General features: G+C 42.7%; 3 protein-coding genes across 4 annotated transcripts in view; all 3 read left to right on the top strand.

Moving 5' to 3' along the window:
• The first annotated feature begins 1619 nt into the window (after window positions 1-1619).
• Window positions 1620-66324, top strand: LOC121578144 (phosphatidylinositol 4-phosphate 3-kinase C2 domain-containing subunit beta-like). Of its 2 annotated transcripts, XM_041892277.2 has the most exons (32): window positions 1620-1901; window positions 25827-26766; window positions 27059-27159; window positions 27544-27704; window positions 28484-28604; window positions 31586-31697; window positions 31827-31906; window positions 32159-32222; window positions 32350-32496; window positions 32711-32744; window positions 33980-34175; window positions 39662-39784; window positions 42828-42998; window positions 43074-43182; window positions 44849-44991; window positions 50732-50920; window positions 51334-51427; window positions 51558-51652; window positions 52261-52549; window positions 52643-52735; window positions 52916-53045; window positions 56747-56883; window positions 57023-57192; window positions 57428-57584; window positions 57666-57775; window positions 58316-58517; window positions 58895-59019; window positions 63173-63290; window positions 64300-64387; window positions 64991-65097; window positions 65242-65370; window positions 65552-66324. In XM_041892277.2, exons 2-32 carry the CDS (start codon window positions 25915-25917, stop codon window positions 65741-65743), a joined length of 4839 nt encoding a protein of 1612 aa, XP_041748211.1. In that variant the 5' UTR covers window positions 1620-1901; window positions 25827-25914; the 3' UTR covers window positions 65744-66324. The 2 variants fall into 2 exon arrangements, 1 of the variants encoding a protein (XP_041748211.1); XR_006002738.2 differs by lacking the exon at window positions 65552-66324 and having other exon boundaries at window positions 64300-64422; window positions 65242-65331.
• Window positions 66325-76592: 10268 nt separating this feature from the next.
• Window positions 76593-83747, top strand: LOC121578143. The gene is made up of 2 exons (XM_041892276.1): window positions 76593-79620; window positions 81595-83747. Exons 1-2 carry the CDS (start codon window positions 77593-77595, stop codon window positions 81787-81789), a joined length of 2223 nt encoding a protein of 740 aa, XP_041748210.1. The 5' UTR covers window positions 76593-77592; the 3' UTR covers window positions 81790-83747.
• Window positions 83748-86751: 3004 nt separating this feature from the next.
• The window catches only part of LOC121578141 (pleckstrin homology domain-containing family A member 6), a 199263-nt gene continuing 164118 nt past the window's right edge, over window positions 86752-121896 (top strand). The window contains 1 exon segment of the mRNA XM_041892273.2: window positions 86752-87163. The gene's annotated coding sequence lies outside the window, so the exon portion shown is untranslated.

Raw genomic sequence — 121896 nt, 5'->3', positions numbered from 1 at the left:
CTCATCACACCTGTGCCTGTCTGTATTAGATTTTTTCTAGAACTGATTGCTTCATTTCATATTCATGGAATATTTTTATGGAAAGATATAATGACTTCAAGATAAATGTGCTCACTACAGAACCCATACAATACATACATAAATCTATTCAGTTCCTACTGTATAGTGTTCTCTATTCTCAATTGTAATGCCTACTCATAACAGATGGTGACTGGGTCATGTCATGCAAACTCCACTGTAATACCAGCATTTTGCCACATTGCATTCAAGCTTTGTCCTTGTTAGTTTTTTCATCCTCATCAGTCCTTTAATTTTGCTGGATTGATATGACATATTGTGGCCAGAGGTTTACTTTGACATTGATCTGATGGTTGTCTGCTAACAGTGCAAGATGCAGGGATACACTACTGCACAGCCAGCTGAGAGAGACAATAAAGGTAGGACTCCTGTAGCAGGCTTGTAATGTATGCATAAGAATAGAGTACTGATCACTTTTGTGCACACTTTGTAAATGTTGTGTAAACAGAATCAACATTGGTCGGTTTTATGTGACTATCTTTACTGACATAGGCCTAAGCTACCTATTTAGGAATGTTACTTGGGACTGATGAGCACAGCTAAGGCGAGTAAATGGGCTAATGGGCTCTCAAAGGATGTGCTAACTTTCTCTTTCTAGGTTTGCTCAGCAACAGTCACTGTTAATCATTTATGTGTGAGAACACAAGGCAAGTTGTGTAGCTCAGTTGGTATAGTATGGCGTTTGCATCGCCAGGGTTGTGGGTTCGATTCCCACGGGGGGACAGTATGAAAAAATGTATGTACTCACTAACTGTAAGTCGCTCTGGATAAGAGCGTCTGCTAAATGACTAAAATGTAAATGTAGTCAGGCCAATAGTGTGCAACTGCAGCCCACAATTCGGGGCCTTCCTGCATGTGGCCATTCCTGCATCTGCAGGAACGCCCCCCTAGAGCATCCCATTGGTTCCTGCATGAACCCCCCCCTCGAGCACCCAATTGGTTCCTGCATGAATGCCCACCCCTTGAGCACAACATCTTCATGCTTGTGACACTTTTGAATGTGGGTCAAAAGGGAAATAAAAGTATTATTTGAGCTTTTTCGTACCGCCCCGTAAACCTCCTTGCTAGCTAGTGTCTTTCGCTCCAAACACCTGCCCTCACCGTCGTGAACAGGCGGGGTGAAGGACACTGTCTACCGGTCGCCCCCCACCTCATGCTAGCACAGCAGGCGGGAGGCTGGGTCGACACCGTGTGCTAGCTAACTAGCTAGCTTGCAACACTGTGTGCTAGTTAGCTAGCAAGCGCACAGTGTCCCTCCCGCCTGCTGTGTACCCGACTAGCTGTCTAAACTAGCAGTGTCCTTTGCTCCCGCCTGTTGAACACCTGCCCTCGCCATCGTTAACGGAACTGCGGGAAAACAGTGCCTGACAGGCGGGAATGCCCACTTGCAGGAACGCCCCGAATTGCCTCCCGCAATTGCGCCCTTCTAAATCAGGCAACATAGAAACAAACAAAGAGGGCATTGTTACATAAACTGTCCGCCAGAGGTCACGTTTCTCCAAGTTATTCTTACGCGCCCCCTCCGGCCCCACACACGCCGATGAGAAGGCGATGAGCAGCAGATCAGCAAAACTAAAAAAACGCTAAATAACCGGTTTATATTGGCGAGAGGGGCTGGCTGTATTGTTCAACAATTAGGGACGCGGTACGGATTTTCGACTTTAATCACGTTAATGCGTGATATATCGGCAATATCAGACACCGGAAATTGTTGGATACAGTTTGGAATCAACAATATTTGGAATCAATATTTGAGCAGCCTGAAAGCAGAATAATTCGGAAATTATGGCACCAGCTCGTTGGCGGCCATAAAGCTAAAGCAGGTAAGGGTTTTTTCACCATGAATTAATAATCCACACAGATGGAATATTGTGTTTTGTTGCATTTCAAATTAAGTTGGTGAGCAGTGAAGTTGGTAGCTCGCTCGTGTCTACTTGCAGTAAAATATCGATTGCGCTATTGCTGGTTGCCTGAACATAGTGACGCTGTTCCGTGGCAGACCGAGGCACTGTAGCCCACGTCTATTTTATACTATTCTAATTATCTGAGAATAAGAAATAGGCCCAGAATGTGGGTAACAAATCAGTATTCAGAATAGGCTATCGCTTTATATATTGTGTTACAATGTAGCCTAATCAAACCTCTGGCATGCCATGGTTACATTTCTAACAGTGTGACAAGTTAGATAGGCGCTACAGTGTAACGTTAACCAACCACGTCGTGGTTGCACCAGTAAACCATTTGTTGTGGCATTGTTTTGAAGTCAAAAACTGTCAGGTTGGTAGGTTGTATTCAGTCGGCCATGTCATGAAATAGCCAACAAACAGTGACATCAAACAGCTAGGTTGCTGGGCTAATGGTGGAAATGTATAGTAATAGGGCTGTTTTGAGTTTTAAGCAGGTGACATTCTTGCCTAGAAACCCGACGTTGAATTGCATTGAATTCTGTCGGGCAGAAATGAGCGTTTGAATCATGACCTTTTACAAGCCAAATGTTGAATAAAAATGGTATGATAACATACTTCACCGGTTGTCAGTGTCCTTTTGGCGGTAGAAATGTGAGACAATAAATCCACAGGAACGTAATAGCTAATTACATACTTTTTTTAAAGCGCTGGTAGTGCTTCAGATTTATATCACCTGAAGCATGAGCACAAAATGAAGACATGCTGAGCTCTTGCAGATATTTACATCGTTCTGTGCATACTTCAGGTGATCTGAATCTGAACGCACTACCAGCGCTTTGAAAAGTTTATGTAATTAGACTGGATGTAATGTCTCACATTCCTACCGCCAAAAGGACCAACCGCATGGACAACTGGTAATGTACATTAAAATATAATTTTATTCAACATTCTGGCTTGTAGAGGTCGTGAGAGGAAACTGTAGATTATTTTTATTTTTTTGTAGAACTCCATGCAATTCAATGTCGGGTTTCCAGGCAAGTGACATTCTTGAGAAAAGGGCATGGCACATGTGAAAACGTTGTGCACATGGTGGTGGGCGTATAGCAAGCAATAAACCATTTTCAGACAATCTGCCAAGTTGTCATCAATTAGAGAGACAAAGAGGGAAAGAGATTGACAACCTTTCTTTTTCCATCTCACACATCCTCACACACCTTTATAATATACTCCTGTCTTTAGGATACTCACGAAAACATGCCCCTGACAGTCTGGCTGGCTATACTTGTCTCAGAGCTATATGACCATGCACTGCAGATATATTTACAATAAACTTTATGGAGGCTGGTGTTTTCCTTCTGTCCATACTGTAATCCATTTGACCTTTGGAATATGGGAACCAGATGCCCCAACCCAGATCTCTCTCTCTCTCTCTCTCTCTCTCTCTCTCTCTCTCTCTCTCTCTCTCTCTCTCTCTCTCTCTCTCTCTCTCTCTCTCTCTCTCTCTCTCTCTCTCTCTCTCTCTCTCTCTCTCTCTCTCTCTCTCTCTCTCTCTCTCTCTCTCTCTCTAATTCAATTTATTGGCATGGGAAACATATGTTTACATTGCCAAAGCAAGTGAAATAGATAATAAACAAAAGTGAAATAAAAAATGAACAGTAAACATTACACTCACAAAATAATATACATTTCAAATGTCATTATGTCTATATACAGTGTTGTAACAGTGTGTAAATAGTACAAAAGGGAAAATATAAAAATATAAATATAGGTTGTATTTACAATGGTGTTTGTTGTTCACTGGTTGCCCATTTCTTGTGGCAACAGGTCACAAATCTTGCTGCTGTGATTGCACACTGTGGTATTTCACCCAAATAGATATGGGAGTTTATCAAAATTGGATTTGTTTTCAAATTCTTTGTGGGTCTGTGTAATCTGAGGGAAATATGTGTCTCTAATATGGTCACACATTTGGCAGGAGGTTAGGAAGTGCAGCTCAGTTTCCACCTCATTTTGTGGGCAGTGTGCACATAGCCTGTCTTCTCTTGAGAGCCAGGTCGGCCTACAGCGGCCTTTCTCAATAGCAAGGCTATGCTCAATGATTCTGTACAGTCAAAGCTTTCCGTAATATTGGGTCAGTCACAGTGGTCAGGTATTCTGCCACTGTGTACCCTCTGTACTGTTTTTTATTAACTACCTGACACATTGGAAATAATTATCTTTTTGTATTCTCATGATTTGGTTGGGTCTAATTGTGTTGCTATCCTGGGGCTCTGTGGGGTCAGGACCGGCTTGCTTAGGGGACTCTTCTCCAGGTTAATCTCTCTGTAGATGATGGCTTTGTTATGGAAGATTTGGGGATCGCTTCCTTTTAGGTGGTCGTAGAAGTTAACGGCTCTTTTCTGGATTTTGATCATTAGCAGGTATCAGCCTAATTCTGCTCTGCATGCATTATTTTGTGTTTTACGTTGTACATTGAGGATATTTTTGCAGGATTCTGAATGTGCAGTCTCAATTTGGTGTTTGTCCCATTTCGTGAATTCTTGGTTGGTAAGCAAGACCCCAGACCTCACAACCATAAAGGGCAATGGGTTCTATAACTGATTCAAGTATTTATAGCCAGATCCTAATTGGTATGTCGAATTTTATGTTCCTTTTGATGGCATAGAAGGCCCTTCTTGCCTTGTCTCTCAGATCGTTCACAGCTTTGTGGAAGTTACATTTTACAATTTAGTCATTTAGCAGACGCTCTTATCCAGAGCGACTTACAGTTTTAGTGAGTGTATACATTTTTTATGTATTGATGTTTAGGCCGAGGTATGTATCGTTTTTTGTGTGCTCTAGGGCAACAGTGTCTAGATGGAATTTGTATTTGTGTTCCTGGACATGGACATTTTTTGGAACACCATTATTTGTGTCTTACTGAGATTTACTGTCAGGGCCCAGGTCTGACAGAATCTGTGCAGAAGATCTAGGTGCTGCTGTAGGCCCTCCTTGGTTGGGGACAGAAGCACCAGATCATCAGCAAACAGACATTTCACTTCAGATTCTAGTAGGGTGAGGCCGGGTGCTGCAGACTGGTCTCGTGCCCTCGCCAATTCGTTGATATATGTTGAAGAGGGTGGGGCTCAAGCTGCATCCCTGTCTCACCACACGGCCCTGTGGAAATAAAATTTTGTTTTTTTTGCCAATTTGAACCGCACACTTGTTCTTTTGTGTACATGGATTTTATAATGTTGTATGTTTTCCCCTCCAACACCACTTTCCAACAATTTGTATAGCAGACCCTCATGCCAAATTGAGTCAATATTCTTTGAAATCACAAAGCGTGAGAAGACTTTGCCTTTGCTTTGGTTTGTTTGTTTGTCAATTAGGGTGTGCAGTGTGAATACGTGGTCTGTCATGTGATAATTTGGTAAAAAGACAATTTGACATTTGCCCAGTACATTGTTTTCACTGAGGAAATGTACGAGTCTGCTGTTAATGATAATGCAGAGGATTTCCCCAAGTTTGCTGTTGACGCATATCCCACGGTAGTTATTGGGGTCAAATATGTCTCCACTTTTGTGGATTGGGGTGATCAGTCCTTGGTTCCAAATATTGGGGAAGATGCCAGAGCTAAGGATGATGTTAAAGAGTTTAAGTATAGCCAATTGGAATTTGTTGTCTGTATATTTTATCATTTCATTTAGGGTACCATCAACACCACAGGCCTTTTTTGGGTTGGAGGGTTTGTATGTTGTCCTGTAGTTCATTCAATGTAATTGGAGAATCCAGTGGGTTCTGCTAGTCTTTTAATAGTTGATTCTAAAATTTGTATTTGATCATGTATTTGTTTTTGCTGTTTGTTCTTTGTTATAGAGCCATGATTTCTGACGTACTTTTCCTTATTTTTCTGTAGTGTATTTCTCTATTGTTTTAGTGATTCACCATAGTGAAGGCGTAGGCTCAGGTTTTCTGGGTCTCTATGGTTTTGGTTGGATAGGTTTCTCAATTTCATTTTTAGGTTTTTGCATTCTTCATCAAACCATTTGTCATTGTTGTACATTTTCTTAGGTTGTCTGCTTGACATTTTTCAATTTGATAGGGAAGCTGAGAGGTCAAATATACTGTTTAGGTTTTCTACTGCCACGTTTACACCTTCACTATTACAGTAAAACATTTTGTTCAGGAAGTTGTCTAAAAGGAATTTGTTGTTGCCTAATTATTTTTTGGTAGGTTTCCACACTACCTTCCTTCCATCTATAGCATTTCTTAATATTATGCAGTTCCTTTAGCTTTGATGCCTCATGATTGAGTATTGCTCTGTTCAAGTATACTTATTTTGCTGTGATCTGATAGGGGTGTCATTGAGCTGACTGTGAACACACTGAGATTGGGTTGAGGGTTGAGGTCAGTGATAAAGTAGTCTACAGTACTACTGCCAAGAGATGAGCTGTAGGTGAATCTACCATAGGAGTCCCCTCGAAGCCTACCATTGACTATGTACATATCCAGGTGCGACAGAGCTGCAGGAGTTGCGACACGTTTTTGTTGGTTAGGTTGTCGTAGTTGTGCCTAGGGGTTTACCTCAAACTGCAGCTGCTGTAACGCCCAGCCCTGTAACAACTAACGTAGGATCAGTTCTCCCTACACCAGTCATATGCTTAAAGTAACAGGTCACCCTATAATCAAAATTAATCCGATGTTTTCATACCTCAGGGCCTGTATTTATCAAGCGTGCTGATCTAGTATCAGGTCCTCCCTGTCAAAAATAACATGATTCAATATAATCAAAAAGGCTAAACTGATCCTAGATCAGCACTCCAAACCATTATAAATGCAGGCTCTGGTCTAAAGTGGCATAAAGTTGAGTCAATCCTCTTCACCATCTGTTGAACAGACCATTACCACAGTGTGAGTCATAATACCCATAAAACCTAGCTGTCAAACAGGGAAATGGTTCCAATTGTTTTTCCACCATTAACTTTTCCCATAGGGGATTGTAGAAACACTTCAAATAAGGAATGTGTTTCGTGTAGGCTTACCCTGGCATGACGTTTTGATAACCGTGTAAATCTCTCTCGGACAAGGTGACTTTTATCAATATATTCGCCTGTATTTACACCCCAAAAATGAAATACTAATTAGCTGCTAATGCTGCTATCATAAAGAACTACAAATGTCATGATGATCTGGACGAGACTGCCGAATCGAGGCAAAGCTAAGAATCTCTGGATTAACTGATGTTAGCTAAATGTAGTAATTAATAAATTGTCAAAATGTATTTAAATTGACAATTATGTGAACTGTTATGTTTAAGTTTTAAATGGACACTACCTGTTAGCAAAGGTGTCAGCTAGAGATGATGTGCAGGAGCTTGCAAGGATTTGTAGTTTTACATGATGTCTACTTTGATGCTAATTAGCAGTTTTGAATCTGAGCGTAAATAGAGCCGAATATATTGATAAAAGTCACCTTGTCCGAGAGAGATTTACACGGTTATCAAAACATCACGCCAGGGTAAGCCTACACGAAACACAGACCTTATTTTAAGTGTTTCTAAAATCCCCTATGGAAAAAAAGGCATGGTGGTAAAACGATTGGGACAATTTCCCTATTTGACCGCTAGGTTTTATGGGTATTATGACACCTCCACTGTGGAGCTCTACTGTAGAGAATTTGAGGCCCCCATCTTGGTGGTGTAATTTTTTTTTAGCAGTTTAAAGCACATTTCCTGCAATTCTACACATTTTGACATGCAGCCGAGAGAAAGTATTGCAGTTTTAAGGCAAATTTCCTGTGATTCTATATATTCTGCCATGGCTAATGCTGTGTTATTTTGCTCAACATAATAAAAAAATCAGTACTGCTAAATTCTAGGGCTGTGACAATACCAGTATTGCGATATTTTTTTCCATGGGAAAAATGAAAACATGAACCAGACCAAATTCTTTAGTCCTTTATAAACCTGCTGTATGTAAAATATTGTGTGATATAGCTTGGAAAATAAATAAATGTGACTCTGGATGAGAGCATATGGCTGTTTTCCGAAGAAGTTAAATCTGCTTCGCGTTTTCTTTCCTTGCCACGATTCTAACGAGTATTGCGACATTGGTATCGCCCTGGCCCTACTATACTGATCAAAAATATAAATGCAACATGTAAAGTGTTGGTCCCATGTTTCATAAGCTGAAAAAAAATATCCCAGAAATGTTCCATATGCACAGAAAGCTTATTTCTCTCAGATTGTGCACACACATTTGTTTACATCCCTGTTAGTGAGCATTTCTCCTTTGCCATGATATTTTAATCTATCCACCTGACAGGTGGTTAAACAACATGATCATTACACAGGTGCACCTTGAGCTGGGGACAATAAAATTACACTCTAAAATGTGCAGTTTTGTCACTCAATACAATGCCACAGATGTCTGAAGTTTTCAGGGAGCGTGCAATTGGCATGCTGACTGCAGGAATGTCCACCAGCGCTGTTGTCAGATAATTGAATATTAATTTCCCTACCATGCATTGATGTCAGAGTGGTTAGAGCAGGGGTGTCAAACGTACGGCCCGCGGGCCGGATCAGGCCCGCAAACGGGTTTAATCCGGCCCGCGAGATGATTTTGAAGAAAAAAATAATATATAATATATATATATATATATATATATATATATATATATATTTTTTTAAGTATAAAAATGCGCTGCAATTTTTCAATAAAATAAACTGCTGTTCCAATTGCGTCCACTGGATGGCGCAATAGCAATTGTGTTAAGCAAGCAAACTGTTTATACCGGGGCAGAGCAAGTAGGTCAAGCACGTGCAGCCAATGAGCTACTTTTTTTTTTTTTTTTATTTTTTTTTTTTATTATTTTTTTTTTTTGGGAATGCGAACATACTTTATTAGAGTACTTACACAACTAACAAACAACAAAACGATACGTGAAGTCCTTGGTAACAAACACAAACCAACACGGAACAAGATCCCACAATACACTGTGCCAAACAGGCTGCCTAAGTATGGTTCCCAATCAGAGACAACAAGCAACAGCTGATTCTCGTTAACTCTGATTGAGAACCACCCCGGCCAACATAGATACACATGAACTAGATCCTAACATAGAAACACAAACACATAGAATCTACACACCCTGGCTCAACATATAAGAGTCCCAGAGCCAGGGCGTGACACCTATTTCCCATACCCCACCATACCATGAGACATGCATGTCTTCATCACTGGAAAAAATTATACTGTCAATCCTCCAGAGAAACCTGTTCAAATCCATCCTCCAGAGGAAACCTGTTCAAATCCATCCTCCAGAGGAAACCTGTTCAAATCAATCCTCCAGAGGAAACCTGTTCAAATCAATCCTCCAGAGGAAACCTGTTCAAATCAATCCTCCAGAGGAAACCTGTTCAAATCAATCCTCCAGAGGAAACCTGTTCAAATCAACCCTCCATAGGAAACCTGTTCAAATCAATCCTCCAGAGGAAACCTGTTCAAATCAGATAATACATTAGACAAGACCATTTAAGTTGACATTCAACATCGGGTGGACCGGCAGCCATCTTATTTTTAAAAAAAATATTATTTTTTTTTTTGGGGGGGGTGGATCAGCTTAATATTGCAGATAGATTGTATCTTCTATCAATGTAATTGTCTGCATCACTTCCAATCCCCCATGTTTTTATTTTTATTTTTATATATATATTCCCCTTTATTACTTTTCAACCCCACCATCCTTTCCCTACTTGGAGTAAATTAGTGAACAACAACGCCCAGGCCTCTACTTCCGGTCTATACTTACTATCTACACCTTATGGACAGAGTTATATATATATATATATATATTAATTTTTTTTTGCTCCTGAACTACTTCTACTCTCAACCTCTCCGATCATTTTCATGATGTCCATCCGGTTTGCTTCTAAATGCCATATCTTTCTAACTGTGCTCTTTCCCAAAAGCTCCCAACATACAACCTATATACTTATTATGGACACAGTATGCTTACATTATTAGCTATCTTTGTTATTATTTGTTGTTATTTGTTATTAGTCCCATCCTTCAACTCTATTCAATACCTCCCATCTATCTCTTAACACCATCCATATAGGATTTCTATTTGCCATATATATTTCAACCGTACTGTGATGTTTTACAAAAGTTCTGAACCTTTCTATTCTCATTGCTTCTACAGATTGTGAATTAAAAATAAACATTTTTGCTAAAAGTATTATTATATTATTGATTGATTGACTATGACTTTTCAGATCACCCAGTAATGCTATCTGCAAGGTTAGTTCCAGGTAAATATTGCAATCCTTTAGCCATTCCTGGACCTGTGTCCAAAAACAAGCTACAAATGGACAGAACCAAAACAAATGATGTAATGATTCTATCTCTTCACAGCAAAATCTGCAGAGCTGGGAAGATTGTATCCCCCATATAAATAACATTCTATTGGTAGCAAGAATTTTATATAATAATTTAAATTGAAAGATTCTAATTTTTGAATCCGGTGTCGTTTTGCGTGTCAGTTCATAAACACTATGCCATGGGATCGGTACGTCAAAGATCTCTTCCCAACTATTTTGCAATCTATATGGGACGGCTGTCAATCCTTTGGTCCTTAAGTGAAACTGATATACTTTTTTATTTATCACAGTTTTCCTTAACCAATTATGTTCTTTAATGCAAGGCCGACAGACAAGTTCCTTACTTTCTCCCCCTTCAACTTTCCTCTTCCACTTTTGCGGTCAATGAGCTACTTTGTTTTGCCCGTGATATTTATTACGGCTTCTACTTTTAACATTATGTGCTTTGGCACCCTCATTGCCCCAATATGTCTCTGTCAAAAAAGAGAAAAGTGGACGCAGAGTGCAGAGTGTTCCAAGAAAAATGGTCATCCTATTTAATCACGGAATTGAATGGGAAAGCTGTATGTTTGGTGTGTTCAGAGCATGTTGCAGTGCTGAAAGAATATAACCTTCGTCGCCACTATGTGAGTCTTCATGCCGACAAATATGACAACTTTCAAGGACAGCGGAGATGAGAGAAGGTGAATGAACTGTTGGCTGGTCTGAAGAAACAGCAGTCTGTGTTTACTCACAGCCGAGACATCAGTGACGCTGCAGTGAAAGCTAGCTACCTCATTGCTAATGAAATCGCAGTGGCTTCAAAACCATTTAGTGAGGGTGAATTTGTAAAAACATGCATGATGAAGGCAGCGGAGATTGTGTGCCCTGAAAAGCGCCAGGCTTTTGCAAATATCAGCCTGAGAAGAAACACAGTTGCAGACAGGATTTCCGATCTTTCAGTGGATTTGGACAGCCGGTTGAAGCAAAAAGTAAAGTCATTTATTGCGTTTTCGGTTGCAATTGATGAAAGCACGGACATTACAGATGTTGCACAACTGGCCATTTTCATCCGCGGAGTTGATGACACATTGACCGTCACCGAGGAGTTCGTGGAGTTGGTGCCGATGACAGATACAACGACAGCAGCTGATATTTTCACCGCACTCGTCGGCGCGCTGGACAGGGTCGGAGTGGACTGGTCCCGCGCTGTCAGCCTGGCTACAGATGGTGTGCCCTCAATGATCGGGAAAAAAGCAGGCGTTGTGACAAAGTTCAGAGAGAAAGTGCAATCTGCAAATGGAGGACGGTATCTTTTGACTTTTCACTGTATTTTGCACCAGGAGGCTTTGTGTTGCAAGTCATTAAAGATGGATAACGTCATGAAGGTGGTCATCCAAACTGTTAATTTCATCCGATCCAGAAGCCTGAATCACCGTCAGTTTGACAGCCTTCTCCGAGAGAAAGACCACATCTATGGCCTGCCATACCACACTGAGGTAAGATGGTGCTGAGCCGAGGTGCTGTGTTGAGGCGTTTCTTTGATTTACGAGAAGAAATTGAACAGTTCATGGAAGAAAAGGGCAAACCAGTGTTAGAATTTCATTCCGCAGAATGGATGCCGGACCTTGCATTTATGGTGGATGTTACAGAGCACCTGAATAACTTGAACAAACAGCTGCAAGGGCGCAACAAAGTTGTCACGCAGTATTATGACAGCATACGTTCTTTCAAGTTGAAGCTGTCATTGTGGGAGACGCAACTTGCCGGTGGTGATGCAGCTCACTTCCCCTGTCTGAAAAATGTGTGCGCGACCCAACATGTGGCAGACATGAAGCGGTTCAAAGATAAAATAACTGGACTGTTACGGGAGTTTGAGCAACGCTTTCAGATTTATGTTTATATGTTTTTTGTTGATGTGCTATTGTTTTTAATTTATTTTATTTGTATATTTAACCTATTCTTGACTCTGTGGTTCTTGCACTTGTTTGGGGAACAGGATTTCATTATTTTTATCTACATTTCTGCCTGAGAAATGACACCCTGATATAGTTCTGTGATCTGTGAAACAGTTCTGTTAATCACTGAGGCATTGTGTGTTTGTGTGTTCTTTTTCTTTAGAATTTTCAAATAAACTTGACGTGTTTTATGATTAATAGTGATGTTGTGCTTGTACTATTTTGGACACACTGTCCTCAGGCTCCAGCTTTATGTTGTATGTTGATCGTATTAAAACAAAGAAAACAATCTGAAGTTGTCGTTTTTAAGTTATATATACCATGATTTTTCCGGTCCGGCCCACTTGGGAATAGATTTTCCTCCATGTGGCCCCTGAGCTAAAATGAGTTTGACACCCCTGGGTTAGAGAGACAATAAAGCCCTGAGTATCAGGCCATTAGCGACCTGATGATCATTATCGAGTTGGGTACTACTAATGCATGTCCATAGTGCAGAAGAGGAGATTACTGTGACTCAACGGTCACGTAGAATTTTACTGCGGTGATGACTCATGACTGCCGGTGTGGCGGTAACATGGTCACCGCAACAGTCCTAGTCGAGGGTAACTATGCTACCACTTAGCTTCGGTTTTCAAAACAAATACAACAAAATGAGAGCCTAAGTGTCAAGTACACCATAATGCAAGTACTTACTAGTTTGTTACAATGTGTAGCGCAGGTTACTTCATTGCTAGATCCTCTGGTATAAAGCCTATGTGGTGTACCATGTGATTGACAGACATCCCTATCACTGATGTTAGATCACAGAGGGATACAGCCACTTCCATTAACCAAAGACGTTAGGACCTTTATTTTTTTATTTTTTTCACCTTTAATTAACCAGGTAAGCATTGCTGTAATGTTGTTGACACATCCAGTAGGATTCAGCTGTCAGACCAGTTAGTCTGGTTGTGTTCAGGCTGTTGTTTTATAGACTGTGGATATAGGACCATTACTACTAATATAGGTATGCACTGCAGAGAGCCAACAGAGAATAGGAAAGGGATTATTTATGCATTCTCTAAACAGCTTTATTAGTGGCAGTTACCCTACCTCACAGGACCTCTGCCAACGATCATGTCCTGTTATGACATCTTATGTCATGTCATGATCTCCAGTACAGCAACTGTATAATCATCAGCTATAATATAAATGAAAAGCATCCCTTCCTCTGTACTGAGGCTGAGCAGAACAATAGGACAGTTGATCCCAGAATGGAACTGGTTAGATGGCAGAGACATTTGACATCCTTGGGCGCTATCAAGTATGTAGAAAAGATAATGGACTTATATATTTTCTATAATCTTTGAGAATTTACAATCACGAAAATAAAAGACCATCAGGGAGAATTGAAAATTCTCAAAAAAATTAATTTAAACTGAACAAAAATATAAACACAACATGCAACAATTTCAACGATTTTACTGAGTTACAGTTCATATAAGGAAATCAGTCAATTGAAATGAATTCATTAGGCCCTAATCTATGGATTTCACATGACTGGGCCATGACTGGGCCTGGGAGGGCAGGCCCAGCCAATCAGAATGAGTTTTTCCGGACAAAAAGGCTTTATTACAGACAGAAATACTCCTCAGTTTCATCTGTTGTCCGGGTGGCTGGTCTCAGATGATCCCGCAGGTGAAGAAGCCGGATGTGGAGGTCCTGGGCTGGCGTGGTTACACGTGGTCTGCGGTTATGAGGCTGGTTGGACGTACTGCCAAATTCTCTAAAACGACGCTTATGGTTGAGAAATTAACATGAAAGTATCTGGTAACAGCTCTGGTGGACATTCCTGCAGTCAGCATGCCAATTGCACACTCCCTCAAAACTTGAGACATCTGTGGCATTGTATTGTGTGACAAAACTGCACATTTTAGAGTGGCCTTTTATTGTCCCCAGCACAAGTGCACCTGTGTAATGATCATGCTGCTTAATCAGCTTCTTGATATGCTCCACCTGTCAGGTGGATGGATTATCTTGGCAAAGGAGAGCTCCTCACTAACAGGGATGTGAACAAATTTGTGCGCAACATTTGAGAGAAATACGCTTTTTGTGCGTATGGGATCTTTTATTTCAGCTCATGAAACATGGGACAACACTTTACATGTTGCGTTTTATATTTTTGTTCAATATAGATGTTCCAAAGGTGCGCATCTGCGGCCTGTATGCGTGGAAGCTTGGAGATGCTAAACTTGTTTATGTTAATTAACGGTCAATTACCATGAGACCGGCAGGCTTTTGCGTGACAATAACCGTCTGACAAAATTTCATGACTGCCACAGCCCTACCGTCACCTAATGCCAATGTAATGTCAAGTGTTGCATGCCATGTTTCTATCAGCAGATACAATCCTCATACCGTAGTCTTTAATACAGTGTATGCAATCCATTGTGAGGATACATGCAGGTACATGCTTGCACAGACACAGACAGACAGACGCATGCACACAAAAACACACGCACACAGAAACGCACGCACACACACCACAACTGTATACGTGGTCAGTAGAGCTCACCAGGGAACAGGTTCACAATATAAAACTCTGAAACAGTTTATAAGACCAGGATGTCTGTAGTCTCTAGTGTGTGTGTCGTGTGTGTGTCTGTGTGTGTGTGTCTGGTTGTGTATTTCCATCTGTTTGTGTTTGTCTGTGTTAACGTTTGTGTGAATGCATACAGAAAAGAGTGAGTGGGATGTCATGAGGTTCCTTCTGGTGAGAGGGAGGATGGAGAGAGGGAGGATGTGGGGGATGAGAGAGGGAGGTGTAATGCTGGTGAACGTGTGACATCTCTGCAGTGTCATTACTCTGGCATCAGCTGGCTGTAGCAGAAAGGGGTGCTGCAACTTTTGTGGAATACTTCAGCAGCTTAGTGTGTGTTGGGTTGGTGGGGGAGGGGGATGGGTGTGGCTGTGGGTGTGGCGATGACAGCGGCCCCTTTGTCTCTGGACTGCCGAGCCGTGTGAACAAATCTGAGTCTGACCCTCCTCACGTGACACACACACACAGCCCCCCTCCCCATCCTTTGTTCTTTCAATCTGTGAACCCCCCCTCTAATTGAATGGGATTATATCCCTCTGGTGGACAGATTCTAGGGGGTTGGATCTGGCCTTGGTCCACACATCACCTAACCACCCTAACTTTATCCCCCTCCAACAATGTGGCCCCTCCTCCATCGCCACCTCTTCCCTCCCCTCTCCTCAGCCCCACTCTGGGTTGCTCCCTCCCGGGCTACAGGCCATGCAGTTTGCTTCCTGTACGGAGGATCCATCTCCACCCCCACACTCACCCTCTCCACTTATTGATCCTTCTCTGGGTTGCTCCCCCCCGGGCTACAGGCCAGGCCCTGCCATCCCTCCTGCACTGGAGCTTCCTCACCGTGGCAACCAAATGGCTGACACTCAAGGAGATTGAAGGACAGTCAATGCATGGACTGTGTTGCCTGGTTACAGAGAGAGCCAATACATCTGTCTTTTCTAGTGACCCGTGTGTGTGTGTGTGTGTGTGACTCTTCATCTGTTGACGTCTGGAGCTGAGCCTGTGTATATAACATGCCTGGGTCTTGGCTGGCTAATTTATTAGAGGAGACACATACACAGTCTCACGCCTTGGCAGTCTTGTTCATTAAAGTTGTGATTATCTGTCTCTCTAATGTATTCCTGACATCTCATCTCACCACAACCCAGAAGCTTAGAATGGAACAGGGTGTTGAAATGGAAGCTGTGTGCCAAAGGTATGGATAGTTGAAGTGTCCTGATTGATGTGATCAGAATATTTTTTTGTACATACCTCCCCCTTTCCTCTTGACTTTCCGTTTTCACTCTAGTTCTCCCTCTCTTACACACACACACACACATACACACTGTTGTTCAGTATCGGCTTGCCACAGAGCTGCAGTAGGCCAGACAGACACGTGTCCCCGTCAGTTGTGTCAGGCTGTCAGCCAGGATAAAGGAGGTCAGAGTCAGGAGCACCACAAGGCTCCAACTGAACAGATGATAGAAAGCTGTCTGCTTTCCCTCTATTTTGGGGGGGATTCCACCACACACGCACACGCAGACACATGCACGCATGCAAACACGCAGACACACGCATGCATGCAAATACACACACACACCCTGTGAGAACTTCTTGAAGGAGGGTCACACTCTGGGTCTCGGTGGGAGTGGCATGCCTGGTCTCCATGGTAACCGGGGTCAGGAGAGCTCATAACAGAGGCAGAGGAAACCAGATGTATTGTCTCATAGAGACCCAACAGACAACAAAGACAGACATCTGAGTGTTAGCTTGTCTGATTCAGGACCATGAAGGCTTTCCCATACACAGCTCTGACAGAGAGAATAGAGCAGGATGTAGGAAAGAGAGCAGTCACATGTCAGAGAGAGACAGATAGAGAGACACTACATACACTATGGAACACAAAGATTTACTATATCATCCTGTAATATACAAGATCTGAGGTCATCTGCCTTTGGCCTAAAGAGCAGGAACCCAGACTTCATCAAAGAAATTGGAAATACAGACATTGTCATCCTACAAGAATCATGGTATAGAGGAGACGGTCCCACTGGTTGCCTTCTAGGTTACAGAGAGCTGGTAGTCCCATCCACCAAACTACCAGATGTGAAACAGGGAAGAGACTCCGGGTATGCTAATTTGGTATAGAGCAGACCTAACCCACTCTATTAAATTAGTCAAAACAGGAAAATTGTATATCTGGCTAGAAATTAATAAGGAAATTATCTCAACAGAGAAATGTTATTGTGTGCTACCTATACCCCCCCGCCCCCCATACTTTAAAGATGGCATCTTCTCCATCCTAGAGGGGGAGATCAACCATTTCCAGGCCCAGAGACATGTACTAGTCTGTGGCGACTTAAATGCCAGAACTGGACAAGAACCTTAGCACACAGGGGGACAAACACCTGCCTGGTGGCGACAGCATTCCCTCCCAAATATTTTTTACTTATTTCACCTTTATTTAACCAGGTAAGCCAGTAAATGAGAACTTTTTCTCAACAACTGCGAGCTGGCAAATATGCCCCCCCCCCCAGACACAACTATGACAAAACAACCAACAAAAACGGGTCGCAGCTCTGTCGCACGATGGGTCTGTACATAGTCAACGGTAGGCTTCGAGGGTACTCTTACGGTAGGTACACCTACAGCTCATCCCTTGACAGTAGTACTGTAGATTACTTTATCGCTGTCCTCAACCCAGAGTCTCTCAGAGCGTTCAGTCAGCCCACTGACACCCCTGTCAGATCTCAGCAAAATCACAGTCTACTTGAACAGAGCAATACTCGAATTATGAGGCATCAAAGCTAAAGGAACTGCATAATATTAAGAAATGCTATAGATTGAAGAAAAGTATTGTAGAAACCTACCAACAACAAATGCAATCCCTTCTAGACATCTTCCTGGACAAAATGTTTCACGGTAATTCAACATGTCCCTGACTGAGTCTGTAATACCAACATGTTTCAAGCAGACCACCATAGTCCCCGTGCCCAAGGACTCTAAGATAACCTGCCTAAATGACTACCGACCCGTAGCACTGACGTCTGTAGCCATGAAGTGCTTTGAAAGGCTGGTCATGGCTCACATCAACAGCATTATCCCAGAAACCCTAGACCCACTCCAATTTGCATACCGCCCCAACAGATCCACAGATGATGCAATCTCTATCGCACTCCACACTGCCCTTTCCCACCTGGACAAGAGGAACACCTACGTGAGAATGCTATTCATTGACTACAGCTCAGCATTCAACACCATAGTGCCCTCTAAGCTCATCACTAAGCTAAGGATCCTGGGACTAAACACCTCCCTCTGCAACTGGATCCTGGACTTCCTGACGGGCCGCCCCCAGGTGGTAAGGGTAGGTAACAACACATCTGCCACACTGATCCTCAACACGGGGGCCCCTCAGGGGTGCGTGCTCAGTCCCCCTCCTGTACTCTCTGTTCACCCATGACTGCATGGCCAGGCACGACTCCAACACCATCATTAAGTTTGCCGACGACACAACAGTGGTAGGCCTGATCACCGACAACGATGAGACAGCCTATAGGGAGGAGGTCAGAGATCTGGCCGTGTGGTGCCAGGACAACAACCTCTCCCTCAACGTGACCAAGACAAAGGAGATGATTGTGGACTACAGGAAAAAAAAGAGGACTGAGCACGCCCCCATTCTCATCGACGGGGCTGTAGTGGAACAGGTTGAGAGCTTCAAGTTCCTTGGTGTCCACATCACCAACGAACTATCATGGTCCAAACACACCAAGACAGTCGTGAAGAGGGCACGACAAAGCCTATTCCCCCCTCAGGAGACTAAAACGATTTGGCATGGGTCCTCAGATCCTCAAAAAATTCTACAGCTGCACCATCGAGAGCATCCTGACTGGTTGCATCACCGCCTGGTATGGCAACTGCTTGGCCTCTGACCGCAAGGCACTACAGAGGGTAATGCGTACGGCCCAGTACATCACTGGGGCAAAGCTTCCTGCCATCCAGGACCTCTATACCAGGCGGTGTCAGAGGAAGGCCCTCAAAATTGTCAAAGACTCCAGCCACCCTAGTCATAGACTGTTCTCTCTCGCTACCGCACGGCAAGCGGTACCGGAGTGCCAAGTCTAGGTCCAAAAGACTTCTCAACAGCTTCTACCCCCAAGCCATAAGACTCCTGAACAGCTAATCATGGCTACCCGGACTATTTGCACTGCCCCCCACCCCATCCTTTTTACGCTGCTGCTACTCTGTTAAGTATTTATGCATAGTCACTTTAACTCTACCCACATATACATATTACCTCAACTACCTCAACTAGCCGGTGCCCCCGCACATTGACTCTGCAACGGTACCCCCCTGTATATATAGCCTCCCTACTGTCACTTTATTTTACTTCTGCTCTTTTTTTTCTCAACACTTTTTTTTGTTGTTTTATTCTTACTTTTTTTGTTTAAAATAAATGCACTGTTGGTTAAGGGCTGTAAGTAAGCATTTCACTGTAATGTATGCACCTGTTGTATTCGGCGCATGTGACCAATAAAATTTGATTTGATTTGATTTAATAGTGAAGGTGTAAACTTGGCAGTAGAAAACCTAAACAGTATATTTGACCTCTGTTTCCCAATCAAATAAAAAAAAATTCAGGCAGACAACACAAGAAAATTAACAACAATGACAAATGGTTTGATGAAGAATGCAAAAAACCTAAGAAAGACATTGAGAAACCTATCCAACCAAAAACATAGAGACCCAGAAAACCTGAGCCTACGCCTTCAATATGGTGAATCACTCAAACAATACAGAAATACACTATGGAAAAAGAAAGAACAGCTCAATGTCAGAAATCAGCTCAATGTAATTAAAGAATCCGTAGAATCTAACCACTTCTGGGAAAATTGGAACACACTAAACAAACAACAACACGAAGAGTTATCTATCCAAAATGGAGATGTATGGATAAACCACTTCTCCAATCCTTTTGGCTCTATAACAAAGAACAAACAGCAAAAACAAATACATGATCAAATACACATTTTAGAATCAACTATTAAAAGACTAGCAGAACCCACTGGATTCTCCAATTACATTGAATGAACTACAGGACAACATACAAACCCTCCAACCCAAAAAGGCCTGTGGTGTTGATTTGTATACTAAAATGATTTGATAAAATGTACAGACCACAAATTCCAATTGACTATACTTAAACTCTTTAACATCATCCTCAGCTCTGGCATCTTCCCCAATATTTGGAACCAAGGATTGATCACCCCAATCCACAAAAGTGGAGACAAATATGACCCCAATAACTACCGTGGGATATGCGTCAACAGCAACCTTGGAAAATCCTCTGCATTATCATTAACAGCAGACTCGTACATTTCCTCAGTGAAAACAATGTACTTAGAAAATGTCAAATTGTCTTTACATACGACATTATAAAATCCATGCACACAAACAACAAGTATGCGGTTAGAATTGGGGTGAGACAGGGATGCAGCTTGAGCCCCACCCTCTTCAACATACGGTACAGTGAATTCGGAAAGTATTCAGACCCCTTGACCTTTTTCGTCTTTGTCACGTTACAGCCTTGTTCTAAAATGGATTCAATAGTCCCCCCCCCTCATAAATCTACAAACAATACCCCATAATGGCAAAGCAAAAACAGGTTTTAAATTTTTTTGCTATGAAAAAAACAAAACAAAACGAATATCACATTTACATAAGTATTCAGACCCTTTACTCAGTACTTTGTTGAAGCACCTTTGGCAACAATTACAGCCTCAATTCTTCTTGGGTATGAGGCTACGAGCTTGGCGCACCTGTATTTGGGGAGTTTCTCAGATTCTTCTCTGCAGATCCTCTCAAGCTCTGTCAGGTTGAAAGGGGAGCGTCGCTGCACAGCTATTTTCAGGTCTCTCCAGAGATGTTGGATCGGGTTCAAGTCCAGGCTCTGGCTGGGCCACAAGGACAGTCAGAGACTTGTCCCGAAGCCACTCCTGCGTTGTCTTGGCTGTGTGCTTAGGGTCGTTGTCCTGTTGGAAGGTGAACCTTCGACCCAGTCTGATGTCCTGAGCACTCTGGAGCAGGTTTTCATCAAGGATCTCTCTGTACTTTGCTCCGTTCATCTTTCCCTCGATCCTGACTAGTGTCCCATTCTCTGCCGCTGAAAATATCCCCACAGCATGATGCTGCCACCACCAAGCTTCACCGTAGGGATGGTGCCAGGTTTCATCCAGACGTGACGCTTGGCATTCAGGCCAAATAGTTTCATCTTGGTTTCATCAGACCAGAGAATCTTGTTTCTCATGTTCTGAGTCCTTTAGGTGCCTTTTGGCAAACTCCAAGCGGGCTTCCGTTTGGCCACTCTACCATAAAGGCCTGATTGGTGGAGTGCTGCAGAGATGATTGTCCTTCTGGAAGGTTATCCCATCTCCACAGAGGAACTATGGAGCTCTGTCAGAGTGACCATCAGGTTCTTAGTCACTTCCCTGACCAAGACCCTTCTCCCCCGATTGCTCAGTTTGGCCGGGCGGCTAGCTCTAGGAAGAGTCTTGGTGGTTCCAAACTTCTTCCATTTAAGAATGATGGAGGCAACTGTGTTCTTGGGGACCTTCAATACCGCAGACATATTTTGGTTCTGTTCCCCAGATCTGTGCCTCGAAACAATCCTTTCTCTGAGCTCTACGTACAATTCCTTCGACCTCATGGCTTGGTTTTTGCTCTGACATGCACTGTCAAAAGTGGGACCTTATATAGACAGGTGTGTGTCTTTCCAAATCATGTCCCATCAATTGAATTTACCACAGGTGGACTCCAATCAAGTTGTAGAAACATCTTAAAGATGATCAATGGAAACGGGATGCACCTGAGCTCAATTTTGAGTCTCATATCAAAGGGTTTGAATAGTTATGTAAATAAGGTATAAATATATAAGGTATCTGTTTTATAAAAAATAAATTCGCAAGCATTTCTGAACCTGTTTTCACTTTGTCATTATGGGGTATTGTGTGTAGATTGATGAGGAATTTTTTTAATTTAATCCATTTTAGAATAAGGCTGTAACATAACAAAGTGGAAAAAGGGAAGGGGTCTGAATACTTTCCGAATGCACTGTATATATCAATGAATTGGCGAGGTCACTAGAACAGTCACTAGAACAGTCACCATCCAGTTGCCAGGACCACAAATGCAAATTCCATCTAGTCTCCGTTGCCCTAGAGCACACAAACTATACGTACCTCGGCCTAAACATCAGCACCACAAGTAACTTCCCCAAAGCTGTGAACGATCTGAGAGACAAGGCAAGAAGGGCCGTCTACGCCATCAAAAGGAACATAACATTCGACATACCAATTAGGATCTGGCTGAAAATACGTGAATCAGTTATAGAACCCATTGCCTTTTATGGTTGTGAGGTCTGGGGTCTGCTCACCACCCAAGGAATCACAAAAAGTGACAAACACCAAATTGAGACTCTGCATGCAGAATTCTGCAAAAATATCCTCAGTGTACAACGTAAAACACAAAATAATGCATGCAGAGCAGAATTAGGCTGATACTCGCTAATGATCAAAATCCAGAAAAGAGCCGTTAACTTCTACAACCACCTAAAAGGAAGCGATCCCTAAATCTTCCATAACAACAAAGCCATCACCTACAGAGAGATGAACCTGGAGAAGAGTCCCCTAAGCAAGCTGGTCCTGACCCCACTGAGCCCCAGGATAGCAACACAATTAGACCCAACCAAATCATGAGAAAACAAAAAGAGAATTACTTGACACATTGGAAAGAATTAACAAAAAAACAGCGCAAACTAGAATGCTATTTGGCCCTAAACAGATGTACACAGTGGCAGAATACCTGACCACTGTGACTGACCCAAAATTAAGGAATGCTTTGACTATGTACAGACTCAGTGAGCATAGCCTTGCTATTGAGAAAGACCGCTCTAGGCAGACCTGGCTCTCAAGAGAAGACAGTCTATGTGCATACTGCCCACAAAATGAGGTGGAAACAGAGACGCACATCCTGACCTCCTGCCAAATGTATGACCATATTAGAGACATATTTCCCTCAGATTACACAGACCCACAAAGAATTTGAAAACAGGGAAGAGATTTTTGACGTACCGATTCCATGGCATAGTGTTTATGAACTGATACGCAAAACGACGCCGGATTCAAAACTTAGTATTTTTCAATTAAAATGTTTATATAAAATTCTTGCTACCAATTGAATTTGTATGGGGGATACAATCTTCCCAGCTCTGCAGATTTGGCTGTGAAGAGACAGAATCATATCATTTGTTTTGGTACTGTCCATTTGTAGCTTGTTTCTGGACACAGGTCCAGGAATGGCTGAAGGATTGCAATATTTGCATGGAGCTGACCCTGCAGATGGCACTACTGGGTGATCTGAAAAGTCATAGTCAATCGATCAATAATATAATAATACTTTTAGCAAAGATGTTTATTTTCAATTCACAAACTGTAGAAACAATGAGAATAGAAAGGTTCAGAACTTTTGTAAAACATCACAGTACAGTTGAAAAATATATGGCAGATAGAAATCCAATATGGATGGTGTTAAGAGATAGATGGGAGGTGTTGAATGGAGCTGAAGGATGGGACTAATAACAACAACTAATAACAAGATAACTAGTGGAAGACATGCTGTGTCCATAATAAGTATATAGGTGATATATTGTGAGCTTTTGTGAAAGAGCACAGTTAGAAAGATATGGTATATAGAAGCATACCAGATGGACATCATGAAAATGATCGGAGAAAGTTCAGGAGTAAAAACAAACAAAGTATAATTATTGACTGTGTCCATAAAATGTATATAGTATGTATAAGCATGAAGTAGAGGCCTAAGCATTGTTGTTCACTAGTTTACTCCAATTACGAAAGGGATGGTGGGGTTGGAAAGTAATAAAGGGAAATATATACAGTGGGGAGAACAAGTATTTGATACACTGCCGATTTTGCAGGTTTTCCTACTTACAAAGCATGTAGAGGTCTGTAATTTTTATCATAGGTACACTTCAACTGCGAGAGACGGAATCTAAAACAAAAATCCAGAAAATCACATTGTATGATTTTTAAGTAATTCATTTGCATTTTATTGCATGACATAAGTATTTGATCACCTACCAACCAGTAAGAATTCCGGCTCTCACAGACCTGTTAGTTTTTCTTTAAGAAGCCCTCCTGTTCTCCACTCATTACCTGTATTAACTGCACCTGTTTGAACTCGTTACCTGTATAAAAGACACCTGTCCACACACTCAATCAAACAGACTCCCTCAGTAAGAGCATTGAAGATGGGTCGTGGCTGGGTCTTCCAGCATGACAACGACCCGAAACACACAGCCAGGGCAACTAAGGAGTGGCTCCGTAAGAAGCATCTCAAGGTCCTGGAGTGGCCTAGCCAGTCTCCAGACCTGAACCCAATAGAAAATCTTTGGAGGGAGCTGAAAGTCCGTATTGCCCAGCGACAGCCCCCGAAACCTGAAGGATCTGGAGAAGGTTTGTATGGAGGAGTGGGCCAAAATCCCTGCTGCAGTGTGTGCAAACCTGGTCAAGACCTACAGGAAACGTATGATCTCTGTAATTGCAAACAAAGGTTTCTGTACCAAATATTAAGTTCTGCTTTTCTGATGTATCAAATACTTATGTCATGCAATAAAATGCAAATGAATTACTTAAAAATCATACAATGTGATTTTCTGGATTTTTGTTTTAGATTCCGTCTCTCACAGTTGAAGTGTACCCATGATAAAAATTACAGACCTCTACATGCTTTGTAAGTAGGAAAACCTGCAAAATCGGCAGTGTAGCTATGAAAAATTATTTGCCCCCTTTCTAATTTCCTCTACTTTTGCATATTTGTGATACTGAATGTTATCAGATCTTCAACCAAAACCTAATATTAGATAAAGGGAACATAAGTGAACAAATAACACAAAAATTACATATTTATTTCATAAACGAAGTAATGCAACACCCAATTCCCCTGTGTGAAAAAGTAATTGCCCCATTACACTCAATAACTGGTTGTGCCACCTTTAGCTGCAATGACTCCAACCAAATGCTTCCTGTAGTTGTTGATCAGTCTCTCACGTCGCTGTGGAGGAATTTTGGCCCACTCTTCTATGCAGAACTGCTTTAACTCAGTGATGTGTGGGTTTTCAAGCATGAACTGTTCGTTTTCAAGTCCTGCCACAACATCTCAATTGGGATTAGGTCTGGACTTTGACTAGGCCATTCCAAAACTTCCAATTTGTTGCTTTTTAGCAATTTTCATGTAGACTTGATTGTGTGTTTTGGATCATTGTCTTGCTGCATGACCCAGCTGCGCTTCAGCTTCAGCTCACAGACGGATGGTGTGACATTCTCCTGTAGAATTCTCTGATACAGAGCAGAATTCATGGTTCCTTCTATTAAGGCAAGTCGTCCAGGTCCTGAGGCAGCAAAGCATCCCCAAACCATCACACCACCACCATCATGCTTGACCTTTGGTATGATGTTCTTACTGTGGAATGCAGAGTTTGGTTTTCGCCAGGCATTACTGGAATCATGTCGTACAAAAAGTTATACTTTTGAATCATCTGTCCATAGAACGTTCTTCCAAGAGTCTTGATGATCATCCAGGTGCTTTTTGGCAAACTTTAGTCAACTTTTTGGACGAGATGGGTCCCATTATGCCTGGCGAAAACCAAACACTGCATTCCACAGTAAGAACAGCATACCAAAGGTCAAGCATGGTGGAAATGGCGGAGCCATTTATGCATAGTGCATCTTTAAATCAAATGTTACAGAGGAAAGTGAAGATCAAGTTAAAGTGGGTGGGTAATAGCTGTGGAATTCACATTGAACTGAGAGTATTTGGCATCTTTGGCAGAAGAGAAACACATCCCTCAGTCTCACTTTGACTTTACTTGCTATTTTTTACTCTTTCTGATAACCTCTCTCTCTCTCTCTCCACAGAGTGTATTCTGAGCCCCATGTCTCTTCTCTGGAAGCTCTAGCACCGGTGTCTTCCTCTCCTGTCAGTGGTGGCGACCCCTGTAGGAGCATGTCGGCAGCACAGACTCAGAAGGACAGCGAGGGTCCTTGGGGACTGGACTCCCTGGGCCTGAGCCAGAGAGAGCTGGTCCTGGCTGAAGCCCTACAGATGGAGTATGATGCCCTGTCCAGACTCAAACAGGACAAGGGGGTGGACAGCCAGGGGACCAGCAGCCAGGGGGGTGGGAAGGTACCTAAGCAACTCCCCTGGGAGGGCCAGACGCAGGTCGATCGCCCCCTCCCACCCTGCCCCAGTCTTAGTCCTCCTGGAAGGAGTTTGCTAAGAGGGCTATCTGGCTCGGACCCCTCCCTCCACCACCTCCAGCCTGGGGGGTCCCACTCCCCACAGCCCTCCCCAGCCAGGGCCACCCCTTCTCGGGGAAGCCACAGCAAGGAGCCCATCTATATCCTGGAGAGTCCAGGGAAGGGAGACTACCTGAGCTCCAGCTATGGGGAGTCTGGGTCTACCTATGGTTCTTCTCTGACTCTGCCTAAAGGCTTCCCCCCTCCTCCTGATGACCCTCCTCCTGCTGTACCCCCCAGGACCCCTCTACCCCCCTCCTCTGAGCCCTTCCTGCCCCCCCGACCCACTACGACTCCCCGAGATGTCAACCTGTTCACCCCCGAGGTGGACAAGCCCAAACTGTCGTCAGGTGAGATGCTAAACTACGAGAGCCTCAACGACGCTCTCTCCAAGCTCAATGGGGATTGGCCATCGCCAAGGGGTAGGCGGGCCAACGGGGACCAATCAGGGAAGCCGGTGGCTCGGGGGAGTAAGACTCTCCCCCCTCAGGTGCCCCCCCGCACCTACTTACCTATCCAGAAGAGCAACAAGAACCAGCACAGAGTGTCAGCAGTCCCGGTAACTACTCACCCTATGACAGACTATGACAGGGTTACGGCCGGTTCACGACAGCTTCATTACGTGACTTAGCATGACATAGCATTAATTCACATCTAGCATTGTTACCTCATACCCTCATTCCATGTTTCCATAGGGAAACCTAGACACAAATAAAGAAGCCTTGAAATGTCTAGTTTTGTTTTATCCCCAGTTTAATTCAATCCAGTCAAGTCCAGCCCAGCTGTGTTCCGTTATGTTGAGTTCTGTGACTCTGATCTTTCCTGTGTCTCTGTGTGTGTGTGATTGACAGGTGTCCCTGGGCCCCAGGCTCAATGGTTTTGGCTATGAGCTCTTCCAGGTGTCAGAGGAGAGAGATGAGGAGGTTGCAGCCTTCTGTCACATGCTCGATGTGTAAGTGTATGGCCCAATCCCAAATCGACCCCTACACCCAATGCACTTGTGGAGATCTGAGAGGATTTGATTGATATAAGCCATATGGTTAAACTTCCACCTACGGTATTAGAAGGAAAGATGGAGCTATTGCCACATTGCTTACACCTATCACATCCTCTCAGAACTCCACATAGGACATAGTGTTTGGGGTTGATTTGGGATTGGGGCCAAATGTTACCCTTTTACCCTCAGTCAGGCTGTGTCATGGTTTTGTTGTGGTTGTATTATGGTCAGATTGTGGTCAGGCTGACTATATGCAGTTATCACCATGACTGTGTGTTGTCAGGCTATTTATTATCTGTTAATAATCATCCCTGTGTGTTGTGGTTGTGTTGTGTTCAGATTGCGGTCTACGTATCCGTGCAGCGACCGGTCTAAGAACACAGGGTTTGTGTGGTCACCCTCAGTGGGGCCGGAAGAGCTGCAACAGGGGTTAGGGGTCAGCATCAAGGTTACGGTCATCAGCGACCACTTTAAAGAACCACTCACCTTCACCTGCGATGGTAAGACACACACACACACACACACACACACAATGCAGACCCTGCAGGTTCAACAGCACAGAGATCTCACCCCTATTCTCATACACACCCTCAGTGAATGTAATGTTTGCTTCCCTCAGTCCTGTCCAGACCACTGTGGTTGTCCAGGATCAGGGATAAGGGATCAGGGATCAGAAATAAGGGAAAGCCTGTTGTTGGAGTTCCCTTAATGTAATTACGCTGACCGGATCACAGCCAACCAACTGGCCTCTCAATTAAACATGACTGACTCTCATTCATCTGTCGGAGGGAGGGAGAGGGAAAGAGAGGAGGAATAGAGGGAGATTTAAGGAATGGGGGAGGAAAGGAATCATCACTATGTTCATGCCAAGAAAGTTTACTGTTTTTCTGCCTTGCTTTCTCTCTCTGTTTCTCTCTCCACCTCACCCTTTCTCCATTAGTGGGTGTAAGACTATGTGCTGTGGGTACAGTCAGGTCATGACTCATGATTGGGGCAGAGAGGTTGTTTGTTCTCACTCAGAGAGATCAAACTGGCCAAATAAACAGTCACTCTATTGCCTCATTCTTCGGTCTCTCTCAATTCAATTCAATAGACTTTATTAACATGGCAAGTTAAATTACTTACATTGTCAAAGTATACATATAACAACAATGGTGGGACCAACAGCAATAATAATAGTAGTAGTGTAAATGGGATTACCATTAACAGCAACTACAACAACAATATTAATGAGAATAACAATACATTAAAGCAATCTCTCTCGCTCTCTCTCTCTCAGGGTCGTCTACGGTAGACCTGTTGATCTACCAGACGTTGTGTTATGCTCATGAAGACCTCGACCACATCGATGTCGACCACTACCTCCTCAAAGTCTGCGGTCAGGCAGAGTTCCTACAGAAGTAAAGACAACCATCTATCTCTAAAGTTTTTATTTTCTTTCTTTCCTGTTAGTTGGGCCCAGAGGGTGGGACTGGGAGGTAGAGAGCACACACACACACATGCGATTACACAAACAGCAGTTCTGTAAGGCAGAGAAGTGACGAGAGCCTTGCCTTGGAAAAGCCTCTCTCATAGACCTTGGCTATACACTCCTAGACCGTGGCTATACACTCCTAGACCTTGGCTGTACACTCCTCGACCGTGGCTATACACTCCTAGACCTTGGCTATACACTCCTAGACCGTGGCTATACACTCCTAGACCGTGGCTATACACTCCTAGACCGTGGCTATACACTCCTAGACCGTGGCTATACACTCCTAGACCGTGGCTATACACTCCTAGACCGTGGCTATACACTCCTAGACAGTGGCTATATACTCATAGACCTTGGCTGTACACTCCTCGACCGTGGCTATACACTCATAGACCTTGGCTATACACTCCTAGACCGTGGCTATACACTCCTAGACCGTGGCTATACACTCCTAGACCTTGGCTATACACTCATAGACCTTGGCTGTACACTCATAGACCTTGGCTATACACTCCCAGACCGTGGCTATACACTCCTAGACCGTGGCTATACACTCCTAGACCTTGGCTATACACTCCTAGACCTTGGCTATACACTCCTAGACCGTGGCTATACACTCCTAGACCGTGGCTATACACTCCTAGACCGTGGCTATACACTCCTAGACCGTGGCTATACACTCCTAGACCGTGGCTATACACTCCTAGACCGTGGCTATACACTCCTAGACCGTTGCTATACACTCCTAGACCGTTGCTATACACTCCTAGACCGTTGCTATACACTCCTCGACCGTGGCTATACACTCCTAGACCTTGGCTATACACTCCTAGACCGTTGCTATACACTCCTAGACCGTGGCTATACACTCATAGTCTCAGCCCTGTGTTTGTGTGTGTGTGTGTATGCATGCATGTCTCAACCTTACGTTTCAGTGTGTGTGTGTATGTTTGTATGCGAGAGGCCCAGGCTATAGGAGTGTGTGTGTTTTTAGGCTTTATCATATGACTGACATTGCAGTGAGTTGGAGGTAGACTGTGGGAGAGAGAGCGCTAGAGTGTGTGTGTGTCTTTGTGGTCCAGATATACACACTCATTTAACTGAAGGCCTCAATTGTGGTAGTTTTTAACAAGCTCTGCTGATGTCTGTGGGCCGACCTAAACCACCCCCCTTTTTCCACACTCACACACTCACGCACAGTAACAGTATGTCTGTGGGCCAGCTTAGCCACAGTGGGTTTCCCCTAAAACATGACCTTTCCCCCCGCACCACACACACCCTGACACACACCCTGACACGCACACACCCTCCCTCCCACTCCCCTATGAAGTCTTCTTTCAGAGGAAACAGCCAGCCAGGGTTGAAAGGTATTTTACAGCAAGCTTCATTCCGGTCCAGTGCAGCTGAACATATACAGTGGGGAGAACAAGTATTTGATACACTGCAGATTTTGCAGGTTTTCCTACTTACAAAGCATGTAGAGGTCTGTAATTTTTATCATGGGTACACTTCAACTGTGAGAGATGGAATCTAAAACAAAAATCCAGAAAATCACATTGTATGATTTTTAAGTAATTCATTTGCATTTTATTGCATGACATAAGTATTTGATACATCAGAAAAGCAGAACTTAATATTTGGTACAGAAACCTTTGTTTGCAATTACAGAGATCATACGTTTCCTGTAGGTCTTGACCAGGTTTGCACACACTGCAGCAGGGATTTTGGCCCACTCCTCCATACAAACCTTCTCCAGATCCTTCAGGTTTCGGGGCAATACGCTCCGTAAGAAGCATCTCAAGGTCCTGGAGTGGCCTAGCCAGTCTCCAGACCTGAACCCAATAGAAAACCTTTGGAGGGAGCTGAAAGTCTGTATTGCCCAGCGACAGCCCCGAAACCTGAAGGATCTGGAGAAGGTCTGTATGGAGGAGTGGGCCAAAATCCCTGCTGCAGTGTGTGCAAACCTGGTCAAGAACTACAGGAAACGTTGATCTCTGTATTGCAAATTCCTTTTCTTTTTTTATATTTTCTTTTTCTTTCCTCACAGTTTAAGTGTACCTATGATAAAAATTACAGACCTCTACATGCTTTGTAAGTAGGAAAACCTGCAAAAGCGGCAGTGTATCAAATACTTGTTCTCCCCACTGTATGTGTGTGTTTGCACATGTTTTCTGGCTCTGTGCACTTGTGTGTTTAATTTCTAGCTCAGTGCAGCTGCACATATACATGCAAGAGAGAGAGCGTGTGTGTGTGTGTCTGTCTTTCAGGTTGTTGTTTTTTTTCAGGCCCAGAGCAGCTGTTTGTTTCCTTGTCTGTGTGTGTGTGTCTGTGTGTGTGTCTGTGTGTGTGCGCGCATGTGCGTTTCTGGCCTACAGCTGAGCAGCAGCAGGAAGTGTGTTTTCCCCTGATAACCTGCGGCTGTTAAAAGTGGGCGGGACTTTCTCTGTGTGCTGAGGTCATTGTTTGTTACCCAGCTGTCAATCACAGGGCTGGAATGTAGTAGGGCTTCAGCTCTCTCTCTTTTGTTTCCCCTCCCCTCTCACTCTCTTATTTATGGCTGGAGCAAAACAATCACCTCACAATGAACTCCCATGCCCATATTGTAGTGGGTTTTCCCCTGTGTGTGTATTCACTAAGTACAGCTGCATCACAGCATTGTGTCGGGACATGGCTTCTTCACTTGAATGGCATACTTGTCCAACAAATGTTTTTTTTGATTATTTTTTTTATGAATAATGTGTTTGTTTTTTTGATGAATGTACTTTAATGCTTTGTTTATATATATATATATATATATATTGGACAACTTTTCTATAAAACTTTAAGTCTCTCTCTCTCTGTCTCTCTCTGTCTCTCTCTGTCTCTTTATTTCTGTATCTCGCTCTCTCTCTCTCTCTTTGTCAGTTCCCAGACGTTGGCTGGGTTGGAGTATATCCAGCTGTGTTTGAAGTTTGACTGGGACATTCGTCTCTTCCTTAGCAAGAGAGGCTCTGTCAACACAGATCTGGGCCGCACGGTGAGCACACACACACACACATACACCACACACGCATGCATGCAGTAGCACGCACGCAGTAGCCCACACACACACACACACACACACACCCACTCTTGTTTGATGATGTGGTTGTGTTGTGATTGACAGGAGGAAGATGATGAGATGGCCTCTACGATGAACCACAGCATCCTGCTGCAGGAGCGACCAATCAAACAGACAGTTACTAGGTGAGGGGGAGGGGCCTAGAGCTCTCGCACCACTGATTACATTAGAGATGCAACCTTCATCAAGGTGATTTGTAATCTGATTGGATAACTTGGATGATTGGAAGTAAAATAAATGTGATGTGTCTACCAACTGGGACGGATTAGTTAAATCTTCTTGGAATATGTTAAAACTTCTTTAAAAAGCAATAGAAGGCCTTCGGCTGAGACTTTGATATCTTTAACAGTGTTGTTGATATTTCCTTGTTTGAACAGGGAGGCTTTGACTCTGCTCCTGGACACCTTTCAGAACGAGGCTGAGTCCTTCCTGCTATCAGAGGTAACCTTCTACACACACGCCCATACACACACACAAGAAGGAACACAAACATGTTTGGCTTTTTTTATTCTTAAAATTGATGTGTAAGATAGAGAATTCAATGTTCTCTCCCTCCCGCCCTCTGTAGGTGGAGCTTGTGTTGCACGTGGAAAGGCTCGTCCAATCATTGAAGGCTCTCTGCAGCTCGCTGGCTGCCGTGGAAACGCCTGACATCACTTCCGCCCTCAACCAGCTTCCAGCATGCCCCTGTCGTCTGCAGCCCAGAGTCCAGAAGGTAAACACACACACTCACAATCACACACACATCTGCCACGCTTCAGATACACAGATCTAGGATCAGTTTACCCTCCCTCAATCATAGCCTTAAACATTATGATCTTAGATCAGTACCCAAGGATAACTTCATTCATTACTGTACTCCTGTAACTCCAGAACCAACGGTTGGTTGAATGCATTCTGTAACTGTGTATGTGTGTGTCTCTTCACAGGATTCATCAGTGCTGGCCATCAGAGAGAACAGAGGTAAGTTCCTCACTACTTTAATGTCCTACAACAACACAGAATAATCCACACAGAGATACTGGGTGGTAGGGGATGACAGACAGAAGACGGGATATGAGAAAGAGGACAGACAGAGGGGAAGGGAGAAAGAGGACAGACAGAGGGGAAGGGAGAAAGAGGACAGACAGAGGAGAAGGGAGAAAGGTGAACTGAGGATAGAAAAAGAGGAGTGATGAGATACTGTAGATGGAAGAGAGGAGCGAGGGAGGAAGAGGACAGATGGAGAGGAGGGTCACTGGGTTATGGGGTCAAGGTCAGGTCTGTACAGTAGTGTAACGGAATTAAGATCGTACCGTAAGCTCCACAGCCGAGTTGCTAGCTTTTCGGCGGCACAACTGGCTAGTACGTTGTCAAGAGGACGGTCATGTATTTTTGCGAGGCAGAGGAACCTGGGTTGAGCCATTGTACACACCGTGTACCCAGATAGGGAGGAAGCTATACTGCTAAGCAGGCACACTGGTCCATCACAGTAGCACTATCTCATGTCAGAGCGGAAGTGTCCTTGACTTGTTGTGACGCACATCCGTGACATCCTTCTCGGCGGTTGTCCCTAATCTCTACCTCCCCCTGTCACACTCAGCCATCCTTCCTGTTTGTTTAACTTCGTACAGGATACACCAAGCACCTCCTACATCCATCCACCGCCCTCTATCTGTCCGTCCGCCCTAGAAAAGAGAGGGATAACATTTCAGAGAGGTGGGATGTTGTTTTCTGTGTAGGGCTGAGCTGCTGCTCCACTGGATGTATAAAGAGACACAATGTAAACAGTGGAGCCCAGTCAGCTGAGCTGTGTTGACATAGAGCAGCCATGTTCTGTTTCCCAAATGGCACCCCTAAGAGCCTTGGTCAAAAGTAGTGCACTATATAGGTAAGAGGGTGCCATTTGTGATGTAGCCATGGAATGATGACAATAACTGATGTTTGACATTCCTCTGGTAGTGTAGAAACACAAGGTGATGAACAGGTGAAAACACACACTGTACAATAGAGCAGTGTTTCCCAACCCTGGTCCTGGAGGACCCCCAACAGGACAAGCACACCTGATTCAACTTGTCAACTAATCATCAAGCCCTCAATGAGTTGAATGAGGTGTGTTTGTCAAGGGCTACAATGAAACTGTATACTGTTGGGGGTACTCGAGGGCCAGGCCGTAGGGTCGGTGATGTGAATCTAAATGGTTTCTGAAAATGTTGCAGAGAAAGTGGTGGAGAAGCTGACAGCGGCCATTTTGGATCTGGTGGAGCTGTACTGCAGCACGTTCAACGCTAACTTCCACACCACGGTGCAGAGCAACCGGCACACGGCGCCCACACAGGAAGCAGGCCTGGTCACCAACGTCCTATCCTTCAGCGTCTACGCTGCTCACCGCATCCCCATCATATGGGCTGCCAGGTAACACACACACACGGGCAGCTGTTCAGGCTGGATTTCCCCAGTATAATCCATGAGGATGACATTGTGTTATGAAGCATAGCAGCATACCTTCTCCCTCTCTCCTCCTCCCTCCCCTTCTCCCTCTACTTCTCTCTTTCCTTCACTCTCCCGCCCATTTTCACTTCCCTTACTTTTCCCATCCTCTCTTCCCTCTTCTACCCTGTTTTTCCCCTCCCTGTCCCCATCCCATCCCTCCCTCTATATTGACCTGAGTGTATTCAGTTCAGGCCAAACCCTCCCCCTGAATCTCCATTCATCTGTCTTCTCTAAGCAACTGCCCTCTCCTCAACTCTCCTCTGGCACTGCCATCCCACCATTCCCATACATTCTATACACAAGTCCTTACCCTGCCCATTCCCCCACACTCACCCTACAGCCCTATTGCCCTTACCACTGTCTCTGTGGCTACACTTTCCCCTGTACTCTCCCTATCCCCACTGCTGTGTATGGCCCTGCTTCACTCCCCCACCCCCTTCCAGCCACGTGAATGGTCCGCTCTGCTCCACCCCCATCCCCTCTCCAGACCCCAGTTGGCTGGCCCCTTTGTCTCCCCCTGAAACTGATGCTGGCATGTGATTGGTTCCTGACAAAGGGTGATTGACAGCTTGGGAACCCTGCCTAACCTTTGACCCGAAGGGGCGGGGCAGAGTGCTGGCTGGTCGCTAGGCACCTGTCCGGCGGTGTCACATGCCATCTTTGTGTGTGAAGTTGTGTCTTTGTGTGCAGGAAGACTGATCAATTGATACCAAAATAACAGCTAATCTCCCACACAATAGATATCCTCTGTATTGATAAGGTTTTCAGATAGGGATTTAGGTAGCAATTAGGAATGTGCATATTTCCCTTTCAAGACGATACGATATGTATCAAGATACATGGGCTCCGATACGAGAAAACAGCGCCGGAGAAGATGGCTGCTGTTTTACAGCCCTCTAACCAATTGTACTATTATGTGTGTTTTTCCGCGTTATTTGTAATTTATTTTGTACATAATGTTTCTGCCATCGTCTCTTATAACCAAAAAGAGCTTCTGGATATTAGGACAGCGATGACTCACCGCATATTGGACGAAGATTTTTTCTTCAACAAGGCGGCCGCGAAGGATATCCTACAGACACCCGACAAGGCCCAAATTCGCGTGAGGAAGAGACGGAGATATCGTGGACGTAGGGCGGTGTGCCTTCTATCCTGCCTACATCGGCAGGATAGAACGGCTGACTCCGGTAAGACAAGGGGTGGCGGTGTATATTTGTAAACAACAGCTGGTGCACAAAATCAAATACTAAGGAAATCTCAAGGTTTTGCTCGCCTGAGGTAGAGTATCTTATGATAAGCTGTAGACCACACTATTTACCAAGAGAGTTTTCATCTATATTTTTCATAGCTGTCTATTTACCACCACAAACCAATGCTGGCATTAAGATTGCATTGAATGAGCTGTATAAGGCCATAAATCAGCAGGAAAACGCTCATCCAGATGCAGCGCTCCTAGTGGCCGGGGACTTTAATGCAGGGAAACTTAAATCCGTTCTACCTAATTTCTACCAGCATGTTAAATGTGCAACCAGAGGAAAAAAAACTCTAGACCACCTTTACTCCACACACAGAGACGCATACAAAGCTCTCCCTCGCCCTCCATTTGGCAAATCTGACCATAACTCTATCCTCCTGATTCCTGCTTATAAGCAAAAACTAAAGCAGGAAGCACCAGTGACTCGGTTAATAAAAAAGTGGTCAGATGACACAGATGCTAAGCTACAGGACTGTTTTGCTAGCACAGACTGGAACATGTTCCGGGATTCTTCAGATAGCATTGAGGAGTACACCACATCAGTCACTGGCTTCATCAATAAGTGCATCGATGATGTCGTCCCCACAGTGACCGTACGTACATACCCCCAACCAGAAGCCATGGATTACAGGAAACATCCGCACTGAGCTAAAAGGTAGAGCTGCCGCTTTCAAGGAGCGGGACTCTAACCCGGACGCTTATAAGAAATCCCGCTATGCCCTCCGACGAACCATCAAACAGGCAAAGAGTCAATACAGGACTAAGATTGAATCGTACTACACTGGCTCTGACGCTCGTCGGATGTGGCAGGGCTTGAAAACTATTACAGACTACAAAGGGAAGCACAGCCGCGAGCTGCCCAGTGACACAAGACTTCCAGACGAGCTAAACCACTTCTATGCTCGCTTCGAGGCAAGCAACACTGAAGCATGCATGAGAGCACCAGCTGTTCCGGATGACTATGTGATCACGCTCTCCGTAGCCGATGTGAGTATGACTTTTAAGCAGGTCAACATTCACAAGGCCGCAGGGCCAGACGGATTACCAGGACGTGTACTCCGAGCATGTGCTGACCAACTGGCAAGTGTCTTCACTGACATTTTCAACATGTCCCTGACTGAGTCTGTAATACCAACATGTTTCAAGCAGACCACCATAGTCCCCGTGCCCAAGTACTCTAAGATAACCTGCCTAAATGACTACCGACCCATAGCACTGACGTCTGTAGCCATGAAGTGCTTCGAAAGGCTGGTCATGGCTCACATCAACAGCATTATCCCAGAAACCCTAGACCCACTCCAATTTGCATACCACCCCAACAGATCCACAGACGATGCAATCTCTATTGCACTCCACACTGCCCTTTCCCACCTGGACAAGAGGAACACCTACGTGAGAATGCTATTCATTGACTACAGCTCAGCATTCAACACCATAGTGCCCTCAAAGCTCATCACTAAGCTAAGGATCCTGGGACTAAACACCTCCCTCTGCAACTGGATCCTGGACTTCCTGACAGGCCGCCCCCAAGTGGTAAGGGTAGGTAACAACACATCTGCCACACTGATCCTCAACACAGGGGCCCCTCAGGGGTGCGTGCTCAGTCCCTTTCTGTACTCCCTGTTCACCCATGACTGCATGTCCAGGCACGACTCCAACACCATCATTAAGTTTGCCGACGACACAACAGTGGTAGGCATGATCACCGACAACGATGAGACAGCCTATAGGGAGGAGGTCAGAGACCTGGCCGTGTGGTGCCAGGACAACAACCTCTCCCTCAACGTGACCAAGACAAAGGAGATGATTGTGGACTACAGGAAAAAAAAGAGGACTGAGCACGCCCCCATTCTCATCGACGGGGCTGTAGTGGAACAGGTTGAGAGCTTCAATTTCCTTGGTGTCCACATCACCAACGAACTATCATGGTCCAAACACACCAAGACAGTCGTGAAGAGGGCACGACAAAGCCTATTCCCCCTCAGGAGACTGAAAAGATTTGGCATGGGTCCTCAGATCCTCAAAAAATTCTACAGCTGCACCATCGAGAGCATCCTGACTGGTTGCATCACCGCCTGGTATGGCAACTGCTTGGCCTCCGACCGCAAGGCACTACAGAGGGTAGTGCATACGGCCCAGTACATCACTGGGGCCAAGCTTCCCTGCCATCCAGGACCTCTATACCAGGCGGTGTCAGAGGAAAGCCCTCAAAATTGTCAAAGACTCCAGCCACCCTAGTCATAGACTGTTCTCTCTGCTACCGCACGGCAAGCGGTACCGGAGTGCCAAGTCTAGGTCCAAAAGACTTCTCAACAGCTTCTACCCCCAAGCCATAAGACTCCTGAACAGCTAATCATGGCTACCCAGACTATTTGCACTGCCCCCCCACCCCCATCCTTTTACGCTGCTGCTACTCTGTTAATTATTTATGCATAGTCACTTTAACTCTGCCCACATATACATATTACTTCAACTACCTCAACTAGCCGGTGCCCCCGCACATTGACTCTGCACCGGCACCCCCCTGTATATATAGCCTCCCTACTGTTATTTTATTTTACTTCTGCTCTTTTTTTCTCAACACTTTTTTTGTTGTTTAATTTTTACTTTTTTGTTAAAAATAAATGCACTGTTGGTTAAGGGCTGTAAGTAAGCATTTCACTGTAATGTCTGCACCTGTTGTATTCGGCGCATGTGGCCAATAAAATGTGATTTGATTTGATACAGAAACTGTATGTTTTAGTTTGAATCGATTCGGTTTGATTACAGAACGAATCAATGCAATGTGGTTCGATTCGATGCACTAACGTTTGTTGCATAAACACATTCATTTTACACAAGTCCTTACCCTACCCATTCCACCACACTCACAGGCTATAGCCAGATCAGAGTTGTGTCTCCAGTAGCTTAACTTTTATTTCGGTAAAACAAAATTTTCAACAGCGCAGAGATAACAATAACCTAATAAGCCTAATATCACGCAAGCCATTTTTGCATTTGAATGCTGAAGGTGCCGCGCAGATGTGCAAGATCAGGAACAGGCCACCTACCTCGTGTTGGTCAGTGCGCAAAGCTGTGCACAGTCCGCAGTTTGACTAGGCTACTGATACTCCTAGGGTTGTTCGGCATGCCAATGCTTAGTTCGACACTGAAGGAGAGGACGCGTCAGTTGTCACAAACTGAGGTGTTTTCGGAAGGTAGAAAGAAAGTAATATGAGCAACATTTTCATCGGTTTGGGGTCCGATGAAGTCCTATCTTAAACATTTGAAACGGGGACTGATGGGTATCGGGGAATCGTTACATCCCTAGTAGCAATAGCACTCTACTTTACTGTAAGACAAATTACATGGTAACGTTGTTACCCAATGTTATTACCCTTTTAATTACTATTCAGTCTGTTGGGGATTAATATAAATAAAATAATTTGTGAATACTTCTAATTTGAATCACTGTTTCTCTGGGTAACGTTTAGAGTTTTCCCTGCCTGCCCCAGTGCCTGACTGGGCTGCTATTCCTTTTTAGTGCAGTATTTTCATTCTTCCTTTTATACCTCCTCTCTAGGGACCAGCCTCCTCTTATTCCCTCTTTATAAAGACCCCGGCCCAGGCTCCAGTACCAATTTAATAATGTAGGACTGGGTTACAGATTAGGAGAGAGAGGGGGAGAGGATGGGAGCGAAAGAGGGAGAGCAACAGGTTGGGTGTGTGTGTGTGAGAGGGAGAGAGTGATACTTAATCACAGTGAGTGAGAAAGAGTGAGAGATTGAGAGGGGTAGAGAGAGATGTATTTACTCGGCTTTCTTTCCTGTAATGTTAGCTAGCTTGACCCACATTCCGACACGAGAACAATTTTTATGCATACTCTAACAATTGCATTTCAATCAATCACATTTATATTTGAAGCCCTTTTTACATCAGCAGTTGCCACAACGTGCTTATATAGAAACCCAGCCAAAAACTCCAGAGAGCAAGCAATGCATGGTGGCTAGGAAAAAGATTAGATTTAACAAGTAACATCTCTAAATGATCATAGCTTTTATCTGGATTCACCTTGTCATGGAATTCGCTGATCTCCTCTCCTCTGTTATCCCATTGGCTGATCTCCTCTCCTCTGTTATCCCATTGGCTGATTTCCTCTTCCTCTTCCTGTCAGCTACGAGGGCTTCTTCCTGTCGTGCTCTCTGACCCATGGAGGGGCGGAGCTTTGTGCCCCCCAGCACACCAGCAAACAGCAGGTCAGCAAGTACCTGTTTCACCTGGTAGTCTGGGACCAGAGGTATGTACCCAATCACAACAGACCTTAGACACCTCAACCAACCTCACAGAGATGTTCACCAATCAGAGTCTATGTATCCTAATATTACTTGATGCTTATCATTTAAAAGTAATATAGGTATTTGCTATCCAAACAACCACTTCTAATAACATGTACTCATAACATACACAACGTACACGTAGGCTTCCTAAAGCATGTTAGTGTTCAATCCATCCCACTCTAGTACCAGGTGTTCTGTTTGTCCACCTACGTTCCCCTATATGTGTGTAATGGAAAGAGCTGTTAGTTGTGCGTGTGGGTGTGTTTACAGTGAGGGAAAGAAGTATTTGATCCCCTGCTGATTTTGTACGTTTGCCCACTGACAAAGACATGATCAGTCTATAATTTTAATGGTAGGTTTATTAGAACAGTGAGTGACAGAATAACAACAACAAAATCCAGAAAAACGCATGTCAAAAATGTTATAAATTGATTTGGGGGTGTTTTTCTGCTAAGGGGACAGGACAACTTCACCGCATCAAAGGGACGATGGACGGAGCCATGTACCGTCAAATCTTGGGTGAGAACCTCCTTCCCTCAGCCAAGGCATTGAAAATGGGTCGTGGATGGGTATTCCAGCATGACAATGACCCCAAACACACGGCCAAGGCAACAAAGGAGTGGCTCAAGAAGAAGCACATTAAGGTCCTGGAGTGGCCTAGCCAGTCTCCAGACCTTAATCCCATAGAAAATCTGTGGAGGGAGCTGAAGGTTCGAGTTGCCAAACGTCAGGCTCGAAACCTTAATGACTTGGAGAAGATCTGCAAAGAAGAGTGGGACAAAATCCCTCCTGAGATGTGTGCAAACCTGGTGGCCAACTACAAGAAACGTCTGACCTCTGTGATTGCCAACAAGGGTTTTGCCACCAAGTACTAAGTCATGTTTTGCAGAGGGGTCAAATACTTATTTCCCTCATTAAAATGCAAATCAATTGATAACATTTTTGACATGTGTTTTTCTGGATTTTCTTGTTGTTATTCTGTTTCTCACTGTTCAAATAAACCTACCAATAAAATTGTAGACTGATCATGTCTTTGTCAGTGGGCAAACGTACAAAATCAGCAGGGGATCAAATACTTTTTTCCCTCACTGTATGTGTGAGTGCACATGTGTGTACTTATTGAAGCAGATGGAAAGTGTTTACAGTGGGTTGTAACTAGTCTCCTTGGCTACGTATGCAGCATCCAGTATCGATTTTCTGATCTCTGTACCTCCTGTCCTTGATGCGTTGTCCCTGGGGTTATTTTAAAGACACTATTGTTGCAATAATATTTTTGCCTCTATTGTAATAATATTTGTAGTCCTCCGGTATCTGGGTGGATTTATAAAGCGTTGTAGAGAAACATGTTTTTATCAACCCTTGTAGGCATAATGGTTCCTTCAGATGTGACAGCAGTGCAAAACCTTGACCCTAAAACACCACTTCCCGAGAAGACTGCATTGACAGTGTCCAGCTTGTTGGAGCTTCTTGAGATGGCATAAACACAAATAGACCTGGCACAAATACCAAATAGGACATGTTTCATTCTGGCTGGAGTACTTTGGAGTTTGGACAGGGAGTGTAGCGGGCTACAGCCTTGTAAGGTAGCCTTCCTCAAACTGCTCTTGGTTTGTTGGTCGTGTAAGTCTTGAAAGTAAATTGTTTGTCTTTTTGGCTGGACGACTCATCTTAATGTCCTACTCCAGTCTCCTTTTCACCTCATTTATCACCTGATTTACTTAACAAAAGGCACATCTCAGTAGGTGGTCCAGGTGTCCTCATGACATGGCACAAGTGGGGGGGGTGAGCCTTTCCTCTTTTGTTCTCTATTGCTCCTCAAGCATCTATTACGGGATTCCCGTCCTTAGTGTACAACATGGCCCCGTAACTGAACATGTTGTCTTAGTTAGCGAAACATGCTAGCAGATCCACCAGTGGGGTTTAGCTCAGAACCAATGGTGTGTGTTCATCACACGACTATTTTTAGTTAGCTCAATGCTAGCTCCTTTCATGCTAACAAGTCTTTGAAGTTTTAGGATTCCAACAGAGTTCTTAATGTGTTCTTCTCTTTCATGTAGGAGATATGTTGAAAGCACACAGGTCCCATGTGGATGACAGAGGGCTAAATATAATGGAGGGCCCGTTTACTAGCCCTATAACGTTACTCTGCTGTTCACTAATAGTTACAGTGAGGGATCGTTTACTAGCTCTATAACATTACTCTGCTCTTCACTAATAGTTACAGTGAGGGATCGTTTACTAGCTCTATAACATTACTCTGCTCTTCACTAATAGTTACAGTGAGGGATCGTTTACTAGCTCTATAACGTTACTCTGCTGTTCACTAATAGTTACAGTGAGGGATCGTTTACTAGCTCTATAACATTACTCTGCTGTTCACTAATAATTACAGTGAGGGATCGTTTACTAGCTCTATAACATTACTCTGCTCTTCACTAATAGTTACAGTGAGGGATATTTTACTAGCTCTATAACATTACTCTGCTGTTCACTAATAGTTACAGTGAGGGATCTTTTACTAGCTCTATAACATTACTCTGCTGTTCACTAATAGTTACAGTGAGGGATCGTTTACTAGCTCTATAACATTACTCTGCTGTTCACTAATAGTTACAGTGAGGGATCGTTTACTAGCTCTATAATGTTACTCTGCTGTTCACTAATAGTTACAGTGAGGGATTGTTTACTAGCTCTATAACATTACTCTGCTGTTCACTAATAGTTACAGTGAGGGATTGTTTACTAGCTCTATAACGTTACTCTGCTGTTCAGTTACAGTGCCACTCCCAGACAACTCTCTTCTAGGGAAATTAGTATTTACTTTATATTATAGCTACTGCATTTCACAAGGATTCAACTACAACTGAATCGATCTCTCCCGCTCTCTCAACCCCCCACTCTCTTTCCTTCTCTATTCCTCTCTTCCCCTTCAATCCTTCTCTATATCCTCCTCCTCTCTCATTGCATTTCTCTCTTTTCTCCCTCCCTCCCTCTCCCCCCCAGGGTGTGTTTCCCAGTGCAGATCAACCAGTTGCCAAGGGAGACCCAGATGCAAGTGACTCTGTATGCCAGTGCTCTGCCACCACCTGGAGGAGCGGAAGAGAAGGGTAGTAAGCAGCGCCGCAGCATCGAATCCCTGGGCTGGGTCACCATGCCCCTCTTCAACTTCAGACAGTGAGTAGTGGTCCACAGGAGGGTGGGTGGGTGTGTGAGTCAGTCTGAGATTATGACCGTCACCCTCTCCCCCAGCATCCTGACGTGTGGGAGGAAGCTACTGGGTCTGTGGCCTTCCACCCCAGGAAGTAACGCTCACTCCAGCTCCCCCAACTTCAGCCAGCCTGACAGCGTCATCCTGCAGGTAACTGACCTAGTCACACACACACACACACACACACACACACACACACTTTTTCTCCTCCTCTTCCTTCCTCTCTTTCTCTTATGTCACTCAATTTCTTTTTCAAGGTGTAGTTCCCTATTACCTATTGTCCTCCTTTTTCACTCCCTCTCTTTTTCCCTCCTTTACAGCTTTCCTTTCCTCTCCGCCCTCCCTCTTCCTCACTCTCTCCCCCCTCTTTCCTCTCCGCCCTCCCTCTTCCTCACTCTCTCCCCCCTCTTTCCTCTCCGCCCTCCCTCTTCCTCACTCTCTCCCCCCTCTTTCCTCTCCGCCCTCCCTCTTCCTCACTCTCTCCCCCCTCTTTCCTCTCCAGACTGGCCTGTTTCAATAAAACATATACTGTTGCTCCTGGTCAAAAGAACAGCCTCGAAAAGGCTTACACACACACTACAGGTACAGTAGGTTTTCTGCCTGAGTGTGTAACATGAAAGTTTGATGTCTTTTGGCCCGTTTTAGAGCTGTGGCGCAGATATGGGGTTTGGAGTTCTAAAGTGCTCTATCTGTCTCTACCGGCTCAATGACCAGAATATTCCCCACACATGTTAAAGCATAGGCAGAGGGACTCACACGCACATTGGTAGTCATGCATGTAGTGCTCACACACACACACACACACACACACACACACACTACAACTGCTGCCTGCAGAAGGGACCTGAAAGTAGGTCAGATGGATCTTTTCTGGCCAAAGAACATACCTGGGATGTTAGACTGCCCTGCTGTATACCTTCTGACACACACATCCTCCTTGCCCTCACTCTCACTCTCACATTCTCTTACACTCACTTCTCTCGCTCGCTCGCTCGCTCACTCACACACGCACACGCAGTGTTTCTTCTCAGCAGTATTGTAGTGTAAACCCATTCCCTCCTGCAGTGCCAGCCCAGTGTGTGGCAGTGCCAACTGGCCCGTGGCGCTGTTTCCCAGTGGCTCTTTGTCTCAGTGCAGTGCCCTGCGTTAAAATGGGATCTCTGTGTGTGCTCTATTGCAATCAGTCTCCTTATTAACGTGGGGACATCATTTGAGGCTTCATACATCATCACTGATGGCAGAACATATGCTTACACACACACACACACTCCCCCCACATCGTATAAGAAACATCTGGGGCCTGCCATACATCTGTCACTCATTAACCCGAATGTAACCCCCTCACACACACACACACATTTCAATGCCAAAACAAATTTACTGGATGATACATAAGAATTGATTCTCTATCTGACCTAATTTTGGTTACATTCCTCTCCGTCTGTCTTCTTCCTAAAAGCTTTCCCTCAGTGGCCTGCCATGACTTTACATTTCTTATCTCTTGGCTTTTCATGTTTGTTTTTTCCTCCTACTTTCCTTGTTAATTCCTCACTTCATTCTGTTCCTCTCCTCTCACCCAATCCCACCTTCCATTTCTCCATACATCCGTTACCTTGTCCATCTGCTCTGTAACAGTCAGTATTTTTACTCTCCATACTCAATGAGTGTGTATTACGTGTATGTATATCTGTGAGAGTAACAATGATATAAATCAAACCATATCGTTATTGAAGTATATTTCCCTCATCACAACACGTCATCTTGGTGTTGTTGTTAGTGTGATCTCTGACCTCTAACCTCTGGCCTCTTTCTCTAGGTGGACTTCCCCACGTCGTCGTTTGAGGTACTCTTCAGTACCCCCCCTCCTGCAGAGTTCAGTCCCCAGTATGACTTCTCCAGACTGGACCAGCACAGCCAGAGACAACTACAGGACGTTCTGCACAAGAAGTCACTCTTCTGGTGAGACTATTATTCTGTCTGGCGGTCCGTCTAGCCGTCTGTGTCTGTCTGGCTGTCTGGCTGGCTGGCTGTCTGGCTGGCCGTCTGTCCGTCAGTCTCACTCTTTCTCTATCACGCTACCTTTCTACTCCCTCTCCATGGGATGACAGAACAGCCCTGTCAGACTAACATACATTCATTCATTCACTACATCATTATAACGTCACTGTTACACTGCATTAGAGTAGTGAGAGTTGTTATGTACTGTATATGCCTGTGCTAGTGTGCAAACCCAGCAGTGTAGCGTTCAGCTGTATAAGTTATTAAAGAGTGTTAATGGGTTCGTAGTGGAGAGAACAGGAAGAGAGACAGGAGATATAAGGGCAGTGTGGTGCTCTGGGGATGGTATTGGGAGGGGTGGAGAGGAGAGGGGGATTGGTGAAAGAGAGGAGTGGGTTTTAGTTGATGATGTCATAGCAGCAGCTGGTGGCGAATCCGCCCCAGATTATATTATACCCCTATCCTCTATCATCTCCCCATCCCCCTCTCCTCTCCTCTTTTGTCCCCTGTATGTGTGTGTGTGGTGTATGGTGTGTGTGTGTGTGTGTGTGTGTTGAGCTATTGTGTGGGTGGGTGTTTTTGGTTTTACTATCCTTGTGGGTACCAGAAGTCCTCACAAGGATAGTAAAACAAGGAAAATCCAGACAAGTGGGGACATTTCGCCAGTCCCCACAAAGAAAAAGGCTATTTTAGGGTTACAATTAGAGTTAGGAGTTAAGTTTAAGTTAGGGGTTTGGGGTTAAGGTTAGGGTTACTGTGTGGGTTTAGGGTTAGGAGTTAGGAAATAGGATTTTGAATGGGAATCAATTGTTTGGTCCCCATAGTGTAGTGTTTAGTCCATTAGTCGTTGTCATAGTTTATGATCTTTCTCGTGTATTGTGAGAGAGAAACACAGTTCTGTTTATATCTTGGACCAGAGTGTGTTTTGATGTTTACTTCCAAGCAGGATTCTGTAAATGAGGCTTTGGAGCATGCCTTTGAAAGCTAGAAGGAAGGGGAATGTGCTGTGTGTGTTTTTTAATGTTTGTTCAATGTATACTTTGAGCCTTTCCCCCACTCTCTTGACCTGTAAATAACCAGGAATGTCTCAATGTCAACCTATGAGGCTTTTGACTAGAATGTGCACGAGGGCTGGGCGATATGGCCAAAATATAATATCACGGTATTTTTTAAATTTATGATGGTATTTAATGTTTTTGAATAATAAAAGTTCAACATTTGCTTTATGAGTGGTGCGTGACCCTAGGGTGGCAACACATAAATATTAAGTGATGTTGATGGGTCTTTCTCCATTCTGATTGTTTTATACTGTTCAATTAAACTTCAACCAACATTTTCTGCATTTTCATCAATATCTGCATTTCCTGCACTAATTTAAGATCATATCCACACTGCCACATAGGGCTGCGCGATATGGGCAAAAAGTCTAGGACTTATTATTTTACCAGATGTTGCAGTTTAGCCACAACTTGCTTAGAAAAGACAAACTAACTGTTTGCAGATGTAAGAAACACAAACTAATAATGTAATTATAGAACGCTTGTGGATTTACATTAATAAGAAGCAAAGTGGAAACAGCATCGTTGTCATCAATATTGCTGCATTGACCATGCAGACTGAACGCAAGTGTCTCGTGGTCAATCAACAACAAATGCGCTCCTTGAGTGACAGGGGGCGGGACTAGGGCTGTGTGGAAAGCATCATTTAGAGCAGGGGTGTCAAACGTCCGGCCCGCGGGCCGGATCAGGCCCGCAAACGGGTTTAATCCGGCCCGCGAGATGATAAAAAAATAAAAATAATAATAATAATAAAAATTTATAATAATTTTGTAAAGTATAAAAATGCGCTGCAATTTTTCAAGAAAATAAACTGCTGTTCCAATTGCGTCCACTGGATGGCGCAATAGCAATTGTGTTAAGCAAGCAAACTGTTTATACCGGGGCAGAGCAAGTAGGTCAAGCAAAGCACTTTGTTTTGCCCGCGATATTTATTACGGCTTCTACTTTTAACATTATGTGCTTTGGCACCCTCATTGCCCCAATATGTCTCTGTCAAAAAAGAGAAAAGTGGACGCAGAGTGTTCCAAGAAAAATGGTCATCCTATTTATGCTGAAAGAATATTACCTTCGTCGCCACTATGTGAGTCTTCATGCCGACAAATATGACAACTTTCAAGGACAGCGGAGATGAGAGAAGGTGAATGTACTGTTGGCGGGTCTGAAGAAACAGCAGTCTGTGTTTACTCACAGCCGAGACATCAGTGAAAGCAGTGAAAGCTAGCTACCTCATTGCTAATGAAATCGCAGTGGCTTCAAAACCATTTAGTGAGGGTGAATTTGTAAAAACATGCATGATGAAGGCAGCGGAGATTGTGTGCCCTGAAAAGCGCCAGGCTTTTGCAAATATCAGCCTGACAAGAAACACAGTTGCAGACAGGATTTCCGATCTTTCAGTGGATTTGGACAGCCGGTTGAAGCAAAAAGTAAAGTCATTTATTGCGTTTTCGGTTGCAATTGATGAAAGCACGGACATTACAGATGTTGCACAACTGGCCATTTTCATCCGCGGAGTTGATGACACATTGACCGTCACCGAGGAGTTCGTGGAGTTGGTGCCGATGACAGATACAACGACAGCAGCTGATATTTTTACCGCACTCGTCGGGCGCGCTGGACAGGGTCGGAGTGGACTGGTCCCGCGCTGTCAGCCTGGCTACAGATGGTGCGCCCTCAATGATCGGGAAAAAAGCAGGCGTTGTGACAAAGTTCAGAGAGAAAGTGCAATCTGCAAATGGAGGACGTGATTTTTTGACTTTTCACTGTATTTTGCACCAGGAGGCTTTGTGTTGCAAGTCATTAAAGATGGATAACGTCATGAAGGTGGTCATCCAAACTGTTAATTTCATCCGATCCAGAAGCCTGAATCACCGTCAGTTTGACAGCCTTCTCAGAGAGAAAGACCACATCTATGGCCTGCCATACCACACTGAGGTAAGATGGTTAAGCCGAGGTGCTGTGCTGAGGCGTTTCTTTGATTTACGAGAAGAAATTGAACAGTTCATGGAAGAAAAGGGCAAACCAGTGTTAGAATTTCATTCTGCAGAATGGATGCAGGACCTTGCATTTATGGTGGATGTTACAGAGCACCTGAATAACTTGAACAAACAGCTGCAAGGGCGCAACAAAGTTGTCACGCAGTATTATGACAGCATACGTTCTTTCAAGTTGAAGCTGTCATTGTGGGAGACGCAACTTGCCGGTGGTGATGCAGCTCACTTCCCTGTCTGAAAAATGTGTGCGCGACCCAACATGTGGCAGACATGAAGCGGTTCAAAGATAAAATAACGGGACTGTTACGGGAGTTTGAGCAACGCTTTCAGATTTATGTTTATATGTTTTTATGTTGATGTGCTATTGTTTTTAATTGATTTTATTTTATTTGTATATTTAACCTATTCTTGACTCTGTGGTTCTTGCACTTGTTTGGGGAACAGTATTTCATTATTTTTATCTACATTTCTGCCTGAGAAATGACACCCTGATATAGTTCTGTGATCTGTGATATACTTCTGTGAATCACTGAGGCATTGTGTGTTTGTGTGTTCTTTGTCCTCAGAACTTTCAAATAACTTGAGGTGTTTTATGATTAATAGTGATGTTGTGCTTTTGGACACTGTCCTCAGGCTCCAGCTTTATGTTTATATGTTTTTATGTTGATGTGCTATTGTTTTTAATTTATTTTATTTGTATATTTAACCTATTCTTGACTCTGTGGTTCTTGCACTTGTTTGGGGAACAGGATTTCATTATTTTTATCTACATTTCTGCCTGAGAAATGACACCCTGATATAGTTCTGTGATCTGTGAAACAGTTCTGTTAATCACTGAGGCATTGTGTGTTTGTGTGTTCTTTTTCTTTAGAATTTTCAAATAAACTTGACGTGTTTTATGATTAATAGTGATGTTGTGCTTGTACTATTTTGGACACACTGTCCTCAGGCTCCAGCTTTATGTTGTATGTTGATCGTATTAAAACAAAGAAAACAATCTGAAGTTGTCGTTTTTAAGTTATATATACCATGATTTTTCCGGTCCGGCCCACTTGGGAATAGATTTTCCTCCATGTATCACATTTAACGGCGTATCACATTTAACAAATGAAACATTCAAATACCGTTATAGAAGGCAAAGTAAAAACCCAAACTGGTCTGTGCATCAATACCGGTATAGAGTAAAATATGGTATATCGCCCAGCCCTAATGTGCACACATTCAAATCTTCAACAAATGATGATTAATGGTCAGGATCAATTTAATATTACATGAAAAACACTAGATTTATCAGTGTTGATGAATAATGATTTAAAGCCAATTCTCTTAAGGCACAGTCTTTCCACACAACTGTACAGGCTTCAGTGCCATCCAATATCAGGCTCCATGCAGGAAGTAGATCAGCTGAGCTCATCCAATAGCAACAACTGTTGTCCAGCTGGATCATCCAATCCCAACAATGACACAGTATATTCAGCCAATGGAAACAACCGTACCAAGGAGAACCCTTCCAATAGTAACAAAAATTATTTTCCCAGCCCTCTGCTCTGCTAGAGCGGATAGAGAACAAAAACCTGTGTCTGTTGATTTAGGCAGCGATTCAAACATACACATATGAACCTGTGTGTGATGAGTATGAATGTACTGTTTATTCTCCCTTCTCCCAGTCACTCTCTCTCTATTTTTCTTCCTCATTATCTGTCTCGCCTTTACTCCCTCTTTCTCCGTCTGTCTCTCCCTCTCCCTTACACACCATTTCCAAAAATTGTCTTATTTTTTTTTAAATCTTTGCCTGTTTCAAATTTAACGATTGTTCTTTATTTGCGTAACCACGTTAGAGTGAGTATTGCCAAAGCAAGGAGAAACAGAGCAATGTTATCGTGACAGAACAAAGAGAGCATTGATACGTGTTGGCCACATTTATACCATGGCTATCTATCTCTTAATCTCTCGTGGACATATGAAACGACGAGAATCTGTCAAGGCCCACGTAGAATGTGATTACGAGCAGCAGTAGTTCCTGCTTTTTTGGTTTTCGTAGTTGATAATTTGGACGAATCAGGATTTTTAGAAGGCGGTGCTTAAATTGGTGCGGTGATTTTCAAGGCCGTGTGCGGATGATAAACGCTTTCCACAGCCACAAAGTCAAAATAGGTTGTATCGTAAAAATTCATGAAAACTCAAACTTTGGCCTTGATAAACACGGGTGAAATTAGCTGAACTGAGGGGTTTGGCCGATAGTTTCCGTTTTACGTGAGAGGAAACTTGGCTTCCTTTCTTCGCACAAAGGTATTCACAATTGTTAACGGCATTCCACCAGAAGTAAAACAGGAAATTACAAACTTTCACGAGATAGATAGTTTTACTTCTGGGTAAGCAAGATTATCTCTTTATTACAGTGGAGAGAGGCCATCTAATGCTTCTGAGAGTAACACCAAAAAATACAGTATTTCCCCCTTTTCTTTTCCAAAGGGATGGGGTTCTAAGTATGCATTATTTCACTCTCTTTCCCCGTCTCCACCGTTTACTCTCTTTACCCCTCCCTTCTATCCATAACACCCTCTCTTTGCCCCACTCTCAAGCAAAATATGAATGTCATTTAATAAGGTAGCTTATATTTATCCTCTCTCTCTCTCCCCTCCCTCTGTCCAGGTTGACTCCAGAGGACAAGCGTCTGTTGTGGGAGAAGCGTTCATTCTGCCAGTCAGAGAGTGGTGCCCTGCCCCTGGTGCTAGCTAGTGCCCCCTGCTGGGAGTGGGCATGTCTGTCAGACATCTATGCCCTACTCCGCCAGTGGGCATGTCTCAACCACCACGACGCACTGGGCCTGCTGCATGCCTCGTAAGTGGACTGTGTGTGCGTGTGGTTACCAGGCAATGGTTTCTGGGGCAACACTCGCCAGGGAAACAGTCACCGGGCAACTGTCGCCAGAAGACCTGTGGTCACCATTCAACCTTGTCATGATGTGTTAGGACTGGAGGTGTTAGTGTGGACCACAGCCATGCTGGCAGTTTGGGGTCATGGTCAGAGATGGGAGTGGACCTGACAGGCTTAGAATCCTGTTCTGAAACATAAATACCATGAGTTCACCTCAGCAGGGCAACATGCATGGCATCACATGCATCAACCGCTTTGAAGAATGACAGTTCAATGATTAATGAGGTCCAAGCATTTGTTTGATCTCTCAAATATTTCTTTATTTTGGATTGAAACAATGTAGTAATTGAATACGAAATGTATTTAATGTGTATTAGGTTCCCTGATCAGGAGCTGAGGCATACTGCAGTACAGTGGATGGACTCCATCTCTGACCCTGAGCTGCTGGACTTCCTACCACAGCTGGTGCAGGTAACACCGTACCAATGCCTTATGAGCGCACCTTACCAATTCATTATGAATACCATACAAACACCTTATTAGAGGGCTATGTGGAGCAACTAACCAACTCTCTTAATCTGTGTCCCCCTCTGGCTCGCAGGCTCTTAAATATGAGTGTTACCTGGACAGTCCGTTGGTGCGTTTCCTGCTACGGAGAGCCATAGGGGACATGCGCATTGCACACTATCTCTTCTGGTGAGACTTACACACATCAGCTCATGCATGAAGACGCACTCAGCCTTCCTTTTGTCTTCACACACAACCTGATGTAGGCTCACATAGATACACACAGACACACACCGCCTCTTATTTCAACATAGACATGAGTCAATTCATCACTCACATTCGCTCACAGAAACACCCATTAACAAAGTAAAGCACTGCATTCCATACATGACAATGCTGTAATGTAGGACAATGTCATTGATGCATTGTCTTCACTAGGGCAAACATGTTCACATGTCTCCACCTGCTGGACAGATTGGGAAATGCCAAAACAAACTCACTGGATGATGCATAAGAATTTATTCTTAAAAATGAGTTAACACAATTACATCAGGGCCCATATTCATAAGAAGTAGGAGTGCTGATCTAGGATCAGGTCCCCCCTCTTAATCATTATGATTTGAAAGGCTAAACTGATGCTAGAGGAGCACTCGGAGATGCTTCATGAATACGGGCCCTGAACACAAAGTACACATGTTTTAAATAGTGGACCACATGAACAATAGTCAGATATTGTTGTGAAACCTCTCTCCTCCCCCTTCTTCCCTCCTCTCCTCCCCCTTCCCTCTCTTTCCCAGGTTGTTGAAGGACACCCTGCAGGACAGTCAGTTCAGTGGGAGGTACCAGCACCTGTTAGCAGGCCTGCTGTGCTGTGTGGGTAGGGGTCTCAGAGAGGAGTTTGACAGACAGTGCTGGCTGGTCACCATCCTGGCTAAAGTAGCCCAACGTGTCCGGGACACCTCTCCCTCCAGCAGACAGGCTATCCTTCGAGAGGGCCTAGAGGAGGTCAAGCAGTTCTTCTCAGGCAGTAGCAGCTGCCGTCTCCCCCTCAACCCTGGCATGCTGGTCAAAGCCATCAACATACAGGTACGTGTTTGTGTTAGTGTGAGTGTGTGTGTGTGTGTTTGCTCCTGTGTGTGTGTGTGATCTCTAATCCTCTCTCTCCTCTCCTGTCTGCAGTTGTGTTCCTACTTCAACTCCAACGCCGTGCCCCTCAAATTGTCCTTCCAGAACCTGGACCCTCGGGGAGACAACATCAATGTCATCTTCAAGGTAAACATTTCAAACTCCACTGAATCAGAGAGCCACTTAAGACTGCTGAGATGCAGCCCCTGTTGTGCACATTTACATTTACTGAATCAACAAACCACTTAAATGTACCTTTCTGAACCCGTGTTGACCTTCGACCTCTGTGACCGCTGTGTCTTGTGCCCTCTGACCGCTGCTCTCAAGTCAGGTGACGACCTGCGCCAGGACATGCTGACCCTGCAGATCATCCGCATCATGAACAAGATCTGGATCCAGGAGGGGCTGGACATGAGGATGGTGATCTTCAGATGCTTTTCTACGGGAAGAGGCAGAGGTAAGGAGGAAGCGAGAGTGAGAGAGTGAGAGAGTGAGAGAGAGAAGGTGGGAGAGAGGTTCCTGATTTGATTAATTTAATGGCGTGGGTTAGGTCTGCTCTATACCAAATTAGCATACCCCCTGAGTCTTTTCCCTGTTTTACTTCTGGTAGTTTGGTGGATGGGACTACCAGCTCTCTGTAACCTAGAGGGCAACCAGTGGGTCCATCTCCTCTTTACCATGTTTCTTGTAGGATGACAATGTCTGTAGGATGACAATGTGTGTATTTCTGATTTATTTGGTGAAGTCCAGGTTCCTGCTCTTTAGGGCAAAGGCAGATGACCTCAGGCCTTGGATATTCCAGGATGAGCTAGTGAAGGCTTTGTGTTCCATAAAGTGTCCAATGTTTTTATTTGTGTGGTTTAGCCTCAGACCAGTAAGTGTGAGCAGAGCCTACTGAGCATCTGATACATTCCATTGGCTTGGGCTAGTGTAAGAGTGGGGGTTGGGCCTGTTTGCCTGCTCACAGCCTGGGCGTATGTGTGACTTTCATGTTGAGGCCCTCTTTGCGGGATGTCCTTTAGGGTCCTGGCGAAGGTGGGCACTGCTGCCTCGTATAGGTGGACCTGGTCATAAAGGCTGTTCAAGTCCAGGGTGGAGTAGTGGGCCAGGTATACATTTGGTTTTGAGGCATGGCCATGGGAAATACTTCCGTTTACCCACTGTATGGTAGCATGGTGGAAGTATTTTCGTGGTAGCAGGGTGGAGATAACCACTTGTGCGTTGGGGAAAGTAGAATAAACTTTTTCAATCACTGCCTTGAGTGCTGTGGCCTCCCTTTCCTGCTGTGCTCTCAGGTCATTTTTGCCTGTGTGTATTATTATGTGGCTGATTGACCTGAGTTGGTGCTCAGAAAAAGATCTATGGCGTGCTGGGTGTTTGGACACCAGAGTTTAGACACCGTGTGTTTGGGAAAAGGTTTATTTTCTTGTATATATTTCCCGTTTGAGTCCATAAGGAGTACAATCTGTGGCTTGTGTGTGTCCTCTGTGGGTGTGGGGGGGTTGTCAGGAGGGCTGACAGGGGGTTGCTAGGAGGGGGTAGGGTCCCCTGGGCTTGGGGTTCTTCATTTATCTGTCCTACTGTGATGTCGAGGCTATTGTCAAGGTCTGGGGTGGACTGTTCTGCTGTGGTGTCTGCTGGCTTTTCAGCAGGGGTGGCCAGCTCTCTCATGGGTTGTTCTCTATCACACCTCATCTTTCTAACCTTCTCCTCTATTGCTCACATCTTCTCCTGTCGCTGGGCCTCCTCCTTCCGCTCCTGCTCTTTCTCCTGTTGAAGTTGTCTCGCCACAGTCCAGAGTGAAGAAATGTCTCTACCCCTCCACCTCTCCGGGTCTGGTTGAGGGGGTGTTGTTGTGCTGGACTGTTGTCTGGGTCTGTGCTGACTGGAGTGTGTTCACCTGCTGTTCCAGCTCCTCCAGCTGGGTGAATGTATTCTTAATTTCAGTGAGGGAGTAGTACTCTGTGTTGGGGAGGTTGACTTTTCGCTTGGGGTTGCTCGTCTGTGGGGTTGTTTTAAGGAAGAGGTCTGGACTGACTTGCTCGGAGTGGGGGAGTCTTTCTCAAGAGAGAGCTTCTCCTGCTGCGCTCCCTCTTTGATTCCGTGGAAGTCCAGCTGAAACTGTTTGGGGTTGCCCTGTACAAATACTGTTCCAGACTTGTACAGGTTGACATTGGTTGACTCAGTCCTCGTTGTCTAGTATCCTGAGTTTCCACCCATCGCTAACACCCCCTCTTGACAGAGGGGTAGCACTGTGCTTTGCCAGAGGATGGTCTGTGTGGAAGATGAAGTTGCTTACATTCCCATTTTTGTAGCAGTCATTAAAAAGTGTCTGGATTGTCCATGATGAGCTTCTTTTTGTACTCTTTGTGTCCCACATTTTTTACATCCAATGGGTACTGTATTGTGATGACCTCTGCACAGGTGGAAGCCATGGAGCAACGGGCCTCAAAGCCCTCTGTATTTGGGTGGGGGAGGCTGTGAAACTCTTCTGCCATTGTTGTGCTCAAGGGCTTTGACACCTCTCACTTCACACCTCAGTGCTAATTGAAATTGCAGCCGGATCTGTTCTGTCCTAGCAAGCTTGGTAGCCTTAACTTAGCATTCAGTCCTTATAAAGTAAAATAGATTATTGTAATACATTTTTCTTTTGGCTTTAAAAGAAGCTTCAGACTAAACATTATTTTCAGGTTTCTGTTGTTCTTCTTTTGCTGGTCGTTAGTTTGCCAGAGCATTTGCTGTATATCTTTGGTAGTAAGAATCCTTCCAGGTAATTTTGTCCAAAATCAGGTTGTAGGTTTGGAGTTTTGATTTGGAGTGAAGGTTATGTTGTGGAGGGTAGTATCCTATATATGTTATTCTGAAAAAATCCAAGTTTATCCAACTCTAAATCTACAGTGAGGGAAAAAAAGTATTTGATCCCCTGCTGATTTTGTACGTTTGCACACTGACAAAGAAATGATTAGTCTATAATTTTTATGGTAGGTTTATTTGAACAGTGAGAGACCGAATAACAACAACAAAATCCAGAAAATTGCAATGATCATGAGAACGGTGAGGAATCAGCCCAGAACTACACAGGAGGATCTTGTCAATGATCTCAAGGCAGCTGGGACCATAGTCACCAAGAAAACAATTGGTAACACACTACGCCGTGAAGGACTGAAATCCTGCAGGGAAACATTACACTCACAAAAGTTGTAAAAGAGTATAGACATTTCAAATGTTCTATTATTGGCTGTGTACAGTGTTGTAATGTGCAAGTAGTTGAAGTATGAAAGGGGAAATAAATAAACAGATAAATATAGGTTGTATTTACAATGTTTTTACTCCTCTGGTTGCCCTTTTCTCATGGCAACGGGCCACAAATCTTACTGATGTGACTGCACACTGCGGTAGTTTATCAATGTTTGATTTGTTTTCAAATTATTTGTGGGTGTGTGTGATCTGTGGGAAATACACTATATAGAAGAGTATGTGGACACCCCTTCAAATTAGTGGATATGGCTATTTCAGCCACACCCATTGCTGACAGGTGTATAAAATTGAGCACACAGCCATGCAATCTCCATAGACAAACATTGGCAGTAGAATGGTTTTACTGAAGAGCTCAGTGACTTTCAACATGGCAACGTCATAGGATGCCACCTTTCCAACAAGTCAGTTCGTCAAATTTAGTTCCAGTGAAGGGAAATCTTAACGCTATAGCATACAATGACATTTTAGGCGATTCTGTGCATCCAACTTTGTGGCAACAGTTTTGGGAAGGCCCTTTCCTGTTTCAGCATGACAACGCCCCCATGCACAAAGCGAGGTCTGTACAGAAATAATTTGTTGATCGGTGTGGAAGAACTTGACTGGCCTGCACAGAGCCTTGACCTCAACCCCATTGAACACCTTTAGGATGAATTGGAAAGCCGACTGTGAGCCAGGATTAATCGGCCAACATCAGTGCCCGACCTCACTAATGTTCTTGTGGCTGAATGGAAGCAAGTCCCTGCAGTAATGTTCCAACATCTAGTGGAAAGCCTTCCCAGAAGAGTGGAGGGGAAACCAACTCCATATTAATGCCCATGATTTTGGAATGAGATGTTTGACGAGCAGGTGTCCACATACTTTTGGTCATGTAGTCTCTCTCTCACTGACTCACACTCACAGGTATGGTGGAGATGATTCCCCAGGCTGAGACTCTGAGGAAGATCCAGGGGGAACATGGAGTGACTGGTTCCTTTAAGGACCGCCCCCTTGCTGACTGGCTACAGAAACACAACCCCACAGAGGATGAGTATGAGAAGGTACAGTCAGACACATGTGCACACATGCACAAACTATCACTCACTCACTCAAGCGCCCGCTCTCTCAACCTCACACAAACACTCTCTCATTGTACACACTGTGACCTGTAACCTCTGACCCTGTGCTGTGTCATGCTAGGCTGTGGAGAACTTCATCTACTCGTGCGCAGGCTGCTGCGTGGCCACCTACATCCTGGGTATCTGTGACCGCCACAACGACAACATCATGCTGAAGACCAGCGGTCACATGTTCCACATCGACTTTGGCAAGTTTTTGGGACATGCCCAGATGTTTGGCAACATCAAACGGTGAGCTCGGGAGGCAGAGAGGGCGCTGGAAAATATATGCCCAACTTCAATTTCAAATCTAGCCGTAGTCGATATTGCTAGGACAGAGGAACGCAACTTTTACCACTGTGTCTTTGTTTTTTGCTTAGTGTTTTTCTGATTGGCAGACAGACACAGATGGTTCTGTTCCTATTGGTAGAGACCGATGGCCCTGTGTTCTGATTGGTATTTATCTGTGTGTGTTTGTGATTGGCAGGGACCGTGCTCCGTTTGTGTTCACCTCTGACATGGCCTATGTCATCAACGGCGGAGACAAACCTTCCAGTCGTTTCCATGACTTTGTGGACCTGTGCTGTGAAGCCTACAACCTCATCCGCAAACACGCACAACTTTTTCTCAACCTACTAGGACTGGTACGTATACATACACACACGTGTGCGTGCACGAACGCACACATGCACACACACTGATGTCTCCCTATGTGTCCTGTGTAGATGTTGTCGTGTGGCATCCCTGAGCTGTCAGACCTGGATGATCTGAAGTATGTCTACGACGCCCTGAGACCTCACGAGTCTGAGGCTGATGCCACCATGTACTTCACCAGGTACACACCATCACACACACACACACAGACACAAACTGTATATTCTATATAGACTTACAGTATAATCCGTATAGTCATAGAGTATGTTGTCTCTCTCGCTCTCGCTCTCTCTCTCTCTGTGTCTGTCTCTCGCTCTCTCTCTCTGTCTGTCTCTCGCTCTCTCTCTCTCTCTCTGTCTGTCTCTCGCTCTCTCTCTCTCTGTGTCTCTCTCTGTGTCTCTCTCTGTCTCTCTCTCTCTCTCTCTCTCTCTCTCTCTCTCTCTCTCTCTCTCTCTCTCTCTGTGTCTCTCTCTCTCTCTCTCTCTCTCTCTCTCTTGTGTCTCTCTCTCTCTCTCTCTCTCTCTCTCTCGTGTCTCTCTCTCTCTCTCTCTCTCTCTCTCTCTCTCTCTCTCTCTCTCTCTGTCTCTCTCTCTCTCTCTCTCTCTCTCTCTCTCTCTCTCTCTCTCTCTCTCTCTCTCTCTCTCTCTCTCTCTCTCTCTCTCTCTCTCTCTCTCTCTCTCTCTCTCTCTCTCTCTTTTTCTCTCTCTCTGTCCCTCTCTAGGTTGATAGAGTCCAGTCTGGGCAGTGTTGCAACTAAGTTGAACTTCTTCATCCATAACTTGGCCCAGATGAAGTTTGCCTCATCCGAGGAGCATCCTGTCCTCTCCTTTGCCCCTCGGGTTTACACCCTCAAGACTGACGGACTCATCCTCAACCTCTTTGTCTGCCGACACATACGAACTTACAGCTCAAGCAAAGGATACGTAAGTCTACAGTCATACACACCTACAGTCCTAGTAAATTACACCTATGTAAATCTACAGTTACATGTACACATAGGCCCAGCAAGGGATATGTCCACTATACTACATACGCACATACAGGCCCAGCAAATTATACAAGAATTCCTAAGTCTACAGTCATATGTTATACTACGTATACACATACAGCCCCAGAAAATTAGTGCTATGTAAGTCTACAGTTACCCACACACATATGCACCTACACTTTAGTATAAGCCCAGCAACAAATACAAAAGACAAACCGTCTCTCCCTAACCCTAGCCCACAGCCTCCGTAAAGGATACATCATGTAAGGGTAGAGTCATGTAAGATCAAGTATATAGTGTGTCTCTCCCCAGGCATTTGTGGTGAAAGTTGAGCGAGAGGGCCAGCAGGGGTCAGTGTTGGTCCAGAGGAGCTTTGAGGAGTTCTATGAATTACACAGTAAACTACGCCTCATCTTCCCCTCATCCAAACTACCCAGGTAACACACGCACGCACACACACTGATCATGTACAGATCATCACCCTTCTCTTGAAACAACAACAGTAACTAAAACTAGTAATAGAGGAATAGTAATATTAGTGATAATAATTGGAGTCTAAATAACTGTAGGAAGTGATGTCACTGGTATCTATCTGTAACTATCCACCTCATTCTCGAACACTTTTAAAACACGGAAGCCAAACGCAGCAACTATGGATACAACTTACTCCGCGCTCGTGCATTATCATAATTCATATGCGCACCACTAGAAATCCCTGCATTAGCATGTTTCTGTTAGCTTAGACAGTATATTACTGTCTTGCTAATGTGTTTGGACCTTGTAAACTGCCGTGAAAACCCCCATAATTGAGCCAAATGGTTTCCCAATCAGGCAGGCTAGATACAGTTATTTTGAAATGAACATGCATTAAAAATGGCAGGCTTTTGAGCGGTTATTCAAATGACAGGCTATTCACTGCAGTTTACAGCCTAGACTAGAGTTTTTTACTCACTTGAAAACAATAATAAAATTCTTCATGACATTGTTGTTGTAGCCTAGGTAGGATACATTTCTTGTCCCTAAAAAACTGAAACAATAGGGTAGGTTTTCCAGCCTGTCTGTCTTCATTGTTCTGCGCAATTACGCACCTGGCCTTTTTCGCTGCCACAGGTATTCCTTTTCATTATTGTGAAGTCCCAGGATAAGCCAGACTACAAAAGCTTGTTGGACACCTATTTCGCCTTCTTTTCTTTAGCCTACTAATAGCCTATTGGAGGAGCGACGCATGCTTGCTCTTGCTTGCTGAATGTAAAATAGGCTACAGCATTAAGAACAGGGAGTTGTAAAGGAGAAGCCCATATTTTACTATAGTAGGCCTATCTTAACACCGGGCTACATCCTGACAAAATATATCATATGAGTGGCCTGCTAATGTACCTTTCTAAACCTTCTATACTGTCGACAATAGACCCAAACTGATCCAAATAGTTGCATGATCAGGCCTAGGCTGTTGGCCTATGCAGTTATTTCAGCATGTGCGGTTATTCAAATTAGCCTACATCACTTCAGTTTACGGCCTATGGACAATAATTGTGTATTCACTTGATAACAATAATAAATTCCTCATTGCACTGTTGTTGTAGCCCAGGTATAATAATTGTATTGTCTAAAAACATAGGCCTAGGCCTAATCAATAGTGGATCTTTGCATGCCTGGGGACCACAGAGCACAGCCTGAAGGAACGCGCTACAGAGCTGCCATTTCATAATCTGTCAACTTATTTGTCTTGCACTTTGACAGGTAAATATTTAGCCTATAGCCCTAATATTTAGCTAATAATTAGCCTAATATCTAGCTAATATTTAGCTTCTTACTTCGGCTACACATCACTAGACTCTCTTCCAGCTGTTTCCGTGCACAACAGGCTATTGGCTATGCAATCCTCTCCACAATAGGCCATTCCTCTTATTGTGAAGTCCCAGGAAAAGCTATAGGCTACAAAAGATACAGTAGGACATTTTATTTTCATCATTTTTTATACTACGCCTAATAGCCTATTCGGGGGAAGAAGGAGGCTTGCTCTTGCTAATTGCTGAATGTAAAACAGGCCTACAGCATAGAAAATGAATGTCTGGGAAAGTTTAGGAGAGAGTGCATTGGTGTGATAACTTTTGGATGGTTATGATAACATTGTTGCACTGATGCATTGCAAATAGTGGCACAGGACGTACAGAGATGAGCACAGGGAAAAATAAGAACCAAAGGAATTTACAACCATTAGAAAAATTGAAATCACTTCGAACCACTTGAGCAATGAGGCAATGACATGCTGTAAAAGATACAGGCTAAACAACGTTTGTTGTTGAATTGCTACATTTGAATACACTACTGTTAAAAAGTTTGGGTTCACTTAGAAATGTCCTTGTTTTCAAAAGAAAAGCAATTTTTTTTTGTCCATTTTAAAATAACAGCACATTTATCAGAAATACAGTGTAGACATTCTTAATGTTGTAAATGGCTATTGTAGCTGGAAACGGCTGATTAAAAAATAATAATAATAATAATGGAATATCTACATAGGCGTACAGAGGGCCATTATCAGCAACCATCAGTCCTGTGTTCCAATGGCAAGTTGTGTTTGCTAATCCAAGTTTATCATTTTAAAAGGCTAATTGATCATTAGAAAACTATTTTGCAATTATGTTAGCACAGCTGAAAACTGTTGTGCTGATTTAAAGAAGCAATAAAACTGCCCTTCTTGAGACTAGTTGAGTATCTGGAGCATCAGCAATTGTGGGTTTGATTACAGGCTCAAAATGGCCAGAAACAAATAACTTTCTTCTGAAACTCGTCAGTCTATTCTTGTTCAGAGAAATGAAGGCTATTCCATGCGAGAAATTGCCAAGAAACTGAAGATCTCGTACAACGCTGTGTACTACTCGCTTCACAGAACAGCGCAAACTGGATCTAACCAGAATAGAAAGAAGAGTGGGAGGCCAAGGTGCACAACTGAGCAAGAGGACAAATACATTAGTGTCTAGTTTGAGAAACAGACGCCTCACAGGTCCTCAACTGGCAGCTTCGTTAAATAGTACCCGCAAAACACCAGTCTCAACGTCAACAGTGAAGAGGCGACTCCGGGATGCTGACCTTCTAGGCAGTTGCAAAGAAAAAGCCATATCTCAGACTGGCCAATAAAAAGAAAATATTAAGATGGGCAAAAGAACACAGACACTGGACAGAGGAAGATTGGAAAAAAGTTTTATGGACAGACGAATCGAAGTTTGAGGTGTTCGGATCACAAAGAAGAACATTTGTGAGACGCAGACCAAATGAGAAGATGTTGGAGGAGTGCTTGATGCCATCTGTCAAGCATGGTGGAGGCAATGTGATGGTCTGGGGGTGCTTTGGTGGTGGTAAAGTGGGAGATTTGTACAGGGTAAAAGGGATCTTGAAGAAGGAAGGCTTTCACTCCATTTTGCAACGCCATGCCATACCCTGTGGACGGCGCTTGATTGGAGCCAATTTCCTCCTACAACAGGACAATGACCCAAAGCACAGCTCCAAACTATGCAATAACTATTTAGGGAAGAAGCAGTCAGCTGGTATTCTGTCTATAATGGAGTGGCCAGCATAGTCACCGGATCTGAACCCTATTGAACTGTTGTGGGAGCAGCTGGACCGTATGGTACGTAAGAAGTGCCCATCAAGCCAATCCAACTTGTGGGAGGTGCTTCAGGAAGCATGGGATGTAATCTCTTCAGATTACCTCAAAAAATTGACAACTAGAATGCCAAAGGTCTGCAAGGCTGTAATTGCTGCAAATGGAGGATTCTTTGACGAAAGCAAAGTTTGAAGGACACAATTATTATTTCAATTAAAAATCATGATTTCTAACCTTGTCAATGACTACATTTCCTATTAATTTAGCTATATTTCCTATTCAAACTCATTTCATGTATGTTTTCATTGAAAACAAGGACATTTCTAAGTGACCCCAAACTTTTGAACAGTAGTGTACATATTTTTCATTAGGCCTACATGTACATTGAAGTATTATTTGCTGTTGTCACTATGACAATGAACACACCCTGAAAGCACTGAATGGTCTGAACCAGTATCTGTGTGTAGAGACCTCATGAATGGTCTTGTGTTATCACCTTATTATAGGCAGTGTGCAGTGGGATGTGTTGATAATTTGATTGACAGGTGTAGTACAGTAGAACGATAAACTATAAATGTTCCTCTTGTGTGGATGCTCACCAACGTTTTATAGTTATGTAGCCTATAGTTTATCATTATAATTATCATTATAGTTATTGGCTTGGTGGATGGCCCGGGCCTTAACTCTGACACAATACAACTAACGTTATTATCACAACAGAACTAGCCTACTAGTAGGTCTAGCTAACGTTAGCGAACTTGAATGAAATAAATATAAAATTACACTTATACTCTATAAATTGACTTTCAAATAATTTCCTCTGGCAAGTTTGCCACCGGCGCTGCAGTAGGGAAGTAAAGCGGAAGTGGAATCCATCACTTCCGTTGTTTGGCTGTGCCCATAGCAACGATCGAAAATGAGGTGGATATTAACTATCTGTAACTGTAAAGTGAAATCATGACAATGTCCTTTGATGCCCCTCCCAGTTTCCCCAGCCGGTTTTTGATTGGGCGGTCTCGAGGAGAGGCGATGGCTGATAGGAGGAAAGACGAGCTCAATGGATATGTCTGGCATCTGGTGCACGCTGCGCCCGAGGTCGCCCAGGTAACCAGTCAACTCTGACCTTTGGGTTCAGGCACTCAGTGACCCCTGTTGTGTGTCTGCCACTCTATTTAAATATCTATTTAAAGCACTGTGTTACCACTACATTCACTAGACCAGGGGTTCTCAAACCTCTCCTTGGGACTCCCAGACATGATTACCTTACCTGATTTACCTAGTCAGGTGTTGACTCCGTTCAATCAGGTGTGCTAACTCTGGAATAGATCAAATACATGGAATGACTTGGTGTCCCAGAGTAAAGGTTTGAGAACCACTGCACTAGACTGACCATGAATGTCATCCTAATGCTGTATTAACAGTTCATTTATAATGTAAATTACTATATGAAACTGCTGTTAGTGTACTACTTATATAACTGTCAGTTATTTATGTGCATGGACACACGCTCATTAAAGTGGAGGCAGAATGATCTGTGTGGAGTCAGTCTGTATGTGTCTGTGGTTTCAGTATGACTGGAGAGTTTCTTAGAATTCAGCCCCTCCCTTTTAGAAGAAGCCACACATCAGTGTTACAGCCTTAGACACACACACACACACACAATCTGTCAGGGTGGGTACTGTAGTCCCATTCCAGAACTGTACAATCTGTCAGGGTGGGTACTGTAGTCCCATTCCAGAACTGTACAATCTGTCAGGGTGGGTACTGTAGTCCCATTCCAGAACTGTACTACTGCCTCTGATTGCTGACAAACTTCCCTCCACACACACGGCTCCACTTCCACATCAAACTAAAACACAAGCTAGAACTGCTAGCGCTCCCATTTATTTTCTTCAGTTTGGAAATGGCGCCCACAGTGTTGGTGTGAGTTGATGTTCCACCTAGGAATTAATTAGGTGGAACATCTGTCATATTGTTGTTTTCTGTCATTAACTGAATGTACCCTTCCTCCTCCTCCTCTCTTCCCATCTCTCTCTTTGTCTCTCTTTATCTCTCTCTATCTCTGTTTCTGTCTTTCTGTCTCTCTCTTTCTGTCTCTCTTTATCTCTCTAAGTGTGACCTCATCTACACTTTCTTCCATCCACTGCAAAGAGACGAGAAACCTGGAACAGTGGTGAACACACTGCAGAGCAAACCTGCAGGTACACACCCACACACTCAGTGTGTGATTCATCAGGTGACTCACTGAGAGGAGATGGTTATCGATTGGAACCATTATTTGAATGACATGTAATGCACAGCATGTAGGCACAGGGTTAAGTTTATCACTTACTAAAACAAACTCACACCCACCCACACACACACACAGCAGAGTCCAGTGTATCGAGCCCGTGACACACACTCTGTGTCCTTGGTGACCGGAATAGGAGCCTATGTGATAAAGTAACCAATCACAGACATTTTACATTTACATTTTAGTCATTTAGCAACGTTTATGAGTTAGGGGTTACAGGTTAATGGAACTCCAGATTTCAATCTGGCTGATTGGCTCTCTAATGAAGATGGATCTACAGCACATACAGTACATAGGTATACAGTCACCTATCTCAGTAGATCCAGCCCTCCCTCCTCCCTGGGCCGTCACACACACAAACACAATACATGTACACACACCTCCTGCCACTATAAACACACACACATACACTCATACTGTATAGCCTTATTAAAATCCTACATTGAGCTTTAAACTCATTCTGCTATAATCACATGCGCCGTCTCTGTTTGTCTCTCTCCCCCACCTGCAGAGATCTGTTGGGCTCCGGTCTCAGGCAAAGTGGTAGGAGAGGTCAAGCTCTCCATCTCCTACAAGAGTGACAAGCTCTTCATCATGGTCATGCACATACGAGGCCTGGTGAGTGTGCATGTGCATGCATTGTGTGTGTGCGTGCGCGTGTATGTTCAGCATGCTGATTGAGAATATAATGCTGTTGAAGATTTCTACTGTAGACTGTTATTGAGGATATACTGACTATCCTTCCCCCTCTGTCTTTCCTAGCAACCCTTGCAGGAAGGGACAGACCCTGACCCCTATGTCAAGCTGTACCTCCTCCCAGACCCCCAGAAAACCAGCAAGAGGAAGACCAAGGCCGCGCGCCGCACCTGTAACCCCACCTACAATGAGATGGTGAGACCTAGTTGATGTGTGACTGTGTATGTAACTTTGTGTATCTCTTCTGTCCCTGTAGTTGGTGTATAACTCTGTATGTCTCATCTCTCTCCCTGTAGTTGGTGTATAACTCTGTATGTCCCTTCTCTCTCCCTGTAGTTGGTGTATAACTCTGTATGTCCCTTCTCTCTCCCTGTAGTTGGTATATGACCGTATCCCTTGTGGAGACCTACAGCAGAGGGTGATCCACCTGCGGGTACTGGGGGATGGTGCATTCTGGGAAAACACCCTGCTGGGCGAGGTCTTCATCCCCCTGAAGTCCCTGACACCCGGACAGTGCTGGGCAGACTGGCACCAACTGGGCACGCCCAGCACCGACTCCACACACTGAGAGAGCGAGAGGAGGAGGGTGAGAGCGAGAGGGCGAGAAATGACTAATCAGGTTGTGCGTGCACACAAGTGTGTGTGTGTGTGTGTGTGTGTATGTGTGTGTGTGCGTAGGTGTGTTCAGTTGTGAGAGTTGGGCTGGTTTATTCCCCCCAGTGGGGGTGTGTGTTGACCCCTATCATGCCCAGGTTGGAGGTGTTTGTGTGTGTCCTACCTAGGTTGGAGGTGTGTTTGTGTGTGTCTGTAGACTCACCAACAGTCATCGTCACTGGACACTGTATCCATGGGACTGTACTATATGGACCTATTGTTAGCCAGGCTGACCTCTGACCACCATAAAAAGGGATTAACTACGGACCATGTGACCAGAAGGGGGAAGATGACCAGTCTGTATCTCTGGTGACTCTGACTACCAGAATACCTTTCTCTGGTAACAACATGGCCTCCCAAGACCAGGTCACAGAGGACCATGGGAGGAAGCAGAAGGCATTGTTACTCAGTGAAAATGTGGAGAATCTCAATTGCATACTCCTCTTGTCCTCTCTCCTCATCTCCTTCTCTAAACCCATTGGATGAGAAAGCCAGAAGTCCCGCCCCTCTGACCTTCTCCTCCAATGGGTTTTGAGAAGGAGGCGAGGAAAGAGGAGAGAGGACGCGAGGTGTATGCAATCGAGATTCTCCCATGGACCACATCTTTCCCTTTTATCTAGGGTCAACGGAGAGCCGTCCTCTTACCAGCTGATGAAAAAGACTTTGAAACAGGGGAAGTCCCCTTGGAAGTCATGTCTTTTTAAAAGAAAACCTTAAGTTATTTCTTTTTCAAATGTTATCCTTCTGTTAATGCAGCTCCATTTTGAGCTCTGTTTGGTTGTGTATATTATTTATGTAGATTGTGATATGTGAATTATGTTGGGTCAGTCTTTCTGATTTGAGAGAGGGCATGAATGCTTTTGTACTATTGTGGTGTAGAGATGTACAGTACCCACTGGACCTGCCTATGGTATGGGTCTACCCTAACACATTATGGTATGGGTCTACCCTAACACATTATGGTATGGGTCTACCCTAACACATTATGGTATGGGTCTACCCTAACACATTATGGTATGGGTCTACCCTAACACATTATGGTATGGGTCTACCCTAACACATAATGGTATGGGTCTACCCTAACACATTATGGTATGGGTCTACCCTAACACATAATGGTATGGGTCTACCCTAACACATAATGGTATGGGTCTACCCTAACACATTATGGTATGGGTCTACCCTAACACATTATGGTATGGGTCTACCCTAACACATTATGGTATGGGTCTACCCTAACACATTATGGTATGGGTCTACCCTAACACATTATGGTATGGGTCTACCCTAACACATTAAAGACTCTTTAGTCCACTCAGCCAGTGGCTGTAGCTACTCTACTGTAGAACTTGTAGGACTGTGTGTTTGTGTCTCCCATTGTTGAGTAGCTGTTGTTATCCCAAGTTGTACCTAAGCTTCATTTGGCCATTTGATGATCGCTATTTGCATTTCAAATGTCTTATTGGGCGAAACCTCATCTGAATCACTTGTTTCCATTTTTGGCTTTTATCAATGCCTTCACAAATATTTTTTGCATTAGTGCTTCTACACAACACATACGTGGATGTTGGGAAAATCTAACTGTTTGCTAGGGCCAGAGATGCACTGTGTATATCACAAAGAAAATGCTATTTCAAACACAAAACTGAAACACCATTCAACTGCATCCAGTGGACATATTGCACATGGATTTATTTCTCATGCATTTTTAACTTGCATTGGACTTTCATGTCGTTTCAAACTACAAAGGGATCCTGCCTATGTATTATCCAGTACTGTAGCTTTAATAGAAAACACAACGGCACACTGACAGGATAAGTGCAAAACAAGGATTGTGTGTGATTTCATGCATACCTGAAAAAACCTCAACTACATGTACCTACAGTAGCATTGCTCTACACATTTGTGTCTTGCCTTTGGGAAATTTTGGGGTGTGCACCGCAGTCTTTTTTGGCAGTGATTTCTCACTCTCATTTTCTTCTGTAAGAGAATTACACACTGGACCTGTTTCGCTCTGGCAGACAGACACTGTGACCTCTCACAATGCAAATAGTCAATTTTCATTGGAATAAACTGCTTATGGGCAGTGTACTATATCCACACAGAATCAATATGTCTTCATTCACTGGTGAGAGGGAAAGATCAAGGTTAACTCATGAATCAGGGCTAGGAGTTTTGACCTGACCAGGAAATGACCTGACCATGAAAGATTGCCAATAACTAGGACCAGGTTTATTCCTGGTCCAAGTCACTTGGTCTGGGAAAAAACAACTCCTGGTCATATATGGTTAAGCTGTGAAGGAAGTTTCTCAAATAGGGCAGTTATTGGTAAGAAATAACATCTTGGTGTCTGATGTTTTCAGATCACAATACAATTACAGACAGGCTAATACAGGTTAAGGCTGGCTTTCATAGGTGCTGAAATGTAACACGTATTGGTTTGGACCAATATGTTATGTGTGTCAGTTGTACCACTTTGGGGGAAAGGAGGCTTCCTCCTTGTCTCCTTCCCTTTCTGGTCTTGATAATGTAGCTAAGAGGAGAGTCTTAAAGCTCTGGATCTCTATACAGTATATTACTCTGGGTAAAAGGGATATGATCAAAAATACTGCTCTTGCCTCATGTTTAAATACAGACCAGTGATTATGAATGGATGGAGACTGGGACAGGGGTTCATTTGAAGGCATTGGGACTCCCAAACCTAGCCCCAAGCCCCTAGCTGCTATGTGTAGATCTGAAAGGATATGAAGTAATATGATGATCATTTCACCTAGTCTACCAGAAGGTACCTGTCTAGATCTTTTAGAGCTACAGTACCAGTCAAAAGTTTGGACACACCTACTCATTCAAGGTTCTTGCTTTCTTTTTACTATGTTCTACATTGTAGAATAATAGTGAAGACGTCAACTATGAAATAACACGTATGGAATCATGTAGTATCCAACAAAGTGTTAAACAAATCAAAATATATTTTAGATTTTAGATTCTTCAAATAGCCACCCTTTGCCTTGATGACAGCTTTGCACATACTTGGCATTCTCTCAACCAGCTTCATGAGGAATGCTTTTCCAACAGTCTTGAAGGAGTTCCCACATATGCTGAGCATTTGTTGGCTGCTTTTCCTTCACTCTGCGGTCCAACTCATCCCAAACCATCTCAATTGTGTTGAGGTCAGGTGATTGTGGAGGCCAGGTCATCTGATGCAGGACTCCATCACTCTCCTTGGTCAAATAGCCCTTACACAGCCTGGAGGTGTGTTTTGGGTCAATGTCCTGTTGAAAAACAAATGATAGTCCCACTAAGCGCAAACCAGATGGGATGGTGTATCGCTGCAGAATGCTGTGGTAGCCATGCTGGTTAAGTGTGTCTTGAATTCTAAATAAATCACAGACAGTGTCACCAGCAAAGCACCATCACACCACCTCCTCCATGCTTCACGGTGGGAACCACACATGCGGAGATCATCCGTTCACCTACTCTGCGTCTCACAAAGACACGGCGGTTGGAACCAAAAATCTCAAATTTGGACTCATCAGACCAAAGGACAGATTTCCACCCGTCTAATGTCCATTGCTCGTGTTTCTTGGCACAAGCAAGTCACTTCTTATTATCTGTGTCTTTTAGTAGTGGTTTCTTTGCAGCAATTTGACCATGAAGGCCTGATTCACGCAGTCTCCTCTGAACAGTTGATGTTGAGATGTGTCTGTTACTTGAACTCTGTGAAGCATTTATTTGTGCTGCAATCTGAGGTGCAGTTAACTCTTAACTTATCCTCTGCAGCAGAGGTAACGCTTGGTCTTCCTTTCCTGTGTGGCGGTCCTCATGAGAGCCAGTTTCATCATAGCGCTTGATGGTTTTTGTGACTGCACTTGAAGAAACTTTCAAAGTTCTTGAAATGTTCCGCAGACTGACCTTCATGTCTTAAAGTAATGATGGACTGTCGTTTCTCTTTGCTTATTTGAGCTGTTCTTGCCATAATATGGACTTTGTCTTTTACCAAATAGGGCTTTCTTCTGTATACTAACCCTACCTTGTCACAACACGACTGATTGGCTCAAACGCATTAAGAAGGAAATAAATTCCACAAATTAACTTTTAACAAGGCACACCTGTTAATTGAAATGCATTTAAATGTGTTCCACCTAATGAAGCTGGTTGAGAGAATGCCAAGAGTGTGCAAAGCTGTCATCAAGGCAAAGGGTGGCTACTTTGAAGAATCTCAAATATAACATACAGTGAGGGGGAAAAAGTATTTGGTCCCCTGCTGATTTTGTACGTTTGCCCACTGACAGACATTATCAGTCTATACTTTTAATGGTAGGTTTATTTGAACAGTGAGAGACAGAATAACAACAACAAAATCCAGACATGCATGTCAAACATTTTATAAATTGATTTGCATTTTAATGAGGGAAATAAGTATTTGACCCTTCTGCAAAACATGACTTAGTACTTGGTGGCAAAACCCTTGTTGGCAATCAGAGGTCAGATGTTTCTTGTAGTTGGCCACCAGGTTTGCACACATCTCAGGAGGGATTTTGTCCCACTCCTCTTTGCAGATCTTCTCCAAGTCATTAAGGTTTCGATGCTTACGTTTGGCAACTCAAACCTTCAGCTCCCTCCACAGATTTTCTATGGGATTAATATCTGGAGACTGGCTAGGCCACTCCAGGACCTTAATGTGCTTCTTCTTGAGCAGCTCCTTTGTTGCCTTGGCCGTGTGTTTTGGGTCATTGTCATGCTGGAATACCCATCCACAACCCATTTTCAATGCCCTGGCTGAGGGAAGGAGGTTCTCACCCAAGATTTGACGGTACATGGCCCCGTCCATCGTCCCTTTGATGCGGTGAAGTTGTCCTGTCCCCTTAGCAGAAAAACACCCCCAAAGCATAATGTTTCCACCTCCATGTTTGACGGTGGGGATGTTGTTCTTGGGGTCATAGGCAGCATTCCTCCTCCTCCAAACACGGCTAGTCGAGTTGATGCCAAAGAGCTCAATTTTGGTCTCATCTGAACACAACAATCTGAATCAGTTCTCCTCTGAATCATTCAGATGTTCATTGGCAAACTTCAGACGGGCCTGTATATGTGCTTTCTTGAGCAGGGGGACCTTGCGGGCGCTGCAGGGTTTCAGTCCCTTTAAGAGTGTGCTCCTAATCTCAGCTCGTTACCTGTATAAAAGACACCTGGGAGCCAGTGAAGTGCCTATCGGGTAGGGAGTAGGGGTCTATTTGGGACTGGGCAAGGGTTTGACCTGGATCCTTCCAGGTCAAGGGACTGAACTCTGACGTCTGGCATCCTGGGAAAATGGGACAGAATGTAAGTTTAAAATGAACTGGATCTTGTGTACTATAAATACTGAGAATATCATTAATGTGATCTATTTCTTTAATTCAGTATATAGTTCTAATTGTGTTTTCTTAATTTTTGACCATGTTATGTAATATTTGCACTAAATAACAAAATAAACTTGAATCGGAAAGAAGTGTGTGTGTGTGTGTGTGTTGTCTGTGTTTTTGTGAGCGTAGCCGATGCGTCTGCCTGTGTGTGTGTGTGTGTGTGTGTGTGTGTGTGTGTGTGTGTGTGTTTTTCATCTGATGAAAGCACCATGTAATATTAAACATCCACTGACTCAGAAGCTTTTGTCAGTAACATGCCAAATCATTGCACCATCTTGTTTGTATGGAAATAACACTGAAATATGTCTAATTACAATGGAAACCCAACCCCAGTCACAGAACCATTGGGGGTCCGATTAACGACCATTAATGGCATAATTAAACCTTGACTTCTATCTGCAGATAATGCATTGGGCTGGATGGAAACCATGATATACGCCATTATTTTTGATAGAGGTATTAAGATTGAATCAATTAATTCCCTTTCTGTATCTGATCTCTGTCTCTCGCTCTCTCTCGCTCACTCACTCACAGTTTGATTTGGTTACTGTTAAGCTCAGTGTAGCTCAATGGCCTTTTTACTTTGAGGCAGGGAGGGAGGATAGGCTACGTCTCAGTCAGTCTGTGTCCCCATCCACCCAGGCCTCTATCCTGTCCCCATACTAAGGTAACAAATCAGATCAGGCTAAGTGTGAATCTAAAGCTGAGAGACCACAGACGACCCCGTAGAAACATAAATACAGGATGATGAGAATCTACAGAGGTAGGATATTAATTTGAGCTACAGCAGGGAAATAATCCTGCATCAACAGGAAAAATGAATTATGTGGACATTTTTGTAAGGGAAAATCAGTCTGAAATTACAAACTCAAGAAGCCTTTTTATTAAACCTCAAATACACTACAAGTTTTAAATGTCCTGCAATGCAGGAAAGTTATCCTGCAACAGGGTGATCAAATTAAGATCCTACATCTTTATGGCATTCAACAGTTAGGAGTCAATGCCCCATACCAGTGTTATACTGTATATGGGAAAGAGTCAAGTTACAGTCTGCTATCTAGGCACTCATAACAAACTAGGGCCCCCCAACTGAACCAACCAACCAACCTAGCATGAGACACTCTCATAAGTATTAAAAGCTCAATCCAGGCACGAGGCACGCCCATAAGCACTGAAAATCACGTTGGTCCAATCTTCCATTTTTAGGACACCCCCATGAGTTGTGCATTTGAACCAGTGGAGGCTGCTGAGGGGAGGACGGCTCATAATAATGGCAATGATGCCAATGGAATGTATATTATACATTATGAGTAACAACATAGGTGTTTTGGGAATCAGGAGCAAAAGGGGGAGTCTCTCACAACAATGTTTCTGTATACAGTGCATTCGGAAAGTATTCAGACCCATTGACTTTTTCCATATTTTGTTACGTTACAGCCTTATTCTAAAATTGATTACATTATTTTTTCCCCTCATCAATCTACACACAATACCACATAATGACAAAGTGAAAACAGGTTTTTAGAAATTTGTGCAAATGTGTTAAAAATAAAATACAGAAATACCTTATTTACATAATTATTCAGACCCTTTGCTATGAGACTCGAAATTGAGCTCAGGTGCATCCTGTTTCCATTGATCATCCTTGAGATGTTTCTACAACTTCATTGGAGTCCACATGTGGAAAGGCACACACCTGTCTATATAAGGTCCCACAGTTGACAGTGCATGTCAGAGCAAAAACCAAGCCATGAGGTCGAAGGAATTGTCCATAGAGCTCCGAGACAGGATTGTGTCTAGGCACAGATCTGGGGAATGGTACCAAAAAATGTCTGCAGCATTGAAGGTCCCCAAGAACACAGTGGTCTCCATCATTCTTAAATAAAATATGTTTGGAACCACCAAGACTCTTCCTAGAGCTGTCCGCCCAGCCAAACTGAACAATCGGGGGAGAAGGGTCTTGGTCAGGGAAGTGACTAAGAACCTGATGGTCACTCTGACAGAGCTCCATAGTTCCTCTGTGGAGATGGGAGAACCTTCCAGAAGGACAACCATCTCTGAAGCACTCCACCAATCAGGCCTTTATGGTAGAGTGGCCAGATGGAAGCCACTCCTCAGTAAAAGGCACATGACAGCCCGCTTGGAGCTTGCCAAAAGGCACCTAGAAATCAAATCAAATTGTATTTGTCACATACAGTGAGGGAAAAAAGTATTTGATCCCCTGCTGATTTTGTACGTTTGCCCACTGACAAAGACATGATCAGTCTATAATTTTAATGGTAGGTTTATTTGAACAGTGAGAGACATAATAACAACAACAAAAATCCAGAAAAACACATGTCAAAAATTTTATAAATTGATTTGCATTTTAATGAGGGAAATAAGTATTTGACCCCTCTGCAAAACATGACTTAGTACTTGGTGGCAAAACCCTTGTTGGCAATCACAGAGGTCAGACGTTTCCTGTAGTTGGCCACCAGGTTTGCACACATCTCAGGAGGGATTTTGTCCCACTCCTCTTTGCAGATCTTCTCCAAGTCATTAAGGTTTCGAGGCTGACGTTTGGCAACTCGAACCTTCAGCTCCCTCCACAGATTTTCTATGGGATTAAGGTCTGGAGACTGGCTAGGCCACTCCAGGACCTTAATGTGCTTCTTCTTGAGCAGCTCCTTTGTTGCCTTGGCCGTGTGTTTTGGGTCATTGTCATGCTGGAATACCCATCCACGACCCATTTTCAATGCCCTGGCTGAGGGAAGGAGGTTCTCACCCAAAATGTGACGGTACATGGCCCCGTCCATCGTCCCTTTGATGCGGTGAAGTTGTCCTGTTCCCTTAGCAGAAAAACACCCCCAAAGCATAATGTTTCCACCTACATGTTTGACGGTGGCGATGGTGTTCTTGGGGTCATAGGCAGCATTCCTCCTCCTCCAAACACGGCGAGTTGAGTTGATGCCAAAGAGCTCGATTTTGGTCTCATCTGACCACAACACTTTCACCCAGTTCTCCTCTGAATCGTCAGATGTTCATTGGCAAACTTCAGACGGGCCTGTATATGTGCTTTCTTGAGCAGGGGGACCTTGCGGGCGCTGCAGGATTTCAGTCCTTCACGGCGTAGTGTCTTACCAATTGTTTTCTTGGTGACTATGGTCCCAGCTGCCTTGAGATCATTGACAAGATCCTCTCGTGTAGTTCTGGGTTGATTCCTCACCGTTCTCATGATCATTGCAACTCCACGAGGTGAGATGTTGCATGGAGCCCCAGGCCAAGGGAGATTGACAGTTATTTTGTGTTTCTTCCATTTGCGAATAATCGCACCAACTGTTGTCACCTTCTCACCAAGCTGCTTGGCGATGGTCTTGTAGCCCATTCCAGCCTTGTGTAGGTCTACAATCTTGTCCCTGACATCCTTGGAGAGCTCTTTGGTCTTGACCATGGTGGAGAGTTTGGAATCTGATTGATTGATTGCTTCTGTGGACAGGTGTCTTTTATACAGGTAACAAGCTGAGATTAGGAGCACTCCCTTTAAGAGTGTGCTCCTAATCTCAGCTCGTTACCTGTATAAAAGACACCTGGGAGCCAGAAATCTTTCTGATTGAGAGGGGGTCAAATACTTATTTCACTCATTAAAATGCAAATAAATGTATAACATTTTTGACATGCGTTTTTCTGGATTTTGTTGTTGTTATTCTGTCTCTCACTGTTCAAATAAACCTACCATTAAAATTATAGACTGATCATTGTCAGTGGGCAAACGTACAAAATCAGCAGGGGATCAAATACTTTTTTCCCTCACTGTACACGTGTTTAGCAGATGTTATAGCGGGTGTAGCGAAATGCTTCTGCTTCTAGCTTCGACAGTGCAGTAATATCTAACAAGTAATAACTAATAAGAGCGCTCAGGACCTCAGACTGGGATGAAGGTTCACCTTCCAACTGGACAACGACCGTAAGCACACAGCCAAGACAACGCAGGAGTGGCTTCGGGAAAAGTCTCTGAATGTCCTTGAGTGGCCCAGCCAGGGACTTGAACCTGATCTAACATCTCTGGAGAGACCTGAAAATAGCTGTGCACCGACGCTCCCCATCCAACCTGACAGAGCTTGAGAGGATCTCCAGAGAAGAATGGGAGAAACTCCACAAATACAGGTGTGCCAAGCTTGTATCATCATACCCAAGAAGACTCGAGGCTGTAATCGCTGCCAAAGGTGCTTCAACAAAGTACTGAGTAAAGAGTCTGAATACTTATGTAAATGTGATATTTCCGTTTTATTTTTTTTAACATTTGCTAATATAAAAAAAAAAATCTGTTTTTGTATTGTCATTATGGCCTACTGTGTGTATATTGATGAGGGGAAAAAACAATGTAATCAATTTTAGAATAAGGCTGTAACGTAACAAAATGTGGAAAAAGTAAAGGGGTCTGAATACTTTCCGAATGCACTGTATGTTTGACAGCGCACAGAGGGAGATTGAAGGAATATAAAAATATATATAATGTGTGAATTACAAGATCTGAATGTGACCATTGAAAATTTCATCCTGATTTGCAACCCTCCTTTTAAAAATGGGGAATTTAAAATGTTCTTGTCATTAATATTTGATGCCTTAGAAGATAGTGCCGGCAGCACTCAGAGAAAATAAAGCATGATGCATACTTCATAAATACATGCATGGGTGGGTGGCCTACTGTACAATACAACACACAGCTGCATAAAAAATTCATCAGAGCAGCAACCCCCTCACACATAATTAACCAGTAAAAAGCTAATGGCTGAAAACAGGGCCAAACACCCCTTCTTCCCACCAATCAGGACCGGCTGGTGGGTTTCCTGTATTCACTTATTATTCACATGCTCGAGAAACGTGAGAGCTAGGCTAATCTCGTTCCCAGACACTTCAGCCCAAAATATGCTGTGCGCAATAGCCTTCTTGGGAAAGAGGTGAGGGATAGGCTATTTTGTGATGTGTACTGTGTCAGAAGGCTACAGTAGCCATGCAAAGACCTGTAACTGGAGAGCAACACAGAGTGGAACATTAACTTGATGCTCAACACATTAGTAGGTCTATATGATCCCAATAGTTAATAATGTATATGGATTCAGAAAGACTGCCAAATGCATGCATCAACTGCAATATTTCTACCTATTGAGAGTTCATCTTGAACCCCAGTGTTGTGTTATTACTCTGTGTGAACTATCACCAACTCAACACCTGTCACACTGAGCTTTTTCCATACACTGCAGGAGTCAGGATATTCACTTTCATTATATGACAGGGACACTGTTTGTCATGCATAATCGATGGTAACTCTGCGACGGTCCCTAAACATTTCTACAAGAGCTCTTTCACGACACCCCCTTAAGTTTCTGATGAAATCCTCTCCTGAAAAGTGGGCTAATGAGTCGACCGACCGTACAAGGAAACGCAACCATGATTATGAAAAACTGAGAAGTATCGCGCTGAATTATTATAACGAGCTTATCTATTTAGTTGATATCTATTGAAGATTATATTTGTCTTACGGTCTCATTCGATTAGGTTATTGTAGTGAATTGTTGAGCTTCGTTCGTTGAAGTCTCTTTGATCAAGGTTTGCAACTGCGCTTTCGCCAGCTTGCTACGTGCGGGAATCTAACCAGCTTTTTCTCCATTCAAGACCAAAATGGCTTGCATATCATCGTTTGACCAGAATTTCTCCCTCGGTTATGACTCGTCAAGGCTTTGCTCATTTTCTACCTTCCCTACCCCTGTTTGTACGAAGCTTACCGCGCGAAATAAGTCTAACCACCACTCTCAGGAAAATGTCTCCTAGTGCCACGGACAACATGGACGATGCTATTCGCTTGAACAGGAGTTAACCGGTATGCTATTGCTAGCCTTTCGGTGTAAGAAGATGGATAAGGTACAACAGTAATGGATGTTTCACCTGCAACTATGGACAGTGCTCTGGAGTGCACACCAAGTTATTATCAGATTTGTCACTAGTAACTTCCAGCGAAACGAACAGATCTCAAATCAAGATTACGTTAGCTAGCCTGGTAACAGCTGTTAAAACTACAATTATTAGCACTAGCTAACTAACAAATCGCCAACGTTAGTTCTTGTTTTCCTTTATTGCCAGACTTTAGTTTGATCGAATTGATCGGCATATTTACTTTTACACTCTAGTTGTTTAACACATTATTTATTAATATATTGTGAACTATGTCAGCGTGTTAAATTGTCCTGCACGTGTACGTTAGCTAACTAACCAAAACGCTTTAACGGACTTCCCAGCAGCAATCTGTCAAGCGGTATTCTTGATCGAAACTTTACTAATGTATCTTGTATAGTGACTATTTGTTAGCCACAAGCCAGTATTGAGAATGTTTAGACACATGAATCGCGAGGAACAATTTTCTGGTGTGCAGACGCATCCATCCACTCCCCCCGGGCATGGAGTGGCCTCTCTCCAGCAACCAAACCAGGAGCGCTCGTGGATGGGCATGTTCTCCGTGGTTTCTAGGCCTGCCCTTTCATTTCTGCAAAAATATATACCATGGCGCCCTAGGACTCCTGCCCTGCCTGACAATGTGACAGGGTTGGTCAGTGGGGATTTCAAACAAAACTTTGTAGAGGCAGAAAGTTCATTTTTAGGACAACTTGACGATGTCTTGTCTGGAACGCAACACCGTGCGCACCACCTATCGTACCTGCAATACCAGCATGGTAGCCCTGGGCTAACAGCGTCAGATAATAGGACTCCGAGTTGGTTGACAGCAGATTCTCTTTGCGAGTTAGGGATTCAAAATGCTGCTGAAATGGACTTAAATATAAGGCAACAAACTCCGGTAGGATACCTCGCAATCGCGAGAGGTTTTCTCAGTAATGTTTTGTTGAACGCAGCGTCGGCTCAGGAAATGAAACGCACCGAGCAAGGGCATGTCCTCAGCGGGGACAGTTGGTCATCAGACGCGGTGTCAGCCAGAGAAAATAGTACCGCTGGTAACTGGTGGGGTGGACTTTGGGGAACCGGTAGCGCTCAAGGGTGGCTGTCAAAATTGTCGTGGAGCAAAGAGTGCACTGGGGCAAACAATCAAAACAGCAACGGCCATTGTTTTCAACCGGAGTGTGGTACAAAGGCTACCGTTACCAAGCCAACATGGCTGTTGGTACAGTGCGAAGATTGCGAAAGCACTGGACCCTCCTGCCACAAAGAGGAGCCAACGGACAATGGAATCCTTCAGACGGCCACCTGGCCAGAAGCTCTCCCTTGCCCTGACAGTCTCTCATTAGATCACCAGGAAACAGTCAGTATCAGTGATAATCTTGTCAGTGTTGGAGCTGTCACTGCCTGCAGTGAGGTGGCAGTTCTGACCCCTGACCAGGATAATGGCTATTCCAGTCTGGAAGAAGAACACTCCACCTCCAGACTGTACATGTTGAGGCCTCACATTGAAGAGCTACAGGGGATCACAGAGATGAAGGAAGAGACCATCACGCCTGACACACCAACACAGGGGAGATCTGAAGAGAGCGGGCCAGAGAGGGAGGCATCCAAGCAGAGAGAAGGTGGTGAGACTGCTGCCAGTGGAGGGATGGAATTAGAGGAGGAAGAAGTTGAGGACTCCGACATCTCAGACTCCGAGGAAGAGGAAACGGCGGCTGAGGATCCATCAGTGTCTGCCGCCGCTCTGCCCCCCTCCACCCCCCAGTGCAGTAACAAGGCCATCGCCTACATCATGGGCAGCCCCTTCAGCGACGACAGCCAATCAGACGACTCATTCAGCGAGGAGGATGACGATGGTTTCGACAGTGAGGGCTCGTCAGACTTCTCAAATTCCGAGGTGTTGGATGATGATGATGAAGAGGAGGATGACTCTGAGACTGAGAGACTTTGGAACTCACTGTGCCAAAGCAGGGACCCCTACAACCCCCGAAACTTCACCGCCCTCCTCAACACCACCCCCAGGACCACCCCCTCCACCTCTACAGCCACCACAGACTGCTCCCCTCACACCTCACCCCCAGAGCAACCCCCCTCTCCCCTCTCTTTTTCTTCCCCCTCTCCTGCGGAGGGGTTTGACTCTGAGTCCAGCAGCAGTGAGGTGGATGAGGCTGAGAGCCTGAGGCTGTGGGACTCCTTCAGCAACACCTCAGACCCCTACAGCCCCTTCAACTTTCAGGCCCTGCTCAGGACTAGAGAGCCAGCCGGGACCGGGGAAAAAGCAGGGACAGGGGCGCGCTGTAAGAGGAGCAGCAAGACAACCCCCCGTCATGGACAGGGCCAGGGACAGAGCCACTCACCCCCCCAGTACAGGAAGGAGGAGGCAGAGGAGAGACTAGACAGTGGCTTCTCAGAGACCCTTCCCACCCCAGAGATCACCACCACAGGCTGCGTCACAGTCAAAAAGGTCAGTAGGCCTAAAGAAAGCCACACACTCTTGTTATTCATATGTTCCTCATTCTGTTTTTATAAAATGGTAGGTCTATTCTTACATTATATCAGTCACATTGTCATCCATGGACATTGGTCGCTCACATGACTGTAGTAAAATGTGAGAACCTGGCAATGACTCCTAAAATTGATTGATTGTCCCACTCAGCAGTCAGACACTGCTGGAGGCCATTTGTTAATGAGTCGCTGAAGAGGAAGCATTGTTTTATCTCCTGTAGTGTATTTACATACTGCCTCAACACAGTCTGATGGTGCCAGCTGGTTTTCCTGACTCCATGACTGGCTTGATGTGACCAGAGTTTTTCTAGATCACTTAGGCTCATGTGGTCTGGAAAGACGTGTGCCCCCCATTCATAAAAAAATATATATATAAACAAATAATTGGAGCTCATTGTTCAAACTCCTTATCCAACGTGGTTATCACACAGTCTTTGGACTGGATTGTTGTGGGACAATTCTGACCTTACCACATTCTCTAACTGATGGATTTAGAACATTGGAGTCTATTAGTCACTCAGCATACAGAAAGGGGAAGAGTGAGGGTGGGTGTAAATGCTTTCTCCAGTAGCTGTGCATTAGCTTTTCTGTTTTTATGTGTAAGTATTCCTGTCTGACTGCGAGTGATGTAAACCTATGCAACAACCCTTTCCCCCTCTCTCCTTTGATCAGCATATTTACACCAGGGACACCAGAGTCCGAGAGGCTGGGTGCACTTAGTGAAAACCTCTAGAGCTCTGTATAATGTAATAAAACGTTTTTCAGTTTGACATTCCCATTGAAATGTGCTGTAATGCTATGACTGTTCAGTCAGTCATAGGGCTGTAGCTAAAGCAGCACATTGACCGCTGTTAGACAGATGTGAGTGAAGGCTGTAGCTAAAGCAGCACATTGACCGCTGTTAGACAGATGTGAGTGAAGGCTCTAGCTAAAGCAGTAGTAATACTGTAACAGTACAACGTAGGTAAATAGCACAGAGCTGTGAAACGTGCCTGTCCCAGTCAGTAAAATGGAAGATAATCACCATGAGAGTAGACCTAGTCATCCATGAGCACAATCCCACTGCTGTCTTTGATATGGTCTGGCTGTATTCTCCATGCCCTTTGTATTACATTATCCCCCTATTAAAAGCACACAACTGCCATGTTACTTAGCAACGGTGATAACTGAGCAAGAGCTAGGGAGGGAAAGAGCGAGAAAATCAGATTTTTTCTTCTCTGGCTCGAAGCGCTGGCTCTTAACGTTCTCGCAACGCTTCCACAATGTTCTCCCAACCCTCCAGCCCATGCCGAGCAGATTTCAGTGTCTTCCATCTGTAATAACCTCCACTCTGATAGTGTATGTTGGTACTGGTAGCCTCAGTCTCCAAGCCTCAGTAGGCTGCCGCTTCTGGAGGAGATGTATTGTCTCTGTGATGAGCTATGGGCCATCCATCACACAGCCATTTCATGGTGCTACCAGTTCGATTTCCCCCCCAGTGATGCTCTAGGGGTATAAATCTCAATCATTTCATGGTCACATTAAGAATGCTTCTTAGATGGCCTAGTTGAGTTTCTTAACTGGATTAGGAGTGAAATTTGAAAAAATGCAGAGAGCAGTGGAGCAAGTGTGTTTTTCATTATGTGTGTGAATGTCAGGGTTAGGTCTACCGTTTAAAATGGAAGTGTCTTTTTTGGTGGGGGGCATAATTGTAGGTTTGAGTTTTGGATGCTTTATGCACTGCAGTTTCTCCTTTCACAATATTGAGTTAACCTAGTTTGCTTTGGATATTTCCTTTAGTTATGCTTAGGCATTTAGCTACTACTTCTGTGTCCAGCTGAAATGTAGTCTAGTGAGTTGTAAAGTTTACCTCTGTGTTCATTCTATCTGGCCTGCAGATGTTTCAGTGAGAAGGTTCTAGTCTGTGGTGATGTATGTAGTTCTCTCTCACCAGGTGGGTTTCCGTGACGAGGTGGATGAGTTCTACGCCAGCGAGGACGATGAGGACCGGCGTGGGCCATGGGAGGAGCTAGCCAGAGACCGCTGTCGCTTCCTCCGCCGTGTTCAGGAGGTGGAGGAGAGCATTGGCTACATCTTCAGCCCCACCTTCCGCCTCACAGTCTACCAGAGACTACAGCACCACAGCTGATCCTAACCTCTGACCCCTACAACACAACTGATCATAAGTCCTGTTTCTCTGTGACCCTCTAACACCCCTCCCAGTCCCTAAATCCTATTTTCAACAGACTGCATCAGAACTTCTTAGTCATGCTTCACCCCCTTCTCCCCTTCCCTGTCATCCCCCACACACTGACCCCCAAACTCCCAATTCTTCAGACTGGACGTGTAGAAAAGACTACATCCGAGCTGTTGACTAGACCAGTGGTTTACAGACTGTGGGTCGGGACCAGGTGGGTTGCTTGTGCATTACAACAAAACGCGTTCAGTGTAAACTTACACAACTAAAACTAAATAGAGGGTGCGTAGAAAAGATAATGGATATATATACATGACATGACATGATTACCCCTGGACTAGACTACATCCCCTCACACCTCCCACCCTTACCCCTTACCAGGGTGTTGAAGACTTGATAATACAGACTTCCTCCCTCTCTTCCCACCCTCTTCCTGATCGTTTGCTGTTTTGTTTGAATCTCAGTGGAGTGATTACCTAATTTAGGATATGAATAAGGGTGACGGCATATTGCTAACTAGGTGGTGTACTGGTAATGTAAAGGTAGAAGGGCTTACTGTTTCCAGTGGGAAAAACCCAGTCTAACACAGATCAGGTATTCTGCTGAGCCGTGTGCTCAGTAACCTGAATGGAAAACAGAACTCTACACAAGACACTTCAGCCAAAACTGTCTTTATATTTCGTTTAATTATTTTGTCCTGTTGATTTAAACTGCACTTTTGGCGTTGCGCCGTCCTTCTCTCTGACACATGCTATCTGGGTCTCTGCTCTCGGTAGTGTTCTCAGTTTCATGTCGTGTTGATCTGAACCCAGGCATGGTCAGTATTTAAGAGGTTCAGTATAATCCCATTCAGCACCTACAGCCAAATGTCACACTGCTCTCGAGCTGGATCGGGTTTAAGAGCTTTTGGAAAGCAAACTTTGTTTGAAATTAGTTCATTTGTAGAAAATAAAAATAAATGTACATCTTCTTGTAAACCATGACATGCAGAGTACACACTAACATTGACAGTGTTTTATTTGATTTGATCCTAAGCAGGGGTTGTAAACCTACAGTATGATGTGTTAAACAACCCTCTAAACTGTATTGGTGGTAAAGTGTTGAAACCAAGCCTGTTTGTGTTGTTGGTGTAGTGTCTTCCTGGTTTAAATCATTAGCAGGACTAAGTTCGGGAAACCCTGATTTAGCAGACGCTCTTATCGAGAACGACTTACAGGTATTTATAGCCAAACAAGCAGGTATTCATAGCTAACAGTCAGTAGTGATCCTCTCTGACTATTTCTGGGCTGAAGTGAAGGCTAAGGGTTAAGTGAAAGTATTTGCATGATCCTTGTCTTAAGTGGCCTCCTTTCCTCGTCTACTTCCCTCACTGTGGTTCCTATAATAAACTATTGCTTTAATCTATCTACAATTTGCACCAATAGGCCTCCTTCAATAATGCTTTCGCAAATGTAAAGCTTGCATCCATCAGCGGTCATCTTGGAAAGGAGATGTGTAATTTATAATAGATTAAGTGCTTTTCATGAGACCCAAAGTCGCTGAAGTTATAAACCTCCTATCCCTGCTATTTAACCCTGTCACGCCTGTACAGACCCAGTGTTGTGTATCTGTTGTTGAGGGGTTTGTGTTCCTGCTGTGGATAAAGGATTAACCTGTGTTGTGACCAGGTGGAAAGAAAGCAGGGATGTGAAACGGACATTATTCTGAAGCGATTCTCAGAATGAAAAAATAAGATATGAAAGCTGTGCTTGGATATGAAGAATATAACTATTTAACTTGGTGTTATTTTAGTCAGTGCAATTAACATGAAATTGTTTTATTTTTGTAAAACATTTTAGGATGAGTTAGTTCTGCATAACTGTTATACATTTTGAATTCATATTCATTGAAAATAAATCAATATTGAATTATGCAGTTTCTGTCTCGTTTCTTGCCCCACTTTTCCCTGCAAATAATTTACTGGTCTTATTTTGTTTGACGGCTCAGGCGCAACACCGGACTGGAGGGAGGATTATGATCATCATAAAATTGCACTTGACCCCAAAATGGTACTGCATCATTAAACAATTAATATACACAGTGTACAAAACATTAAGAACACCTTCCTAATATCGAGTAGCACCCCCTTCCTAATATCGAGTAGCACCCCCCCCGGGGGGCCTGGCAACTACTACCATACCCCGTTCAAAGGCACTTACTGTAAATCTTTTGTCTTACCCATTCACCCTCTGAATGGCACACATACATAATCCATGTCTCAAGGCTTAGAAATCCTTCTTGAACCTGCCTCCTCCCCTTCATCTACACTGATTGAAGTGGATTTAACAAGTGACATCAATAAGGGATCATAACTTTCACCTGGTCAGTCTGTCATGTAAAGAGCAGGTGTTCTTAATGTTTTGTATACTCAGTGTAGATTGGTTCGTGACTAGCTACCACAGACACAAAGTTATAAACCCCACCTATTTCTACAATTTATCTTCCTAAAATCAGATTTTAACCTTAACACTAACCACACTGTAACCTTATGCCTATCCCTAACCTTAAATGAAGACCAAAAAACACTATTTATTTATGTATTTTTAAGATATAGACGATCTGGACCTTGTGGCTCTGCTATATAGTGGAAACCTGAATATAGTGATCCCCTTTTCTACCGTCCACACAGTAACATCTGTTTTACACAACCCATTTCTTTCTGAATGTACTGTCACGTTGCATGCACCTGGGCTGTACTAGGCCCCAGTATTTAGCATGAAGTCAGTGGATGTGCAGTTCTTAGCAACTGGATCCAGTCAGCAATGTGAATGTGCAGTAGGAGGTCAAAACATGCACAGATGCAAACAGCTGTCAGACAGAGACCAACAGGTTCGCCTCCCCAAAACACCACAGGCATACTCAGCCTAGAAAGGATTATAGAAAGATTAGCCTATTTTGGGGGGATTTCAGCCTCAATCCTAGAGGCACTCAAAATCGTGTATGAGATGGGTGGCTAAATGTACAGAGATAAACAAATCCTTCTACAGATCATTATGGATAGTGGATACATGGAAATCATTTTAATGGGATAAAACCAGTGGTGTAAGTACTTAAGTAAAAATACTTTAAAGTACTACTTAAGTAGTTTTTTTCATTATTTTTTATTTTTGACAACTTTTACTTTTACTTCACTAAAGAAAATGATGTACTTTTTACACCATACATTTTCCCTGACCCCCAAAAGGACAGGAAAATGGTCCAATTCACGCACTTATCAAGAGAACATCCCTGGTCATCCTACTGCCTGATCTGGCGGATTCACTAAACACAAACGCTTCTTATGTCTGAGTGTTGGAGTGTGCCCCTGGCTATCCGTACATTTAAAAAAAATTGTGCCGTCTGGTTTGCGCAATATAAGGAATTTGAAATGATTTATACTTTTACTTTTACTTTTGATACTTATGTACATTTGATCAATTACCTTTACTTTTGATACTTAAGTATATTTAAAACAAAATACTTTTATACTTTTACTCAAGTAGTATTTTACTGGGTGACTTTCACTTTTACTTGAGTAATTTTCTATTAACATATCTTTACTTTTACTCAAGTATGATAATTGGGTACTTTTTCCACCACTGGATAAAACCAATGATGTACGTATACAAACCCTTGGATTTGTCAGTAGTATTTGTTGTAGATACTTATGCCCACAAGAGGGAGCTACATTATGCCCACAAGAGGGAGCTATATTATCAAGTCAGTTATTTTTTTGTATATATATATTTAAATTGAATATTAAAACATACAATCTACTTGCAGTGAAGCCGCTCAACATTTACATTACATTCAGCCATCTGACTCCCATCGTTTTTTTTGTTATGTTCCATTCTCAACCACTAGAGATCGCGCTTGCTTGTTATCACAGCAGGAGCGGACCAGTCGATCGACTGAGATGGTGAAGATCTCAATTGCATACTCCTCACGCCCTCGTCTCCTCAAAACCCATTGGATGAGAAAGTCAGAGGTCCATCCCCTCTGACCCTCTCCTGTAATGAGTTTTGAGAAGGAGACGAGGAGAGAGGACACGAGGAGATCTTCCCGAGGACTGTGCTACAGCTTTCTGCTCATAACGATCATAAATTATGATTTGCTGCCTTACAACATGATACATTTGCTTATTAATGAATTGACATGCATTGCAGTAGCCGTTTTGCAAACCAAGTAGAATACAGTATGTGGTTACATTTATTATCTGTAGAAAACTGTGAAAAGGTGTAGGATAGGACCAAATTAGGTTATGTTAATTGCTGGATGCAGATGTAATCCATTTAATCAGTGTGTGGCCTTCACAGTTTTTGTGGTTACAGCATTATAAAAAATATGAAGAACCGATCAAATCTGAACCAGTTCAGTTGAGATTAGTCTATATTTTCCAATTTATATGACCTGTGTGGCAAAGTCTGTTCAAAGTCTGATTTTGTCCTTCTGAGAACTCTATTCTTCTTCTGATATATGGTGCTCCTCCTGCAGGCCATGGAAAAGTTAATCTGGGACTGACCAATGCTGTCGTCTCATTGGCTGACTGGAATGCCTGGGGGTGGTGCCTAGGAGGAGATTAAAGGCTGGTCTCTCTCTCGGTCTCTCGGTCTCACGGTCTCTCTCTCTCTCTCTCTCTCTCTCTCTCTCTCTCTCTCTCTCTCATGAAAGGGGAATTGAGCAGCTGTGAAGTCGCTACCTACCACCAATCTAAAAAGCACTCTCTCCCCTCCCTCTCTGAATTTCTTCCTCCCTCTCCCCCCCCTCTCTCTCTCTATCTCTCTCTCTCTCAATCTCCCCATCATCACTGCTTACAGAATTACTGGCAGCCTGGATGGGGTCATATGACATTTAAATACCTTGGGATTTTCAACTGGGCATGCTCCATTGCATCACTTGGCCGCTTCCCCTCCTCCTCTTCCACTCCTCCATCTCTCCCTCCCTCCTTTATCCATCCTTTCCTGTCCTGTATCCCTGCTCAGTCACGCTGGAGCCTGTAGCTACTGGGGCTGCTGCCGCTAGCTGTCTCTCTGTTTCTTTCTCTCTATGGTTCTCTGGCTGACAGAGAGCTGTCTTTACCCTGTATTGTGAGGGTGTGGAGGGATAGATATACAGTGTGTTATGCCTCTTTTCTCTCCCATCTCCTGATGTCTAACCGGTCTGACCAACCGTCTGCTGCTCTCTGCTCTCTCCTGGATGGATGAATGGATGAATGGATAGATGTACACGGTTCTAGCCTAACTGTCTAACACCCTCATTGACTGGCTGACTACAGAGGAGGAAGGAGAAGGGACACCACAGGTGGCTGGTAAGGGACATGCAGATTCATAGTGTCTGTGGCATTTCCAACATATCTTGGTTTTACGTAAACAAGCAAGTGAGAGGGAGCACTAGTGTCTGTGTTACTGTGACTGTGGTACTGTGTTACTGTGACTGTGGTAGTGTGGTACTGTGACTGTGGTAGTGTGGTACTGTGACTGTGGTACTGTGTTACTGTGACTGTGGTACTGTGTTACTGTGACTGTGGTACTGTGTTACTGTGACTGTGGTACTGTGTTACTGTGACTGTGGTAGTGTGGTACTGTGACTGTGGTACTGTGTTACTGTGACTGTGGTACTGTGTTACTGTGACTGTGGTACTGTGTTACTGTGACTGTGGTACTGTGTTACTGTGACTGTGGTACTGTGGTACTGTGACTGTGGTACTGTGTTACTGCGACTGTGTTACTATGACTGTGTGTCTGTGTGTATTTGCTTTTACAGTGCAATTGCTGTGTGTTGATGTTGATGGTCATTGACTGTGTCTTTATTCCTGCACATAGACCGATGCTCTCTCATATTGTAGAGACAGGGTTGGGTCAGAGAGGGGCAGAGGTTGGCTAGTGGTTGAAGTAGTGGTTGGGTGGAGCTTGAGTAATGGTTGTGGCTGGGTTTTGGGACTCAGATGTTTTGGGGCACCACTGCAGATGGGCATAGTCTGTCAGTCAGGGACCCAGCTGTGGCACCTCCTCCTCCACACACAACAAACACGAACACATACACACACACCCTGCACATGCATTTACACATGCAAAATACTGAAACACTCCCGCAACAACACAGTGCTGATTCCCACCAGTCTCCAGCATGTTGATGGGTGGCATTTAGCAGTGCTCTGCTGCATGTTAAATGCCTCATGGCAGGACTAAGCCGATCTGAGCAAAAGCAGGGGGGATGAGGTGGACTTTGATTCAGAGGATCAGCGTGATTGACTTTAACAGGCGGCCCTCTTGTGTGCTGTGTGTGTGTGTGCGTGTGTGAGAGGCTCTAGGTGTCTGATTAACATTGGCATTAATACACCCTGACAGTGACTGAGGAATTAGACTGACCCTTTAATCAAATACATTTCAATAACATTTAATTGGTCACATACACGTGTTTTGCAGATGTTATTGCGGGTGTAGCGAAATGCTTGTGTTTCTAGCTCCGACAGTGCAGTAACATCTAACGAGTAATATCTAACAATTTCACAACATATACCCAATACACACAGATTTAAGTCTTAGCGTTAGGGTATTGTAGTGTGTGTTTTTTCTGTGAGACCCTGGCAGTTGCTGGCAATTAAGGTGCTTCCGATTATAGCATTAAACTGGATTTGTGACGCTTTTCTATGAATGCATGTGGACGGAAACACACACACACACACACACACACACACACACACACACACACACACTATGTTCTGAGGGTGATTCCTAGCCCCCTGCCAGGGTGTGGCCTGAAATGATGCTCTCTCTCTCTCTCTCTCTCTCTCTCTCTCTCTCTCTCTCTCTCTCTCTCTCTCTCTCTCTCTCTCTCTCTCTCTCTCTCCCTCTCTCCCCTCACTGTTTCTTTCCCCCTGTCTCTCTCTGTTTTGTGCTGTTTGCTGTGTGTTGATTGGTTTGTAGAAGGTAAATAGAACTGTTGTCCTGCATCCCTATTGGTTGACTGAGTGTTGTTTCCCTATGATGACTGCAAGATGTCGTTTGTTACGTTTGTTCTGAGCTGTGAGTGTGTGTGCGTGTGTGTGTTTCAGCAGGGAGTGGGGTTATTGCCGCAGTGCTTGCTTTCTGCACCCGATTTGGGGAGTGAGCTAAGGAGACTGGCGTGATCAGAAATTTAAGCACACATCAGTGCACACATACACAAACAGGCACACGCACACACACACACACGCGCACACACTGTGTGCTTGTAGTGTTTCAGTAGAATACTGAGCGGGGGGGAGGGAATACTGTGTTTCTCTGCAGAGCACTGCTGCAGAACTACAACAACAGCTACATCACCCTCTTCCCCCTCGCTCTCTCCCCCATCTCTCTTTCTCTCTCTCTCTCTCGCTCTCTCTTTCTCTCTCTCTCTGTGTTTGAGAAGGATGTGGTATATGTGTTTGAGAGGTTGTGGTATATGTGTTTGAGAGGGATGTGGTATATACACTATTGTATATACAAAAGTATGTGGACACCCCTTCAAATGAGTGGATTTGACTATTTCAGCCACACCCATTGCTTACAGGTGTATAAAATCGAGCACACAACCATGCAATCTCCATAGGGAAACATTTGCGGTAGAATGGCCCGTACTGAAGAGCTTTCAACATGGCACCATCATAGGATGCCATCTTTCCAACAAGTCAGTTCGTCAAATTTCTGCACTGCTAGAACTGCCCCGGTCAACTGTAAGTGCTGTTATTTGTAACTGGAAACGTCTAGGAGCAACAAATGCTCAGCCACGACGTGGTAGGCCACACAAGCTCACAGAATGGGACCGCCGAGTGCTGAAGCGCGTAGCAACACTCACTGCCGAGTTCCAAACTGCCTCTGGAAGCAACTTCAGCACAATAACTGTTCGTCGGGAGCTTCATGAAATGGGTTTCCATGGCCGAGCAGCCGGACACAATCCTAAGATCACCATGCACAATGCTAAACGCTTCACCATTTGGCAGTCTGACAGATTAATCTGGGTTTGGCGGATGCCAGAAAAACGCTACCTGCCCGAATGCATAGTGCCAACTGTAAAGTTTAGTGGAGGAGGAATAATGGTCTGGGGCTGTTTTTCATGGTTCGGGCTAGGCCCCTTAGTTCCAGTGAAGGGAAATCTTAACGCTACAGCATACAATGGCATTCTAGACTATTCTGTGCTTCCAACTTTGTGGCAACAGTTTGTGGAAGGCCCTTTCCGGTTTCAGCATGAGAATGCACAAAGCGAGGTCCATACAGAAATGGTTTGTCAAGGTCGGTGTGGAAGACCTTGACTGGCCTGCACAGAGCCCTGACCTCAACCCCATCGAACACCTTTGGGATGAATTGGTACGCCGACTGCACCAGGCCTAATCGCCCAAATCAGTGCCCGGCCTCACTAATGCTCTTGTGGCACAATGGAAGCAAATCCCCGCAGCAATGTTCCAACATCTAGTGGAAAGCCTTCCTAGAAGAGTGGAGGCTGTTATAGCAGCAAAGGGGGGACCAACTCCATATTAATGCCCATGATTTTTGGAATGAGATGTTCGGCGAGCAGGTATCCACATACTTTTGGTCATAATATAATATAATAATATAATAATAATAATATGCCATTTAGCAGACGCTTTTATCCAAAGCGACTTACAATCATGCGTGCATACATTTATTTTTATTTTTTTGTGTATGGGTGGTCCCGGGGATCGAACCCACTACCTTGGCGTTACAAGCGCCGTGCTCTACCAGCTGAGCTACAGAGGACCACTGTCATGTAGTGTAGTGTGTATATATATATATATATATATATATAGAGTAAGTGAATTCAGAAAGTATTCACACCCCTTGAATTTTTCCACAAATTGAGATTCTTTGTCACTGGCCTACACACAATACCCCATAATGTCAAATTGGAAAGGGAAGGAAACCGCTCAAGGATTTCACCATGAGGCCAATGGTGACTTTAAAACAGTTACAGAGTTTCATGGCTGTGATAGAATTATCTGGTCCCTCAGCCGAGCAGTGAAATTCAAACACAGATTCAACCACGAAGACCAGGGAGGTTTTCCAATGCCTCGCAAAGAAGGGCACCTATTGGCAGATGGGTAAAAAAACCAGTGGGGTCAAAATGATCACAAGAACGGTGAGCAAAAATCCCAGAACCACACGGGGGGACCTAGTGAATGACCTGCAGAGAGCTGGGACCAAAGTAACAAAGCCTACCATCAGTAACACACTACGCCGCCAGGGACTCAAATCCTGCAGTGCCAGACGTGTCCCCCTGCTTAAGCCAGTACATGTCCAGGCCCGTCTGAAGTTTGCTAGAGTGCATTTGGATGATCCAGAAGAGGATTGGGAGAATGTCATATGGTCAGATGAAACCAAAATAGAACTTTTTTGGTAAAAACTCAACTCGTCGTGTTTGGAGGACAAAGAATGCTGAGTTGCATCCAAGGAACACCATACCTACTGTGAAGCATGGGGGTGGAAACATCATGCTTTGGGGCTGTTTTTTCTGCAAAGGGACCAGGACGACTGATCCGTGTAAAGGAAAGAATGAATGGGGCCATGTATCGTGAGATTTTGAGTGAAAACCTCCTTCCATCAGCAAGGGCATTGAAGATGAAACGTGGCTGGGTCTTTCAGCATGACAATGATCCCAAACACACCGCCCGGGCAACGAAGAGTGGCTTCGTAAGAAGCATTTCAAGGTCCTGGAGTGGCCTAGCCAGTCTCCAGATCTCAACCCCATAGAAAATCTTTGGAGGGAGTTGAAAGTCCGTGTTGCCCAGCGACAGCCCCAAAACATCACTGCTCTAGAGGAGATCTGCATGGAGGAATGTGCCAAAATACCAGCAACAGTGTGTGAAAACCTTGTGAAGACTTACAGAAAACGTTTGACCTGTGTCATTGCCAACAAAGGGTATATAACAAAGTATTGAGAAACTTTTGTTATTGACCAAATTCTTATTTTCCACCATAATTTGCAAATAAATTCATAAAAAATCCTACAATGTGATTTTCTGGACATTTTGTCTGTCATTGTTGACGAGTACCTATGATGAAAATTAAAGGCCTCTCTCATCTTTTTAAGTGGGAGAACTTGCACAATTGGTGGATGACTAAATACTTTTTCCCCCACTGTATTTGATACACTGCCGATTTTGCAGGTTTTCCTACTTACAAAGCATGTAGAGGTCTGTAATTTTTATCATAGGTACACTTCAACTGTGAGAAAAATCCAGAAAATCACATTGTATGATTTTTAAGTATTTAATTTGCATTTTATTGCATGGCATAAGTATTTGATACATCAGAAAAGCAGAACTTAATATTTGGTACAGAAACCTTTGTTTGCAATTACAGAGATCATACGTTTCCTGTAGGTCTTGACCAGGTTTGCACACACTGCAGCAGGGATTTTGGCCCACTCCTCCATACAGACCTTCTCCAGATCCTTCAGGTTTCGGGGCTGTCGCTGGGCAATATGGACTTTCAGCTCCCTCCAAAGATGTTCTATTGGGTTCAGGTCTGGAGACTGGCTAGGCCACTCCAGGACCTTGAGATGCTTCTTACGTAGCCACTCCTTAGTTGCCCTGGCTGTGTGTTTCGGGTCGTTGTCATACTGGAAGACCCAGCCACGACCCATCTTCAATTCTCTTACTGAGGGAAGGAGGTAGTTGGCCAAGATCTCGCGATACATGGCCCCATCCATCCTCCCCTCAATACGGTGCAGTCGTCCTGTCCCCTTTGCAGAAAAGCATCCCCAAAGAATGATGTCTCCACCTCCATGCTTCACGGTTGGGATGGTGTTCTTGGGGTTGTACTCATCCTTCTTCTTCCTCCAAACACGGCGAGTGGAGTTTAGACCAAAAAGCTATATTTTTGTCTCATCAGACCACATGACCTTCTCCCATTCCTCCTCTGGATCATCCAGATGGTCATTGGCAAACTTCAGACGGGCCTGGACATGCGCTGCCTTGAGCAGGGGGACCTTGTGTGCGCTGCAGGATTTTAATCCATGACGGCGTAGTGAGTTACTAATGGTTTTCTTTGAGACTGGGGTCCCAGCTCTCTTCAGGTCATTGAACAGGTCCTGCCGTGTAGTTCTGGGCTGATCCCTCACCTTCCTCATGATCATTGATGCCCCATGAGGTGAGATCTTGCATGGAGCCCCAGACCGAGAGTAATTGACCGTCTTGAACTTCTTCCATTTTCTAATAACTGCGCCAACAGTTGTTGCCTTCTCACCAAGCTGCTTGCCTATTGTCCTGTAGCCCATCCCAGCCTTGTGCAGGTCTACAATTGTATCCCTGATGTCCTTACACAGCTCTCTGGTCTTGAGTGTGTGGACAGGTGTCTTTTATACAGGTAACGAGTTCAAACAGGTGCAGTTAATACAGGTAATGAGTGGAGAACAGGAGGGCTTCTTAAAGAAAAACTAAAAGGTCTGTGAGAGCCGGAATTCTTACTGGTTGGTAGGTGATCAAATACTTATGTCATGCAGTAAAATGCAAATTAATTACTTAAAGATCATACAATGTGATTTTCTAGATTTTTGTTTTAGATTCCATCTCTCACAGTTGAAGTGTACCTATGATAAAAATTACAGACCTCTACATGCTTTGTAAGTAGGAAAACCTGCAAAATCGGCAGTGTATCAAAAACTTGTTCTCCCCACTGTATATATGTATGTATATGTATTTATATGTATGTATGTGTATATGTATGTGTATGTACAGTGGGGAAAAAAAGTATTTAGTCAGCCACCAATTGTGCAAGTTCTCCCACTTAAAAAGATGAGAGAGGCCTGTAATTTTCATCATAGGTACAAGTCAACTATGACAGACAAAATGAGAAAAACATTTCCAGAAAATCACATTGTAGGATTTTTAATGAATTTATTTGCAAATGATGGTGGAAAATAAGTATTTGGTCAATAACAAAAGTTTCTCAATACTTTGTTATATACCCTTTGTTGGCAATGACACAGGTCAAACGTTTTCTGTAAGTCTTCACAAGGTTTTCACACACTGTTGCTGGTATGTTTTGGGCAGTGATGTTTTGGGGCTGTCGCTGGGAAACACGGACTTTCAACTCCCTCCAAAGATTTTCTATGGGGTTGAGATCTGGAGACTGGCTAGGCCACTCCAGGACCTTGAAATGCTTCTTACGAAGCCACTCCTTCGTTGCCCGGGCGGTGTGTTTGGGATCATTGTCATGCTGAAAGACCCAGCCACGTTTCATCTTCAATGCCCTTGCTGATGGAAGGAGGTTTTCACTCAAAATCTCACGATACATGGCCCCATTCATTCTTTCCTTTACACGGATCAGTCGTCCTGGTCCCTTTGCAGAAAAACAGCCCCAAAGCATGATGTTTCCACCCCCATGCTTCACAGTAGGTATGGTGTTCCTTGGATGCAACTCAGCATTCTTTGTCCTCCAAACACGACTGAGTTGAGTTTTTACCAAAAAGTTCTATTTTGGTTTCATCTGACCATATGACATTCTCCCCAATCCTCTTCTGGATCATCCAAATGCACTCTAGCAAACTTCAGACGGGCCTGGACATGTACTGGCTTAAGCAGGGGGACACGTCTGGCACTGCAGGATTTGAGTCCCTGGCGGCGTAGTGTGTTACTGATGGTAGGCTTTGTTACTTTGGTCCCAGCTCTCTGCAGGTCATTCACTAGGTCCCCCCGTGTGGTTCTGGGATTTTTGCTCACCGTTCTTGTGATCATTTTGACCCCACGGGGTGAGATCTTGCGTGGAGCCCCAGATCGAGGGAGATTATCAGTGGTCTTGTATGTCTTCCATTTCCTAATAATTGCTCCCACAGTTGATTTCTTCAAACCAAGCTGCTTACCTATTGCAGATTCAGTCTTCCCAGACTGGTGCAGGTCTACAATTTTGTTTCTGGTGTCCTTTGACAGCTCTTTGGTCTTGGCCATAGTGGAGTTTGGAGTGTGACTGTTTGAGGTTGTGGACAGGTGTCTTTTATACTGATTACAAGTTCAAACAGGTGCCATTAATACCGGTAACAAGTGGAGGACAGAGGAGCCTCTTAAAGAAGAAGTTACAGGTCTGTGAGAGCCAGAAATCTTGCTTGTTTGTAGGTGACCAAATACTTATTTTCCACCATAATTTGCAAATAAATTCATAAAAAATCCTACAATGTGATTTTCTGGAGAAAAAAAATCTCAATTTGTCTGTCATAGTTGACGTGTACCTATGATGAAACTTACAGGCCTCTCTCATCTTTTTAAGTGGGAGAACTTGCACAATTGGTGGCTGACTAAATACTTTTTCCCCCACTGTATGTATATATATACAGTTGAAGTCTGAAGTTTACATACACTTAAGTTGGAGTCATTAAAACTCGTTTTTCAGCCACTCCACAAATTTCTTGTTAACAAACTATAGTTTTGGCAAGTCGGTTAGGACATCTACTTTGTGCATGACACAAGTACTTTTTCCAACAATTGGTTACAGACAGATTATTTCACTTATAATTCACTGTATCACAATTCCAGTGGGTCAGAAGTTTACATACACTAAGTTGACTGTGCCTTTAAACAGCTTGTAAAATTCCAGAAAATGATGTCATGGCTTTAGAAGCTTCTGATAGGCTAATTGAAATCATTTGAGTCAATTGAAGGTGTACCTGTGGATGTATTTCAAGGCCTACCTTCAAACTCAGTGCCTCTTTGCTTGACATCATGGGAAAATCGAAAGAAATCAGGCAAGACCTCAGAAAAAAAATTTGTAGACCTCCACAAGTCTGGTTCATCCTTGGGAGCAATTTCCAAACGCCTGAAGGTACCACGTTCATCTGTACAAACAATACTACGCTAAGTATAAACACCATGGGACCACGCAGCCATCATACCGCTCAGGAAGGAGATGCTTTCTGTCTCCTAGAGATGAACGTACTTTGGTGCCAAAAGTGCAAATCAATCCCAGAACAACAGCAAAGGACCTTGTGAAGATGCTGGAGGAAACAGGTACAAAAGTATCTATATCCACAGTAAAACGAGTCCTATATCGATATAACCTGAAAGGCTGCTCAACAAGGAAGAAGCTACTGCTCCAAAACCGCCATAAAAAAGCCAGACTACGGTTTGCAACTGCACATGGGGACAAAGATCGTAATTTTTGGAGAAATGTCCTCTGGTCTGATGAAACAAAAATAGAACTGTTTGGCCATAATGACCATCGTTATGTTTGGAAGAAAAGGGGGACGCTTGCAAGCCGAAGAACACCATCCCAACCGTGAAGCACGGGGATGGCAGCATCATGCTGTGGGGGTGCTTTGCTGCAGGAGGGACTGGTACACTTCACAAAATAGATGGCATCTTGAGGAAGGAAAATTATGTGGATATATTGAAGCAACATCTCAAGACATCAGTCAGGAAGTTAAAGATTGGTCGCAAATGGGTCTTCCAAATGGACAATGACCCCAAGCATACTTCCAAAGTTGTGGCAAAATGGCTTTAGGACAACAAAGTTAAGGTATTGGAGTGGCCATCACAAAGCCCAGACCTCAATTCTATAGAACATTTGTGGGCAGAACTGAAAAAGTGTGTGCGAGCAAGGAGGCCTACAAACCTGACTCAGTTACACCAGCTCTGTCAGGAGGAATGGGCCAATATTCACCCAACTTATTGTGGGAAGCTTGTGGAAGGCTACCCAAAACGTTTGACCCAAGTTAATCAATTGAAAGGCAATGCTACCAAATACTAATTGAGTGTATGTAAACTTCTGACCCACTGGGAATGTGATGAAATAAATAAAAGCTAAAATAAATCATTCTCTCTATTATTCTGACATTTCTCATTCTTAAAATAAAGTGGTGATCCTAACTGACCTAAAATATGGATTTTTTACTAGGATTAAATGTCAGGAATTGTGAAAAACTGAGTTTAGATGTATTTGGCTAAGGTGTATGTAAACTTCCGACTTCAACTGTATATATATTTGTAAGAAAGAAAACATACGATGGATTGGAAGTGATGCAGACAATTACATTGATGGAAGTTACAATCTATCTGCAATATTAAAGCTGATCTACCCCCTAAAAAAAAGAAAAAAAGAAAAAGAAAAACTCAGTTATTGGAGAGGAAGGAAAGCGCTCAGGGTTACTTTAAAACAGTTACAGAGTTTAATGGCTGTGATAGGGGAAAACTGAGGATGGATCAACAACATTGAAGTTTCTCAACAATACTAACCTAATTGACAGAGTGAAAAGAAGGAAGCCTGGACAGAATAAAAATATTCCAAAACATGCATCCTAAAGGAAAAAATGTGGTAAAGCAATACATGTTTTGTCCTGAATACAAAGTGTTATGTTTGGGGCAAATCCAGTACAACACATTACTGAGTACCACTCTCCATATTTTCATGGCTGCACCATGTTATGGGTATGCTTGTAATCGTAAAGGACTGGGGAGTTTTTCAGGATAAAAAAATTTACGGAATGGAGCTAAGCACAGGTAAAATCCTTGAGGAAAACCTGGTTGTCTGCTTTCCATGAGACATTGGGAGATGAATTCACCTTTCAGCAGGACAGTAACCGAAAACACCAAGGCCAAATCTACACTAGAGTTGCTTACCAAGAAGACAGTGAATGTTCCTGAGTGGCCGAGTTACAGTGTTGACTTAAATCTACGTGAAAATCTATGGCAAGACCTGAAAGTGGTTGTCTAGCAATGATCATCAATCAATTTGACAGAGCTTGAAGAATTTAGAAGATAACAATGTGCAAATATTGTACAATCCAGGTGTGCAAAGCTCTTAAAGACTTACCCAGAAAGACACAGCTGTAATCGCTTCTGAAGGTGCTTCTACAAAGTATTGACTCAGGGATGTGGATACTTACACTACCAGTCAAAAGTTTGGACACAACTACTCATTAAAAGTTTTTTATAAATGTTTTACTATTCTTTACATTGTAGAATAATAGTGAAGACATCAAAACTATGAAATAACACATATGGAATCATGTAGTAACCAAAATAGTGTTAAACAAATCAAAATATATTGTATATCCACCCTTTGCCTTGATGACAGCTTTGCACACTCTTGGGATTCTCTCAACCAGCTTTATGAGGTAGTCGCCTGGAATGCATTTCAATTAACAGATGTGCCTTCTTAAAAGTTAATTTGTGGAATTGATTTCCTTCTTAATGCATTTGAGCTAATCAGTTGTATTGTGACAAGGTAGGGTATACTAATTCTCGACCTGTATGCACCTACGTTGAAGCAACCTCATGATGGATATAGGGAACATTTGAGTATCATGTAGTAGCCTAAACCTATCGCTGTTACATTGAACTGGGTGAATGGAATATGAATGACAGTCATCCAATATGATCTAACAGAAATAAGGTCCTCCCTAATCTTAAACGGCACTAACCACCACTGGTGTGTATGTGTTATCCACACCAGCAGGCGTCTGTCTGAGTGGAGCTATCTGGTGAACTTCATATTTACTGTCCTTATCTGTCAGCACCCCTCCTATCTAATGTCATTAGTGTGTGTGTGTCTGAGTCGAGGTATATCTCTTAACCCCCAACCCCAAGGTAATGTAATTAATTCATCTGCATTTTACTTATGTCTTCCTAGATCTGTACATCTTTGTGTGTGTGTGTGTTACGTGTGAATCACATTTCTCTGATGAATGCCGGGCGGGCGGTAGGGATTAAAGGGTTGGTTAAGATTCATCCTTCACCTGAAGCCTCCCCGGGTATTACCGCAGCAACCCTTTAAGTAAGTGACGCTGGGCAAACCCTCCATCCTGGGAGAGGAAGGAAGGACAAAGGAGACAGGGAAGAGAGAGAGAGGGAAAGAGAAAGAGAGGGGAAGAGAGAGGGAAGGTGTCTGGACAGTGGGGATGGAGGAGGGTGTGTGAGGGGGAAAGAGAAAATGAGAGATGGGGAAGATATCCCCTGTGGGGGGAAGAGAGATAAAGAGGTAGATTAAGAAAGAATAAGGATAGAAGGACGAGAGATAGAGGGAAGGATGAAGGGGGTGATCATCCAGTCCAATCAAATTATATTTGTCACATGCTTCGTAAACAACAGGTGTAGACTAACAGTGAAATTCTTACTTACATGCCCTTCCAAACAATAGCAGTAGCATATGTGATTTAACTAACTATTTAGCAGTGTTATGGCTTGGGGGTAGAAGCTGTTCATGGTCCTGTTGGTTCCAGACTTGGTGCATTGGTACCGCTTGCCATGCAGTAGCATTGTGAACAGTTTATGACTTGGGTGGCTGGAGTCTGACCATTTTTAGGGCCTTCCTGTCTGTGTAATCACTTTGTGACCCTGTTTAACCCCTTTCTTACAATTTCCGCGGCCCTGTGGAAATCGAATTAACATCAAAATCTATCTGTTTAAACTACAGATATCCGTTTTTTTGCATGGGCTGCGTCTCAATCCACCGCATCCGCCGATATCAACAGAGCGGTGTTTGTCAGACCATAAGACATCCTGAAAATCGATCTCCTCACAAAAACGTCTAAAGCGTCCGAACGGTTTGGCCAACAAACTTTGATGACCCCTCTGTGGAAAGATGAGACTCTCACGAACACGGTGGTGTTCTCCACAAGCGCCACAGGACTGAAGTACTGCCTCTTCTGCCAACTTCTGTCTGTAGTGTCCGAACAGTATCTCTCATGAACAGGTCAGTTGTTTTGCTCTAGGACACCCACAAGGATCACAAGACTAGGCTGAAGGTCCCCGGTACCAGTTAAAAAAAATTATGGAAGTAGACAGTATATGGAGATAGTTTTGTGCATAAAATAAGGGGTTAAATACATGTACAAAATAAATAAAATTGTTTCCTGATCTTTCTTATATCTCTCAGATATAGGACAGACACTTAAGAACAAACTTCCTTTAGATTTGTTTTGGGGACTATCTGTTGTTCCCATCTAGTAAATCTGTTATTCATTGCGTTTCTATGGGCTAATAGCAGCAATGCCAAATTCAATGTTTTATCAAATGTTTTTATATTTATATTTTTATACCTTAAGGGGTCTTAAAATTCTAAATCAAATAGCTAAATGATCCTTGGTACGACCATATGTTAGCTTAGTAGAACCCCCCCTCCCCTGGCTTAGACAGGGCTTGGACTTAAGCCCCCCTCCCCCATACATCCTATTGAGAGAAATTAGACCCTCTCAATGCACTCTGTGTGTGTGTCATTTTTATACTCTATGTATATATCCATGTCTTTGTCTGCTCCTCCTCCCATGTGGCGTGTGTGTGTCTGTGTTATTCATTCTGGAACAGACTGCAGGCTCTGTGTGTGTGTGTGTGTGTGTGTGTTTGTGTGTGAGAAAGAGAGAGATGGGGTGTGCTGGGACAGAGGAGCAGGTGGTGTATCAGTGCGAAGCGGGCTGCACACAGAAAGTGTCTGCGTGTGTATATGCCTCTCTCACCTTCCTCTCTCGTTCTTACACAGCAGTCTAGTCTAAGGATATCCACCACTAAAACAGAGTAATACCACCTAGGATGCATTTCTAAAGTGAATCCTTGTCTCCTCTCCTTCATCTGCACTGGTATGAAACGATAAGCATTACAGGAGATCAGGAGAGGAGATGAGGAGAGGAGTGTGTGTAAATGAAGGGGTGTATAGATGACAATCTGCTAAACAGTGGGAGACACGCACGCACACGCTAATGCTGCTGCAGTCTTCACTGAGGACAGTGAAGTGAAATGGGCCAGTAGAGGCCAACAGGCACTAGTAGCCTACCCTATGTTCTTCCCTGTAATACAGTTGAAGTCGGAAGTTTACATACACCTTAGCCAAATACATTTAAACTCAGTTTTTCACAATTCCTGACATTTAATCCTAGTAAAAATTCCCTGTCTTAGGTCAGTTAGAATCACCACTTTATATTAAGAATGTGAAATGTCAGAATAATAGTAGAGAGAATTATTTATTTCAGCTTTGATTTCTTTCATCACATTCCCAGTGGGTCAGAAGTTTACATACACTCAATTAAGATTTGGTAGCATTGCCTTTAAATTGTTTAACTTGGGTCAAACGTTTCGGGTAGCCTTCCACAAGCTTCCCACAATAGGTTGTGTGAATTTTGGCCCATTCCTCCTGACAGAGCTGGTGTAACTGAGTCAGGTTTGTAGGCCTCCTTGCTCGCACACGCTTTTTCATTTCTGCCCACAAATTTACTATAAGATTGAGGTCAAGGCTTTGTAATGGCCACTCCAATACCTTGACTTTGTTGTCCTTAAGCCATTTTGCCACAACTTTGGAAGTATGCTTGTCCATTTGGAAGACCCATTTACGACCAAGCTTTAACTTCCTGACTGATGTCTTGAGATGTTGCTTCAATATATCCACATCATTTTCCTTCCTCATGATGCCATCTATTTTGTGAAGTGCACCAGTCCCTCCTGTAGGAAAGCACCCCCACAGCATGATGCTGTCATCCCCGTGCTTCACGGTTGGGATGGTGTTCTTCGGCTTGCAAGCGTCCCCCTTTTTCCTCCAAACATAACGATGGTCATTATGGCCAAACAGTTCTATTTTTGTTTCATCAGACCAGAGGACATTTTTTCAAAAAGTACGATCTTTGTCCCCATGTGCAGTTGCAAACCGTAGTCTGGCTTTTTTATGGCAGTTTTGGAGCAGTGGCTTCTTCCTTCAGGTTATGTCGATATAGGGCTCATTTTACTGTGGATATAGATACTTTTGTACCTGTTTCCTCCAGCATCTTCACAAGGTCCTTTGCTGTTGTTCTGGGATTGATTTGCACTTTTCGCACCAAAGTACGTTAATCTCTCTAGGAGACAGAACGCGTCTCCTTCCTGAGCGGAATGACGGCAGCATGGTCCCATGGTGTTTATACTTGCGTACTATTGTTTGTACAGATGAACGTGGTACCTTCAGGCGTTTGGAAATTGCTCCCAAGGATGAACCAGACAGTGGAGGTCTAAAAAAAAAATTCTGAGGTCTTGGCTGATTTATTTTGATTTTCCCATGATGTCAAGCAAAGAGGCACTGAGTTTGAAGGTAGGCCTTGAAATATATCCACAGGTACAACTCCAATTGACTCAAATGATGTCAATTAGCCTATCAGAAGCTTCTAAAGCCATGACATCATTTTCTGGAATTTTCCAAGCTGTTTAAAGGCACAGTCAACTTAGTATATGTAAACTTCTGACCCACTGGAATTGTGATACAGTGAATTATAAGTGAAATAATCTGTCTGTAAACAATTGTTGGAAAAATGACTTTCACAAAGTAGATGTCCTAACCGACTTGCCAAAACTATAGTTGGTTAACAAGAAATTTGTGGAGTGGCTGAAAAACGAGTTTTAATGACTCCAACTTAAGTGTATGTAAACTTCCGACTTCAACTGTATATACCATCTAGCAGACGCTTTTATCCAAAGCAACTTACAGTCATGCGTGCATAAAGTTGGTTGAAGTCTATAGCCATACAAGCCTTGTGTTAGCTGGGACACCTTTCACATCTCTCTCTCTCTCTCTCTCTCTCTCTCTCTCTCTCTCTCTCTCTCTCTCTCTCTCTCTCTCTCTCGTCTGACTGTCTGTCTGTTGGCTGTGTAGTTGATTTTGCTCCAGTGAGGGGAGTGGGTTAGGACATAAGAAGGCATTGACAAGCCTGCTCCCGCTGAGTCTCTGGGTGGCGAGGGCTCGTACGAACACTCTTTGATTTCCCCAGCCTTCTTAACCCTAATGTTATTTGCATAGTGAATAAGTACACAGTGAATAAGCCCACAGTGAATAGTCACATTGTGCTAGAATGGAGGCAGGTTAATGTTGCCCCCCTCCGGCTGTAGCAGTTTAATGACTGTAGCAGTTTAATGATTATAGCAGTTTATGCTGTGTCGTTTCTGATGAGGATTTCAAAGCCACATCATGTCACATCAGCGGGCGCTGAGGTTCAGAGCTCAGTATAATCCTGCCAAAGGCCCTGACTCCAGCAGATATGTTCATAATGGGGGTTGGATATGCACATCTCTGATGCAGTGGATTAGACCCATCCCTTTGATGTGTGGAAGACATATTGTAGTAAGATCAGCGTTTTGAGCTCAATCAAGCCAGGTCACCCGTGATACAAGTCAGTATTCGACATCTGCCTCTGATTCCAAAGGTTGCATGTTTCAATCCAGCGATAGAAAGTCATTTTTTATATTTTAACCCTTAACTTAACCATTCGGAGTTAATGCCTAACTTTAAGAATTTGGAGTTAATGCCTGAACTGAACCCTTACTTAAAACATTTGGAGTTAATGCCTGAACTGAACCCTTACTTAAAACATTTGGAATTAATGCCTAAACCTAAACTATATTTGATGTTTAGAACAACTTCGAAATTTGACGTTTGAGAAACATGGAGACTGACGTGAGACTGTGAGAGCTGGTTGGCTCAATCTTCCCCCCAAACTGGAGAGGGTGAGAGGCAAGTCGTCACATAGGAAGGATGGAGAGGTTTCACAGAACTTGTAGAATTATACTGTAACTATTATTTATTTATTTCTCTCTTGTTCTCTTTCTCTTTCTCTCACACGCACACACACACACACACACATGCATGCACACGCACACACACTATTAGTCTTCTCATTAGCTTGTCCGATCTGTCCCCTTGCTCGACCCAGAAAGCCCTATAGAGTCACAGTCAGTAGACTCCCCAGACTCCAGACTCTCTAGTCCTGGGTTGTCCTGGGCTTCAGGGTTAATCTAATCAGGACATACTTGGATAAGACATGGTCAGATGTAGTATGGGCATCATGCCAGTAGACTAGCCATGTCCCTGTCCCTGTCCCTGTCCCTGTCCCTGTCCCTGTCCCTGTCCCTGTCCCTGTCCCTGTCCCTGTCCCTGTCCCTGTCTGTCCCTGTCCCTGTCCCTGTCCCTGTCTCTGTCCCTGTCTGTCCCTGTCCCTATCCCTATCTGTCCCTATCCCTGTCCCTGTCCCTGTCCCTGTCCCTGTCCCTGTCCCTGTCCCTGTCCCTGTCCCTGTCCCTGTCTGTCTGTCCTCTCCCTGTCCCCTTTCCTCTCTCTTTACTATTATACCTCTAGTCCCAGTTTCTCTCTCCCTCTGTCTCCGTCTTTTTCCTCCAACCCCTATGTCCCCTCCTACCTTCCATTTCCCCTCTCGTGTCTCAAGGACTCTTTAATAGTCAAATACTGAAAAAAATAATAATAATGTAAGTCGCTCTGGATAAGAGCGTCTGCTAAATGACGTAAATGTATGTAAATGTACTATTTTGTCACTTTTCTCTCTTGGCTCCTCCCCTGCTATAGGTGTCTGTCTGTCACAGCTGCACCCAGGACTAGGTCTAAAGCCCCAGCATCTGGCCTCATCTCAATGTACTGGACCATAGATGGATTATTGTACTCTCACACTGTATACATTGTTCTGTTGCGTAGGCTACATCAATTCATACATTCATCATAGCTGTGTGAAGAGGAGTTGTGTTTATGTCTTTATAATGAGTGTTTTCCTGAATTGAGTCTCACATGTCTTTAATTTAATGACGGGACATAACGAGACACTTCTACTGCATCATTAGTGGAACACGCAATGTGCCTTTTTTGGTCAGCAAAAAAAACAGATCTAGCCGATCCTGGCTAGGCGAACCGAACGAGTGTGCTCGCATACTCCTTTAAAAGACCTTTGATTAAAAAAACTAGAAAAAATAGGCAATAGTACTGTTTGTCCATCTTGAGACACTTTAGCCAGTATACACTTCCTCAAAATAATCAGAGTTAGTCTAAGATAACTCAAGAAATCTGTCATTCATTTTTACATCTACAGTGGGGGAAAAAGTATTTAGTCAGCCACCAAATGTGCAAGTTCTCCCACTTAAAAAGATGAGAGAGGTCTGTAATTTTCATCATAGGTACACGTCAACTATGACAGACAAAATGAGAAAAGAATATCCAGAAAATCACATTGTAGGATTTTTTATGAATTTATTTGCAAATTATGGTGGAAAATAAGTATTTGGTCAATAACAAAAGTTTCTCAATACTTTGTTATATACCCTTTGTTGGCAATGACAAAGGTCAAACATTTTCTGTAAGTCTTCATAAGGTTTTCACACACTGTTGCTGGTATTTTGGCTCATTCCTCCATGCAGATCTCCTCTAGAGCTGTGATGTTTTGGGGCTGTCGCTGGGCAACACAGACTTTCAACTCCCCTCCAAAGATTTTCTATGGGGTTGAGCTCTGGAGACTGGCTAGGCCACTCCAGGACCTTGAAATGCTTCTTACGAAGCCACTCCTTCGTTGCCCGGGCGGTGTGTTTGGGATCATTGTCATGCTGAAAGACCCAGCCACATTTCATCTTCAATGCCCTTGCTGATGGAAGGAGGTTTTCACTCAAAATCTCACGATACATGGCCCCATTCATTCTTTCCTTTACACGGATCAGTCGTCCTGGTCCCTTTGCAGAAAAACAGCCCCAAAGCATGATGTTTCCACCCCCATGTTTCACAGTAGGTATGGTGTTCTTTGGATGCAACTCAGCATTCTTTGTCCTCCAAACACGACGAGTTGAGTTTTTACCAAAATGTTCTATTTTGGTTTCATCTGACCATATGACATTCTCCCAATCCTCTTCTGGATCATCCAAATGCACTCTAGCAAACTTCAGACGGGCCTGGACATGTACTGGCTTAAGCAGGGGGACACGTCTGGCACTGCATGATTTGTGTGCCTGGCGGCGTAGTGTGTTACTGATGGTAGGCTTTGTTACTTTGGTCCCAGCTCTCTGCAGGTCATTCACTAGGTCCCCCCGTGTGGTTCTGGGATTTTTGCTCACCGTTCTTGTGATCATTTTGAGCCCACGGGGTGAGATCTTGCGTGGAGCCCCAGATCGAGGGAGATTATCAGTGGTCTTGTATGTCTTCCATTTCCTAATAATTGCTCCCACAGTTGATTTCTTCAAACCAAGCTGCTTACCTATTGCAGATTCAGTCTTCCCAGCCTGGTGCAGGTCTACAATTTTGTTTCTGGTGTCCTTTGACAGCTCTTTTGGTCTTGGCCATAGTGGAGTTTGGAGTGTGACTGTTTGAGGTTGTGGACAGGTGTCTTTTATACTGATAACAAGTTCAAACAGGTGCCATTAATACAGGTAACAAGTGGAGGACAGAGGAGCCTCTTAAAGAAGAAGTTACAGGTCTGTGAGAGCCAGAAATCTTGCTTGTTTGTAGGTGACCAAATACTTATTTTCCACCATAATTTGCAAATAAATTCATTAAAAATCCTACAATGTGATTTTCTGGATTTATTTTTCTCAATTTGTCTGTCATAGTTGACGTGTACTTATGATGAAAATTACAGGCCTCTCTCATCTTTTTAAGTGGGAGAACATGCACAATTGGTGGCTGACTAAATACTTTTTTTCCCCACTGTATAATGGACCGTTTTTGGATTGAGTAAACAACAACAGTAATTATGTGATGGCAGGCAGGGTTGTGTTCCAAACAAAACAACTACAAGTGTAGCTAATATGTTTGGTGCAGTATTTCTCAAGCAAATTTTATTTGCATGAAAACGATTAGTTTCTCATTGAATTACAAAAAACACTTAATTGAAGAATCCCTACTGTTGACCGATCACTGACGAAGGAGCATAGACTTTGACTGCCGACTTCAGCTTACCTCGAGATAAGAATTGTGAACAAACAGCCGGAAAAACCCTTGCCGAAGACCAAAACGAACAAAAACGTCACAAAATGTAATAATAATATATGCGCGAACTGTTCCGAACTGTTTTGGATGGGAAGCATGCGGACGCCTTATCACACACAGCCTCTTTGACTGGTAAAACACAATACACAACCCTCCTTTCATATGGTCTATTCCTAATCCCCAAGATCTACATGGACACAAGTCAAAGCATGGGAACCAGGGAGAAAAGGCTTAAAAGAGATGAGAAAATGGCACCACTCCAGTATTTTCTCTCATTATCTCCAACTCTCGCTCTCTCTCTTCTAACCTCTCTCCCTTCTTCTTCCTCCCCAACTCTCTCTCCCTGAGATCTTGAGCTGTTAATCCAAAATGCCACAGTTAGCCATGTGGAAAAGGGACAGTGTGCACAATATGGTTCGGGGGACAGTGAACCCAACTATGATGCTTGCAGACCACAATTTTGGGGCTGTGTGTGTTCAGAAGTGAAATGTGCCAGTAGAGGCCAACAGGCAGTAGTAGCCTACCCTATGTTCCTTCCCTGTAATATATACCATTTAGCAGACGCTTTTATCCAAAGCAACTTACAGTCATGCGTGCATACATTTGGTAGAAGTCTATAGCCATACAGGCCTTGTGTTAGCTGGGACACCTTTCACATCTCTCTCTCTCTCTCTTTCTCTCTCTCTCTCTCTCTCTCTCTCTCTCTCTCTCTCTCTCTCTCTCTCTCTCTCTCTCTCTCTCTCTCTCTCTCTCTCTCTCTCTCTCTCTCTCTCTCTCTCTCTCCCTCTTTCTCTCTCCCTCTCTCTCTCTCTCTCTCTCTCTCTCTCTCTCTCTCTCTCTTTCTCTCTCTCTCAACGGCTAAGTATAGTGTTCAGTGTTTAATGAAGTGGTGTTGCTGCTTTTCATTCAACCGTGAGTTGTGGAAGTGTTGTGAATGTGTTGTCAGATAATTTTCTATTGATTGTGAGTATGTTGTAAATGCTTTTGTATGTGTTGTGAATATGTTCTGATTGCGTTGTGGGATAGTTGTTGGTGTGTTATCAATGTGTTAGGATGGCCACCCTCTGTGTTTCGTTGTTAGTGCCAAAGAAGATGATGTGTGAACTGGCACATCCACTATGAGTCAGCAGCAGCACAGGGTGTTTTCTCTTCTCCTCCTGCATTCCCTTTCTCTCCCTCTCTCTTTTTCTCCTTAAAAAACATATTCTTCAGGGACAGAGCTGACACATGTAGACTAAGGCCCATGCATATCAAACAGTGTGGCAGCTACCTTCACAAAACAGATTTTATCTAGTAACACACACACGCAAAACCATGCTGAGTCAGTGTAAAGACATTGATGTAATATGGTCATGTTGAAACAGTGGACAACAGATATTGATGTAATATAGTCATGTAGAAACAGTGGAGAACAGATATTAATGTAATATAATCATGTTGAAAAAATGGAGAACAGATATTGATGTAATATAGTCATGTAAAAACAGTGGAGAACAGATATTGATGTAATATAGTCATGTAGAAACAGCGGAGAACAGATATTGATTTAATATAATCATGTAGAAACAGTGGAGAACAGATATTGATGTAATATAGTAATGTAGAAACAGTGGAGAACAGATATTGACTTAATATAGTCATGTAGAAACAGTGGAGAAAAGATAATGATGTAATATAGTCATGTAGAAACAGCGGAGAACAGATATTTATGTAATATAATCATGTAGAAACAGTGGAGAACAGACATTGATGTACTATAGTCATGTAGAAACAGTGGAGAACAGATATTGATGTACTATAGTCATGTAGAAACAGCGGAGAACAGATATTGATTTAATATAATCATGTAGAAACAGTGGAGAACGGATATTGATGAAATATAGTCATGTAGAAACAGTGGAGAACAGATATTGATGTAATATAGTAATGTAGAAACAGTGGAGAACAGATATTGACTTAATATAGTCATGTAGAAACAGTGGAGAAAAGATAATGATGTAATATAGTCATGTAGAAACAGCGGAGAACAGATATTTATGTAATATAATCATGTAGAAACAGTGGAGAACAGACATTGATGTACTATAGTCATGTAGAAAGAGTGGAGAACAGATATTGATGTACTATAGTCATGTTGAAAAAGTGGAGAACAAATATTGATGTAATATAGTCATGTTGAAACTTTGGAGAACAGATATTGATGTAATATAATCATGTTGAAACAGTGGAGAACAGATATTGATGTAATATAGTCATGTAGAAACAGTGGAGAACAGATATTTATGTAATATAGTCATGTAGAAACAGTGGAGAACAGATATTGATGTAATATAATCATGTTGAAACAGTGGAGAACAGATATTGATGTACTATAGTCATGTTGAAACAGTGGAGAACAGATATTGATGTAATATAGTCATGTAGAAACAGTGGAGAACAGATATTGATGTCATATAATCATGTTGAAACAGTGGAGAACAAATATTGATGTAATATAGTCATGTAGAAACAGTGGAGAACAGATATTGATGTCATATAATCATGTTGAAACAGTGGAGAACAAATATTGATGTAATATAGTCATGTTGAAACATTGCAGAACAGATATTGACTTAATATAGTCATGTAGAAACAGTGGAGAACAGATATTGATGTAATATAGTCATGTAGAAACAATGGAGAACAGATATTGATGTAACATAGTCATGTAGAAACAGTGGAGAACAGATATTGATGTAATATAATCATGTAGAAACAGTGGATAACAGATATTGATGTATTATAATCATGTTGAAACAGTGGAGAACAGATATCAATGTAATATAGTCATGTAAAAAGAGTGGAGAACAGATATTGATGTATTATAATCATGTTGAAACAATGGAGAACAGATATTGATGTAATATAGTCTTGTAGAAACAGTGGAGAACATATACTGATGTAATATAGTCATGTAGAAACAGTGGAGAACAGATATTGATGTAATATAATCATGTAGAAACATTGGAGAACAGATATTGATGTAATATAATCATGTTGAAACAGTGGAGAACAGATATTGATGTAATATAGTCATGTAGAAACAGTGGAGAACATATATTGATGTAATATAGTCATGTAGAAACAGCGGAGAACAGATATTGATGTAATATAATAATGTTGAAACAGTGGAGAACATATATTGATGTAATATAATCGTGTAGAACCAGTGGAGAACAGATATTGATGTAATATAATCATGTTGAAACAATGGAGAACAGATATTGATGTAATATAGTCATGTAGAAACAGTGGATAACAGATATTGATGTAATATAGTCATGTAGAAACAGTGGAGAACAGATATTGATGTAATATAGTCATGTAGAAACAATGGAGAACAGATATTGATGTAACATAGTCATGTAGAAACAGTGGAGAACAGATATTGATGTAATATAATCATGTTGAAACAATGGAGAACATATATTGATGTAATATAGTCATGTAGAAACAGTGGAGAACAGATATTGATGTATTATAATCATGTTGAAACAGTGGAGAACAGATATTGATGTAATATAATCATGTTGAAACAGTGGACAACAGATATTGACGTAATATAGTCATGTAGAAACAGTGGAGAACAGATACTGAAGTAATATAGTCATGTAGAAACAGTGGAGAACAGATATTGATGTCATATAATCATTTTGAAACAGTGGAGAACAGATATTGATGTAATATAGTCATGTAGAAACAGTGGAGAACAGATATTGATGTAATATAGTCATGTAGAAACAGTGGAGAACAGATATTGATGTAATATAATCATGTTGAAACAGTGGAGAACAGATATTGATGTAATGTAATCATGTTGAAACAGTGGAGAACAGATATTGATGTATTATAATAATGTTGAAACAGTGGAGAACAGATATTGATGTAATATAGTCATTTTGAAACAGTGGAGAACAGACATTGATCTAATATAATCATGTTGAAACATTAGAGAACAGATATTGATGTAATGTAATCATGTAGAAACAGTGGAGAACAGATATTGATGTATTATAATAATGTTGAAACAGTGGAGAACAGATATTGATGTAATATAGTCATTTTGAAACAGTGGAGAACAGACATTGATCTAATATAATCATGTTGAAACATTAGAGAACAGATATTGATGTCATATAGTCTTGTAGAAACATTGGAGAACAGATATTGATGTAATATAATCATGTTGAAACAGTGGAGAACAGATATTGATGTAATATAGTCATGTAGAAACAGTGGAGAACATATATTGATGTAATATAGTCATGTAGAAACAGCGGAGAACAGATATTGATGTAATATAATAATGTTGAAACAGTGGAGAACATATATTGATGTAATATAATCGTGTAGAACCAGTGAGAACAGATATTGATGTAATATAATCATGTTGAAACAATGGAGAACAGATATTGATGTAATATAGTCATGTAGAAACAGTGGATAACAGATATTGATGTAATATAGTCATGTAGAAACAGTGGAGAACAGATATTGATGTAATATAGTCATGTAGAAACAATGGAGAACAGATATTGATGTAACATAGTCATGTAGAAACAGTGGAGAACAGATATTGATGTAATATAATCATGTTGAAACAATGGAGAACATATATTGATGTAATATAGTCATGTAGAAACAGTGGAGAACAGATATTGATGTATTATAATCATGTTGAAACAGTGGAGAACAGATATTGATGTAATATAATCATGTTGAAACAGTGGACAACAGATATTGATGTAATATAATCATGTTGAAACAGTGGAGAACAGATAGTGATGTAATGTAATCATGTTGAAACAGTGGAGAACAGATATTGATGTATTATAATAATGTTGAAACAGTGGAGAACATCTATTGATGTAATATAGTCATGTTGAAACAGTGGAGAACAGATATTGATGTAATATAATCATGTTGAAACATTGGAGAACAGATATTGATGTAATATAGTCATGTAGAAACAGTGGAGAACATATATTGATGTATTATAATCATGTAGAAACAGTGGAGAACAGATATTTATGTAATATAGTCATGTAGAAATAGTGGAGAACAGATATTGAAGTATTATAGTCATGTAGAAACAGTGGAGAACAGATATAGATGTACTATAGTCATGTAGAAACAGTGGCGATCAGATATTGATGTAATATAGTCATGTTGAAACAGTGGAGAACAGATATTGACGTAATATAGTCATGTAGAAACAGTGGAGAACAGATACTGAAGTAATATAGTCATGTAGAAACAGTGGAGAACAGATATTTATGTAATATAGTCATGTAGAAATAGTGGAGAACAGATATTGAAGTATTATAGTCATGTAGAAACAGTGGAGAACAGATATAGATGTACTATAGTCATGTAGAAACAGTGGCGATCAGATATTGATGTAATATAGTCATGTTGAAACAGTGGAGAACAGATATTGACGTAATATAGTCATGTAGAAACAGTGGAGAACAGATACTGAAGTAATATAGTCATGTAGAAACAGTGGAGAACAGATATTGATGTCATATAATCATTTTGAAACAGTGGAGAACAGATATTGATGTAATATAGTCATGTAGAAACAGTGGAGAACAGATATTGATGTAATATAGTCATGTAGAAACAGTGGAGAACAGATATTGATGTAATATAATCATGTTGAAACAGTGGAGAACAGATATTGATGTAATGTAATCATGTTGAAACAGTGGAGAACAGATATTGATGTATTATAATAATGTTGAAACAGTGGAGAACAGATATTGATGTAATATAGTCATTTTGAAACAGTGGAGAACAGACATTGATCTAATATAATCATGTTGAAACATTAGAGAACAGATATTGATGTAATGTAATCATGTAGAAACAGTGGAGAACAGATATTGATGTATTATAATAATGTTGAAACAGTGGAGAACAGATATTGATGTAATATAGTCATTTTGAAACAGTGGAGAACAGACATTGATCTAATATAATCATGTTGAAACATTAGAGAACAGATATTGATGTCATATAGTCTTGTAGAAACAGTGGAGAACAGATATGGATGTTATATAGTAATGTAGAAACATTGTAGAACAGATATTAATGTCATATAATCATGTTGAAACGGTGGAGAATAGATATTGATGTAATATAATCATGTAAAAACAGTGGAAAACAGATATTGATGTAATATAATCATGTAGAAACAGTGGAGAACAGATATTTATGTAATATAGTCATGTAGAAATAGTGGAGAACAGATATTGATGTATTATAGTCATGTAGAAACAGTGGAGAACAGATATAGATGTACTATAGTCATGTAGAAATAGTGGAGATCAGATATTGATGTAATATAGTCATGTAGAAACAGTGGAGAACAGATAATGATGTCATATAGTCATGTAGAAACAGTGGAGAACAGATATTGATGTCATATAATCATGTTGAAACAGTGGAGAACAGATATTGATGTAATATATTCATGTAGAAACAGTGGAGAACAGATATTCATGTAACATAGTCATGTAGAAACAGTGGAGAACAGATATTGATGTAATATAATCATGTTGAAACAATGGATAACATATATTGATGTAATATAGTCATGTAGAAACAGTGGAGAACAGATATTCATGTAACATAGTCATGTAGAAACAGTGGAGAACAGATATTGATGTAATATAATCATGTTGAAACATTGGACAACAGATATTGATGTAATATAATCATGTTGAAACAGTGGAGAACAGATATTGATGTAATGTAATCATGTTGAAACAGTGGAGAACAGATATTGATGTATTATAATAATGTTGAAACAGTGGAGAACAGATATTGATGTAATATAGTCATGTTGAAACAGTGGAGAACAGATATTGATGTAATATAATCATGTTGAAACATTGGAGAACAGATATTGATGTAATATAGTCATGTAGAAACAGTGGAGAACAGATATGGATGTTATATAGTAATGTAGAAACAGTGGAGAACAGATATTAATGTCATATAATCATGTAGAAACAGTGGAGAACAGATACTGATGTAATATAATCATGTAGAAACATTGGAGAACAGATATTTATGTAATATAATCATGTTGAAACAGTAGAGAACAGATATTGATGTAATTTAATCATGTTGAAACAATGGATAACAGATATTGATGTAATATAGTCATGTAGAAACAGTGGAGAACAGATATCAATGTAATATAGTCATGTAAAAACAGTGCAGAACAGATAATGATGTAATATAATCATGTTGAAACAGTGGAGAACATATATTGATGTAATATAATAATGTTGAAACAGTGGAGAATAGTTATTGATGTAATATAATCATGTTGAAACAGTAGAGAACAGATATTGATGTCATATAATCATGTTGAAACAGTGGAGAACAGATATTGATGTAATATAGTCATGTAGAAACAGTGGAGAACAGATATAGATGTACTATAGTCATGTAGAAACAGTGGAGATCAGATATTGATGTAATATAGTCATGTAGAAACAGTGGAGAACAGATAATGATGTAATATAGTCATGTAGAAACAGTGGAGAACAGATATTGATGTCATATAATCATGTTGAAACAGTGGAGAACAGATATTGATGTAATATAGTCGTGTAGAAACAGTGGAGAACAGATATTGATGTAATATAGTCATGTAGAAACAGTGGAGAACAGATATTCATGTAACATAGTCATGTAGAAACAGTGGAGAACAGATATTGATGTAATATAATAATGTTGAAACAGTGGAGAACAGATATTGATTTAATATAATCATATAGAAACAGTGGAGAACAGATACTGAAGTAATATAGTCATGTTGAAACAGTGGAGAAAATATATTGATGTAATATAGTCATGTAGATACAGCGGAGAACAGATATTGATGTAATATAGTCATGTAGAAACAGTGGAGAACAGATATTGATATAATATAGTCATGTTGAAACAGTGGAGAACAGATATTGATGTAGTATAGTCATGTAGAAACAGTGGATAACAGATATTGATGTAATATAATCATGTTGAAACAGTGGAGAACAGATATTGATGTAATATAGACATGTAGAAACAGTGGAGAACAGATATAGATGTACTATAGTCATGTAGAAACAGTGGAGATCAGATATTGATGTAATATAGTCATGTAGAAACAGTGGAGAACCGATATTGAAGTAATATAGTCATGTAGAAACAGTGGAGAACAGATGTTGATGTAATACAGTCATGTAGAAACAGTGGAGAACAGATATTGATATAATATAGTCATGTTGAAACAGTGGAGAACAGATATTGATGTAGTATAGTCATGTGGGTCATTCTACAGATTCGGTGACATTTCAGTATTGTCAGTGTCCCAAGATGTACTAGTGTTATAACTTGTCAGAACATTTATCAAACTACACTTAAATTACAACATTTCAAAGTTTTACATGTTTTTAATATGGAGTAGAGAATATGATTTTAAACAGAGATGAATTTCAATACTTATATGTTTGCTTTTCTTAGGAGTATTAAGAATTTCGCCTGTCCCTATTGACCATCATGCAAATGGCGTGACTCATTTTGAGTACACAGTGTTAAATAATAATGCTTTTTTTAAATTAAATTAATTGTATATGTCCCCTTATTATGCATTAATCCATTTTCTCAGCATAAGACATTTTATTTTCTGAGAAATTCAGGCTTTTACCCCTGTCCTTGTATTTCTTTCAACCCCGTAACGCAACAATACCCCCACTCACAATTAAATAATGGTTTGATCCTGTGGACATCATTTATGAGGAAGTGACATCATACAAGTCTTCAGAGAAGCCTGGTGTGACAAGTGGTAAGCTGCTCTCTCACTTTTTATAAATATTTCATGTTTTTTAAGCACATATGGTCTTTGTCAATCTCAGGTATTCAACTCTGTTGGGGGGGGGGAATTCATAGTTAAGATTTTACCAAGAATTGTTTTTATAGCTATGAAGTATAACAATGTCTTTTGTTGAATAAGGCCATGTGGCACACTGCTAGCTGCTAGCATCCCGAATTAGCAACAGATTAGCACAAAATCTTCAACCCTGTCACATTCAACCCCATCACATTTTTAAATGTTACGGGGTTGAATGGCTGTTACAGGGTTGAATAGCTGTTAAATCTTAGCAATATTTAATGTATATTGCTTAATACCAATCATATTTTCTTGTTGAATGTTTGTTGTTTACGGTTTTACAGTATCAACTAAAAGTACGAGGAATTTTTGAAAATAATAACTTAAAAAAAGTGACAATTAATTTGTTCTCTCTCCTATATACATTGACATATTTAGGAGTATTATCTGCAAGTTCATGTTCATTTTACTACATAGTGATTAAAAGGATGCAATATTTAGTCTTGAAGAGTAAGCAGGTCATTGACTTGACCTTGACCTACAATTTCAGATTCAACAATGGAAAAAACAGCAGCAGAAAGGAAACACACATAGAGAGGAAGGTAAGGGACATCCGCGCGCCGGTGGTCAGGTAATTCTCTTGGAAATGTAAGATATTTAAGACACGAGGTGGTGGTGGTCATGGACACACAATCAACAGAAAATAAAGTTTTGTTGCTTTAAAGCATAATTTGGTAATGCATAAAAAGACTAGAGAATGTAAATGAAGACTAGTCTAAAAAGACATACAGTATACTGCCTTGGCAACTGGTGCGTGAGGGGTTCATGTTCACTAGCCGACTGGTTTGTACTGACATATTTAGGAGTATTATCTGCAAGTTCACGTTCATTTTACTACATAGTGATTAAAAGGATACAGTAATTAGTTTTGGAGAGTAAACTGGTCATTGACTTGACCTTGACCTACAATTTCAGATTCAACAATGGCAAAAACAGCAGCAGAAAGGCAAAGAGAGTACAGGGCAAGAAGAAATGCTGATCCAGAACGAAGGGAAAAGTACCTCAGGAGTGAACGCATGAGATGGACAAAATATGTTTTAGCAGGAAAGAAGAAAGGAATAGGAGATCTAGATAAGAGAGGTCAAAAGATGAGGAGAAAGGGATGGAGAAAAGCGAAGGAGCGGCAAAAGCAAAGGGAAATGGCTGTTAATACTATTGCCACCCCTCCACAAAGTCCTGATAGAGACGTGGTGATGTCACATGAGCCCACAAGGTTGGGAAAAAGATTGTGTGTGTGAGAGAGAGAGAGAGAGAGAGAGAGAGAGAGAGAGAGAGAGAGAGAGAGAGAGAGAGAGAGAGAGAGAGAGAGAGAGAGAGAGAGAGAGAGAGAGAGAGAGAGAGAGAGAGAGAGAGAGAGAGAGAGAGAGAGAGAGAGAGAGAATAGGAGTGCAAAGGAGTGCATACAAATATGATTTCTGGTAACTTTGTACACTATTTCTTCAAAACTGCTTAGACATATTCACATTGTAATAGTATCCTTAACATTTATTTATACTGCTTATGAACTTACCGTGTTATGATTTGATACAATAAATAAAATTGAATTGAATTGTCTATTTGTTTGTTTTAGACAATCTGTGAAGGGGAAGAAAAAATCAAGAAAGACAAAAGACAAATTGAGAAAGCAGGTAGCTGATTTACAGAAATGTCTTGATGAAGAAAGGAGGGCCAAAGAAAAGTACAAAAAAAAGGCTCCAGCGTTTAGAAAAGAAGACTTCGTCAAAATCCACAGCTGTACCAAGTGATGTCAGAAGATCTGCACTGCATCACACAGCACTCGTTGCTCAAATAAAGGAGCATTATAAAAATGCAAAAACTGAACGAGAGAAGCAAATTATATCCAGAGTAGTGGCAGGTAACATTATTAAGAAGTATAGACTGCAATCATTTTCAGAGTCTGCTTTGGGTTTTTCAAAGAAACGCTGGAAGCTCACAGGCAGTGTATCTACATTTCAAAAAAAGAAAATCTCAAACTTTGTGGACATCAAGAAGAGGGTGAGGGATTTCTTCACACGTGATGATATCAGTAGAATGACCACTGGCAAAAAGCAAACTAAAATAAAGAACAAACAGAAGATGCAGAAGAGGTTCCTCCTTGACACGTTGAAAAATCTGCATAGGAAGTTTCTTGCAGAGAACACAGAAGAAATTTCATACTCCATGTTCAGCCGCCTCCGGCCTTTCTGGGTGGTTTTACCCTTCCCTTGCTGATCGGGACACTTGTATGTGTAAGCTTCACGAAAACCTGACCTTTGTCGCAGAGAAGCTCAAACAAATTAAGCTTATTGAATCGTCAGTGCTTGAAGATTTAGTTGAAAGTGTGTGTTGTAGTTCCTTGAATAAGCAGTGCATGTACGGTGAATGTGAACAATGCAAGAACCAAACAGTTCCAATGTCAAGCTTGTATGCTGCTGATGAAAATGTTGTCTTTCTCCAGTGGATGGTCAAAGAAAAGCAAAGAAAAAATGAGGAAGGTCAAACAGTAAAAGTCACTGTGAAGGATGAGGTAAACATGACGCAGGAACAACTAGTACAGTTGTTTCATACGCTCCTCTTTAGGTTTCGGAAACATCTTTTCAACATTAAACAGCAGTATGCTTACTGTCGCGAACTCAAGAAAAACATGTCTGCAGATGAGTGCCTTATCCATATTGATTTTTCAGAAAACTTCACCTGCAGATATGGGACAGAGATACAGTCTGTTCACTTTGGTTCATCTCATGAACAGGCCGTCCTCCACACAGGTGTCCTCTACGTTGGACAGAATCAGCAACCAACTTGCTTCACCACCATTTCTCCATCAAGGAATAAGGCTCCTCCTGCTATCTGGGCACACCTCAGTCCTGTGCTTGATGACCTGCAACATACCCACCCCAACATATCAACAGTACACTTCTTCAGCGATGGCCCTTGTACCCAGTACAGGCAAAAAGGCAATTTCTTTCTGTTCAGCACAGAACTGGCCAAGAGGGGGCTTGAGGGCAGGGTCTTGGAATTTCTTTGAAGCAGGGCATGGGAAGGGAGCACCAGATGGTGTTGGTGCAACCCTAAAAAGAACCGCAGACAGGCTGATAAGTCAAGGATGTGACATCCCAAATGCTCATACTCTGTACAGGGTCTTAGAGGAGAACAACACTGCCATCAAGCTTTACTTCATTGAAGACGAGGCCATCGAGAAAGCCGTCCAAGGTATGCCAGCCAATTTGCCAGTAGTTCCATCTACAATGCGGATCCACCAAGTTGTTTGTGTGGCTGCAAGGCAAATTGCCTACCGTGATGTAAGCTGTATGTGCACAGTCCACAACAAGAAACTGGAATGCCAGTGTTTCAATACACAACATTTCACATTTACCCCTAAAGTTACATCAGTCGTGTCACAGAGGGAGGTTGATTGGGCAAATCCAGACATATGCGGGAAATGGTGCGTGGCCAAATATGATGACGATTTCTATCCCGGAATAATTCTAGCCACAGATGAATCCCATGTGCAGGTCAAATGCATGTGCTGTGCTGGACCAAATAGGTACTTCTGGCCACTTCTTGATGATATCCTGTGGTATCCATTTGAGGACATCTTGGAACACATTGATCCCCCTAAACCGGTGACTTCTAGGCACATGGAAATACAGAAGGAAGTGTGGGCTAGGCTCTCTCAGTAAAAATGGTGAACAAACTGTAGGCTTACCTATAGGTTATTAATGTTAAGATGTTTGCTTAATTTTCAAACATTCAAACAACACAGACATTCCTGCCATTACTCTGGATATTTCTATGAAATCAATGAAATGTTGTAACTGTTGTTAGTTTATTAATGTGTTTTAATCTGTCTAGATTTCATCTTGATTGTTTAAACTTTAAAAGCTATGTTGACAGTAGTTTAAAATGTTAAAAAATAGCAACATGTGACCTATATAGGTTATCAATGTTAAGATGTTTGCTCAATGTTCAAACAGACTCCTGCCATTATCAGATGGATATTTTTATGAAATCAATGAAATGTTGTTACTGTTATTAGTTCATTAATGTGTTTTACTCTGTCTAGCTTTCATCTAGATTCTTTAGATTTTAAAAGCTATGTTGACAGTAGGTTTAAAAATGTTAAAAATGTTTAAAAAATGGCAACATGTTAGTGATCTCAAAAGATAAAACATATGACACGTGATGCTTTTCACTCAACCCTGTTACATGATTTTCAACCCTGTTGCGGTGCATTCATCCCTGTTACGAGATTATTTTTTTTACATTTTTGTATTAAATACACAAAATATAACATCAATAGTGTTTTTATTGTGTGTATTAAATCAGGGTAAATAATGCTATTTCAATTTTGTCAGGAATTACGCAGCATTCTTGCACATTTCTTGCGAAAATGTGGAATTAGATTAGAAATTTCTTCATCGTAAACTGGAAAGGATGGTGCTGGTCAGTTTTTCTTGATTTTCTCTTTAATTACAATATGCCATTATTTACAAGGGACATCTAAACTGTGAGATTATGCCAGAAGCTGATCTCAAGCTTATTGGAAAAATGAATAGTTGAATAACAAAATGACTGTGACGGGGTTGAATTAAATTGGGACTTGTTTGAGAAAATAATACAGAATAATAACTTAATACTCTACATTGAGATGGGAAAAGGTATTTTCTATCAAGTACACACATTACTTTGTCACATCAAATAAAAAAAGCTTAAGATTTTAATGTTCATTGTTTCATCCTCCTCAATCACAAAAGGCACCGAATCTGTAGAATGACCCATGTAGAAACAGTGGAGAACAGATATTGATGTAATATAATCATGTTGAAACAGTGGAGAACAGATATTGATGTAATATAGACATGTAGAAACAGTGGAGAACAGATATAGATGTACTATAGTCATGTAGAAACAGTGGAGATCAGATATTGATGTAATATAGTCATGTAGAAACAGTGGAGAACAGATACTGAAGTAATATAGTCATGTAGAAACAGTGGAGAACAGATGTTGATGTAATACAGTCATGTAGAAACAGTGGAGAACCTATACTGAAGTAATATAGTCATGTAGAAACAGTGGAGAACAGATATTGATGTAATATAGACATGTAGAAACAGTGGAGAACAGATATTGATGTAATATAATCATGTTGAAACAGTGGAGAACAGATATTGATGTAATATAGACATGTAGAAACAGTGGAGAACAGATACTGATGTAATATAATCATGTTGAAACAGTGGAGAACAGATTTTGATGTCATATAGTCATGTAGATACAGCGGAGAACAGATATTGATGTAATATAATCATGTTGAAACAGTGGAGAACAGATATTGATGTAATATAGTCATGTAGAAACAGTGGAGAACAATAGATGGTGGTTTTGAGAGAAATGGAAGGCATCCATCAGGCCTAGAGAGAGGGCGGGGCAACAAGGGTATGGCTAGAAGTCTCTGGAAGTGTTTGAATGCATATTTATATGAATATGTGTGTATCCATGTGTAACTTAAGTTGTAGCTAAGGCGCAGTTGTCTGTCTCTGTGGTAAACACACACACACACACACACATTGCTTTACAGTTTTTTCCAACTGCTTACACACAAAATCTTTTCATGTCACACAATTTTTGAAACCTCTCACTCAAAGTGCAAAACTACACACCAAATCTCCAAAACCATAAGCTATTTCTCAGCCTTTGACTCAGTTGTCAATTGCATAAAACACTTTTTTCAAAACACTACACACAATTCTCTACCTAAAACACAAAAATCTAACAGGACGTGACTTGCTTTCCTTTTCCAAACACAACCAATAAAAATGCTACACTTATTCACCAGGTCAAACACACTCTCCTGACATGTTCAAACACTAATTGCTTAACTGATCACTAACCAATCACTGCTTTACTGTAGTATAGGACTGTTTTGAACAATGGATGCCAACAATGGACAGAGAGCAAGAGGAGTAGGAGGGAGAGGCAGGGGACAACAACGAGGACAAATTCAAAGACGAATAGTTGGAAGAGGAGGAGTAGGAGGTAGAGGAAGAGGAAGAGGAAGAGGAAGAGGAAGAAGAGGACGAGGGCAAAGAAGAGAAGGAAGGAGAGCCATCTCTGATGAGATTAGGGCAACACTTGTTGATCATGTGATCAACCACGGTTTGACCATGAGAGAGGCTGGACTGAGAGTCCAGCCCAACTTGAGTCGATTTACAGTGGCGTCCATAATTCGAACCTTCAGAAATGAGAACAGGTATGCAACTATCTAATTACTATTTTAGCATTACAGTAATGTACTGTAAAATACGTATGACTGCATAGTATTGCATAAAAATGTGTAACTCTAAGCCATCCATTTACTGCACTGCATTGAATGAATGAGGTTGGTTATCATGCTGTACTACATTT

Source organism: Coregonus clupeaformis, chromosome 12, assembly GCF_020615455.1.
Source record: "Coregonus clupeaformis isolate EN_2021a chromosome 12, ASM2061545v1, whole genome shotgun sequence".
In the NCBI taxonomy this organism is placed as follows: domain Eukaryota; kingdom Metazoa; phylum Chordata; class Actinopteri; order Salmoniformes; family Salmonidae; genus Coregonus; species Coregonus clupeaformis.
Note: the sequence above shows the minus strand (reverse complement) of the source record. Positions and strands in the feature narration are given on the sequence as shown.

Excerpts from the sequence above, each read along its gene's own strand:
- LOC121578143 (XM_041892276.1), top strand. The coding sequence starts at position 77,593 with ATGTTTAGACACATGAATCGCGAGGAACAATTTTCTGGTGTGCAGACG. Across the intron at positions 79,621-81,594 it reads GCTGCGTCACAGTCAAAAAG|GTGGGTTTCCGTGACGAGGT; the intron begins GTCAGTAGGCCT and ends CTCTCTCACCAG.
- LOC121578144 (XM_041892277.2), top strand. The coding sequence starts at position 25,915 with ATGTCGGCAGCACAGACTCAGAAGGACAGCGAGGGTCCTTGGGGACTG. Across the intron at positions 52,550-52,642 it reads TCAAAGCCATCAACATACAG|TTGTGTTCCTACTTCAACTC; the intron begins GTACGTGTTTGT and ends TCCTGTCTGCAG. Across the intron at positions 65,371-65,551 it reads ACCCCACCTACAATGAGATG|TTGGTATATGACCGTATCCC; the intron begins GTGAGACCTAGT and ends CTCTCCCTGTAG.